Consider the following 138,546-nt stretch of genomic DNA (forward strand, 5'->3'; position numbering starts at 1 on the left):
GGGCCGAGAGGGCCTGGATAATGAAATTAGGCACTTTAATTCCACATGGTCTTAATGAGGTCTAGTTGTGGTGCTACATAGGACTGGATGGAGTGTGCACGAAATTCTCTTTTTTCCTTACCAACTCCAAAACAATACATTGCACAGAAATCACACCACACAGTAACACACCCACTACAAACAGCTAAGTGCTGTTTAAGGTTATGTTGAAAGTCACTTTTTTTTTTTGTGCTGCAGCACATTTGAGAAACCCCTTGAAAAACCCTTGTCAAACCTTGAAAACCCTTGTAAAACATTGAAACATTTACAACCCCTGAAATGTTTTCTAAACCTTTAAAGCATAAATGTTAAACCTGTTTCTGAAACCACAACATATCACCTGTATTGTGGTTTCAGCCATTTTATAGGGTGCACCCTCTGGCATTAAACTCATGATTCCCCTGAAGCTTTACTAATATTTTTGGTCCTATATAAACCTTTAAAAAGACCTTTATGAAACTGGGTTTGCGTTGTGCCTACAACAGAAAAACGACTGTGTGCAGCAGCTGAGATTGAAGCCTGTTCCGGTGAAGAGATGATAATGAGAGCAGAAAATAACCCGTAAACCAGCAAAGTCAGCATTTATTTATGGCGCATTTCCACCGGTTCAGGTTATGGAGGATGAAACCTGACTTATGTATAAATAAATACAGAAATAAATTAAAAAAATACAGAATTAAATAAATAAATGTATAAATACAGAAATGCATAAAAATGAATCTCTCTCTCTCTCTCTCTCTACTAATAATAATCAGTGGAGCTCCTTCAGGTTTTACTTGATACTCATTCCAAACTAAATGTTTAATTAAATATTAGTTTAATATCATATGATAAAAATTAAAGTGTTAAAGTTGGTTGCTGTTTGGTTGTTTCTGTTTCTGTACTCACGCCAGCAAACCGAATCCGTCCATGAAATCCAGTCCTGCATAGGTTTGTAGCAGGTTTGCGTTGTTGCTGCAAACAGAGAGTGAGACACAAACACGCGACTGTGAAGAGATGAGAAGAAGACTGGTGTCAGTGAGGAAACAAGGAAACAAAGTAACGTCAAACTTACATCTGTGATCTGTCAGCATCTCCTCTCCTTCTAAGGAGTTTGAATATTGGCACGAATGCTCAGCCAATCAGGTGCAAAAGTTTGAATTGTTTGGGGCGTGGCTTATTAATGAAAACAGGTGCGCTGTGACTGATTTTTTTAACCATAACTTTATTTAAAACAATACACAAACGTTGACAAAGAGACAACATCCCCTTCAAAAAGAGGGAAAAAGGTGTTGAAAATAAACAAGTGCTAATAGTACTTGATATAAAATAATTAGAGGCAGTTTGTGGATGCAGTTGACAGAAAAGATCCTTTTACATCAACGTCACACTTGCACTAATGTTAAAGGACTTTTGTGGAACTTGAATCTTTAGTTTTATTTGTTACAAGAAACTTTTTTCACTCTGTTGTTGACAGACTTACTCCAGTAGAACGTTAAAGATTAAAGATTATAAATAAAGATTTAATGTCTAAAAACATAGATTTCCAGGCATTTTCCATCCCATAATAGTCATAATTCTGCACTTGTATATTGTGTACTTTTAGCCGTACATTAAACCTCTGTGAGAATTATGAATGCAATGGTACTTTGTACTTTTTAATGTTATATCATCTGCCTTCAGCAGCATGAATAAAGACATTTTACATCCAATCCAACTTTATTTATAAAGCACTTTAAAACAAAGTGCTGTGTGCTTGTTTTTATTCAACAATAATAACAAGAATAATAATAATAATGATCATGCATGTAAATACTTGATGATTGACGTGATTGTAAATGTTCCTCTGTGTTTAATCTGTGAGTATAAATGAGTCTTTAAAAGTTTGATATTATTCTTTATACTAACTGTTCTCTTTAGTGACACACAGGATTCAGTTAAATACATAACACACTTGTACGTCACCTGTCCCTGGGGGGACAGGGTGGGGGGGGGGGCATTGTTTTGGGTCTCAAGGTCGAATGACAGTCCATGTACACACTAACAGACACACACACATCCCACTACATTATACAAATAATGTAGCGGGATGAAGCTCAGATCGCATTGTAAGCTCAGATCGCCTCTCTCGCTCTCTCCATGTGGTTGTTAACGGTTACCATAGAAACTGAACCTATTATTTCTATCATTTCCCCTGTTGACAAAATGTCCTCTCACTCATTGTGAAGATTTATAAAGTTCACAGCTGTTACAAACTCATTAAAAACACACATAGACCCGCAGAGCCACCAAAAACAATACATGTGCTGAAGTGATCAATTGTAATTAGGAAACAAACCATCAAGTTTCATTTTTCAGACAAAACTACAGGCCAGTAGGTGGCAGTGTTTACCTGTGATGGCGTTGCATGGTTGGGTTAGTAACATTTTACAAAAAGATAGAAGATTTAATGTTGATATATTTATTGAGCACTTGACAAAAACCATATATAGTTAGATATTTGCTGTTTATATACTCTTATGTCTCTCAGGTGCTACAATATTAATGTTGTCCACCAGATGGAGACAAAGTCAAATGATTGTAAGAGTGTTTTCATTTGTGTTTAATTGAGTGTCTTTTTTGGGTCTGATATCAATATTACAAAAGTACACAGCCATGAGAGGGGCGGAGTCTGTGATGCACAGTGGACAAGGTAGTGGGGACGTGGTCAGTCTGTAATAAAACTAAACAAATAAACACGACAGATTTAAGTAAAATAAATAAACACGACGGATTTTAATAAAATAAATAAACACGACGGATTGAAATTAAATAAATAAACATGACGGATTTAAATAAAATAAATAAACCAGATTCCTGACAACACAACACACAACATTTATAAACTGACAGAACCTGAAGAATCACGTCTGATCGATACACCCAATAATATTAATTATAATTCATTATTAAATAAATATATAAATAATAAAAAACAAGTGTAAAACAAAGTGCTTCCTGTAAATGTTTCACAATAAAAGACTCCTAACCCCAGCCACAGCTGAAAGATTTACTTTGATTTGACAGGAAACAGGAGGTGCCATCAGAAGGAGGAGACAGGAAGTGATCAAATATAAATGAATTTAGATAAACGAAAAAATTAGTTTAAGATGAAAATATTACAGAACATTTAGAACTTAAGTTAAATATTTTGATTATAAATGAATCAAAGATTGTGTGTGTGTGTGTGTGTGTGCGTGTGTGTGTGTGTGTGTGGTGGGCTGAGCCTGTGGTAGCAGAAGGTTCATTGTCTGAGGAGAGAGAGAGAGAGAGAAAGAGAGAGAGTGGGAGGAGGGATGGGCGAGTGAGGTAAACAAAGACAGCAGCAGTCAGAGAGAGAGAGAGATAGAGAGAGAGACAAAGAGGCCGACTCTCTCTTTCTTGATGTGGGGGAGGAGAGGGGGAGGATTAACCGGCACATCTGACACACACACACACACACACACACAGATTGAGTGAGGGAGAGAGAGAGCGACTGCATCAACATCATCTTCATCTACAGCAGCAAAGAAGAGGAGGAGGCAGGGACGAGAGACAAAGAGAGAGAGAGAGAGAGAGAGAGAGAGAGAGAGAGAGAGACACGATCTACACCACTGCACGAGACAGGAGAGCGAGACAGAGACAGGAGAGAGAGAGAGAGACAGGACAGAGAGAGAGAGAGAGAGAGACACGATCTACACCACTGCACGAGACAGGAGAGCGAGCGAGAGAGAGACAGGAGAGAGAGAGCGAGAGACAGGGAGAGAGAGCGAGAGAGAGACAGGAGAGCGAGAGAGAGACAGGAGAGCGAGAAAGAGACAGGCCTCCTCTACCTCTAACGCCCGTATGTCTGTGATGGCCGAACACATGTTCCTGCTGCTGTGTGTGTTGTTTTAGGTGGGTGTGTTCAGTGTGTGTGTGTGTGTGTGTGTGATGGGGAACACAGAGAGCATGGAGAGTCAGCTGGCCGTGATCCGGTCCAGAGCTGCTCCGGTTCGACTGCCAATGCCCGACCCGGCGGAGCTGGAGGAGAGGTTCTCCATCGCACTGGTGAGGCTGTACACACACACACACACACACACACACACACACACACACACACACACACACCTTAGGTTTCACTAACTGTCTATGTATGACCCACATTGTCCAGATCTTGTCTTGTTTGATCTGGTCTGGTTCTAGATCTATCTCTGGTCTGTCTCTGGTCCATCTCTGGTCTGTCTCTGGTCCATCTCTGGTCTGTCTCTGGTCTATCTCTGGTCTGTCTCTGGTCTGTCTCTGGTCTATCTCTGGTCTGTCTCTGGTCTATCTCTGGTCTCTCTCTGGTCTATCTCTGGTCTGTCTCTGGTCTCTCTCTGGTCTATCTCTGGTCTGTCTCTGGTCTATCTCTGGTCTGTCTCTGGTCTGAGACTCCTGAAAGAGGAGTCACAAGAACAACCAAATGTCAGGATCTGCTCATGGACTTGGGGACAGTTGTTTCAGGTTCCTTGGGGTTAACGTTAGAGAATCCAGCTGTCTGTCTGTCATGAAGTGAATTGATTGATTAATTGAAGATTGTTTCTTTTTTCAGAACTCGATGAATCTTCCTCCTGATAAGGTTCGCCTTCTTCGTTCCTATGACAACGAGAAGAAATGGGAGCTGATCTGTGATCAGGTTTGTTACTCAATAATGAAATTATTGATCGAGTCACATCTCATTGATCATTTAGATTATTAAGTGTTGCTGGTGGGCAGGGTTTAATGTGTGATGTCATGATGTAGGAGCGGTTTCAGGTGAAGAATCCTCCGCACACGTACATCCAGAAGCTGCGAGGTTTCCTCGACCCAGCCGTCACACGCAAGGTGACCGACCGATCGACCGATCGACCCTTTGTTTGTTTGTTTGTTTTTGTAACCTGACTGTCTCGCTGCCCATCTGTCTGCAGAAGTTCCGAAGACGAGTTCAGGAGTCCACTCAGACTCTCAGAGAGCTCGAGATCTCACTTCGAACAAACCACATTGGGTACCTGTCTGTCTCTTTAAAACCTGTCTGTCTCTATACAACCTGTCTGTCTCTTTAAAACCTGTCTCTATACATAACCTGTCTGTCTCTATATAATCTGTCCGTGTCTCTAACACCTGGCTGTCTCTATATAACCTGTCTGTCTCTCTAACACCTATATAACCTGTCTCTTTAAAACCTGTCTGTCTGCGTCTCACCTGGTTGCCTCTCTCTCTCTCTCTAACACCTGTCTGTCCTCTCTGAGCATAGGTGGGTCAGAGAGTTCCTGAACGAGGAGAACCAGGGCCTGGGCGTCCTGGTCGAGTATCTGTCCTTCGCTCAGTATGCGGTCACGTGAGTTTTTTTATGTCACAGTCTGAATGTTGATGACATCATAGTGTCAGGGTCAAAGGTTAACGTTGATTATTGTGTATGGATCATTCAGGTTTGATGGCGAGCAGTCAGAGGGCGGGGGCGAAACCTCGTCCATCGACTCCCCCTGGAGTCGGTCTATAGAGGATCTCCATGGCGACTGCAGTCTCCCCTCCCCGTCGTCATCCATCCCCCGAGCAGCTCGACACTCCATCAGGTAAGTTTTTTTTGGTTTTTTTTATGCACTCGCAATCGGTCGTCTTTCAGTCTGACCTCTGACCTGTGCGTCACAGCTCTGCTCTGGTGACTCGCTCCAACACGCTGCCGAGTCGACGCACGCTAAAGAACTCTCGACTTGTCTGTAAGAAAGACGACGTCCACGTTTGTATCATGTGTCTGAGAGCCATCATGAACTACCAGGTACCCGATCAATCAACTGATCAATTAAAACATAATGATTTGAAAGGATTGATAATCGATCATTATCTTTCTCAGTACGGCTTCAACATGGTGATGTCACATCCTCACGCTGTCAATGAAATCGCCCTGAGCCTAAACAACAGAAACCCAAGGTGGGTTAGACACACACACAAACACACAGCAGTGTCTGGAGTGATAAACAGGACTCCGCCCCTCCTCATCTTCTTGCTCCTCCTCCTCAGGACCAAAGCTCTGGTTCTGGAGCTGTTGGCGGCCGTGTGTTTGGTGCGAGGAGGTCATGAGATCATCCTGTCGGCCTTCGACAACTTCAAAACCGTAAACATATTTATTTATTTATTTGCTTCAGAGGAAACGCACAGTTCATGGATTCACTGACGACTGATGATTGATGTGTTTCAGGTTTGTTCCGAGTCACTGCGCTTTGAGAAGTTAATGGAACATTTTAAAAATGAGGACGACAACATCGACTTCCTGGTTTGTTGATTGAAATCATGCGTTTGTCTTTTTGATCAATAATAGAAGCAGTATTTGTGCGTGTGTTACGATGTTTCTACAATGTTTCTACGATGTTTCTACGATGTTTCGTGTGTGCAGGTGGCCTGTATGCAGTTCATCAACATTGTGGTTCATTCAGTCGAGGACATGAACTTCAGAGTTCACCTGCAGTACGACTTCACCAAACTGAACCTGGACGAACACCTGGAGGTAAGACCATCACATCACCCACAGTCACTGTCCACTGAATACATTTATTTTGTCTCACCCGTCTCACTCTCAGCGGCTGAAGCACACAGAGAGCGACAGGCTGCAGGTCCAGATTCAAGCGTACCTTGATAACGTATTTGACGTCGGAACGCTGCTCGAAGATGCCGAGACCAAAACAGCTGCTCTGGAACGAGTGGAGGAGCTGGAGGAGAGTCTGAATACGGTGAGACAGACAGATGGAGAGAGATAGACAGATATGCATGGAGACAGACAGACATTTGTCTCACTGGCTACGCCCGTTTGTCCCCTCAGATGTCCGAACGTCTCCTGGACGTGGAAAACGAAGCAATGTTGAAAATTGTTGAACTGGAGAAACAACTGATGCAAACCAACAAAGAACTGGATCACCTGCGGGTCAGTGCTGTTACCATAGAAACCACATAGTTCTTCAACACACATACACTGTGCCTAATGTCCCCTGTCACCGGTGCAGGACGTGTACACCAACGCCAACACTCAGGTGCACACACTGCGGCGAATAGTTCGCGAGAAAGACCAGACCATCCGGCGACAGAGTCGCCTGGAACGCCAGGCTCAGGAAGCACATCAGGTGGGAGGGGCCAATGCTCCGCATCCACAGAGAGGGGAGGGTGACGGAGGCGTGGCTGAGTCCGCCTCTGCATCACCTCCACCCTGCCCCAACCTGTCCCCCAGGTAACAACACCTGTGTGTGTGTGTGTGTGTGGGTGTGTGTGTGTGTGTGTGTGCGATACAACATGAACCAATCACAGCTGACATGGGGTGAAAGGTCAGGACAGGTCACAGATAACCAACCACCTACGGTCAGTTGACACCAGTCTGGTTTCGGTGCAGTTATGTCAAACCCTGGTGTGTTTACGTTGGATGTGGACCAAACCATTTGAATCTGCTCCACTCGGTGGTCTTGCAAGTTCAGAACTGGTGTGAACTCTTTCTGCACCATTCACTGGAGGTGAAGTATTAACAGCTACAGCCTCAGGAGTGGGAGAACCTGGAGGAGAACTGCTGGCTGGGAATGAGAACAGCACACTCATCTTGTGCCTGGAAAGTTCCTGCTCTGGCAACCACCGTCACCCCAAAGCACCGCAAAACAACTCAGTCTATGCTGTTTCTCAACTGCAGTAGGATGCGGGTTAGAGTTCTGCTGACAACACTGAGGACAGCCACTGCACCATGCCCACCTTCAGAGTGCTGCTTATCACCAGAGCAGCAGAGCACATGAATCTATATTTACCTATAGTCCACATATCTGACCAATAGCTGAGCAGTATTTCTAATCACATGACTCGAGCTCACAATTGATCATGCATTTGAGATTTGCTTTGTAAACGTGAACCGGATGAAAAATTAGATCAAACTGACATCGGACCAACAAAGTTGACCCCTTGTCCCTGAGAGTGAACAGTTAACCTGAGTGAGAGGAAACCAGAGAACCTGGAGAGAACCCGGAGAGAACCCAGAATGAACCCAGAGAGAACCTGGTGAGAACCCCCACACACTGGGGAACAAGCAAACTCCACAGAAAGACTTAAACTGGAATGCAAACTTGTAACCTTCTTGCTGTGAGGCAACATTACTATCCACATGTTCCAACATGTGGCCAGATACATCCAAGTAACAATCTATTATTGATTGATTTTTTTCAGCCCTGAGACCGTAGCCTATCAAATCATGGGACCAAGTTTGGGTGAAGCTTCAAATATACAGGCTCCCCCCCCTCCCCCTCCTCCCCCACCAATGCCAGACACAGGTGAGACTGCGATTGTTCAATCACTGAACTCATGAATGAAACAGCGAACAAAGACTCTTCTTCTGTTTTGTCTTTCAAGAGTCCAATGGTCCGTACCTCACCCCTCCCCCTCCTGTTCCTCCTCCACCACCTCCTCCACCTCCTCCCCCCTGTCGCAACAGCGAGCTCTCTTCCATTCCGATGCCACCTCCCCCTCCACCTGTGGCCCCACCTCTCCCAGGGTCAGGCGGGTCACCCATGGTCATCTTTAACTCTGGACTCGCAGGTGAGACCAACATTAGTGTCACATGATCAAACTTTCAGCCAATCACAGCCTGACAAAGTTCATGTTTCTCTTCTATTTCTCACAGAGGGGGCGCTCAAGTTACTTTGTAAGTGACATTATTATATACAGTATACGTACATCAAATCGGTCTCACCTGTCTTACCTGTCTCACCTGTCGCACCTGTATCACCTGTCTCACCCTTCTCCCTGATGACTCAGCGGTGAAGATTAAGAAGCCAATCCAGACAAAGTTCCGGATGCCGGTTCTGAACTGGGTCGCTCTAAAACCGAATCAAATCAACGGAACCGTGTTCAACGATGTGGATGACGAGGCGGTCCTGCAGGTACACAACAACAGAGACACAATAAACAAATAAACAACAGCAGAGACACTATAAACCAATAAACAACAACAGTAAAAACACAACAACAGAGACACGATAAACAAATAAACAACAACAGTAAACACACAACAGAGACACGATAAACAAATAAACAACAACAGAGACACAATAAACAACAACAGTAAACACACAACAACAGAGACACGATAAACAAATAAACAACAACAGTAAACACACAACAGAGAAACGATAAACAAATAAACAACAGTAAACACACAACAAAAACTCAATAAACAAATAAACAACAACAGTAAACACACAACAACAGAGACACGATAAACAAATAAACAACAGTAAACACACAACAGAGACACAATAAACAAATAAACAACAGTAAACACACAACAACAGAGACTCAATAAACAAATAAACAACAACAGTAAACACACAACAACAGAGACACAATAAACAAATAAACAACAACAGTAAACACAACAACAGAGACTCAATAAACAAATAAACAACGGTAAACACACAACAGACACGATAAACAACAACAGAGACATAACAAACAAATAAACAACAGAAAACACAGAACAACAGACACGATAAACAAATAAACAGCAACAGTAAACACACAACAACAGACACGATAAACAAATAAACAGAGACTCAATAAACAAATAAACAACAACAGAGACACAATAAACAAATAAACAACAGAGACACAATACACAAATAAACAACAACACTAAACACACAACAGAGGCATGATAAACAAATAAACAACAGTAAACACACAACAACAAAAACTCAGTAAACAAATAAACAACAACAGTAAACACACAACAACAGAGACTCAATAAACAAATAAACAACAGTAAACACACAACAACAGAGACTTAATAAACAAATAAACAACAAAGACACAATAAACAAATAAACAAAAATAGAGACACAATGAACAAATAAACAACAGTAAACACACAACAGAGACACAACAAACAAATAAACAACAGTAAACACACAACAGAGACTTAATAAACAAATAAACAACAGAGACACAATAAACAAATAAACAAAAATAGAGACACAATGAACAAATAAACAACAGTAAACACACAACAGAGACTCAATAAACAAATCATCTACGACGATTTATGTTCAAATCACAGATGAAATGAGCAACTGAAAAAACATGAGCTGTAGACCTGTAGATAGATGATCTGTCTCTCTTTCTGATGACATGTCTCTCTCTCTCTCTGATGACCTGTCTGTCTCCCTGATGATCTGTCCGTCTTTCTGATGACCTGTCTGTCTGTCTCTGATGACCTGTCTGTCTCTCTGATGACCTGTCTGTCTCTCAGGACCTGGACATGGAGGGGTTTGAAGAACTCTTTAAGACCAAGGCTCAGGGTCCTGCACTCGACTTAACTCTTTCTCGGCAGAAACTTCCTCAGAAAGTTGCTTCTAAAGTTTCTCTGCTGGAAGCGAACCGAGCAAAGAACCTCGCCATCACATTGAGGAAGGCAGGGCAGGGGTCAGAGGTCATCTGTCGCGCCATTCAAATGTAGGTTGACCTGCAGAGGTCACAGTTTTCATTTCATCTTCTTTAGACCAATCAACCAAATAGTCTTCTTTAGTTCATCTTCGTTGTTAGCAGTAGTTTTATGGTGAATGATTCTCAGTGTCCTCTCAGTGTCTTCTCAGTGTCTCCTCTCAGTGTCCTCTCAGTGTCCCACAGCTGTGTGTATGTGTGTCTCAGGTTTGACCTGAGGACAGTGAGGGTGGACTTTGTTGAATGTCTGATGCGTTTCCTGCCAACCGAGGCGGAGGTAAAGCTGCTGCGTCAGTACGAGCGTGACAGGAAACCGTGCGAGTCTCTGAGCGACGAGGATCGTTTCATGATGCAGTTCAGTCGCATCGAGAGACTTTCACAGAGGATGAACATCATGACCTTCATGGGAAACTTCACTGACAACGTCCATATGCTAACGCCAGTAAGACACACACACACATACACTTCACCTGTGACCTCTGACCTCAGTGACCTCTGACCTCTCACTGTGTTTCCTCACAGCAACTTCATGCCATGATCGCTGCTTCAGTTTCTATCAAATCATCTCAGAAACTCAAGAAGATTCTGGAGGTCAGTGTGACACACACACGTTGGAAATTCATGACTTGAGGGGACATTGCATTGACTTACATTCATTTCCTGGAAACTTACTCTAACCTTAACCACAATTGCCTAACCCTAACCTCAACTTAACCTTAAAACATGTCTTCACCTTAAAATGGAGTACATTGTGGGGACTTTATTTTTGTCCCCACAAGGAAGACAAGTCCCCATAATGTGACTGTAAACAGTTTTAGGTCCCCACAACACAACACAACACACACACATACACACACACACACACACACACACAGTGATTGATGACATTAATGATGTTGTTGTTGTTCAGATCATCTTGGCTCTGGGAAACTACATGAACAGCAGTAAAAGAGGCGCAGTTTATGGATTCAAACTACAGAGTCTGGACTTGGTAACACACACACATACACTTGGACATTGTGATGACGATTCTTCCAACATATGCCTCAGTGTGTGTGTGTGTGTGTTTGTGTGTGCAGCTCTTAGACACCAAGACGACGGACAGGAAACAAACGTTGCTTCATTACATCGCTAACGTGGTCAGAGAGAAATATTCTTCTGCGTCTCTGTTTTATAACGAGCTTCATTATGTGGACAAGGCGGCTGCAGGTGAGTGTGTCAGCCAATCATAGTTCAGCACGTTTCAGCAACCCCACCCTTCACCTGTGTGTGTGTGTGTGTGTGTGTGTGTGTGTGTGTGAGACAGTGAGTCTGGAGAATGTTCTGTGTGACGTCAAAGAGCTTCAGCGCGGCATGGAGCTCACGTGGAGAGAGTTCAGTGTTCAACACAACGCCACGCTCAAGGATTTCATCAGCAGGAACGAATCACGACTCAGTAAACTGCAGGAGGACGCTCGCATCGCACAGGTCTCACATACACACACACACACACACACACAGTCATTTCCATGGTTACAGTCAAACTATAAAAGAGTGAAATATTCTCAGGACGCGTTTGAAGACGTTGTCAAGTTTTTTGGGGAGAGTTCAAAGACGATGCCACCGTCCGTCTTCTTTCCAATCTTTGTTCGCTTCATCAAAGCATACAGAGTGAGTACACACTCACACACAGAGTGAGTAAATGCGCTTTGACTTAAGCCCCGCCCCACTGAAGCTCTGCCCTGTTTTTCAGCTCGCTGAGGAGGAGAACGAGCAGCGACGTCGTCAGGAGCAGATGTTGTTAGAGAAACTGGAGGAGCAGCAGCAGGAGGAGGAGGCGCAGACTAAGGTGAGGCGTGACCTCTGACCTCCTGCACACACTGTCCACATGTGACAGTGACATGAGTTACATGTGTCCATGTTTGCCCCGCCCCCCCAGTCGCCGTCCCACAGAGGGAAACGTCAGCCGCAGGAACTGATCACTGAGCTGAGACGACGTCAGGGAAAAGACAGCTGCCATGTTTACGAGGGGAAGGACGGCGCCATCGAGGACATCATCACAGGTCACAAACTAACCAACCAATCAATCAACCGACTAATCAGTCAACCAAGCACATAATCAATAAATCCACCAATCAATCAACCAATCACATAATCAATAAATCAACCAACCAACCAAATAATCAATCAACCAACCAACCAACTAATCAACAATCAACCAACCAACCAAACAACCAACCAACCAACCAATCAACCAACCAACCAACCAATCAACTAAATAATCAATAATCAGTTGACAGCTGTTTTCTGCATGTCCTCTGACTGGCTGTTTTCTTTACCTACAGTTCTGAAGACTGTCCCCTTCACCGCTCGATCGGCCAAACGTAGCTCTCGCTTCTTTTGTGACCCCGCCCACTCTGAGGAACACTACTGAGAGACAACATGGACGACCACACGTCTTCTTCAGCTGGTCACGTCCATTTCTAATCTACGGGACAAATCGGCACTTTGAACTTTTGTGATCGATCGATCATCGATTGATGTGAACTGATGACATCACTTGTTTACACCGTTAGAGGTCACCTGACCTTTGACACCTGGACCTGGGTCAAAGGTCAGGTGACTTAAGGTAAGGCGGACCCAGAGATTAAGCTTTGAAAATGAAAAGAGGAATCTGTTCATCATGTCCATCAGGTGGCGCTGTTAGTGTCCCTAACCCAGAGACACGCGTTACGTCATCAGTGGACACAACAGACACGTGTTACGTCATCAGTGGACACAACAGAGACACGCATTACGTCATCAGTGGACACAACAGACACGTGTTACGTCATCAGTGGACACAACAGAGACACACTTAAAGGACAAAGACGGACAGTGACAAACCTTAAAGGACAAAGACGGACAGTGACAAACCTTAAAGGACAAAGACAGACAAAGACGGACAGTGACAAACCTTAAAGGACAAAGACTGACAGTGACAAACCTTAAAGGACAAAGACAGACAGTGACAAACCTTAAAGGACAAACCATGAAAAATAAGGACAGTCACTGATGAAGACACATGATGAACCTAAGAGACAAAAAAAGCTCTGGACCAGGAGAGACAATCCTTGACCAAGCCCCTCCCCTTCCCTAACCTTTGACCTTGGTGTCAAACAAACAGCACAAACTTTTCTACGTGAATTAATTTTATTTTGTAGGAAACATTTTAGTGACGTTCAGTGTTTGTTGTGGTGAAAGTGATGTGGACATTAAACACAGCCCGTCCTCGTGATGGTGTCTCACTGGTGTCTCACTCTAATCCATTCTCATTGGCTGTTGTTGTTTTGTTCTTTAATTTAAAATGATTAACTTTATTAGTACAGTCACTTATTGATCAGACTGTATTCCATTTCCTGTTTATCACCCTGAGAAGGAAGTGGAAGGTCGACCTTTGACCCCAAGTCCTCGCACCTGAACATAAACAGAAAGGAACATGCACAGGTGAGTGACAGTTGAGCAACAGGTGAGTGAAAGGTCATTGACAGGTGACTGACAAGTGATTGGTGGGTTAGTGACAGGTGATTGGCAGGTGAGTGACACGTGACTCTCACCCTGAAAGTGTGTCCAGCCAGTGGCTGCTGTCTGCTCTCTGATTGGTTGAGGCCAAGACAAGCTGAGGTCACATAGAGGTCAGAGTAATCTGGACCACCAAAACAACAGGAAGTGGTTTTCATCACCGGGAGAAAGACGGTCTGCAGACGCACACCTGAGGGAACACGCTAGTATTACATATACATATACTGTAAATATACACTCAATCAATACCGACCAGTATAATCAATATAATCAGTATAATGAACATAATCAGTATAATCAATATAATCAACATAATCAACATAATCAGTATAATCAACATAATCAATATAATCAGTATAATGAACATAATCAGTATAATCAATATAATCAGTATAATCACCATAATCAACATAATCAGTATAATCAATATAATCAATATAATCAATATAATCAACATAATCAGTATAATCAATATAATCAGTATAATCAACATAATCAATATAATCAACATAATCAGTATAATCAGTTTAATCAATATAATCAGTATAATGAACATAATCAGTATAATCAATATAATCAATAGTGACCAGTCACAGGGTCGATGTTAACGACTCGTCCTCCGTTGTAACACGTGACCCACAAACGACCTTCAGCATCAACCGTCATCCCATCAGGAAGCCCCTCCCCCTCCTCCATATGATACACTGTGCGACGGTTTCCTAGGCAACAAAGATAACAACAAAATATGTAACAAACTAAATGATCAAATACTACAGAAAATACACACGTGTACTGCAGTACATATATATATATATATATATATATATATATATATATATATATATATATATATATATATGTTAGTACGTACATGAGGTACAAAAACACACGTGTACTGCAGTACATAGATGTTAGTACGTACATGAGGTACAAATACACACGTGTACTGCAGTACATATATGCTAGTACGTACATGAGGTACAAAAACACACGTGAACTGCAGTACATAGATGTTAGTACGTACATGAGGTACAAATACACACGTATACTGCAGTACATAGATGTTAGTATGTACATGAGTACATGCAGTACAAATACACACGTGTACTTACCGATGTTTCCAGTATCAACATCGTAATCGAAGGCGTCGACGCTTAAAGACAAAGAGTCGATGTAAAAAAATGTCCTATGATCCAGAGACCAGTCCATTCCATTAGATATGTCCACCTGAGAGACAGACAGTTACACACAGAGACAGACAGACAGGTACACACAGAGACAGACAGATACACAGAGACAGTCAGGTGCACACAGAGACAGACAGACAGGTACACACAGAGACAGACAGACAGGTACAAACAGAGACAGAAAGACAGGTTACCTGTCTCAGGCGTTTGGTCACAGTGAAATCAGAGTTGACAGAGAACAGCGCCCCCTGGTGTCTCGTCACCTCAGCGGGTCTCGTCTCCTTCCCCATAAAACCTGAGACAACACACGTCGTCATGGTAACAGAAGCACGGGTGATCAGTCAGGTGATCAGTCTCCAGACTCACCCACCAGCAGGCGTCCGTGTGGATCCACCTTCCCGTCGTTCAGTCGGTTGTTTGGTTTGTCCTCGTCGACCTGGACCAGTGATGTCATCGTCTGAGTCGACCAATCAACAGCCACGACGCTGCGTCCTACGCCTGCCACAAGACCGCCTGAGCGGCGAGGGACCGCCACGCCCACTGTGTCCTCTGAAACCGACATGGTTGAGAGACAAGTGAGAGACAGGTGAGCAACAGAAAGACGGTTGAGAGACAGAAAGACCGGTGAGAGACAGACAGACGGGTAAGAGACAGACAGATGGGTGAGAGTAGGGGTGCAACGGATCAAAAAACTCACGGATCGGAGGGTTAGGGTTAGGGTTATTTTCGGATAATTTTTCGAAACAGCAAAAAAAGTCTGGCACAATCTTTTCGCTGAAGTGGGTGCGCGACGGCGAACCCTTGTAACGTGGTTCAAGCACTTTCAGCATGTTTTAAAGCCCTCGTTTTGCACAACCGATAGCGTTCGTGATGGCTTTAGCCCGGTCTGATTGTGCAACAAGGGGCTGCTTAAATGCCGCGGTGATAAGCGGTTGTTGAGCAGCCTTCGTTTTCACTCCTGTCAGTGAAACACCGGGCTTCAAATCGTGGCCATGCTTGATGTGTTTCCACTGTCATGTGGCTTTCTTGTGCCACAGTGCCGACACACCATCACGGTTTTAGTCCACTAACCTCTTTCCTTCGTCATTATATTTGACAGGGAAGCCAAAATGCTCCCATACAGGGGATTTAAATGACGCGGGGCGTTCAAGCTCCTCCGTTCCTCCGCTCGCCATGACCACGCTGTGTGGGGACTGAACATGCGCACAATTTTTTTTTTTCATAAATCAATCCGCGGATCACGTGTGTGCTGAACCGAAGATATTGATCCGAACGGATCACGGATCAATGATGATCCGCTGCACCACTAGGTGAGAGACAGACAGACAGGTGAGAGACAGAGAGACAGGTGAAAGACAGAGAGTTGGGTGAGAGACAGACAGATGGGGGAGGGACAGACGGGTGAGAGACAGACAGTTTGACAGACCTGTCTCCACAGACTTCATCTCATTGGTCACTGAATTCCAGCGATGGATTTTCTGCCTGGCGATGTCAACAAACAGCAGAGTCTGCTCTGACTCCTCCCACACCGGTCCTTCACCAATCAGAGCGCCCGCTTTCACCACACACTCGACCTGAAGTGACGACATGTCGGCTTCGTTTGTGTGAACCAATCAGAGCGCAGCATTCACCTGTGAAAACACACACACACACACACAGTACTGAGTACATGAGTATACTGCAATACTATTACAACTACACTTGGGGTGGAATTGACTTGACTTGACTTGACTTGACTTGACTTGACTTGACTTGACTTGACTTGACTTGACTTGACTTGACTTGACTTGACTGGATTTGTCCTGATCTGAGATGTTTGATTGCAGAGACTGGAGCAGACTCTTGGATCACAGGTGCTGCCCTCTGCTGGTTTAAATCAGACTTACGTGATAGATTCCAGTGTGTTCATGTTAATGATAAAGCCTCATTACAAACTAGAGTTACTTGTGGAGTTCCACAGGGCTCAGTGCTCGGGCCTATGAAAGTTGTTTTTTTCCAAAAACCTTGTCCATACATACGTATATTGTACCATATTTCTATGGTACATATCTAGTAAAGGCGCAGTCAAATTTCATATATTAATGTCTGCCTGTTCTTGAAATGTTTTTCCACTCCTGAAATGTGTCACTACCGTAACACAGCAACACACTGCAATAAAAACCATTACATTAATCTGTTAATACTGTGTGTCCATGCACCCTCTAAAGAATCATTTTAGTAATTTATTATGAAAGGTTTTACAACTAAATCAATTCAAATTATTTTTTAAACAAATTTCAAAGTCTATTTTCCAAGACTCATCAAAATTTAAATGCAATCTTTTTTGTAAAATGAATTACACTGATCATAGAGATCTCACGGTTAATTAGTTATTACATTGAATGTACATTTAACCAATAGTTATCATAAAATGTTATTTAATGACTCAATTCTTATTTTATTTTACAAAACACTCAGTGTTACGGTAGTGACTGCACTGTTTTGTGCTTTTTTTTCTGTTGTGACCACAGTATTTTGTTTGCAAGGTTGTATTATATCCCCTCAACCTAGGTTGACAAAAAAGGTTTTGTCCTGCAGAAGAGAGAGTAGGACAGACCCAGATGTGGCATCTCCAGCATCAACTTCTGATGCAAATTCAGCATTGTGTCAAAGAGGAACCGCTTTTGTTTCTTAATTTTGTTTCTTTATTCCCTGCTGATGCCTGACTGTTGTCATCTCGAATTAAGAGAGTCTTAACTAGGTTTAAGGTCTTGTGTTGGGCAGTTCTCTGATAGGTGAACTTTAGATGTGGGTTGTCTGCAGTCGTGTTGATCACTCTGTGGGAGCTGCCTAGTGTTTCTCTGAGCATAGAAACAAGATTGTATTTTCTGAGCAACCTGCTTGTCAGTGTGCTTCTTAATCCATGTTTCTCTTTATGATTGGCAGACTTGTGTTTTTCCTGCAAATCAAGCATGAGTGTGTTATGAAAAAGAAAGGTCTTTCTGATATGCGCAGGAACTCTGTGCTTCCATACTTCCTTCTGAGTTTTTGTTCTTGGGGAACATTTTGACTTCTCTGGCCTCACGCACGATCTATGGCACCGTTATCTATATTTTTCTTTCATCCGTTCAAGTTCTTTAATCTTCAGCTCAAGGGTCTTTATTTTTCTGTGGTCACGCATTCCAGAACGTCTCTCATTAGTCTCACTAGAAGTGCGTGGAAGGTGAGGGGGCGTGGGAGAAGACATGGGAGAAGGCGTGGCAGAGGGTGTGGGAGGTGGCGTGGTAGTCGTGCACAATCTCTCCATCTCTCTTTGACTTTTCACCAATACCCTGTGATGTTGCTGTCTTTTTTGCCATGATCTTCTGACCTTCCTTTGCTCCCTGTCAGATAAATCACTGATAGATTTGACCTTTCCTTCTTCCTTTCGTTTCTTGTTTCGTTCTCTTTCCTTCTTTAAATATTCTTCATACTTCTCTGGGTCTTCCCTTAATCTTTTTCTGTATTCTCTCACTCTCTCTGCTCCACTCTTTTTATGTTCTTTTGGCAATAATGATTATTATTATTATTATTATTATTATTATTATTATTATGTTTTAAGAGTATAATGTAATAATAATGATCAAACATTGCCGTAAATATGTGGAACATTACATGTTGTCACTACCATAATGATTATGTCACAACCGTAACGTTACAATTCGTTACGGCTGTGACATTTTTAGCTAATTCCTAGCATAACTCAAACATGCTAACAAGTAAATGGCTAGCAACAGATGTACACACAACAAAACTTAATATTTTGCTTTGAGCCCCCAAAAGTGTATTTACTTGCAGATAATATGTGTACGGTTGTGACAATTATTAATGTAACATACTGATTTTCAGACTTTGGAACACATTTACTTAAAAAGGATGAGAGGTAATCACTCACCATGCAGCCATGAGGGTAAGGGATGCAGTGTCACTTCTTGGTCAGAAATTCTGGGGTGTGACTAAAACCAGGCTCCACCCATGTGGTAAAACAACTTGTGTTACGGTTGTGACATGAAAGTGTGGGACAGCATTTTTTAAAGCATGTTTTGTAATAAAAAAAAAAAAATTCTAAATGAATCTAAATATTTTACATTCTGTTTAAAATAAAACAAACATATATTTTAAAATACACCATTGGAAAAAATTACAAAATTCTTTTAAGTATTATTTTCATGGATTGAAATTTAGGGCTTAGAGATTGGGACAACTACTTCCAAATAGAAAGTACCTAGGAAGGTAGCATAAATGATGATTTTGTATATATTTAGCTTAAGTAGTATCTAGTTACAGTCTTGTGTTTAACGAGATCATAACACAATGTTAGTAAATATTGAAGATTGATTGTTTTGTTAAATAGTTTTTTATTGTGGGACAGCAATTTGCACGAATTCGGTAGAATGGCCCAGTTATCGATCACTCATTAACTGCACGTGCGTTTCCTTGCTTCAGTGCAGGTTTGTTTACACAGTCTCATAAAGCAAAGACAAAAGTCCCAGTGGTTTGTTCATTAAAGCCGAAATTCAGTGACGTCAGTGACGAACTTCTACTTTAACATGTAAATATTTGAAAAGTTACACTTTGAATAAACGTCGCGAGATTCCACTCAAATCACTTCTTCTTTTCAACGACATTTGGTTCGAGTTCGACTCCGGACTTTAAACAGTTCGACAGGTTTCACAATAAAAGTACTACACACGCTACAGTCTCTGTAAAACTGCGTGTATTAATACACGTACGTAGTTACTTACCTTATGAAGTTAGAGGAGCGCTTCACGGAGCTCTTCCCGGAGCTGATCAGCTGACCATTACGTAGCCCCGCCCCTTCAAGTCAGCTGACTCCCCCTCAACCATACGTGTGGACTTTACCCATAATCACACACACACACACCCTTTCTCAATACTCAAGTATGCAAGGATGTACTTGCGTACTTGAGAAGTACTCGTGAGTACACACTCACAGAGTACAGAGTACACAAGTCTGATTCTTCAGTTAGAACAGCAGCTACTTCTTGTTCTACTGTTTGATTGACAGGTGTCGCCGAGTGCTTAAGCCTCATGAGCGCCACCTAGTGTTGATAAATGAACATATGAAATACTTTAAATAAATGCAGATGTTATTTTCACATTTTCAATATTTAACTTCTTTTATTAATTAATTTTATTAAAATATACAGAAAAATGTGAAAAATAGATATATTACAGCATTGTAGAGTAGTGTGTGTGTGTATATATCTATGGACATATTATATTTAAATACAGATACAATGACCGTGCGACTTTAATATAATCTAAAATTTAAAGTTAAAATAAATAAAACAATAATATACAAACTTTCAAACATTTACATTAAAAGCAAAATAACACGTAAACAACAAATCTATGGATCACACCGAGCATGTAATGACAGAGACGTCATGATGTCATCAGGACAGGCCGAGGTAACGCTGCTCTGCACGGGGCACTGTGAGCGCAGATTACATGTCATGTCATTTAGCAGACGCTTTTATCCAAAGCGACTTACAATAAGTGCATTTAAACATTTGGGTACAAATAAGAGCTAGAAGTAAGTAAGAGCTTCAAGTAAACCACACTATGAAGTGCTAGTCGTAAGTGCGATGTATAGGTTTTTTGTTTGTTTTTTTTAAACGCAGAGCGTCCGCAGAGGCGGAGCTTATCACCTCTGACATCATCGCTGCCAAACGATCTTAAAACTTTGTTCAGAACACATTATTTCAGGTTTATATTTGTAGTCTCTGATGCTATGTTCCACAGAAATGCATTCTGGGATACATGGCTTTCCAAAGTACGCTCAAGTCACCACCCGATGCATGCTGGGTAAAACGGGCGGAGCGAGAACACTTCCAGGTTTGAGAACCGTCCTCTCTGCTCACGGACTTGAGAATTGGAACAGAACATGGACTGAGACTGATGACGTTTTCACAAGTACGCACAAGTACGCACAAGTACACACAGTATGGATATTGAGAAACGGACAGTTTAAAATCATTGAACTTTAAAACATCCATTCAATGTTTTCTCACTGACTTTCACTTTGCTGCCCCCTGGTTAGATCACACATTTCAAATTAAAACCAAAATAAAAGTTACTTTTGAGAACGAAGCTTTTAATGTGAAGGAGCAACAGAAAACACCAGCTGTGACCCCCCCCCCATAGTGACCCTGTCATGACCTCACAGTGACCTCATCAGCTGGGGTTCAAACTATCAATTCAAGTTGAAAATATCAATTCATCAATATCTAATCAATCGATCATGTTTATTGAGACATTAAAGCACATGCAGTGTAGTGTGTTGCCATGGAAACCACTGCAGTGTCAGTCACTTCTTGGAGGCAGAGACTCTGGCTCTGTTCAGCCTGTCAATCAGTAGACAATCAGAGGCGGAGCATCTGGAAAGCACCGCCCCCATCTCAGAGTCGTTCCTGCGCTCGATGGCGGCGTCGGCGGCTCCTTCCAGGTCGCTAAGGAAAGAGGAGGAGTCAGCTGTGTGGTGAACATGACGACCATGACAATGACGGCGATGATGTCACTGCTTACCCGATGACCATGTGAGCTCGGACTTTCTGCTCAGGTGTTACCTTGGAAACGTACTTCCTGGCTTCAGACTTGTTGTTACTCTTCATACACACGTCAACAAAAGCCTGCACAACACACAGCAAAGCATCATGGGAAATTATAACAAATTAAACTGGTGCTAGGTTTCCCAGGATGCACTGCGTTGTGACGTCGGTTACCAAGCTCTATAGAGACGAGGGAGATCAGGGGCGGGCTTCTTTCTTACCAGGTAGCCAATAGGAGACTTTTTACTCTTAGAGAATTTCTCTAACTCCTCCCACTCGTGTTTCTCTGCCAGAGACTTGAGCTTCAACCACCAATATCTGCAGACAGACAGGAGAGAGTCAGACAGGTGAGGGACAGACAGGTGGACACAATCATCATCATCACCTCTTGTCAGGAAGTCTAAAGTCTCGGTAAAGCTGCTCCGTGTGTTTATGAAGTCCTAACGACAGCAGAACCTCCATGGTTTCCTAAAGACAGGAAATGACATCACACTGATGGTTTCCATTGGCCAAATGCTGATGACTCATTTATACACTTGTACACACCTGAAGAGACAGTCCCAGTAGCCCCGCCCCCTTTTCATCATCCAGTTTCCGCTGAAAACGAAGGAGACGCATCTCTTCCTCTGTGGCCTGGGTTTAAAAGAACAGAGTGAGGACTCTGTTTATTTAACCATCTTTGAGTCGAGTCAGGATTCTGTTTATTTAACCATCTTTGAGTCAGTGCCACAGGAAACAAACTAGCAAACTTTTTTTTTTTACCTTTGCAGCAAATTCATTCTTCGCTTTGTTGAACTCGTCGACAGCTTTCTGTAAGACAGACAGACGTGTCTCCAGTCTCTGAAGACACACAGGCACACAGAGAGACAGATTGTTACCTTATCTTTGTAACTAGAAGTTATGTAGTAGTTTATTGATTGATAGTTGATTGGTTAGTTACCTTCTCTCTGTAACTAGCAGTGATGTAATAGTTAGCAAGCTCCTGATGATCATCGTCCTGGTTATAAAGATCCTTCAGAGTTTCCTGTTCCTGTAGTTTACAGAACTGTACACACACGTAACGCGTCAACCAACAACACGTAATGACCAACACTTCAACCACCAACAACACGTAACCAACAACACAGAACCACCAACGTGTCAACCACCAACAACACGTAACCACCAACGCGTCAACCACCAACAACAAGTAACCACCAAAACGTCAACCAACAATGCGTCAACCACCAACGCGTCAACCACCAATGCGTCAACCACCAACAACACGTAACCACCAAAACGTCAACCACCAACGTGTCAACCACCAACGTGTCAACCACCAACACGTCAACCACCAACAACGCGTAACCTACTACGTGTCAACCACCAACAACACGTAACCACCAAAGCGTCAACCATCAACAACACGTTACCACCAACACGTAACAACCAACACGTCAAACACCAACGTGTCAACCACCAAAAACACGTAACCACCAACATGTCAACCACCAGCAACACGTAACCACCAACGCGTCAACCACCAACGTGTCAACCAACACTTCAACCAACAATGCGTCAACCACCACCAACGCGTCAACCACCAACAACACGTAACCACCAACGCGTCAACCATCAACAACAACGCGTCAGCCAACAACGCATCAACCACCAACAACACGTAACCACCAACGCGTCAACCACCAACAACACGTAACCACCAACGCGTCAACCACCAACAACACGTAACCACCAACGCATCAACCACCAATGCGTCAACCACCAACGTGTAACCTACAACGTGTCAACCACCAACAACGCATCAACCACCAACAACGCGTAACCACCAACACGTCAACCACCAACAACACGTAACCACCAACGTGTCAACCACCAACAACACGTAACCACCAACGTGTCAACCACCAACAACACGTAACCACCAACGCGTCAACCACCAACAACACGTAACCACCAACGCGTCAACCACCAACAACACGTAACCACCAACGTGTCAACCACCAAAGCGTCAACCACCAATGCGTCAACCACCAACAACACGTAACCACCAACGCGTCAACCACCAACAACACGTAACCACCAACGCGTCAACCACCAACAACACGTAACCACCAACGCGTCAACCACCAACAACACGTAACCACCAACGCGTCAACCACCAACAACACGTAACCACCAACGCGTCATCCACCAACAACACGTAACCACCAACAACACGTAACCACCAACGCGTCAACCACCAATGCGTCAACCACCAACGTGTAACCTACAACGTGTCAACCACCAACGCGTCAACCACCAACAACGCATCAACCACCAACAACGCGTAACCACCAACACGTCAACCACCAACAACACGTAACCACCAACACGTCAACCACCAACAACACGTAACCAACAACGTGTCAACCACCAACAACACGTAACCACCAACGTGTCAACCACCAACGCGTCAACCAACAACGCATCAACCATCAACAACACGTTACAACCAACGCGTCAACCAACAACGCATCAACCAACAACACTTCAACCACCAACGCGTCAACCACCAACACGTCAACCACCAACGCGTTAACCACCAACAACACGTAACCACCAACGTGTCAACCACCAACAACACGTAACCAACAACGCGTCAACCACCAACGTGTCAACCACCAACAACACGTAACCACCAACGTGTCAACCACCAAAGCGTCGACCACCAATGCGTCAACCACCAACAACACGTAACCACCAACGCGTCAACCACCAACAACACGTAACCACCAACGCGTCAACCACCAACAACACGTAACCACCAACGCGTCAACCACCAACAACACGTAACCACCAACAACACGTAACCACCAACGCGTCAACCACCAACGTGTAACCTACAACGTGTCAACCACCAACGCGTCAACCACCAACAACGCATCAACCACCAACAACGCGTAACCACCAACACGTCAACCACCAACAACACGTAACCACCAACACGTCAACCACCAACAACACGTAACCACCAACGTGTCAACCACCAACAACACGTAACCACCAACGCGTCAACCACCAACAACACGTAACCACCAACGCGTCAACCACCAACAACACGTAACCACCAACGTGTCAACCACCAACGCGTCAACCACCAATGCGTCAACCAACAACGCATCAACCATCAACAACACGTTACAACCAACGCGTCAACCAACAACGCATCAACCAACAACACTTCAACCACCAACGCGTCAACCACCAACACGTAACAACCAACACGTAACAACCAACACGTCAACCACCAACGCGTTAACCACCAACAACACGTAACCACCAACGTGTCAACCACCAACAACACGTAACCAACAACGCGTCAACCACCAACGTGTCAACCACCAACAACACATAATCACCAACGCGTCAACCAACCATGTAAATCAGGTCTGTGATAAATAACATGGACATGGATGTGCTGAGGTGATGAAGATGATAAAGATGATGATGAAGGTGAAGAAGAAGGTGATGAAGATGATGAAGATGACCTCACCTGTCTGTAGAGACTCTGAGCGACCGGCTGGTTCCTCAGCATCATGAAAAAGTCTCCTCGATTCAGCTCGTTCTTCAGGTAGGTGACCACTGTGTAAACTGATGAAGAGGATCATCATCATCACTCATAAGTCACATAGATAAGGAAGGGGGCAGGGCCAACACTCACACACACACATACTCACCCAGGTCAGTGTCTCCACTCTCCACAGCTTTACTCAGAGCTAACTGACTTCTCTTCATCTTCAGCAGCAGAGGAACCTGTTCTCCAGAGCGAGCCTCAAAGTCCAGCAGCTGAGAGAGAGAGAGACAGGTGTCTCACACACAGAGAGAGAGAGAGACAGGTGAGAAAGACAGGTGTCTCACACACACACAGACACAGGTGAGGCACAGGTGAGGCACTACCTTGATGGCCAGCTCAGTGCGTCCACACTCGTAGGCTTTAGCTGCGATGTCAGAGTAAGACACTCCAGGAGCGTCTCCCACCTTCACACACACTGCTCGAGCTATGGCCTCGTCTGATAGGTCCTTCTGCTGCACCTGGACACGTCCACAAACACCTCAAAGTCACATGATGGGAAAGAGGGTGGGGTCAACGGAGGAGGGCGGGGTCATTTTACCTTACATGAGGCCCAGTGTTTGAGGACTCGACTGACGCCCTGGTAATCAGGAATCTTCAGGTAACGACAGATTTCTATGGCTAATGGATAAAACTGTCTGTAGACCAGCCTGAGAGACAGACAGGAGACAGACAGACACAGTTTCAACATGAAGACAGACAGGACACATACATGCATACAGGTAACCTGTGGTGTGAGACAGGTCAACACTCACCTGTCTATCAGAACCTGCAGAGTCAACTGTTTAAACCTGAGGTCAGAGGTCAAGGTCTCAATCGGTGTGACAGTGTGTAAACTACATTTCCCATCATGCCTGTCGTGTGAGGATACTGTGTGTGTGTGAGTGGCAGACCCACAGCGCCATCTCTGACCGTGTTGAGGACTCGCAGTTCTCTGCACATGGTCACAAACTGATCTGGACTGAAGTCCACCAGGAAACACTTTCCAAAGGACGCCGCCTGGAGGACGACAGGTCACATGACACCACGTCAGACACTGGCTCACAGTGACATCACAGTAACATCACACAGCCTGTCTCACCCGCAGCAGAGACTTCTGGGTGTTGGCGTCATACTCATGAGCTGCTGCCTCCACACACTGTCTCACTGCTTCTCCCAGCATGCTTTGCTCCTTGATCTCCCGCAGATACTCGTCTGCCTTCTGACTGGACTTCTACACACACACACACACACACACACACACGCACACACACTTATTGTTTTGAAAGCAGCTGACTGACTGAATGTGTCATGTGACCAGCAGAGGGCGTGACCTCATACTCGCGGTGAGCCTCCAGCAGCAGAGCTCCAGGAGCCATGGACGCGATCTTAAAGATGTCCTGACAGACCAGAGGAACCTCCTGAAGAAGGTCCTGGTTGGTGGAGTTGATGATCCGGACTCCATCCAGTTCTCCAACCAGAACACACGGGTCATCCACTGGGAACCTGAGGTCAGAGGTCAAGGACCAACCACAGGTCAGGAGGTCAATGCAATCAGACAGAACCTGAACTAGAACCAAACTAAATCTGAACTGGAGTCAAGGATACTGGATGGTGTCACCACAGATTCCTGCCACCAGGAGGAGTCTGTCCCACATAAGCACCACAGACAGCTGCTGGCTCTGGGGTCTGCAACACCTGGACAGACAGGTAAAGACAGTGGGACAGGCGGACATAGAGACAGGTAAAGACAGTGGGACAGGTGGACAGACAAACGTACCAAACCATTTGACTGGGTGTTGTCTTCTTCTTCGTGTCCACTATACTGAGTTTGTCCTACAGAGATAAGATGACATGTCAATCATTCCCAATGTCCCCGCCCCCTTTCAGACATGTGAGAGCTGAGTGGACAGCTCACCTGCAGGTTGGAAGAGCCTGTCCATAGGTGTCCAGTGTCAGTGAAGAGAGACAGGTATTTGTAACTGAAAGACACACACATGTGGACGACGCTGCCATACTGAGGACTGAGACCTGGAGGACACTGAGACAAAGGGAGAGGGAGACAGTGGTCACGGGTACGTGTGCGTCTGTCTGTCTGTCTGTCTGTCTGTCTGTCTGTCTGTCTGTCTCACCACAGGGGTGCAGGACGTGTTGTCCAGGACAAACAGTTCTGGTCCGTTGGACAGAATAACTTTGGTTTGTCTGTCCTGAGTGAGGACGAGCCAGGAGGACGGTTTACCATGCAGACCTGAGGACAAACAAAACCGTTACCATGACAACACTGTAACTTTGGTAGACAGACAATTACTCCAACGACAGGTGATGAGCAGCAGTTACCTGGGACTTCAGGTAACCTGCGCAGCTTCAGATCGTCAATGTTGGTCGCCAAGGTGAAGCGGGAGGAGCCTGTTACTATGGCAACACCTGTTCCATATGGAGAGTGGAAGACTTTGGCCTCTAATACCTGACTCTGGACCACTTCCTTTTTAAAAACACACACCAACACAGTAGTTAGTCAACTAGTAGTTTGTTAACTAGTTATTGAACAGGTAACAGACTAGTTAATAACTAACCTGTCCCATGCTAAAGTGTCTCTTAAAGGATCCAAACAAGTCGTAGATCAGAACTGAGCCGTCTTCTTGGACACACAACAACTCATCAGTGACTGTCCAACCAATATGGACAACAGGTCCACTCTTCCACTAAGAGAGAGACAGGTCAGAGAGAGAGACACACCAGTGTGTGTGTGTGTGTGTGTGTGTCTGCTCACAGGAAAACTGGTGATAGAAACTCCAGACGCCAAGTAAACTTCCAACTGAGGTCGAGAACTGGGAGAACGTCTGTGAGGTTCTCTGAGGAGAGCTGACAGACAGACAGGTCAGAGTGGGTTAGCTAACCCAGAGTACTAAAAGTTGATGGTTGTGGTGATGAATGTCATGTGATAAATAATGGACCAATCAGAGCAGGTTTAACTACAACTTAAACAAGCAGCACCTCCTGAGCCTCATTAGAAAGAAATTTGTACAGCTTTAGATTCTATATTTTATATTTATTAAAGAGGCCATAGCATGGTCCTGTCTCACTTCTATGTGAGGTATGAGGTGTACTTACAAACATGAAGTCGCAACAAACGAGCCAGTGTAAATGTCTCATCACTGACGCTGTTTCAGACCAAAACCACACCCACAGAACACGGACTGTCTTGTGATTGGCCAGTTACCTGGAAGTGACGTCATTGGCACGTCACCTCTCAGACCCGCAGCTGCCCCTCTGGAAAGGCAGATGCACCGCTAGCAATGATCAAAACATTGAGTAATGGCGTCGTCACGACCACTCGCCGTAATCCCTTACACATTTGATCCTGAGCCAGAGTCAGAAGACACTGTGACCAGTGAAAGACTGCTGCAGGACGCCTGGAGCTTGGATAACGTTGTGGTTACTGAGATGATAAACAAACATGCAAATGAAACATGAGCGTAGTGTGTAGCTTAGCCTGTAGCCGGCTATCGCTAGTGCTAAACGACAAAACAAGCACACAAAGACAGTTTTACGGTTTGTAAAAATTGTAATATATGTATTGTTGGCACTGCTCCTTTCTTTAGGTGAAGTTTGGTGCTGTGTCCTGCTTTATATTGCTACTTTCAACCGTAGAAGAAGAAGAACTACTCTGGTTGTAGCTGCTGAGCTCCGTACAATTGATACGCTCAGCAGCTACAACCAGAGTAGTTCTTCTTCTACGGTTAAAAGTGTGTCACCGGAAGTGCCGTTCCGCTTCGTAGAGCTCAGGAAAACAATGAAACCCTGCGGGGGGGTTAGGGTTGTTCTGGACTTTTAGGGCTTCATAAACATGGTAATGACGCAGATACACACACAAACGCAGCGTTAATTGGCACTTCCGGGCTATGGCCTCTTTAAACCTTCATGTGGTGGAACGCTGCTACGGTCAGAGAAAACATTATCTTTAACACTCTTTAACATTTAAATAACTTATAATGTGTGTAGTAACCAGCTGCTACATTATCTTTAACACTCCTTAACATTTATATAACTTATTATGTGTGTAGTAACCAGCTGCTGCATTATCTTTATTAACACTCTTTAACATTTATATAACTTATTATGTGTGCAGTAACCAGCTGCTGCATTATCTTTATTAACACTCTTTAACATTTAAATAACATACATTTAAAATGTCTTTACCTCTGTCTGTGTGTGTGTGTGTGTGTGTGTGTCTTTGTGTGTGTGTGTGTGTGTGTGTGTGTGTGTGTGTGTGTGTGTGTGTGTGTGTACCTATTGGTCCTCCATACGGAGCGGCAGCAACAAGACTGTCTTTGAGTCCTGAGTCTCTGAGGTTCCAGCACATGTCGTACAGCTCTGTCTTACTGTAAACAACAACAAGAGGTAAACAAACACTAGCACACGTCGTACAGGGGAGTATTCCATCAACGTAGCTAAGAATTGCCAGACTTAGGTGTTAGCTTGAAGCTTGACTAAGCTCCACTTCCCAATCTAGCTCCAAGCCGTTCCATCAAGTGAAATCAGCTGGCTCCACCTGACGCTTAGTCAAGCCTCACCTGTTAAGCCTCAACTTGTGCACGCCCACAGGGAAAATAAAAAGCCCATTCTAGTCGAGCACGGAAACTGTGAAAAATGCCGAAAAGCACGAGGAAAAGAACGTGCAGAGATGTTCTCTGCAGCGGAGCAAACCCTCCTCATGGAGGTATATGAGGATTACAGCCACATAATCTGAAAGAAGGGCAATACCGCGGCAATCAATAAAGCGAGGGATGTGGCGTGGCAGAATATGGCAGACAGGCTGAATGTGTAAGTGACAAAGAAAATGAAGTATTTCAGCATCATCATGTTATATAAATCCTCCATCAAAGGGACAAAATATATGTAGACAATAATCTACCAATTGATTTCTTGATGGTTTTTGTTATAAACTAATCAGTTATGTGGACCTATTAATGCAACCAAAGCCCTAAAATGAAAAGGAAAATCCCCAAAGAACAAAAAGACAGACCTAATAAGTAACATTCATATGAACATAATTAAAATAGCATTATTGTGAAATTCTCCATATTTGATCATTTGGCAGCCCTAGTAGTAATGTTAGAAAGTGATATTCATCACATTTATCAACTGATTGTTATGTAAATCGATGGGATAGCTTTCATTTATTTCCTGCATGGCCAATTGTATAGAATTGATCTCCTTTTCATTTAAGCCTGTCATTTTTACATGCTGTATTTGTGCTACTTCTGAATTTGTCCCAGATGCTATATGTTGAATTGTTGTATTTTCATTTTATTTGATGTAAAGCACTTTGAATCACCTTGTGCTAAAATGTGCTATATAAAGTAGCCTTGCCTACATTTTTGATAATAATAGGCTACATTTAATCAAAGTATTTTACATGACTCATCACATTTATCATACAATTGATGGTAGATTATTACATTAAGAAATGCAATGTTGGTTATCATTCTACAGGAAATAATCATAAGACAGATCTTTTGATTGTAAAGAAGTTATTATTTATCTAGAATCATTTTAGCAAATCAAGCAATTCAATGGAGACGAGGACCCCTATTACAGTAAGTGAATGCAGGTGACAGCAAATCAATCATCTAATTGTGGGTTGGTGTTCATATTCAATCTTTTATTTTCAATGCCTCAATTTCCTTTTATTATTTGTCTTATTTTTTATTATATTTTATTTTGGTGATAATGTTTTTTATGTACTTATAGATAATATATAATTATTAGTATAAATAATTTCTTTAATACATTTTATTATATAATTTATGTTTACATATTACATATTATTTTATCATTCCATGACAGTTGTGTGTCTCTGTTTCTGTCTATTGGACATTCTTTGATCATAGATGGTGCTAAGCTTCACTTTTAGCCTGCTACAGACCAGGTTTGCCCGGCAGCATAAGTTACCATGGTTACTTGGCTGGCATTCACATTAGCCACCTTGGTGGAACAGGGTTGAGGCTCAGATTGATGGAACGGAAACCTGAGCCAAAGTTATGGCTTAGCCATGGTTGAGGCTTAGCCAGAGTCATAGTTTCCATGGTTACTGAGTTGGGGCTCATCTCAGCCTCTTTGATGGAACCGAACTCTCTCTAAACATAAACACTAGTAGCACATTTCCACCGGCCCGCCTCGCCACACCACGGTTTAAGTAGCGTTTCCACTAGCATAGTAACCTGGTACCAGGTAGGAGGTTCCAAAAGCTGCTGAGTAGGTAGGTCATGTATAAAACGAAGTCACCGCTGTTTCACCCAGCTGTGCAGTGATGACTCCGCCCACGTTAAGTAGGTACTTTTATGTAGTCGAGATGCTACCTAATCATGCCGTGCCGAGGCGAGTAGAGCCGGTGGAAGTACATCATAACACACGTCATACAGATCTGTCTCTACAGTAGACTGTTTACTGTACAGTACAGTACAGTACAGTACAATGCAGGTACTGTACAGTTACCTGCATTAAAAGCAGCTGAATGAAAGATTCATGTATTGATTTGCAGAGAAATCACAAATACATGATCACGGACTACCACATACTAGTAAATAAAGATAGTAAATTGTGTCTTTATTTAAATGTTCCACTTGTCCATGTGAATATAAGAAAAGTAATAATAACAATCATAAGGTAGGCACTGTCAGATCATCTGTGCTGTGATCATTTATCAATAATCTCATGCAGGGGCGTGTCCTGAAACTATCAGAGCTTCACCAAAAACATCATTGCGACACAAACACAGAAGAATTCATGAGGATTTGATAGAATCACTCTCATCACTGGCTCAGTGGTTTCTAATCATCTCAACATCTGCAAATATATCACGATTAAAACGTTTACAATTCAAATAACATTTTACTACATGTAATCACTTAGACACGGAGCTAACACAGAGCTAACACAGAGCTAACACGGAGCTAACAGATGACAACAGATGAACTAACCGGTAAAAAGCGTCTCCCAGCGGGTTCCAGTTGGCGGTGATGAAGGACATGTCTCCTGTCTTGTGTCGGTGTCTCGGTCTGACTGAGGTTTATTGATAACTGTGTTAGCTGTGTCTGTTAGCTTCCTCCTGTCCTGTCTTCTGTCGGTGTCTCGGTCTGACGGAGGTTTATTGATAACTGATAACTATATTGATAACTATAACTTCCTCCTGTCTCCTGTCTTGTGTCTCCTGTCTTGTGTCTCCTGTCTTGTGTCGGTGTCTCAGTCTAACGGAGGCTACTGTCTTAGCTTCCTCTGTCAGCTGACCTGCGTCGTCTCCTTCTTCTTCTTCTACGCTTCACTAACAGGAAGCTGTTCTCGTGTTCGCCCCCTGAAGGTCACACGAAGAAACACACGACAGACAATTCATTAATAAAAACGTAACATCAACATAAAATACACAATAAACTGTTTTACATTAAACAATAAAGATATAAACAATCGATTAAGTCAATGATCGATAATCAGTCATGAGGTCAGAGGGTGACAGTAAGTATTGTTGTGGCCACACACACAGGCACACACACTCGTGTAAACAGATTGATCGATTGATCGGCTGTGATCAATAACAGGAAGCACATGAAGAAAAAACAGGAAATGGAAATGAATGTGTTATTGTTGTGTGAGAGAGGACAAGAGACATTAACACACAAAGAGAGGAAGAGAGAGAGAGAGAGAGAGAGAGAGAAGTTTCCTTCCAGATGACTTCACCTTAAAAACATGAGAAAACCCTTCAGTGCTGTTGTCACAGTAACAAACCCCGCCCCCTGGGTGCGGTTGCAAGTCCCAGAATCTGCAGAGAGAGAGAGAGAGAGAGTTAACCCTTTCATCGTCCATCACTTTATTAACTTTGTTTATTTCACAAACTTCAAACTTGATTTTTGGGGCTAAAACCTGGTTTTAGTGTCAGAACTGGGTTAAGGGTTAGAGCGAGGGAATGTGTGTGTGTGTGTGTCTGTGTGTGTGTGTGTGTGTGTGTGTGCGTGTGTGTGCAGGTCAGCAGTGACAGGGTTAAAGGTGTGGATGTTTCCACAGTTGGGAAGTTAGAAGGAAAGTTTCCTTCTGTGCCAACCAATCACAGAGCAGCACACAGAGGGAGACAGACAGAAACAGAGACAGAGAGACAGAAACAGACAGAAAGAGAGACAGAGAGAGAGAGACAGAGTCCACCGTGTTTTTCTAAAACATCAAAATCCTGCTCGTGTGAATCGCCATGGTGACTACTGAGACCCACCAGAGCCAGGACCTGATGGTCCCCTCTCTGAACCTGGACCAGCAGGATCAGGACCAGCAGGATCAGGACCAGGCCTCGCCCTCCTCCCTCCTGGCAGGATTAGACCTGGAGAAAATGAGTCAAGGTCCAGTGAACGCCATCACGGTCCTGACACTGCTGGACAAACTGGTCAACATGCTGGACACTGTGCAGGACAACCAGCACAAGATGGAGGTGAGAGTGGGCGGAGCCTCACCTGCATGTCTAGTCCTGATAGTACCTAGTATGTACCAGGACCAGGACTGTCTCTCTCTCTGTCTGTCTCTGTTTGATACTTTATTACTGATACCGTGTCTCTGTCTGTCTCTCTCTCTCTTTGTCTGTCTGTCTGTCTCCTTCCTTAGTTTATTTTCTCTTATAAAACATGTCATTTATTCCCTCACTGAAAAGTCACATGACAAACAAATTGTTTGTCACATGATAAACAATTTGTTTGTCGCATGATAAACAAATTGTTTGTCACATGATAAACAAACAAACATGTTTACTTTGCAGTGACACAATATTCCTCACAGACAGAAATGAGATTAAACCTTAAATCCAGATTAAAGGCCAGTTTATAAAAAATCTCATCAATCTCTGATTCAAGCTCAACCTTTAAAATCCACCCCCAGACTTCCTGATTCCACAGAGATTAATCTTGTTTGAACAGGCAGATCCAGTTATCACCAATAATCAATAATCAATGTGTGTTTCAGGGTCACCAGGTGGAGATGGAGGGCGTGGTCAGAGGAATCCAGGCAGACATGACCAAACTATCCAAGAGTCACAGTCACACATCAAACACCGTCAGTAAACTGTTGGACAAGAGCCGGAAACTGTCCGTCACCATGAAAGAGGTAAACAATCACTTATCAATCATCTAATCAATCATCTAATCAATCATCTAATCAATCACTCATCAATCATCTAATCAATCACGCATCAAGCATCTAATCAATCACCCATCAATCGTCTAATCAATCACTCATCAATCACTCATCAATCACTCATCAATCACTCGTCAATCATCTAATCAATCACTCATCAATCATCTCATCAAACATCTAATCAATCATTCATCAATCATCTAAATAATCACTCATCAATCACTCATCAATCACTCATCAATCACTCATCAATCATCTAATCAATCACTCATCAATCATCTCATCAAACATCTAATCAATCATTCATCAATCATCTAAATAATCACTCATCAATCATCTCATCAATCACTCATCAATCAGCTAATAAATCACTCATCAATCATCTAATCAATCATCTAATCACTCACTTATCAATCATCTAATCAATCATCTAATCAATCATCTCACATGAACTATTATTGCTCTGTATTAATTACTGATTGGCTGCAGGTACGGGACAGGATGGAGCGTCAGGGAGCTCAGGTGAAGAAACTGGAGGCAAACCACGCCCACCTGATCAACAGGAACAACTTCAGGGTCCTCATCTTCCAGGTAAGAGTTCACAGGTCACAAGTCAATGGGAAGTGAAAAAGAACAGATCAGAGTGTCAACAGTACTAGTGTGTACTGGTACTGCAGTTTAACGACAGTACTAGTGTGTACTGGTACTGCTGTTAAAATGCAGTAATTCAATTCAATTCAATTTTATTTGTATAGCGCCAAATCATAACATAGATTATCTCAAGGCTCTGTACATAGACAACATCAATGAGAGCAGAGAACCCCAACAGTTCACACAGTGAGCAAACACTAGGCATCAGTGGAGAGAAGAAGAAATCTCTGACAGAACCAGGCTCAGAGGTGTGCAGTCATATGCCTCGACCGATTGGGGGGAAAGGAAAATGGGGGACAGCGGAGAGGTGGGGGACAGAAAGGGGGGAGAGAAAGGTCAAGAGGGAGATGAGGTCGAGTACAGAAGATAGAGAGAGACCAGGAGCAGATACACAACAACTGTATCAAGTTACAAGTTTATACAGTCAATGGTATCGACTTTTAATTATAGCACAATAATAATGGTGATGATATGTATGATATGGATAGCCTCGAAAACTGGATCTGGATCCTGCAACCTGCAAGATGAGAACACAGAGAGAGAGAGAGAGAGAGAAGGAAGGAAAGACACAAACTAGGGAGAGAAAGAGACAAGGTTAATGACATATAAAAAGTCATATGCATACCCTGAGTGTCAGAGAGTGAATGTGCGTGCACCACAGGAAAATCCCCCAGCAGTCTAGGTCTATAGCAGCAGAACTAAGAGATGGTCCAGGTTTCCCTGAACCAGCTCTAACTATAAGCTTTATCAAAAAGGAAAGTTTGAAGTCTAACTTTAAATACAGAGAGAGGCTCCGCCTCCCGAACTGTCATTGGAAGCTGGTTCCACAGGAGAGGAGGAGCCTGGTAACTGAAGGCTCTGCCTCCCATTCTGCTCTTACAGACTCTGGGAACCACAAGTAAACCTGTATTTTGTGACCTAGGTGGTCTGTTAGGGTGATAAGGTAAGACTAGGTCTTTCAGGTATGAAGGGGCGTGACCATTAAGGCTTTGTAAGTGAGGAGGAGGATTTTAAATTGAATTCTAAACTGTGGGTGGAGCCAGTGTAAAGAAGCTAACACTGGAGTTATATGGTCTCTCTTTCTAGTTCCTGTCAGAACTCGTGCTGCAGCATTTTGAATAAACTGAAGGGTTCTAACAGACTTGTTGGAACATCCTGATAATAAGGAGTTACAGTAATCTAATCTAGATGTAACAAAAGCATGAACTAGTTTTTCAGCATCCTGTAAAGACAGAATGTTTCTAATGTTCATAATGTTCCGCAGGTGGATGAAGGCTGTTCTGGAAATGAGTTTTATGTGTGAATCAAATGACATTGACTGGTCAAAAGTAACTCCAAGGTTCCTCACAGTGGAACTGGAAGCCATGGTGATGTCATCTAAAGTGACAATGTGATCAGAAAGTTTTTCTCTGAGGTGTTTAGGGCCGAGTATAAAAGTTTAAAAGTAGAAAGTTACAGGTCATCCAGGACTTAATGTCTCTGAGACATTCCTGGAGTTGAACAACCTGATTTATTTCATCCGGCCTCATTGATAAATATAGCTGTGTGTCATCTGCATAACAATGAAAGTGTATGTTGTGCTTTCTAATAATGTTCCCTAGAGGAAGCATATATAAGGTAAAAAGTATAGGCCCAAGCACTGAGCCTTGTGGAACTCCACAATTAACTGTTGTTTGTAGTGAGGCTTTATCATTAACATGAACATACTGGAATCTATCAGATAAGTATGATTTAACCCAGCAGAGGGCAGCACCTGTGATACCAAGAGTCTGCTCCAGTCTCTGCAGTAAAATATTATGATCAATGGTGTCAAATGCAGCACTAAGATCTAACAGGACAAGTAAAGAAACTAGACCATTATCTGAAGCCAAGAGAAGATCATTACTAACTTTAACTAGTGCTGTTTCTGTGCTATGGTTTAATCTAAAACCTGACTGAAAATCTTCAAACAGGCCATTAATGCGCAAATATTCACATCATTGATTAGCAACTGCCTTTTCTAAGATTTTAGAAACAAAGGGAACATTAGATATAGGTCGGTAATTAGCTAAAATATCCGAGTCAAGGGTCGCTTTTTTGAAAGGGGTTTAATAACTGCTATTTTAAATGTATGGGGCACATATCCAGTTAATAAGGATAGATTAATTTGAGTCAATATAGAGCTGTTAATTAAAGGAAACACATCTTTAAACAGTTTGGTGGGGATAGGATCTAACTGACAGGATGATGAAACTAATGATGTTAACTCGGGGAGATCTATAGGGGAGAAACTGTCTCACTGTGCACCTGGTGCTTCTGAAGCTCTTGTGCGAAAACATGAGTCCGTCCCAATATGAGGGAGGAGATTATCAATTAGTACTAGTACTGGTACCGCAGTTTAACGACAGTACTAGTGTGTACTGGTACTGCAGTTTAACAGCAGTACTAGTGTGTACTGGTACTGCAGTTTAACAGCAGTACTAGTGTGTACTGGTACTGGGTTCTTATCCTTTTTTTTCTCACTGACACTAAACATTCTTCTACCAGCTGTGTGTGTGTGTGTGTGTTGGTTCAGACCAATTTCTACAAATACGGTCATGTTTCAGATTCCTCTCTCTCTCTCTCCTCCCTCCCTCTCTCTCTCCTCCCTCCCTCTCTCTCTCTCTTCTCCCCCCCACCAGGAGGAGAACGAGATCCCATCCACGGTGTTTGTGAAGGATCCTCCTCCGTTTCCTCGAGATCAGATCTTAGATGAAGGAGAAGAGGGTTGCGATGGCGTCCCTGCACCTGCAGAGGGCGCACTCACCACCATCGACCTGTCGTCTGACGAGGATGTGGGTCTGGAGGCAGAGCTAGAGGACGATGAGACGTGGGCTCAGGATCTGGAAAACATGGAGAAGTCCAGAGCTGAGAAACTGAAGCGATCCAGTCTGAAGAAGGTGAGACAGTCTGAGAGGGACAGAGGACAGACCGTCAGCCTCTCACCCCCTCACCCCCTCACCCTCTCACCCCTCTGTCTGTGCAGGTTGACAGTTTGAAGAAGGCCTTCTCCAAACAGAACATTGAGAAGAAAATGAGTAAAATCGGAACAAAGATTGTTTCTGCTGAACAACGAGAGAAGATCAAACAGAAAACGTCCAGTCTCAAAGTTTCACCTTTGACCTTCAGCATCAGAAAGGTGAGTCACATGACTGTTCTCCTAACGTTTCCAGAACATCCCTCTGACTCCTGACTTCTCTCAGCCTCCAGACCTGAAGAGCGAGGAGGTCCACGTCCAGGTCTCCTCTCTGGGCAGCACTGACCTGGACCCTCCCTTCACTGAGGTCCATGCTGAGCTGGCTCCTGCTGAAGAGGAGGAGGAGAAGGAGAAGGAGGAGGAGAAGGAGAGAGAGGAGGATGTGAATGAGGAGAGAGAGGAGGAGAAATATGTGTCAGTGCTTTCAGAGGAAGTCAGTCAAGAGTATGCTCTGTCCTCTACCCTGCCTCAGGAGAATAAAGAGGAGGAGCAGGGGGAGGAGCAGGCGTAATCCTCAATCATTTACAACAAACCTGAACTTCAGAGTTCTGTTAAATCCTCATCTTTGTCTTTGAGCTGTGAAACAACCAGTTAGCCTAGCATTATACCTGGTAACCAGTGGAAACAACCAGTTAGCCTAGTATAAGCAGTATAAATGAGTGAGAAAAGATTGTGAGATGAAAGATTTACATATTCAGACAAACATTTGTTTGATTTTGTTTGTTGTTGATGAACATAGACACACACACACACACACACACAGTATATATACATGTGTTTATACATGTACATTTATACAGTGTATATATACATATATACATATTCATATACATATGTTCATATATATGTATATAGGTATATATGTATATATATATGAATATGTATAATGGCGTCATCACATGTCAAAGTGGAAACTTCATGATGTCGAATTTGCTCGACTGAAAAAAATGTTTTCACTTTGATGTTGATTCACAAACAGCTGACTGAGATCAATCAGTAATCAATAACATGAATATATCTTTGAAACATTGTCAACATTCCTAACATTCCAGCAAAGTTTCAACAAACTGACTGATCAGCTGATCGAGCACAAAAAGAACTGTTGTTGTTATGTTTGAGGTCACTGATGCTTTTATTTTACCACAAATTAAAGATTTTACCAAAGAACATTTCCTCATTGTGTTTCCTCTGTTTCCTGATTGTGTTTCCTCTGTGTCATGTTTGTGTTTGACTGTTGACTGAACCTGGATTAGTTGTGGTTTGACTCTGGATTAAACCTGGATTAGCTGTGGTTTGACTGTGGACTAAACCTGGATTAGCTGTGGTTTGACTGTGGACTAAACCTGGGGGGTTGAAAAGGCGCGGCTATGTTAAGCCAGGTGAAGATAGTTGGTACAAGTGCGTGTTCACGGCATACTTAAATAGACCTCGCGATCGCTCACAGAATCACCGATGAGAACATGGACAAAAGTCGCACGTCATGCTTTACGGCCGCCGAACAACAGCTCCTGATGGACTTCTATGAAGAGGTGAAAGACTCCATACGAACAAAAGGCAATACCAATGCCATAATCAAAGAACGTGAGAAAGCCTGGCAGACAACAGCGGAGCGGCTTAATGCGTAAGTAGTCCAAAACTGTCTAATTAATAAACAGTGCTCCACTGGAACTGTCATAATTAGGCTAAAATTAAAGGACTAAAGGAGTTACTTTTCAAGTTCCTCAGGAAATGCAGAGTATGATTAAGTGCAAACAATTACCTACAATGTGTGTCATTGAATCTATTTTTCTCATGTTACATTTTTATCTATTTTATCTTTCTGTCCTTCATAAAGAACAAACTTGTCTGGCCATAAAAGGACCTGGCAGCAAGTTCAAATTAAATATAAGAACATTTTGCAGGCTGGTAAGTGACTTTAAAGTAGATAACAGTGAACAAATGAGGTGAATAGTTTAGGTGTCTGCTGATATGTTGAATGTCTGTATGATTGTAGCAGTCAAAAAAAAAGCCCATAGAACTGGCACAGGGGGCGGCCCACCAAGCCAGGATATGACCCCAGCGGAGGAGCTGGCACTCCATTTAAATAAAGGGAGGCCAGTGATGGAGGAGATCCAGGGAGGGACAGTAACAGACTCTGTCCCAGCCACAGAAACTGTCCACTTCATACAAGGTACATATTGCAGTACTACTGCACATGGAACACAATCAAATAAATATATTATACTGTCTGACTTTGGATTTCCTTGCAGTGTCTGGGAACACACTTACACTTCTGGAGCCACCAGAAGATGATCCAGTTAGTACATTGTATTGAAATCATAGGCTTGGTATGTCTCAATACATGTATGTATATTGCAGGGGGAAGGCACATCTGCAGCTGCAGAATTCACTTCTGCAGATGAGGAGACTGTGTCACTGGACTCCAGAAGGCTTGAGATATGTCCATTTTATGGAAATATCCTGCTTATTTAGTCCATAAAGTATATGAAGTCAGTGATGTGGTGCGAATAGAAAACATGTGTCACAGGACCCAGATGCTGCACAGTCTCCTAAGCAGCCTGGTAACATTGTGAGTGTTGGCCAGAGTAAATCTACATTATGCACAAATCCTGCTGCGCTAATTGACATTTCTTTTACAGACGTCACAAACTGTCAGAACACTATATGCAAAGCACCTGGAGAGACAGATAGAGCTGGCAGATGTGAAAATCACACTCAAGAAGAGAAAGCTCTAAGAAATGGAGCTGGAACTTGAGATTAAATGCCGGACACTCAGGAAACCGGACCTGGAAATCCAGAAACTAGAAAGAGAAGTGAGTATTTTAGTGCACACAGTAACCATAACTGCAATACAGTGTTTTAATCTTTGTTGCTTTTGCTCTCTATTCCAGGATCCAAGCAACCAAGACAAATGAGAACAGCCAAATAAAAAAAATTCAACTCGAAAACATTGTGGTGTCCTCCCTTTTTCATGAATGTAAAAGAGAAGACGCTTTCATGCCTAAATGCTCGTCTGAGGATTAGGGCTTCCTCATCCAGTACATCCTCCAAAAAAGGGCAAGCCATTATGAAGAGGGAACAGGTGAATGGGAGTTGGACCTATAATATATTGCCCTCGTCACAGATTTCATTGAAAACACAACTTCATCAGCTGTGTTTTGTAATCTCAATTACTGCAATAAAACACATATTTATGAAACCTCTGACGGCTATTTGACAAGCCGCCTTCATTAGCATAGCAATATAACACTTGGCCGGAGTAATAATACTACCACTTGAATTAATATAAAAAGACTGTTGCAAACCGCCAACAGATTTAAATGAAATGATAATGACTATATATGTAATATTTTAATACAGGATAATTAAAATGATGCAAAATACCTAGAAAGAGCATGGACATGCTGTAAAACACATTAATTCCACACAGGATTGACGGTGGAAATACAGGTGAATCACTGGGATTAATTTTAGCCTGGCTGTTAGCCTGGCTGTTAGCCTGGTCTGGAGCAGGCGAGCTGCAGAGAATAAATCACCATAGTAACTTGGCCGGGTTAAGTTTGAGCTGCTTTCCTGCAACCGACTTGAGGCTAAATTCAGCCAGGATAATCAACATATCCCGGCTTAATCCCTTATCTTGGTTTTGTGCAATACCCTAACCCTAACCCTATACCCAGTGGTTAAAATGTAGTTCTACCACAAAAAGAACTCATCATACACTCTGTATTAAATCTGGATTAAGTTTAGTTTAACTCAAGTTAAACTAAACAATCCAGAATCCAAAATTCAACGCTGGATGAATTCTGTTTTGACTCTGGATTAAATCTGGATTAACTCAAGTGTAAATCTAGATTAACTCTGGTTCAGGTGATGAACTGCTTCTTCATGTCTTTCTAATTTTCTGTTCTTATTTTTCTACTGACACACTACTGTGGGAGGGGCCAGAGGGAGGCAGTGGTGTGCTCTTTTCACCAGCCAATGGAAGTGTCCCGGAGGTGGAGCTTCTACACAGACCAATAGAGAGTCAGAGGCTTGGCCTGAGAAATTAGTTCACATCCACACAAAGATCAGAGTCTGACATTTTACACAGTACTGACTGTAGTACTGACTGTAGTACTGACTGAAGTACTGACTGTAGTACTGACTGAAGTAGTGACTGTAGTACTGAGTGTAGTACTGACTGAAGTACTGAGTGTAGTACTGACTGTAGTACTGACTGAAGTAGTGACTGTAGTACTGAGTGTAGTACTGATTGAAGTCCTCAGATGGATACAGCAGCGCCCTCCTCTGGTCTCTCTTTGGTGTCAGTGTTGTCCCTGTTAGCATGTAGCTTTCAAGTGATAGCCGCCGCCCTGCTAACACACAGGTACGGTGGGCGGAGCTCTGTGACGAACAGATGGATAATGCTGTGGCTCTTCTATGATGTCATTGTCCACCTGACACTGGTAGTTTATATATATATATCTCTGTTTGATTACATGTCTCTGTTTGTTTACATATCTGTGTTTGTTTACATGTCTCTGTTTGTTTGTTTGTTTGTTTGTTTACATGTCTCTGTTTGTTTTACAGGAAGGACTGTTTGTTTACATGTCTCTGTTTGTTTTACAGGAAGGACTGTTTGTTCACATGTCTGTTTGTTTGTTTGTTTGTTTGTTTACATGTCTCTGTTTGTTTGTTTGTTTACATGTCTTTGTTAACAAGAGGGACCATTTGTTTACATGTCTCTGTTTGTTTACATGTCTCTGTTTTACAGGAAGGACTGTTTGTTTACATGTCTCTATTTGTTTGTTTGTTTACATGTCTCTGTTTGTTTTATAGGAAGGACCGTTTGTTTACATGTCTCTTGTTGGGACGGTGCAGACATCTGAAGGTTTTCTTGCTGAACTTTGTAAGTTTGAGACCGACCAAAAAACCTGTACCTGTGTGTCTCTGACCTGTCTGTCTCTGTAACTGTGTGTCTCTGACCTGTCTGTCTCTTTGTAGGGAAAGAGTATGGTAAAGCCGACAGTCGCTGGTTATTTTCAGACTCAAACATCGTTTCCATAGAGATTCTGACTGTTGTCCTCGACTCTGTCCTCGCTGTTCTGCTCATCTACGCAGTACTCAGACAAAAGTACTACAGGTACTAACACACACATGTACGCAATACTCAAACAAAGGTACTACAGGTACTAATACGCACACACACACGCGTACGCAGTACTCAGACAAAAGTACTACAGGTACTAATATGCACACACACGTTTTTGTGTATAAAAACATGTATATATACGTATATATATCCAAATATATATATACATATATACATATATACACACACATATACATGTATATATGTATATGTATATATATACATATACATATACACATATACATATATACATGTATATATACATGTATACCTAAATACATATACATATATACATACATACATATACATATATACAGTATACATATATACAGACACACACACCTGTTTAGATGTATAAAAACATATCTACACACACACACCTGTTTATATGTATAAAAACATGTATAAATATATATATACACACACTGTATATCTATGTTGTGTGCAGACATTTCCTGCAGGTGAGCCTGTGCGTGTGTGAGCTGTATGGAGGTTGGATGACCTTCTTTCCTCAGTGGCTGACAGGAAGTCCTCATCTGGACACGACTCATTGGCTCCACCTATGGGTTTACCTGGTCTTCTTTAACGGGGTCTGGGTGCTGGTTCCGGTTCTGCTGCTGGTGCAGTCCTGGTTTAGTCTCAAGACTCTGCACAATGATGTCATCACCAAAAACAAATGATCAGCACTTATCGATTATTGATTACTGAACAGTTTCCTGTTCTTTCAAAATAAAAATAAAAAGCTTTTGTTTTAGTGGTTGTCAAAGTTTATTTGAACATGAAGACGTGACGAGGACGAGAAGACTCTAAGACGACGAGACGTTTCGGACAACCTACTTCCTGTGTGCAGACGTGTTCAGGGTGGGTCTTTGGTCTCACATATTAACTTTTGAGCTGATCGGTCAATGTACGGGTGAGTTATAGCGCAATTCCTGTTTTTCGAATTCTGATGGCTGCCGTGGCTACGCCCCTTTGAGTGTGTGAAAGTTTCGGATGGTTCTGGTTCAGTTTGAGTCGGTCCAGTTATGATACTTTCAAAACGCCAAAATGGACGATGAGGAGTTTTGTTCGTCTTGGGACGATTGGTGTTGTCACCACATGACGTCAAATTCGATGTTCTCATCACATGACGTCAAATTCACAGCAACTACATTTCAGCCACTCCATAGAGTAAGAGTGTGTGTGTGTGTGTGTGTGTGAGAGAGAGAAAGTGTGTTAGAGCCATATTCTATGTTAGTTTAAATCTATATTATTTAAGTTATATTATAAACTGATTGCTATTTCATCTAAGTGATGTTTAAGTTTTATTGTAATTTATTTCAATATTAAATGTATGTAGTATAATTTTGAGACAACAAGAAGCCTAATTAGAGGGATGCAGGGCAGCTGGTAGAGAGGAGAGGGGGTGGGACACTAAGCCAGGTGATAAGGAGGAACTGAGTCAGTGACGGAAGGTGGAACAGGGGGATCAACACTGTTTTCGACCTCACGTAATCACTGTTATGCTTCATTAAATATGCTGTGAAAAGTCAAAATAAACAAACGTAAACAGAGAAAGAGACTTGGTGCTTCATTATAAGTGGACGGAGATGTGCGAGTCGAGGAAGCGGTCCCCTGTAAAAGTGAAATGGTTTCAGACAAAAGTTTAGAACTGGCCACAACAGAGTGTGTGTGTGTGTGTGTGTGTGTGTTATTGTGTGCGTGTGTGAGTGCTCGGGCCTTAAATATTATATAATAACAATAATGATAATAATAATAATAATAATAATAATGAAGACAGTATTAGTCAATGACATTGAATGACTTTATATAGGGTTACATCTTTATACATATAGATGTATAATAATTATAATAATAATAATAATAATAATAATAATAATAATAATAATGTGTGTTCAGCTCTTCTTGATGAGTCTGTGAACAGAAACAAACGCCTGCTGAAGACCAAGACCTCGTTTAGCGCTGCACGCCTGGATCTCCCACAACCTGTCTGTCAGCGAGGGGAGAGACAGCTGACACGAGATCTGACAGAGAGACAGAGACAGAGAGTATAATAGATCCATAGTTTGTTCTCAGTGCTGACAGAGAGGTCAGAGGTAAGGGCTCACCTCTCGTATGGTCATGGAGTTAGGCAGGTCCTTCTTATTGGCCAGAACCATTAGAGGAACTCCTCTCAGTCTATCATCACTGAGAACTTTCTTCAGAACCTTCTGAGCCTCAGGAAGACGAGACGAGTCAGAACTGTCCACCACAAAGACCACAGCCTTACAACTGTCCAGGTACAACCTGAGGAGGAGACAAGTCATGTCAGAACTGTCCACCACGAAGACCACAGCCTTACAACTGTCCAGGTACAACCTGAGGAGGAAGAGGGAGTTTTTGTTTGTTACCTCCAGTTTGGTCTCATGCTTTTCTGTCCTCCAATGTCCCACAATGTGAGAGACGTCTTCTTATCCAGATCCAACGTCCCCACATTAAAGCCAATGGTCGGAGTCGTTTCCATCACCTCCAGGTAAACAAGTCAACAGGTAAACAAGTAAACAAGTCAACAGGTAAACAAGTCAAGAGGTCAACAGGGGCCCGTTTCAGAAAGAAGAAGCTTTAGTGAAAACTCTGAGTTAGTTAACCCTGAGATGAGGGAAACTCTGTTTTTTTCGGTTTCACAAAACCAGTTCAGCTTAACGCTGAGTCAGATACCCCGGCAACATACTCCGTGCACTTAACCTGCTCGCTGGCAGGTTTTCTTCAACAAACCCTGAGTTTCTCTCTGTCTCCTCCTCCTGCTGAGCCTGAAGCAGCTGTCTCACACTCCGTTTCATGTCCTCATTCATACAGTCGATATCAAAACACGTAACCCTAACCCTAACCCTTCACCTGCGAAATTTATGAAATTTACGTCTTTCAAAATATCGAAATCCCAATCAGATTTTACTTCCAGTGTGCTAACTATACCGAGGGTTTTGGGGAGGCTCACGTAATGGGGAGGGGTTTGCGGGTCCGACGCTTGCGTGTGCCTCAAGCAAGGACTTGAGGCGTATTTCCACCGATTCTACTCGCCTCGGCACGGCACAACACGGTTTAGGTACATAAACTCAACTCAACACATCCATTATTACAAGCCTGTACGTCTACTTGTCTTAAGTCGGCACATATCAAATCAAACCTCCACACACACACGTCACATCTTAATCACATCAATCAAAAAACAATATTTTGCCAATATTTTAGGGACATCCCCAAAATCTCACAAATCATGTTTCCAGGGGAGCTCATGTGTCATTAAGGGGGGGTGAGAGGGCTGACTCCCCCGTAGTTCACACCAACACTTTGACTGTGTGACATTAACACTGTGTCAGATTGTGTTAGTGTGTGTTACTGTAGACTCATCATCACTGGAGACGCTCTCTGATACTGTAGACATTGTTGTGAAATTTTCCTATCATAGATCACATCATGATGGAGATTATAGTTGATGTGAATATTTCTGATGCAGCTGGAAACACTTTAACTTCACTGTAGTTTAGAAGTGACTTTTTGAATCTCGCTGCAGACGAAAGCGGGCGGGAGAAGCCGCAGCAACTAAAACGTTTTTGAGTTTTCGTCGACTAAAACTATCACATATAGAAATGACTAAAACGTGACTAAAACTATCACATATAGAAATGACTAAAATGTGACTAAAACTATCACATATAGAAATGACTAAAACGTGACTAAAACTATCACATATAGAAATGACTAAAATGTGACTAAAACTATCACATATAGAAATGACTAAAACGTGACTAAAACTATCACATATAGAAATGACTAAAACGTGACTAAAACTATCACATATAGAAATGACTAAAACGTGACTAAAACTATCACATATAGAAATGACTAAAATGTGACTAAAACTATCACATATAGAAATGACTAAAACGTGACTAAAACTATCACATATAGAAATGACTAAAATGTGACTAAAACTATCACATATAGAAATGACTAAAACGTGACTAAAACTATCACATATAGAAATGACTAAAATGTGACTAAAACTATCACATATAGAAATGACTAAAACTATCACATATAGAAATGACTAAAATGTGACTAAAACAATCACATATAGAAATGACTAAAATGTGACTAAAACTATCACATATAGAAATGACTAAAATGTGACTTAAACTATCACATATAGAAATGACTAAAATGTGACTAAAACTATCACATATAGAAATGACTAAAACGTGACTAAAACTATCACATATAGAAATGACTAAAACGTGACTAAAACTATCACATATAGAAATGACTAAAACGTGACTAAAACTATCACATATAGAGGCTTCCGCCCTTTGGGCCCGTCGATACCTTGCAACTGCCTCAGGAGCCCTCTGGGATAACATATCCCGGAAACACTCCTTCTTCAGTCGGACAGCTACCCTGACCACCGGTGTCCACCACGATGTTTGAGGGTTACCGCCCCTTGAGGCACCTAAAGCCCTGAAGCCACAGCTCTCCACTACAGCTTTCACAATAGAGTCTTTGAACACTGCCCATTCAGGTTCAATGTCCCCAGCCTCCACAGGGATACAGGAAAAGCTCCGCCGGAGGTGAGAGTTGAAGGCCTCTCGGACAAGGGCATCCTCCAGACGTTCCCAGTTCATCCGCACTACACGTTTGGGTTTACCAGGTCTATCCAGAGTCCTCCCCCATCCTCTGACCCAACTCACCACCAGATGGTGATCAGTTGACAGCTCTGCCCCTCTCTTCACCCGAGTGTCCAGAACATGCGGCCTCAGATCCGATGAAATGATCACAAAATCGATCATCGACCTTCGGCCAAGGACACTCTGGTACCAAGTACACTTATGAGCGTCCTTATGCTCTTGAACATGGTGTTTGTTATGGATAGTCCATGACTTGCACAGATATCCAACAACAAACGACCACTCTGATTTAGATCAGGTTGGCCGTTCTTCCCAATCACGCCTCTCCAGGTTTCCCCATCACTGCCCACGTGGGCGTTGAAATCTCCCAGCAGAACTATGGAGTCCCCCGACGGAGCCCCTTGCAGGACTCCATCTAGGGCCTCCAAGAAGGCCGGATACTCCGAGCTGCTGTTCGGTGCATAAGCACAAACAGCAGTCAGGGCTCCACCCCCCCCCCCCCCCCCCCCCCCGCAACCCCCGCGCAGGGAGGCGACCCTCTCATCCACCGGGGTAAACTCCAACACAGCGGCGCTCAGCCGGGGGCTTGTGAGTATCCCCATATGGTATAAAATGCCATATGGCCATTTTATACACTATTACGCTGTATAAAATGTTATAGTGTTCATTTATTGACTCCTCTCTTGGTCGTTGGCATGTGTTAATATTTCTGCTCAACTGGATTAAAATGGAAGCTGTACTCTTTGTTTACCTGTTGCCATGGTGAATCATAGTATCAGAGCTCTATTGATGATGGCTTTTTTCATTCCCAACACACACGCTTAACTCAGAGTGAACTGAACTAATGCTGATCAGCTGTTTTGACCCCAAAACTCAGAGTTTGACAGCTCAGAGTTGGCCAACCTAGAGTTAAGGTTTTAACTCAGAGTTTGTTGAACCTGCTTTCTGAAACATGCCCCAGGTGAACAAGTCAACAGGTAAACAAGTTAACAAGTTAACAGGTAAACAAGTTAACAGGTGACCACATTTAATATTTACAACATAAAGTCCTCACCTGTCCTGTCAGAAGATAAGCCAAAAGAGTTGACTTCCCTGCAGAGTCCAGACCAATGAGGAGCACCTGAACACATCACACATGTTCTCACATCAGTCACCTGAACACATCACACATGTTCTCACATCACATGTTCTATCAGTCACCTGAACACATCACACATGTTCTAACATCACATGTTCTCACATCACATGTTCTATCAGTCACCTGAACACATCACACATGTTCTAACATCACAAATGTTATAACATCACATGTTTTAACATCACACATGTTTTAACATCACACATGTTCTCACATCACACATGTTCTAACATCACAAATGTTATAACATCACATGTTTTAACATCACACATGTTCTCACATCACATGTTCTAACATCACACATGTTCTCACATCACATATTCTAACATCACACATGTTCTCAAGTCACATGTTCTAACATCACACATGTTCTAACATCACACATGTTCTCACATCACATATTCTAACATCACACATGTTCTCAAGTCACATATTCTAACATCACACATGTTCTCAAGTCACATGTTCTAACATCACACATGTTCTAACATCACACATGTTCTCACATCACATATTCTAACATCACACATGTTCTCAAGTCACATGTTCTAACATCACACATGTTCTAACATCACACATCTAACATCACATGTTCTAACATCACACATGTTCTCACATCACATGTTCTACCATCACATGTTCTATCACATGTTCTAACATCACACATGTTCTCACATCACATGTTCTAACATCACACATCTAACATCACATATTCTAACATCACACATGTTCTCACGTCACATGTTCTAACATCACATGTTCTCACATCACACATCTAACATCACATGTGTGATCCAGTGTTAGCTTCTCTACACTGGCTCCCTGTACAGTTTAGTATTCAGTTTAAAATCCTCCTCCTCACATACAAAGCACTTAATGGTCAGGCCCCTTCATACCTGAAAGACCTAGTCTTGCCTTATCACCCTAACAGGCCACTTAGGTCACAAAATACAGGTTTACTTGTTGTTCCCAGAGTCTGTTAGAGCAGATTGACTGTATAAACTTTTAACTTGATACAGTTGTTGTGTATCTGCTCCTGGTCTCTCTCTCTCTTCTGTCTCTACCTCATCTCCCACTTGTCCTTTCTCTCCCCACTTTCTGTCCCCCGCCTCTCCTCTGTCCCCCATTTGTCTTTCACCCCAACCGGTCGAGGCAGATCACTGCACATCTCTGAGCCTGGTTCTGTCAGAGATTTCTTCTTCTCTCCACTGATGCCTAGTGTTTGCTCATTGTGTGAACTGTTGTGTTTCTCTGCTCTCCTTGATGTTGTCTATGTACAGAGCCTTGAGATAATCTATGTTATGATTTGGCACTATACAAATAAAGTTGAATTGAATTGAATGTTCTAACATCACACATGTTCTAACATCACATATGTTCTAACATCAGTCTCTTCAGTGAAAACCAGCTCTGCTTTAGGGCATAGTTAAACGGTTAGATCAGGTTAGATCAGGTGAGATCAGGTTAAATCAGGTTAGATCAGGTTAGGGTTAAACCTAACCTAACCATTTAACCTAACCATCTAGCTAATGGGAATCCTAATAAATAAACAAATAATCTTGAAATCATCACATATGTTGTCACATCAGGTCCCTAAACACACAGACACACACACACAAGAGTGTTTTTGTGTTTGTCTGTTTGTGTGTGTGTGTGTGTCTTTGTTTGTTTGTTTGTTTGTTTGTGCGTGTGTGCGTGTGTGTGTGTGTGTCTGTCTGTTTACCTGAGGACTGGAGGACGAGCGTCCCTGACCCATCACCACTCTTGACGTCTTCTCTCCTCAGAATAAAAACACTAAGTGTTCTCAGGTGTGTTGAGTTGCTCTCTCAGTCATTCAATGAGCAACAACCAATCAGAACAGGTCACGTGACCATGTGACAGGTCTGACTGCATTTTTGTTGCAAAGCCAAGTTTCACACACACACACACACATTTACTTGTGTGTCAAAAGTCTTTATTGTTTTTATTTAATTTTATGTGTTTAAATGTGAAGAATAAACGAGTGTAATAGTCCTTTATTGTTCCAGCGTAACAGTGTTACTTTCGGTAAACATCAGACATCTCTCTCTCCCTCTGTTTCTCTCGCTCTCTCTCTCTCTCTCTCTCTCTCTTTCTCTCCGGGTATAAAGGCGTCTCTCCCCTCCTCCTCCTCCCTTCTTCCGGTCCTCCTCAGAGGTGTCTCGGTCCACGTCCTCCGTCTCTTCTTCATCATGGGCTTCGGTGACTTGAAATCATCTTCAGGTCTCGCGCTGCTGAACGACTTCCTGTCTGCTCGCAGTTACGTTGAAGGGTGAGTTAATTTAACTTAATTTAACTTAATTTGAGTTCATTTAAAGACAAACTGTGGAAACTGCTGCTGCGGAGCCGCCATCTTGGCTTCGCGCTGACGCTGCTGCGTGGCTAACAAGCTAACTGTTAGCTACCACTGAAGCTCACAAGTGATTATAATCCAGATTGATGCGGATTAAAGAAGGTTAATGTGTCAAACGTAAGACCCTGCTCGTGGGTCACTTATCGTTCACGCTTACATTCATCCTGTGGAACGAATGAATGAATGAATGAATGTAGACACGTGCTAACGTTAGCATGGAGCCACATGGTGCTAACAGACTACCTAAGGGTTAGGACTGTAATCTGAGCACAGCCCGGATTAGTGCAAGTAATCTGACTACTGTCGACAACAATTCCGTAGTTTTCCTTAGTATTTGAGTGTACTTGTACACATTGTACTTGTGTACTCCATCTTTAGTGACTAATGATACTGTAAATACTTGTATTAAATATTGATTATGTAGTTTTCTTAGTATTTGAGTGTACTTGTACACATTGTACTTGGTGTGCTCCATGTTTAGTAACTAATAATACTGTAAATACTTTAGTAAAGTATTAAATATTGATCATGTATCAATTATTCTATTAATGATCATAAAGGACAGTGACCTCTGACCTTTGTCATGTGACCTTTCCTCAGGTATGTCCCCTCTCAGGCCGATGTGGCCGTCTTCGACGCCATCTCGACTCCGCCCTCAGCCGACCTTTGCCACGCCCTCCGCTGGTATAACCACATCAAGTCGTACCAGGACCAGAGAGACAGGTGAGGGAGTGGCTGTGCTGGGGGGGGCGGGGCTGAGGGTGGGGCAGCAGTGATGTCAGCGCCGTGTCCTCTCAGTCTTCCAGGTGTGAAGAAACCACTGGGACACTATGGTCCTGCAGGCGTGGCCGACACCACCACAGTCTCCACCCCCGCGTCAAAGGACGACGACGATGACGACATTGACCTTTTCGGTTCTGATGACGAGGTGAGTAGAGAGGTCACAGTAAAGGTCACGATGTCATTAGGGTGATCATAATGTGTGTGTGTGTGTGTGTGTGTGTGTGTGTGTGTGTGTGTCGCAGGAAGACGCAGAGGCGGAGAAGCTGAAGGAGCAGCGTCTCGCCGAGTACGCCGCCAAGAAGTCCAAGAGTATGTAACCACGCCCACTGATCTATAATCAATACATTTTCAGACGGGAATAATCGCTCGTCAAACTCTTTGTGATGATCAATCACCATCTTTCGGCTGAACTGTGATGGACGCCATTTTCACCTGACAAGAGTCTCGTCCTGCATCAGTAAGTCACCGCAGAGTGGTTTCCATAGTAACAGGCCCCGCCTCCCTGTCCCTCAGAGCCCACCCTCATCGCCAAATCCTCCATCCTGTTGGACGTGAAGCCGTGGGACGACGAGACGGACATGTCCAAACTGGAGGAGTGTGTCCGCAGCGTCCAGATGGACGGACTTGTCTGGGGACAGGGTAAGAAATTATAATGATCAGTCACTGTAAGTCGTCAATATTATTGGTCAGTGACTATGTAAGTCGTCAATATTATTGATCAGTGACTATGTAAGTCGTCAATATTGATCAGTCACTGTAAATCATCAATATTGATCAGTTACTGTAAGTCGTCAATATTGATCAGTCACTGTAAACCGTCAATATTGATCAGTTACTGTAAGTCGTCAATATTATTGATCAGTTACTGACAGTGTAAATTATCAATATTCTGGTGTGTATATATATATATATATATATATATATATATATATATATATATATATATATATATATATATATATATATATATATATATATATATATATATATATATATATATATATAGAGTTGTGAAATATGGATGATTATTGATCAGGACGCTGCAGAGCTGATGATGATATAACTCACCATCTTTCGGCTGAAGACGTGATGACATTTTCATAATCTGAAAACTCTGCAGATTATAATCTGATGTATAAAAGTGAGTTCAGTTATCAGTGTATTGATTATTGATTATTTGTTCTCAGCCAAACTGGTGCCAGTGGGTTACGGCATCAAGAAGCTTCAGATTGGCTGCGTGGTGGAAGACGACAAGGTGATGAAATGACTGAAGTCAGAGTGACGCTGTGAAACAGGAAGTTGTTTTTCTAACGTGTGACATTACTTCCAGGTGGGCACTGACATCCTGGAGGAAAAGATCACGGCCTTCGAGGACTTTGTTCAGTCCATGGACGTCGCCGCCTTCAACAAGATCTGAAATTAACAAATAAAAGCACTTCAACAAAATGTGTGTCTGTGTGTGTGTGTGTGTGATCAGTCACTGGGGTCAGAGGCCACATGGTTTAGGGTTAGTCTATTAATTTTGTTTTACTGAAGTTTAAAAAAAAAAAAAAAAAAAAAGAAGCTGGAGTTCCCAGTGCGACCTCGTGGTGGCAGCACTTCTGCTGTAGCTGCTTGCTGCCCCCGAAGTTTGTCAGCAGAATAAGAGACCGGAAACGACACGACAGAGGAAGAAGGCGCGGAGGAGGAATCTTAATCTGTCAAAATACAAACGTCTGCAGGTAAACTAATCGATAGACTATCGATGACCAAGTTTCTCTATCGCTCACTTAATCTCTTTATCCCGTTGAATTTGAGCGGAGCGCCGCAGTTAGTAGCATGCTGACGCTAACAGCTGCCGCAGCAGCGGCGTCACCGTAGTAACGAGAGTTAATCCGGGTTTAGCAAAGCAAGATTAAAGTGGCGCTGAACAACCAGTCACATCGTAGCTGCGCTGTGATTGGTCTAAATTGAGGAATAAAAAGGAATGCGTATACAATCGGATTTAATCCTGGTTCTCCATCAATTGTCAACTCCATCTCGCTCAGGCTCATGGACTCTCTAACTGAACCACTCACCTGGTTACCGTGGTTACAGCATGGAGCCCTCTGATTGGACGGAAACTTACTTCAACACAGGTGACGTTTGTCTTTGATCATCAAAGATCAACAGTTTGTGGTTTAACTGTCTGTCTGTGTCTGTACAGATGAGCAGCAGGGGGCAGCAGAGTGCAGCAGCAGGTTAGTATTAATGTTTTTTTTTTAATGAAATAAACTTTATACTTACGTATTATTGATGACATTCTGGTGTGTGTGACTGACAGGAAATGGGAGGGGTCTCCGCCCAGAGGGCGTGGCTACTGTGGTTACTGCAGAATTGTGTACGGGAACCTGGAGCAGGTATAAACAGGTGACCTCAGCTGTCCAATCACAGTCATCGTCTCGTGTGACATCACGTTTGTCTCTCAGCACCTGTCCAGTCTACGACACCTGCATGCTGTCAGCTCTTCCAGAAGCCCCGCCCCTTCCTCCTCTGTGGGCGGCGGCAGACTGATGCTACTGGAGCGTTTCTTACAGGACGTGGTGAAGCACCACCCACACAGCTACAGTGACTGCAGGTGAGCCAAACATCCCATAAATCTTTGTTTTTGTTGTAAAACTATTAAAACAACACAAGTTTAGAAGCTTCAGCAGCTTTATTTGACCTTTGACCTGGTCAAACTCTTATCATATTTTTGCTGTGAATAATCAATAATTATTATATTGTTGTACAATAGTTTGTCTCAGTGTGAGAAACTCAACATTTACTGAAATAATATTATAATATATAACTTCATCACACCTGTGTAAATAAAGCAGATTTATGGGATGTTTTCTCTGAGTCTGTGATTCAGGACTGAACTGTAGAGGGCAGCGTTACAGACGGAGAAGAGAAACCTGTGTGTGTGTGTGTCACATGACCCGTGTGTGTTTTTTGTCAGCCCCGCTCACGCTGACCTTCCATCAGTCTCCGCCCCTCTACCACTGAAGGCGGAGCTTGATGAAGTGTGTTTCTCAGATGACGACACAAAAGTGTGTCGACCCAGCTCCGGCCACGCCTCCTGTCAGCCAGCCAATCAACAACAAGGAAGAGTCACAGAGAGACTGACTGGGCCAATCAGAGAGCAAGACGACACAGGCACCGCCCACATAGCACTCACACATTCACAAGTCCTCACAACACAGGCCACGGCCACACACACACTATTCCCACCCACTATTCACAGAAAAGCTCACAGGAAGACAAATCGGAGGAAAACCAGTGACTCCTCCCCCTCCCCTCCCTCCAGAGAGTCTAGGCACCGCCTGTCAGATTTGAACCAGAGAGCCGAGACCAAAGTGAAGCCCCGCCCACAGTCCCGCCCATCAGACCTGAAGCCGTGGCTCAGCTGGCAGAGAGAGAGAAGAGGGGCGTTTTTCTCAGAGCAGGAGGAGGTGTGTCCTCGCCGCAGTGCTACAAAAAAGGCGTGTCCTCACCACAGTGCTATAGATCAAACCATCCAGGAGGTGTGTCCTCACCAGTTTTCAGAAACTGATTAAACGTTTGATTAGTGTTTGTGAAGTTGTGTGACCTCTGTGTGACCTCAGGTCATCCAGCTGTTCTGTCATGGCGTCACTTCCTCTTCCTGCCCCCAAGAAGAGACAGAGAGCTTCCACGTCAGTCTCCCTGTCTCCATGGAAACAGAGAGTGACACAGAGTGGGACTCACCTGTGCAGGTTAGTCATTAACTGGTTAAGGTCAGTCATTAACTGGATAATTTAAAGTAAGGTCAGTCATTAACTGGTGAATTAAGGTCAGTCATTAACTGTTTAATTAAAAGTAAGGTCAGTCATTAACTGGTTAGTTAAGGTCAGTCATTAACTGTTTAATTAAAAGTAAGGTCAGGCATTAACTGGTTAGTTAAGGACAGTCATTAACTTTGTAGTTAAGGTCAGTCATTAACTGGTTAGTTAAGGTCAGTCATTAACTGTTTAATTAAAAGTAAGGTCAGTCATTAACTGGTTAGTTAAGGTCAGTCATTAACTGTTTAATTAAAAGTAAGGTCAGTCATTAACTTTGTAGTTAAGGTCAGTCATTAACTGGTTAGTTAAGGTCTGTCATTAACAAGTTGATTAAAAGTAAGGACAGTCATTAACGGGTTAGTTAAGGTCAGTCATTAAGTGGTTAATTAAGGCCAGTAAATAACTGGTTAGTTAAGGTTAGTCATTAACTGGTTAATTAAAAGTAAGGGCAGTCATTAACTGGTTAGTTAAGGTTAGTCATTAACTGGTTAATTAAAAGTAAGGACAGTCATTAAATGGTTAGTTAAGGTTAGTCATTAACTGGTTAATTAAAAGTAAGGTCAGTCATTAACTGGTTAATTAGGGTCAGATGAACTGGTTAATTAAAGTCAGTCATTAACTGGTTAGTTAAAGGTAAGGACCGTCATTAACGGTTAGTTAAGGTCAGTCATTAAGTGGTTAATTAAGGCCAGTAATTAACTGGTTAGTTAAGGTTAGTCATTAACCGGTTAATTAAAAGTAAGGTCAGTCATTAACTGGTTAGTTAAGGTCAGTCATTAACTGGTTAATTAAGGTTAGTCATTAACTGGTTAGTTAAGGTCAGTCATTAACTGGTTAGTTAAGGTTAGTCTGTCAAAATGAAAGGGTTAGGGTTGGTAGGTGTGTGTGTGTGTGTGTGTGTGTGAGAGAGAGAGAGTGAGTGAGTGAGTGAGTGATGACACCCTTTGACCTGTTGTGTCCACAGGTGGCGCTCACACTTCCCTCACACACACCTGACCAAGGGAGGCAGGCAGAGGGCGGAGCCTGGGGAAGGGGCCTGAACAGTCTCCTGGATGTCCAGGTGCATCTGGAGGACCAGGTGTACTTACAGCAGCTTGACTCCGCCCTCCTCGGTCAGCAGAGAGGACGGGGCGGGGCCGATAAAGGTTTCTGGACCCGGCCCATAGAGGAGGTGCTGCCTGTCCCCGCCCATATCCCACAATCCTTTAGGGGAAAGAGCTGGACACAGATCGAGCAAGAGGACGAGGACAAAGTGAAGAAGCTGGTGGACGAATTCAGACGAGGACTTTTTGTTTGTTATTTTGACTCTGACGACAACACCAGGTACTCTCACACGTACACACACACTGACAACAACACCAGGTGTACACACACACACACACTGACAACACCAGGTACACACACACACACACACACACACACACACTGACAACCAGGTGTGTACCTGGTGTTGACAACACCATTTGAACACACTGTGTGTGTGTGTACACACCCTAAGTTCAAATGTGTGAATTCAGATTAAAGTGACACAGAGTGACCACAGGAGGCAGCAGAGGACCAGAAGCTAAAATCACTCACTTTATCTGAGGTTTGGTGTGGGTGAGTGAGTGGGTGGAGCATATAGATTGAGTGGGCGGAGCTTGTGAATCAAGTTTATTTTAATAAAAACATGAAAACGTTCTGTCTTCACGCTCAGATATGGTAGGAGGAGCCAAAAGAAGAAGGGGCGTGGTGAAAACAGCAGTGCCTTGCTGCCATTACTGGACTGTAATGAGTCTGTCTACAGTAGGAAGAGAAGGAGTAGGGGGCGGGGCTTCAGGGTGGCATCCAGGTGTCAGGTGAGTGTGACATCATCGACAGCATCTTTGGATGAAACCCAAACGTCTCACGTCTTCCTCTTCACAGGTGGTCAAAGTCAGTCACAGTACACAGACTGTCCAATTGGTCATCCCAGCTGTCCGTCAGCCTGAGGCCCCGCCCACCAGTGTCCCTGCAGCTAATCATGAAACGACAGAAAGGACTCCCGAGGCTCGGACATGGCTCCGCCTCCCTCCGTCATATTCTAGCGTGGTCACGCCAGTGCAGCCTCACACCTCGTTGGTTTACCTGCTGTGCTCGCCCTCTTGCTCCGCCCCCAAACCCTCATTGGGCCCCGCCTCCAAAGGCTGCAGAAAAAAGAGGCATCCAGTTGACCTGCAGAAGATAAAGGTCAAATACAAACGACTTCCTGTCAGGTTCTACGAGCCCAGCACCCACCGCATCCTCAGCACAGCCCCCAAATGCTTCCGACTGCACCAAGGCGCCGCCTCCTCAGCCCCGCCCCCGCCCTGTGTCCGTCAGCTGTTCCGCAGTCTGAGTGCAGACCTGAACATGGACTCGACACCGGGTGAGGTCAAAGGTCACATGTCAGCCGACACCAGCACACTCAGAGATGCGATGAGGAGGCGGGGCCGGGAGTCAAAAACCACGCCCCCTTTACCTCACAACAGACCAGAGCAATGCAGGGGAGTGAGGAAAGAGAGGACACACCCCCCGCCCTCCAACAGAAGAACCAGGACTCAAGCCACGCCATCTCTGCCAAGACGGGGGAGGCTACGGAGACCTGGCCCCGCCCCTGTCCAGCCACCACCACGCCGGGGGAGGAGCCGCAGGAGGCGAAGGTAGCAGAAAAACATGGTCACACGATTCAAATGAAAACATAATGTTTTTATCAATAAACATTTTTTTAACGTTGTGTAGTGATCGTAACTCTGCCCCCTCAAACACTAACCATACAGACGAATGAATGAATGAACGTTTCACAGTGTTAGAATGTAAGATAAATATCTAATGTCACATGTTTATCATTCATGAATGAGTGAATGACATTGTCATAAATGGAGGCTGCTTTGTTTACCTGTTGCCATGGTGAATCTTGATACACACACAGTAAAGCTGATCAGCTCAGTTTGTTGACCTGTGTTTTGAAGTGGGCGTGGTCTGTGGTGACATTGTGAAAACTTCACTTCTTCACAAGTGTTTACATTAATGTGTGTGATGGTGAACATCTTAAAGGTTTAAAGATTTTTTTTAAAAATTGGTCAGCTGTGATGTCATCAAACCATTTTAAACTTTATTGACATAATCTTTCATTAACGCTCCAACACACACGGTTGTGGGTGTGGCCTCTAACACTCACTTGCTCAGTATGTGTTCATCACTGTGTCCACAAGAAAGTGGACAGCTCCTCCCACCTGCTCTGCTGCCTCCACAAGCTCTGCCCACTTCATGTAACCTACACACACAAACAAGGGTCACTGTTACAGCTGACCTCTGACCCCCGAGGTCAGAGGTCAGATAGGAACATCAGTCTGTCTGTCTCTCACCTGTGTGTGTGTGTGTGTGTGTCTCGTCTGTCTGTGAGTGTGTCTCACCTGTCTGTCTGTGTTTCACCTGTCTGTCTGTGAGTGTGTCTTACCTGTCTGTGTGTGTGTCTCTTACCTGTATGTGTGTCTCACCTGTCTGTCTGTGTGTGTCTCACCTGTCTGTGTGTGTGTCTCACCTGTCTGTCTGTCTGTCTGTCTGTGTTTCACCTGTCTGTCTGTGAGTGTGTCTCACCTGTCTGTCTGTGTGTGTGTCTCACCTGTCTGTGTGTGTGTCTCACCTGTCTGTCTGTGTTTCACCTGTCTGTCTGTGAGTGTGTCTCACCTGTCTGTCTGTGAGTGTGTCTCACCTGTCTGTCTGTGAGTGTGTCTCACCTGTCTGTCTGTCTGTCTCCAGCTCAGTCTTCAGTCTGTAGACAGTTCTCTGTATCAGCTCCTCTGGACTCCATTTCCCGTCATCCTCTTCTTCCTCAACTTCTTCCTGTCGTCCTCTCTCCTCTGGTTCTTCGTCTTCTCTTATTGGTTGAGACAGACGTCCATGATCTTCGGGCTCCTCCTCCTCACAGTCTTCCTGTGATGAAGTCGAGCCCCAGTGGATTGTGGGAGACGGAGTTTCTTCTTCTATCAGTAGTAGTTCCTCTTCCTCCTCCTCTTCCTCCACCTCAGGGTCGGAGGTCAGCATGACGTCATCCGTCTCCGTGGTGACGTCTCTGTGTGTCATGTGTTGTTCAGCCTCCATTTTGTTCAAAGCCTGCGGGAAACGTGTCGTCAGTGCCTGTGACTCCGCCCCCTCCCCATGATGTCCCCTGTGTGTTTACCTGAGTGAGCGCCCCCTGCAGGCTGACGTTCTGCTGTCTCAGGGTTTTCACAGCAACTTCCATCTCTGAGCACCGGTCCTCCAGGATGCTCTGCTCTGATTGGACGGTGATTCGCCACGCCCACATTTCCTGCTCCAGCAGCCTGACCACAAACAAACACATCAGTTTCAGTGGCCACGCCCACATTTCCTGCTCCAGCAGCCTCAGACAGACAGACAAAGATTGTCACCATTTGTCTCGCTGCAGGTTTGTGATGTCTATCATCTTGGTCGCCTCCTTAACAAACAAACAAACAAACAAACAAACAAATAAACAACAACATCAATAAACAGCAAAATAAATGAATGAATGAGTAAAAATAACAACAACCTGACGTGTTGGCGTCTCGTCCGTCTGTTGACCTTTAGATGAGCGACAGCGATGAGGCTCTGCTAAGGGGGCGGGGCTATGACTGTGATGGACAACTGTGTCTCCCAATCGTGGTGAGGCATCAGAAGGGGGCGGAGCTCTGAGGAACCATATCGATCAGCTGTTGCCGTTTAAATATAACCAGTGAACTCACACCTGTCTGTCACCTGTTTTGAGTCTCCACTGGCTCCTCCCACTTCCTGCTTTCAGCCTCTCTCTGAGTGAGTCGCCGTGGTAACAGAGTGAAACGAGCGCTTCGCACCAATGAGGACACTGTCTCTCTCCAGGTGGGCTGAGACAGACAGACAGACAGACAGGTGAGAGACACAGACAGGTGAGACACAGAAGGAAAGGTGAGAGACAGAAGGCAAGTGAGACACAGACAGGTGAGAGACAGGAGGACAGGTGAGAGACAGAAGGACAGGTGAGACACAGACAGACAGGTGAGAGACAGAAGGACAAGTGAGAGAGAGATGCTTCACATCCTTGACTCTGTTGCTGGTGTTTTTCTCTGCACTGACCTCTAGTGGTCGTTCCTCATATGAACTTTGTGTTTGTGTCTCATGAGGCTTAAAATATTTGACCAGATTTGATTTGTTGTTGTTTGAAAAGTGCTGTCTCTCACCTGTCTGTCTCAGCTGTCTGTTTCACTCTCTCACCTGTGTGCAGTATTCCATCAGTGGGTGGAGCCTCTTGTGTTTCTTAGACTGTCGTTCGTTCAGGAAACAGCTTTGACAAACGTGAACGTTCACACACTTCAGACACCGATACCTGAACACACACACACACACACCATAAGATGTGACATCATAACGTGACATCATAACATGTGACATCATAACATGTGACATCATCACCTCAGTCCACTGATGGGGAAAGTCTTGCAGGTGTGACAGCGAACGTTGTGACTGACGTTCTGACTGACAGACAGACGGTACAGAGTTGGTAACCATAGTAACAGGCAGGGTTCAGTCTGCAGCCATGACAACACGTGTTCCACGTTCACTGTTGGAGTCAGCACCTGTAAATGTCAGTAAGAATCAGTGTGTTGCCATGACAACCACTGACCAGCTGTTTTGTTCTTACCCTGTTAAAACACAAGCTCACTGCTGTGTCTATGTCACCAAAGACCACGCCCTCCTGAACCGTGGCAGGAACCTGGAACAGGTGACAGACATGTTTGAGGGGTGACAAGAAGAGAGGCATGCTGGGAAATGTGGTGAAGTTTACCTGACTGAGGTTGTTCAGTAAACACCATAGTTCAGATCTACTGACGCTTCCTGACGTCGACTGACACATGGAGGTCAGCGCTAAAACAACAACACAACAACAACGTTAACAACAACACAACGTGTTAACAACAACGTTAACAGAAGGGGCGTGTCACAAATCTGCCTTTTCCAGCTGCGACACAGGTTCCATCTACACATGTTTACAGGCTCAGTGATCAGTGTTGATCAGGATCCTCACCTCTGTATTTGGTCATCAGGTCGTCAGACGACAGAGTGATGAGACATGTTTGAAGAAACACCACTGATAAACTACCAGCACTGGCCCTGAAACATCAAAGCACACTGATAAACTACCAGCACTGGCCCTGAGACATCAAAGCACACTGATAAACTACCAGCACTGGCCCTGAGACATCAAAGCACACTGATAAACTACCAGCACTGGCCCTGAAACATCAAAACACACTGATAAACTACCAGTACTGGCCCTGAGACATCAAAGCACACTGATAAACTACCAGCACTGGCCCTGAAACATCAAAGCACACTGATAAACTACCAGCACTGGCCCTGAAACATCAAAACACACTGATAAACTACCAGCATTGGCCCTGAAACATCAAAGCACACTGATAAACTACCAGCACTGGCCCTGAAACATCAAAGCACACTGATAAACTACCAGCACTGGCCCTGAAACATCAAAGCACACTGATAAACTACCAGCACTGGCCCTGAAACATGACCACACCGTGGACCAGCCCATGGACCAGGACCAGCATGTGGACCAGGACTGACCGCTCAAATGTGGTTAGTATCAGGTCACTTGTTTCCTCTAAAGCCTCCATGATCATGTGATCAGGCACTTCCTGTGACACGCTGTCAAACATCCTTTTCACAATCCAGATCATGTCCTCCCTCTTCAGCTCCACCTCCGGCTGCCGCTGAGCCCCGCCCACAGCCTGGACGGCCACCATGATGTGTCGCGAGGACACGATGTCCACTGTCAACACACAAGTTAAAACTCTGGTTCATTGATTGAATGAATGTATGAATGAATGAATGAATGAATGGTTGAATGAATGAATGATGACACTGACAGTGACAGAGTTTCTGCAGAGAGAGCAGCTTCATGGAGACTCTGTAAACACACGGACCAATCTCATTCAGACTCTCTGCACAGGAAGTAGAAGAGAAAACAGGACATAAGAGTCAATCCTTTCAGAATAAAAGTTAAAAACAAACGTGAACATTTACCTGTGACGTTGAAATCCATGAGTGACCTGAAAACAACAACAACAGTCAGACCTGAACAGGAGACGTTTCCATGACGATAACAGAGACTTACCTGAGAACTGTCCTTCCTATGTCTGTCTCTCTCTGTGTCTCTCTCTCTCTGTCTCTCTGTGTCAAACTGCTGAATCTTGAATGAAGGTGTCACGTGTTATCATCCTCGCTCACCTGCTGTCACCTGTGGACCAATCAGCTGCCAGAACAGCTGTGACATCATCATCACAGCAGGAGAGACAGACACACACAGACACACGGACACACACACACAGTGAGGATGATGAAGATGAGAAGAGTGTGTGTGTGTGTGTATGTGTGTGTGTGTGTGTGACAGTGAGGACGATGAAGATGAGGAGTGTGTGTGGGACAGTGAGGACAAAGAGTCTCTGTCTTGTCCGTCTCTGACTGAGCGTCTTTGTTTGTCTTGAGGTCGTTTGAGGACGAAACACTGAAGCTTTTCTTCTTCTATTGTGACAAAGATGACAGAACACCAAACCTTCTTCATCACCATCATCATCATCATCATCACCACCACCATCTTCATCGCCATCGTCACCTTCATCATCACCATCATCATCATCTTCATCACCATCATCATCATCACCTTCATCATCATCATCACCATCATCTTCATCACCATCATCTTCATCGCCATCGTCACCTTCATCATCACCATCATCATCATCTTCATCACCATCGTCACCTTCATCATCACCATCATCATCATCTTCATCACCATCATCATCTTCATCATCACCATCATCATCATCTAACCCAGCTCTGTGAGCTACATGCTAACATTAGCATTCCTAAAGCTCTGTGGTCTACATGCTAAACTTAGCATTCCTAAAGCTCTGTGAGCTACATGCTATCATCAGTGTTCCTAAAGCTCTGTGAGCTACATGCTAACATCAGCATTCCTAAAGCTCTGTGAGCTACATGCTAACATTAGCATTAGTCTGACAAGGACTCAACATGACACTAACCACAGAGCTTTAGCGAGATGCTAGTTAACTTGGTTAAAGATTCATCCTTTCATCTTTAAAGACTTCACAAATACATCAAATTCTAACTGAAAACAATCAAAGGATTCTTTCCTCAAGCTCCTCCCAGTGGGCATGGTCTTTCAGATTCTCTAAGCCTGCACTCTCAGTGATTTTGTTATTTACCGCTGCTGCTGTGGGTGAGTTCACACTGCTCTGTCTCTGACCCTCTGTCTGACCTTTGACCCTCTGTCTCTCAGACCCTCTGTGTCTAATCCTCTGTCTGACCTTTGACCCTCTGTGTCTGAACTCTGCAGGTTGTGTGTGAGTCGTGTTGAGGAGAAAATGAAGCGCTCCCTGGTGATCTGTTTGCTCGTGTGCTCTGCTCTGATTGGCCTGGGTAAGTTTGATCACTGATCAATAACTTATCAATAACATCATTGATCATCAAAAGCAGCAGAAAAACAAGTGATTGATCATTGATGGATTATTGATCTGAACATTTTTCTGTGAGTCTTGGTGTCGACTGACGACGTCTCCATTGTTGTGTGTGTGGGTCGTGGTGGTGGGAGGGGTTTGGGCTTGTTGCCAGGCAACAGCACTGACTGATGCTACTGTTCTCAAAACTGATTTTTTGCTAATTGAACTAAGCTAACACTCCCTGTTTCACTCTCTACGCTAAGCTAAACTGAACTAAGCTAACTCTCCCTGTTTCACTCTCTACGCTAAGCTAAACTTAACTAAGCTAACTCTCCCTGTTTCACTCTCTACGCTAAGCTAAACTGAACAAAGCTAACTCTCTCTGTTTAACTCTCTACGCTAAGCTAAACTCAACTTAGCTAACTCTACCTGTTTCACGCTCTACGCTAAGCTAAACTTAACTAAGCTTACTCTCCATGTTTCACTCTCTACGCTAAGCTAAACTTAACTAAGCTAACTCTCCCTGTTTCACTCTCTACGCTAAGCTAAACTTAACTAAGCTAACTCTCCCTGTTTCACTCTCTATGCTAAGCTAAACTGAACTAAGCTAACTCTCCCTGTTTCACTCTCTACGCTAAGCTAAACTGAACTAAGCTAACTCTCCCTGTTTCACTCTCTACCCAAAGCTAAACTGAACCAATCTAACTCTCCCTGTTTCACTCTCTATGCTAAGCATTTGCCCTTTGGTCAGCGGCAGCATCTGCTACCGGTTGAATTTGGGCCACAGGACTGTTGCAACTTGGAGTGGTGCGGCGGCCAGCTGTGCAGTACTGTTGGCATTTTGCTGGCAGTGATGTCTGAGTGGTTCTGCTCATAGCAGCACAAGAGCCAGAGTGGGAAATTTGTGCCCCTCCAGTTCACACTGAGCCTCACAGAAAGCTCCAGACACTAACATGCCCAAAGTGTCGGGGGTTTACACGCAGCAGCGTCAGCTCCGCCCCTCAGAGTTACTCTTCATCACACGTGAACAGTGATGATTCACAACAAACATCATATCATTTACAAACTGCAAGAAACATGTTTTATGAGCTGAAAAAGGGAAGTCTGAGGTCCGACCCGCCTCATTTGCAGATTTTTTTCGACCGAACCCAGACAAACCAGCGGCTCCGGTCGGGTTTGTCCAACCTGTTGATAACTCTACTCTATGCTAAGATAATCCAAACTTTTCCTGTTTCCTCCTGAGCTTAAATTGACAGACAACAGGTTTCCTGTTAACAGTCTACATCAGGGGTGGCCAAACACTCAGAGACGAAGAGCCACATTTTTTTATGGTGTTACTGCAAAGAGCCACACGGGCACACATGAACATCTCCCCATCCCTTCCTCTCACTCTCTCTCTGTCTCTCTGTCTCTCCCTCACACACACACAGACACAGACCTCTACTGTGTCAGATCTACTGTAAATGTCACACACCAACGACATGACAGAATGGCCTGTCATTTCGTTCATCAAAAAATATAAAGTCTCCCACTCTGTTAAAAACGTCTTGGTCATCTTCGTATTTTCGTTTTGCTGAGTGAACTTGACACAAATTGTTTACTCAACAATGAGGTTTTCCCTCGCGCATGTGCGTGTTTGATATTGAACTAAGGCGAACATGCGTACACATATACATGCAAGAGCCGCATGAAGCTAGGCAAAGAGCCGCATAAGGCTCGGGAGCCACGGGTTGGCCAGGCCTGGTCTACATGCTAAGTTACATTAGCCGGCTGACTCTGACTTCCTATGTTTCAGGATCAGCCATTCGTTGTTACAGCTGTAAAGATTACACCGGCAGCTGTACCAAACAACGAGACTGTAGCTCTGACGATGCTTGTCTGACACTCAATGAGAGGGGTAAGGCTTCACCTGTATACCTGTTATTCACCTGTACTACACCTGTACTACACCTGTGTACTGTTATTCACCTGTACTACACCTGTACTACACCTGTTTACTACACCTGTGTACTGTTATTCACCTGTACTACACCTGTATACCTGTTATTCACCTGTGTACTGTTATTCACCTGTACTACACCTGTACTACACCTGTGTACTGTTATTCACCTGTACTACACCTGTGTACTGTTATTCACCTGTACTACACCTGTATACCTGTACTACACCTGTGTACTGTTATTCACCTGTACTACACCTGTGTACTGTTATTCACCTGCACTACACCGGTGTACTTCTATTCACCTGTACTACACCTGTGTACTTGTATTCACCTATACTACACCTGTGTACTTCTACTCACCTGTACTACACCTGTGTACTGTAGTGTACCTGTAGTACACCTGTAGTGTACCTGTAGTACACCTGTAGTACACCTGTAGTAGTAGCTGAGCGTTGTTGTGTTGCATCTCTGCAGGTGGGATGACGTACCGTCAGTGTCTGAAGTACTCGGACTGTGACTACAGGCGCCTCAGTCTGATGTTCCAGAATGTAAGAACACAGGAAGTGAATTTTCAAAATAAAAGTCACTAGTTGTGTTAAAAGTGCAAAATGTCATGTAAACATAGCTGTATTCACTCATTCACAGGTGAACAGTTTCACCTTCAAATGCTGCAACTCAGACCTGTGTAACTCCGCCCGCTCCTGGGCAGCCAGCTCTGTGATTGGTCTGGTCTCTGTGATCGTCATGTGGTGGTGCATCCACTGAGGAGTTAACCCCGCCCCTATGACATGAGCAGGTTTTTTAACTGTCAGTCATCACCGATCGACTTAGTCACGTAACGAATATTAACTCCGATCATTAATGATCCGACTCTGAGACAGAAGAAGACGAAGTAAACTGACCTGACCTTAATCTTTAACCTTTCAACCTGTCCATGACCTTTAAATAAACTTTTATCTACTACACTGTTTGTCTTTGACATGTAAATAAAGTTTAATCAACTACACGTCTGTCCGTGATGTTTAAATAAAGTTTAATCAACTACAACGTATGTCTGTGATGTTTAAATAAAGTTTAATCAACTACACCGTCTGTCCCTGATGTTTAAATAAAGTTTAATCAACTACACCGTCTGTCCGTGACGTTTAAATAAAGTTCAATCAACTACACCGTCTGTCCAGGACGTTTAAATAAAGTTTAATCAACTACACCGTCTGTCTGTGAAATTTAAATCAAGTTTAATCAACTACACCATCTGTCTGTGACGTTTAAATAAAATGTATTCAACTACACCATCTTTCCGTGAGGTTTAAATAAAGTTTAATCAATTACACCGTCTGTCTGTGACATTTAAATAAAATGTATTCAACTACACCGTCTGTCCGTGACGTTTAAATAAAGTTTAATCTACTACACCGTCTGTCAGTAACGTTTAAATACATTTTAATCAACTACACCGTCTGTCCGTGACGTTTAAATAAAGTTTAATCAACTACACCGTCTGTCCGTGACATTTAAATAAAATGTATTAAACTACACCGTCTGTCTGTGACGTTTAAATAAAGTTTAATCAACTACACCGTCTGTCCGTAACGTTTAAATACATTTTAATCAACTACACCGTGTGTCCGTGACGTTTAAATAAAGTTTATTCAACTACACCGTCTGTCTGTGACGTTTAAATAAAGTTTTATCTGACTCTTTGTTTATAATTTTTTACAGTGTAGTACAGTTATATACAGTGTAATGTAAATGTTTATACATTGAACTGTTATTTTTTTTTACAGTGCATTCCTGTGCTCTGGGGAGTTTGCAGGCCACGCCCACTTCACTCGTAAAAACAAAGACACCGCTCAGCTGTGTCAGACATCACTGGGTCACGCTTTCCATTTAAAAAGACAGCAAACCGGAAGCTAGATTTTTTTAAATATCTCAATACTTTTTTAAATTAAAAAATAAAACACATATTCTGTTAAAGTTATTAACATTAAAACACGTTTCCGCTTCTTTACTTTGTGCCTGTCGGACCTCATTCTTTTATTGTGAAACGGAACCACCGGAAGTCGTACGGTTGTATCTCGCAGCTCGACAGATCGGGACTCGCGGCAGGTTTTTCACGGTCGCAGCTCGTTGATGGAGGATGACACACAAATTAAAATGATCCGATTAAAAATCTACTGCTGCTGCTGCTGACGTCATCGTGGCTCTAAAGGTAAGCGCGTGCACTCGCACCTGACACTTGATCTCCACCTGCAGCTGCTTCACATCGTTAGATAAGATCCGCTACGTCATCCCATCCAACAATAGTTACTTTTCTGACAATAAAAAAAATATATATTATTATTGTTGTTGTTTTTTACTCATTTTACAGAAAGGAAACTTCTTATATATAAAAAAAAAACATGTAATATCGATGTTTATATAAAAATGTAACAGTAATAAATGATGTAATGAGAGTTTCCTGTTCCACTGTTGTCTGTCTCAACAAAGCTTGGAGCTGTGGACACACACACACACACACACACACTTTTAAAGTGAAAAATAAAGTACATATATATATATATATAGTATATACTGACACAACCACACAGAGTTAAACTGTGTGTGTCAGTGTGTAGGTGGCGGCTGGATGGATGTTCAGAACTCCTTTGGTCAAACTGCATTTGTACCTGAAGGATATTTACAGGTGAGCACTTAGCTCCTCCCACATTGTGTTAGACCCTGCTGAAGTGATGAAGAGGAGGAGTTATTATATATTATTATTATAGCAGGGTTATTTTGTTTCAGGTAGAAAATGGCGGCAGTGGTGAAAGAAGGTGGAGTTACTAACAATACGGAAGGGTGGAACAGCTGCACACAAGGTAACCATGCTAACTCACAGGTTAACTCACAGGTTAACTTGTGTTAGCTTGCTCCGCCCCCTGCACTCAGAGCAGTGGCATGAGCTTCATCCTGATTGGCTGATGCAGTGTTGTGATGTTTCAGGAGTGGAAGGTAGGAAAGAGGAGGGCGGAGAAAGATGAGACAGTTGGACCAATGATCTTCAGTCTGGTTGAACATGAAGGGGCGGAGCTTAACGTTAAAGAGGTGTAAGTTTCCTTCTGCTTCATTTGCCAGGAAGAATCAGTGTCAATAAAGTTTTACAGCTGTGTGTGTGTGTGTGTGTGTGTGTGTAGAGAGCAGAGATGTGAGCAGTACAGTACATTCACCGAAATGATGGAAGGCGAACTCAGAGAGCTGCTGAATGTTGGACACGCCCACTGGAAACGCGGCACTGGGCGTACACATCACACACACACACGTACACACAGATCGCTGACATGGTCGTTTTTGTCATAAATGTTTCTCAGTATATTTCGGTATCTTCCTGCGACCTCTGACCTCAGCCTCAGAAGGATCTTCTGTTTCTGTTGGAAACAAACAGCAACGACAAAGGTTTATTGGGATCTTTCCCTGAGATCATCACTGTATTTATACTACTACTTATACTACTACTACTACTACTTGTACTACTAGTACTGCTTATACTATGTGTGTGTGTGTGCGCGTGTGTGTAGGCAGCAGTAGAAAAAGTCAAAGAGGTCGATCATCTTGTTTCTTCTGGAAAAATCAACACACACACACTGCAGGGTAAAATACACACACACACACACTGCAGGGTAAAATACACACACACACACACACACTGCAGGGTATAATACACACACACACACTGCAGGGTAAAATACACACACACACACACTGCAGGGTAAAATACACACACACACACACACTGCAGGGTAAAATACACACACACACACACACTGCAGGGTATAATACACACACACACACACACTGCAGGGTAAAATACACACACACACACACTGCAGGGTAAAATACACACACACACACACACACTGCAGGGTATAATACACACACACACACACACACTGCAGGGTAAAATACACACACACACACACACACTGCAGGGTATAATACACACACACACACACTGCAGGGTAAAATACACACACACACACACACACTGCAGGGTAAAATACACACACACACACACACACTGCAGGGTATAATACACACACACACACACACTGCAGGGTATAATACACACACACACTGCAGGGTAAAATACACACACACACACTGCAGGGTAAAATACACACACACACACACTGCAGGGTATAATACACACACACACACACTGCAGGGTATAATACACACACACACACACACACACTGCAGGGTAAAATACACACACACACTACAGGGTAAAATACATACACACACACACACACACACACTGCAGGGTAAAATACACACACACACACACACTGCAGGGTAAAATACACACACACACACACACACACACACACTGCTGGGTAAAATACACACACACACACACACACTGCAGGGTATAATACACACACACACACTGCAGGGTAAAATACACACACACACACACTGCAGGGTAAAATACACACACACACACACACTGCAGGGTAAAATACACACACACACACACACTGCAGGGTATAATACACACACACACACACACTGCAGGGTAAAATACACACACACACACACTGCAGGGTAAAATACACACACACACACACACACTGCAGGGTATAATACACACACACACACACTGCAGGGTAAAATACACACGAACACTACAGGGTAAAATACATACACACACACACACACACACACACACACACACTGCAGGGTAAAATACACACACACACACACTGCAGGGTAAAATACACACACACACACACTGCAGGGTATAATACACACACACACACACACTGCAGGGTATAATACACACACACACTGCAGGGTAAAATACACACACACACACTGCAGGGTAAAATACACACACACACACACTGCAGGGTATAATACACACACACACACACTGCAGGGTATAATACACACACACACACACACACACTGCAGGGTAAAATACACACACACACTACAGGGTAAAATACATACACACACACACACACACACACTGCAGGGTAAAATACACACACACACACACACTGCAGGGTAAAATACACACACACACACACACACACACACACTGCTGGGTAAAATACACACTCACACACTTAAACTTATGAAATATGTAAAGTGTGTAACCCGACACCTCCCCCTGAATCCAGCTGAGATGAATAATTTCCATAGCAACCGTATCCATGACTACAACAGGGTGATGCAGATGTACCTGGAGCAGCAGGTGTGATGATGATGATGATGATGTCATCTCCTCTCTGCTCTTTGATTGGTCAGATAACTGATAAACTGAGAGTTGCTCTGAGTCACTTCACCACGCTGTGAGGATGATGTCATTGTTGCCATGGTTACATGTGATACTTTCAGAATAAAGTTACTAATTCATGTGATGTGATGAGTGTTTATTTGAATAATTAATCACACATTCACATTCATTGATTCACTCACTCTGATCCAATGCCATCAATTGCATCCATCATCATCTTCATCACCTTCATTATCACCATCATCACCATCATCATCATAAAATGTAGTACTATTATTATAACATTTCGTCACGTTTTGCTGTTTATTTACATTTCGTCAAAACGTGACGAAATGTTTATTTACATTTGGTCCCGTTTTGTTGTTTATTTACATTTCATCACGTTTTGTTCTTTGTTTACATTTCGTCACGATTTGTTCTTTGTTTACATTTCGTCACTGTTGTTGTTTATTTACATTTCGTCACGTTTTGTTCTTTGTTTACATTTCGTCACGATTTGTTCTTTGTTTACATTTCGTCACTGTTGTTGTTTGTTTATATTTCGTCACGTTTTGTTCTTTATTTACTTTTCGTCACGTTTTGTTGTTTGTTTACCTTTTGTCATGTTTTTCCTTTACCCCCAGAATGCATTGCGTGTTGGTCACATGGGTCACAACTTTATTGACATGTGCACTGAATGAGCAACTCCATAGTAATGAGTGGAGCCAAAGGGGCGGAGCTACATCCAGTTACATTTTTTTACATTACATGTCATTTAGCAGACGCTTTTATCCAAAGCGACTTACAAGGGAATTGAGTACCACCTGCCAGGGGTGGAGTTGAACTTGCGACCATGAAGTCTTTGCACACAGGGTCTTAACCACAGGCAGTCTTAACCACTGAGTCTTAACCACTTAACCACTGAGCCACTCCACCCCAGTTCTAATAATACATACATGACAAAACCTCACTTTGTCAAAAGTATTCATTCTTACACACACACACACGAGTCACATCTGAGCTCACACTGTCATTTCACTCACTCACAGCAACTGACACTTTAGTAAATCTGTTTCAGGGTTTGTAAAAGTGGTTTACACTTCCAGGCCACCGTATGTGAGTGTGTGTGTGTGAGAGAGAGAGATATAATGTGTGTGTGTGTGTGTCATGAGGATGAACATCATGTGATCAGCTGATTCTGTGTTAAATCACTTCATCACTTCAGCCTGAACACACACACACACACACACGGTCAGTATGTTGTCTCTTTAACTTTATTATTTTTAATGTAATAATTCTGTGTTTACTGTTAATCTAATCTAATGATAATCTAATCTAATCTAATGACAAGGATAATCTCATCAAATGTAAACTAATTTTTGCAAAAATAATTCTGTTTATTGAAGATTGTCAGAATCACAAGATCAAAACCAAGTCCTGGTCTTGTTAGGCTTGGTCTTGTTAGTTTTGGTCTTGTAAGTCTTGGTCTTATTAGTCTTGGTCTTGTTAGACTTGGTCTTGTTAGCCCTGGTCTTGTTAGCCCTGGCCTTGTTAGCCCTGGCCTTGTTAGTCTTGGTCTTGTTAGACTTGGTCTTGTTATTCCTGGTCTTGTTAGCCCTGGTCTTGTTATTATTGGTGTTGTTAGATTCGGTCTTGTTAGTCCTGGTCTTGTTAGCCCTGGTCTGGTTGGTCTTGGTCTTGTTAGTCTTGGTCTTGTTAGCCCTGGTTTTGTTAGACTCAGTCTTGTTAATCCTGGTCTTGTTAGCCCTGGTCTTGTTAGCCCTGGTCTGGTTAGTCTTGGTCTTGTTAGCCCTGGTCTTGTTAGACTTGGTCGTGTTTGCCCTGATCTTGTTAGACTTGGTCTTGTTAGTCTTGGTCTTGTTAGACTTGGTCTTGTTAGTCTTGGTCTTGTTAGACTTGGTCTTGTTAGCCCTGGTCTTGTTAGCCCTGGCCTTGTTAGTCTTGGTCTTGTTAGTCTTGGTCTTGTTAGCCCTGGTCTTGTTAGTCCTGGTCTTGTTAGCCCTGGTCTTGTTAGACTTGGTCGTGTTTGCCCTTATCTTGTTAGACTTGGTCTTGTTAGGCTTGGTCTTGTTAGACTTGATCTTGTTAGTCTTGGTCTTGTTAGACTTGGTCATGTTAGCCCTAGTCTTGTTAGTCCTGGTCTTGTTAGCCCTGGTCTTGTTAGTCTTGGTCTTGTTAGTCTTGGTCTTGTTAGCCCTGGTCTTGTTAGCCCTGGTCTTGTTAGTCTTGGTCTTGTTAGCCCTGGTCTTGTTAGTCTTGGTCTTGTTAGACTCGGTCTTGTTAATCCTGGTCTTGTGAGCCCTGGTCTGGTTAGTCTTGGTCTTGTTAGCCCTGGTCTAGTTAGACTTGGTCTTGTTAGACTTGGTCTTGTTAGTCTTGGTCTTGTTAGTCTTGGTCTGGTTAGACTTGGTCTTGTTCGCCCTGGTCTTGTTAGTCTTGGTCTTGTTCACCCTGGCCTTGTTAGTCTTGGTCTTGTTCGCCCTGGCCTTGTTAGTCTTGGTCTTGTTCACCCTGGCCTCGTTAGTCTTGGTCATGTTCGCCCTGGTCTTGTTAGTCTTGGTCTTGTTCACCCTGGCCTTGTTAGTCTTGGTCTTGTTCGCCCTGGCCTTGTTAGTCTTGGTCTTGTTAGTCTTGGTCTTGTTAGCCATGGTCTTGTTAGTCCTGGTCTTGTTAGCCCTGGTCTTGTTAGTCTTGGTCTTGTTAGATTCGGTCTTGTTAGTCCTGCTCTTGTTAGCCCTAGTCTGGTTAGTCTTGGTCTTGTTAGTCCTGGTCTTGTCAGTCTTGGTCTTGTTAGTCTTGGTCTTGTTAGCCCTGGTCTTGTTAGCCCTGGTCTTGTTAGTCTTGGTCTTGTTAGACTCGTCTTGTTAGCCCTGGTCTGGTTAGTCCTGGAAAGTTATCATCATAGTTTCAGAGGACAGAGACAGGACACAGGACAGAGGGATGCAGTGCTGTCTCTGCTGTGAAGGACAAATGTGTCTGTTGTGATTTCAGCATCATGGACAGAAAGCTGGACCTGTCTCGTCTGACGGACGATGAAGCCAAACACGTGTGGGACGTGATTCAGCGAGATTTTAACCTGCGCAAGAAAGAGGAGGAGAGACTTGGGTAAACGCCTTTATTCACCTGCTGAAGCTCCGCCTCTTCCACTGTACTGTGGTGTGGTGTGTGTGTGTGTGTGTGTGAAAGACGTCATTGTTGTACATTGCAGGAAACTGGAAGTTCACAAAAGCTCCAGTGTTTTCACTGAGGACTCAAACTCCCATCAGCCCCGGGGGCAGAGTCATGAGTCACATATCAGCTGCAGACACAGATTAAACCTCATAATCTGAGAGTGACAACAGTCATGTGACAAGTCCTGCCCCTTCACCCTCCCCCTTTGATCACATGTTTTGTTGTTTACGCTTTTTGTGACCATGAAGTGACTCTGAATAACGTGTGTGTGTGTCACTGACTCATGTGTTCATGTGTTCATCCAGAGATTTAAAGACAAAGATAGAGAAGGAGGACACGAAGCGCGAGCTGCTGACGGTTCAGAGTAAACTGTCGGCGTGTGCGTGCGTGTGTTGTCTTCAGCCCTTTAAGTTCCTGCTCAACAGTAAGCGCTTGTGTCTGGACTGTCACATGTTCACCTGTAAAACCTGCAGCCGCTACAACAAGAAGGAGCACGGCTGGGTGTGTGACAACTGCCGCATGACCAGGTGAGACTCACCACAGGTGACACAGCTCAGACTCCGTCCACACTCTGTATCATGTCTTCACGTGTGTGTGTGTGTGCGTGTGCGTGTGCGCGTGTGCATTCAGAGTGTTGAAGATCGGCACTGCAGGCTGGTACCATGACAACGTCAGGAACAGGTTCAAACGCTTTGGCAGTGCAAAGGTCATGAGGTCACTGTACAAGAGGCTCAACGGAGAGGGTGAGTCATCGTGAGACTACGACTGTGCGACTACGACTGTGCGACTACGACTGTGCAACTACAACTGTGCGCCCACAACTGTGCGACCACGGCTGTGCGACCACGACTGTGTGACTACGACTATACTACTGTACAACTGTACGACTGTACGACTGTGCAACTCTGCGACTATACTCTGTGACTGCGACTGTGCGACTACGACTGTGCAACTACAACTGTGTGACTACGACTGTGCAACTACGACTGGACTGTGCAACTACGACTGGACTGTGTGACAACGACTGTACGACTGTGCAACTACGACTGGACTGTGTGACTACGACTGTACGACTACGACCGTGCAACTGCAACTGTGTGACTACGACTGTACAACTATGATTGTACGACTACGACTGTGCGACTACGACTGTGCGACTACAACTGTGCGACTACGACTGTGCAACTACGACTATACGACTACGACTACGACTGTACGACTACAACTATACAGCTACGACTGTGCGACTACGACTATAAGACTGTGCGACTGAAACTGTACAACTGTAGACTCAAACTGGAAACTAACATAACCCTTACCCTCACTAAATGTTGTGTGTCAGGTGGTCGTGACGACGACACTCAGAGTATGCCTGACGTGCGGAACTGTGAGTCATCAATAAACACTGTGTTTGTTTGTCTGTGATTATTGATGAATGATGATTAATGAATGACTCCTTTGTCTCTGCAGACATGTACAACGCTAACGAGGACGAGCACGGAGACGTCGAGGCTCAGCGATACAAAGGGGTAAAGACGTAGAAAGTCATGTGACTGAGTCACGTGACATCTCGGTCACTTCCTGTTTGTGTTTGTTTCAGATGAGGAAGAGTAAACGACTGTTGTCAGTTCATCCTCTTGACTTTGACCCAGAAGAATATTCCTCTCACTCGCGACGAGCCTCTATACAGGTGGCCGACGCCCCCTCATTATCATATTTACTCATATGTATGTGTCTTTGTCACCTGACACATCACATGACACATGATATTATCACATGACAGATGCAGGAGGATCGTTTTTACAGGAATGATGTGGATTATGACGTTTACACCCAACGCATGAACCGCAGGAAGAGTCTGGACCGCTACGCCATGAGGCCCGGTCAGTACTACAGCAGTACTACTACAATACTACTGCAGTACTACTGCAATACTACTACTACAGTACTGATACTACTGCAGTACTACTACAATACTACTACTACTGCAGTACTACTACAATATTACTACTACAGTACTACTGCAGTACTATTACAATACTACCACTACAGTACTGATACTACTGCAAACACAGGTATTATTGGGTAGTACACCCAATAATACCTGTGTTTGTTTACTTGAAGACCTGTGTGTTTGTTTACTTGTTGACCTGTGTTTCTTTACTTGTCGACCTGTGTTTGTTTACTTGTCGACCTGTGGTCAGAGGAGTACGTCGACAGCCGGATGGTTCGGACTCGCTCTCTCTCTAAGATCAGTTCTTCGGTTGCTCGGCAACAGTACGTGGACACGTCTGACGAGGACGAGTTCCCACGGTATCCACTCGTCTACCAACCACCGCCACACCGTCGCCGGAACAGCAGGACGTCTTCTCAGGAGAATCTGGGACAAGCTCCACCTGTAAGAGTAAGCAGCCAATCACTGTTTGAAGCTAACGATGCTAACAATGCTAACAGTCACATGGTGTTCTAGATCAATGAGCTGAACAAACGTATGTTGGCCATCGAGAGTCTGCTGAGTCGTCTGGAGGAGAAGATGACACCAGGTGATGAGGTGAGATAAGCCCCACCTCCACACGTGTCCACACATGTCCACACGTGTCCACGCATGTCCACACTCTCTGTGTACGTCCTTCAGGCGTTGACGCCGTCGGCTCAGAACGAGGAGGAAAAGCTGAGGAGGAAACTGAGCGAGTTAGCGGGAAACCTGAGTGATAAAGGCGTGTCTTCAGAGGACGAGGGCGGGAAGAAGACGTCTGTGGAGAAAGGTCCAGGACCAGTGGTCACTCTGGACTCTCTAAAGGACAAAGAGCTGAGCTCGTCCAGTGACGAGGTGCCCACCGAGGCTCAGAAGGTGGGTCACAGGTCAGAGGTCAAGGTTGCTGAAGTCACTCAACTGTCTCACACTGATTTCTCTAACATAAACAATCAGAGGGCAGTTAGCCTTTAGCTGCAGTTAGCCTTTAGCTGCTAACGTGTGTCCTCTACATGACTTTCAGAGATCCAGTGCCTCCGCCCTCTGTGACCTCACCACTGAGGTCCTCAGAACCATTAACGCCACAGAAAACGCCATGGTCGCGTTCGGCCTCTCTGAACCGAGCCCACGCTCAAACATAGGGGGCGCTGATGTAAAGCAAGTGGACGATGCGTTCAGGGAACTTGAGAAAAACGTAAGATGTAATGTAATGCTCCGTAAACCCCGCCCCCATCCTTTACCTCTGTGTCTAAGGGTCACACTGAGCCCCGCCCCCTGCCCTGTCCATAGCATGACATCATGTCTGGACTGGCTTTAACTGTCCAAGCTGCCACCACACGCAACACCAGCAGAGGGCGCTCTTCTAATAATCTGATGACATCATCATGTCAAAGTCTGTGCTCATTAGCAGTGTTGTTAGCTGTGTTGTGGAGCTGCATTAGCGCCCCCCCCCCCCATGTGACTGAGGTGTGTTTCTCTGCTCACCTGCACAGGTGTACATCACCACAGGTCAATCGTACGAACTAGAGAGCAAACTTCATAAACTGGAGCAAAATGCCATGAACCGCAGTTGATGTTAGCAGCGTCGTTAGCAGTGATGTTAGCTATGCTGTTAGCAGCATCAGTAGCAGTGTGGTTAGCAGCATTATTAGCAGCCTCATTAGCAGGGTTGTTTGAAGTGATGTTAGCTGTGTTGTGAAGCTGCATTGCTAGCAGTGTTGTTTGAAGTGATGTTAGCTGTGTTGTTAGCAGTGTTGTGATGCTGCATTGTTAGCAGCATTATAAGCAGGGTTGTTAGCAGTGTTGTTTGAAGTGATGTTAGCTGTGTTGTTAGCAGTGATGTTAGCAGTGTTGTGGAGCTGCATTGTTAGCAGTGTTGTTAGCAGCCTCATTAGCAGGGTTGTTTGAAGTGATGTTAGCTGTGTTGTTAGCAGTGTTGTTCGAAGTGATGTTAGCTGTGTTGTTAGCAGTGTTGTGGCGCTGCATTTTTAGCAGTGATGTTAGCAGTGATGTTAGCAGTGTTGTGGAGCTGCATTAGCACCCCCCTCATGTGACTGAGGTGTGTTTCTCTGCTCACCTGCACAGGTGTACGTCACCACAGGTCAATCGTACGAACTAGAGAGCAAACTTCGTAAACTGGAGCAAAATGCCAGGAACCGCTTTGGAGGGACGACGGACTCTGAGCTGTCGGAGCTGGAGGACGTGGTGGCGCTGACGGCCGCCAGAGTCCAGAGTGCTGAGAGCGAGGTCAAAGGTCATCTTATATATGAGTAGATTTGTGTATGTGTTATAAATGTAAACATTAAAGTTGTGTGTTTCTTTCCTGCAGGTTTCTGACATAGAGAGTAAACTCGCTGCTCTCAGTGCTGCAGGCTCCAAGAAGAAGGCGTGTTTGTTTGTTTACGTTCAAAAATAACATTTAATAACTCAGATGTTACAAAATAACATGGTTTGATTTAAACTTTATATTCCTGCAGGTTTCTGTGTCTCAGAGGAAAAAGTCCACACAGGATTTACTGAGTAAGATTATTGACATCATGAAAAAGGAACAAACCAAAAACTTTATTGACATTTGCTTTTCTGACAGAAACTAATGGAGCTCAGTGGAAGAACAACATGTACTGAACCAAAGACCCAGGAACCTGAGACCAGAGAGCCGGACAACCTGAGACCAAAGACCCAGAAACCTGAGACCAGAGAGCCGGACAACCTGAGACCAAAGACCCAGAAACCTGAGACCAGATAGCCAGACAACCTGAGACCAAAGACCCAGAAACCTGAGACCAGAGACCTAGAAGCCTGAGACCAGAGAGCCGGACAACCTGAGACCAGAGACCCAGAAACCTGAGACCAGAGAGCCGGACAACCTGAGACCAAATACCCAGAAACCTGAGACCAAAGACCTGGAAACCTGAGACCAGAGACCCAGAAACCTTAGACCAGAGAGCCGGACAACCTGAGACCAAAGACCCAGAAACCTGAGACCAGAGACCCAGAAACCTGAGACCAGAGACCCAGAAACCTTAGACCAGGGAGCTGGACAACCTGAGACCAGAGACTCAAAAACCCAAGACATTAACAGACCATAACCCTTAAGTCAAACATCAAGAGAACCTGAAACTTGAGGCTCAAAAATCCTGAGACCCTACCATTCAAACCAAGAATCAAAGTTAATTTAGTTAATCCAGAGTTGTAGTTAATCCAGAGGTTTAGTTAGACCAGGTTTAGTTAATACAGAGGTGTTTAAATGTTTAAAATGAATATTATATCGTTTATTTAAAAAACTAATTTCATCAAAGTAAAAAATCTGTTTATTAAACTTGAATAAAAACATACATGTATTGATTATTGATTATAGGCTGGATGTTATTGATCATTATTTAGTTTATTTGACTTATTGATTGGAAATGGAATTTAAATTGATGATCACTGATCATTTGTCTGACACTGTTTGGAATCAGATCAATAAACTATTAAAATAATTGATTATGTCTAATTTATTGATCCTGTAACATCTCTCTCTCTCTCTCACACACACACACACACACACACACACACGTGTTTCAAATTATTTTTAAACTTTTAAACTTTTTATTTTTTAACTAATTTAATAATGGTTATATTTTGAAAATCTTCACTTCTTGTTAATGTAAACATCTATCTTGACGCGGTACACTTCCGCCCCGCCACAATAAAAGCATCAGGTCCGTCACTGGTGTGTGTGTGTGTGTGTGTGTGCGCGTGTGTGCGTGTGTGTGTGTGTGTCCCTGCCTGCCTGCCTTCCCGCCTTCCCAGACCGGTACCGGCTCTGCTGCGGCTGCACAGTTCCGTTTCATCAGCTTCTGGAACATTCCCGGGTTTTTACCGCAGCCGTGAACGGAAGCGTCACCATTTTAATGCGAGAGATACACTTGACAGCGAGCTAACATTAACTAGCTAAATCCAGCCGCCGAACCGCGTCAAGAAAACACGGACTTTAGTACCGAACAGGATCCGGTGTTCACGGAACCAGTTTTTAACAGCGGCTCCGGTGTTCGCAGACCGCAGCACACCTGTGCGCATCATTCGGCTTCAGGACCTGACCTCTAACTGGTGTTAAACCGATCTTAAATCTGCTCCAGAGTCCAGAACCATGAGCGCCCAGGGACCGGGACCGGGCCGGAAGAGGATCCCGAACCGGGACAAGCTGAGCGCAGAGGACGAGGCTCTGAACCAGATCATCCGGGAGGTGAGTCCGCTCATTGATACTGTCATCGATCACGTTATTGGTTTGTAAGTGAGTCACTGCAATGATGATGATCAATAATCAACATTTACATTTAATTAAATCTTATTTAAATTATATTAACATCAAGTCAAATTACAATTTTGTCAATACTTGATTAATAATAATGAACTTATTATAACTTATTATAATAAACGTATTTTTAATTTATTGTAATAATTGATTAATAATAATTAATTATTACAATAAACTAAAAATAAGTTTATTGTTCAATCATTTTAATAAATATTTATTATTGTAACTTTTCTTACTGTGTGTGTGTTGTGTGTAAGACACAAACACTCATTGTTATGTTAGACCTACACACTGTGAGGGGGTGGGGCTACTTCAGTGATGATCAACAGTCAAACTGGTTCATTCACATTCACTGTGATTCATCCTTTAATCCAGTCATTAATCTGGAATGGTGTAAACTCAGAGGTGTGAAACCTGTGGCCCTCGGGTCACACGTGGCCCTCTAAAACAGTGGTCTCCAACCTTTTTAAGCCCAAGATCCCTAACCTCCACCTTGGTGAGAGGCAAGATCTACCTATTGAAGCGTTGAAAGAAAAAGACAGCTCAGATTGTACTTCCAACTCGACGCCTTTTATTCAAGCTAATTGTATTTAAATTACATAAAATGCTTCGGTCCAACATTCAAATGAATGCAACAAAGAAAACACTGTAACTAGCCTATCAAACTGGCCATAGCTTCACATCAACTTCAATTCTATGTTAATTCAATTTCAATTTAATTTCAACACAATAAGAAAAGGAATGTGGAATGTGTGTAATTTTCCACTGATATGAGTACAGTATTTTGTTTATGGTACACAAGCAGATCATATCAAGTGTTATGCTTATCCACTGAAGCTTCAATCATTGCATTTTAGAAAATAGAACTGTAATGCTAACAAAATTGGCAATGCAGTTAGGCCAAGTACAGCACAAAAACAACACACAAAATTAAGGTGTGGCCTGTTTCCTTTTGTATGAGGTAATTATTTTGTTCATAGAAGGCACACACACACACACACACACACACACAAAACACACTAGCAGTGAGCAGATCACATGCAGTGCTATGCTTATCCACTCAAGCTTCATGCAAGTTACATAACATCAGCATTTTAGAAAATACATACAAATAAAATGTATTATTAAAATAGAACTGTAATTGTGTTTTAACAAAATTCTCAGTCAGTGTAAATAAGCTCAGTGCAGTTACGTAGCATCTTATGCATCATCTTTATACTTTATACGTGTCAAAAGTGGCATGTTACTCACCCAGGTTAGTGAGATGGCTGTGACTGCATTCCTCATGGAAATGATACGTTTTCCACTTCTTTCTCGGAGCCTCCACCATGCCAGCTGACAACACTGTCGTCACCTGCTAGTGCCGTATATTGTCATTTTGTGAGAATTGATGTCCCAGGAGAAGATCTTACTGGTCAATTTAATGCCGCCTGTTACGCTGGATTGTTCTTTTTTATGCACTGTTATATTGCGATAACGACTTATTATCTCTTTATTTCAATATAACAAAGATTGTTTTCTCGTGGTAACGAATTAATTAATAATGTGTTCGTCTTGATTTCAACCTACAAGAGCTGTCACGTACGGCTTCCGTAGCCTACCGGTAAGTCACACTTTACGTTAGTTTGTTTACCTGTGGGCAGCCTGTGGCCAAGTGGAAAGGGAACTTGGCTTGTAACCGGAAGGTCGCTGGTTCAAGTCCCCACCAGGTCGAAAGGGCTGGGGTACCCCTGAGCAAGGTACCCAACCCCCATTGCTCCCCGGGCGCTACTCAGTTCTACCTGGAAGCCATTCGTTGCAGCTATTGTAGGTTGAAATCAAGACGCATAAAAAAAAGAAAAATCCATGTCCGTTCTCGCCCTTGTAAGACAGAGAGGCGCTTGCTGAAATGAACATTAATCAGTCATAAAGTATTTGTGTAATTATTTTTCTATTATATCCGGGATCTACAGGGAATGTTTCAAAGATCTACCGCGATCGACGGGTTGGCGACCACTGCTCTAAAAGATTTGGTGAAGCCCTGGACTTAATGAAAACATGGCCCAGACTTGACCCAGATAAACACAGTGTGTATACATCTGAAGAACATGTATAAAAACAGGTTCAGGTTCAGGTTCAGGATTAGACTCAGGTGTGTTGTCTGCAGGTATTCAGGGTGTGGCGTTGTCATGGCGATGGAGATGGCCGTGTCTCAAGTGACATTCCTCCTGTGTGTGTGTGTGTGCCTCAGCTGATAACAATATTGATGAAGGAGACAAAAATTGATTTATTATTGAAAAGTGATGGTTTTGAATCATGTGGTCAGCTGTCAGGATGCTGATTGATTGATTGATTGATTGATTGATTGATCTGTGTGTCTGTGTGTGTGTCAGGCAGAGGCACGGCTAGCAGCGAAACGAGCGGCGAGAGCCGAGGCCCGAGAGATTAGGATGAAGGAGCTGGAGAGACGGGAGAAGGAGGTGAGTGACATCATCACCATGGTTGTCATGGTGTCAGAGGCTGCATCCTTCTTCTTCTTCTTCTGTGAAATCTGTCCGTCTGTAACGTTGCCCTCTACAGTTCACAGTCCTGAATCACACATCACACAAAACATCCCATAAATCTGCTGTATCTACACGGATGTGATGTCTAATAAAGACAGATCAAAGGTCAAAGTTCAAATAAAGCTGCTGAAGCTTCTTCACTTCAAAAAAACTAATAATTCAGACTTATTTTTATAATCTTATTATTTTAGACCAGGGGTGTCAAACATAGAGATGGGCAATATAAGATAATCATGATGATATTAGTGCCTATTTATATATATCATATATATTTATGATGCACAAAACAGAGAATTAAATAGAAAACTGTGATTAAAACATAAAACATTAATACATTTAATAAAGCAACCCAATGTCTTATTACTGCTTGCAAATACATTGAGTCTTATATTCTGTCTCTATTCCATCACCTCGCACAGTGGTGGGCGGGGCGCATGTAATCGATTGGAGGGCCACATGTGGCCCCCGGGCCGCCAGTTTGACACCCCTGTTTTAGACTTTATAACTCATCATGTTTTACAACAAAAACAAGGATTTATGGGATGTCCTCCGCTGTGAAGGACACACAAATGTCTCCTTCGAAGTCACATGAGGACACACCCACAGTTCATGTGTCAGTTAGGACATGCCCACAATTAATGTGTCAGTTAGGACACGCCCACAGCGCGGTGACACATTCTGACAACATCTGGAAGACAAAATCCACGATTCAGTGGATCCACACTAAAAAAAATCCAGACTTCACAGGTTTCAGACTTCAAAGGATCCACACTTCAGAGGATTCAGACTTCAGAGGATCCACACACAAAAAATCCAGACTTCAAAGGATCCAGACTTCAGAGGATCCACACACAAAAAATCCAGACTTCAGAGGATCCAGACTTCAGAGGATTCAGACTTCAGAGGATCCACACTACACAGGATCACACACTACAGAGGATTCAGACTTCAGAGGATCCACACTACACAGGATCCATACTTCAGAGGATCCACACTACACAGGATCACACACTTCAGAGGATTCAGACTTCAGAGGATCCACACTAAACTGGATCCAGACTTCACAGGATCCAGTCTCTCCATTCACTCGCTCCACACTATCTCTCCGACCTCCTCCGTGTACACCGTCCCTCCCGGAACCTGCGGTCTGCTGACCTAGGTCTCCTCTCCATTCCCTGGACCTGCAGGCAACGGGTCTTTCAGTGTCGCTGCTCCAACCCTCTGGAACTCACTCCCTCTGGCTGTTCACCAGGCACCAACTCTGGAGTCTTTTAAATCTCTGTTGAAGCGACACTTGTTCCAGCAAACTTTTGCCACCTGACTGCTTGTTTTCTTCTTTGTTCTCAATTGTACAGCGACCTTGGGTTTCGTGAATGGCGCTCTATAGATCTAAGTTATTATTATTATTATTTATTCAGAGGATCCACACTTCACAAGATCCACACTTCACAGGATCCACACTACACAGGATCACACACTTCAGAGGATCCACACTTCACAGGATCCAGACTTCAGAGGATCCACACTTCAGAGGATCCAGACTTCACAGGGTCCCCACTTTACAGGATCCACACTTCACATGATTTAGACCCTGGAATGACACACGGCTAAATTGACAGTGATGTTTTCAGGGAAAACAGGAAGTGATGATGTCACACTATGATGAGATCTTTAAGTAAAGTCATCAATGACAAATGATTCCTGTTTGAAGAGAAATAATCTATTCTGCTTTACATTCATGGAACTATTAATCTAGTAATCTATATAATCTATGTGATCATTATAATCTAGTAATCTATATAATCTATGTGATCGTTATAATCTAGTAATCTATATAATTTATGTGATCTATATAATCTAGTTATCTATATAATTTATGTAATCTATCTAATTTATGTGATTTATGTAATCTATATAATCTAGTAATCTATATAATTTCTGTGATCTATGTAATCTATATAATCTATGTGATCTATATAATCTAGTAATCTATATAATTTATGTGATCTACTCTATGTAATCTATATTATCTGTATAATCTCTGTGATCCTTTTGGAATGAGATCAGTCAGGTCTTTTAAATGTTTCCTTCACAGTGAAGGTTATGAGTGTAACCCTGTTCTCTGAAAACAGGAAGTGATATCCGTGTGTGTGACAGCAGCAGCAGTGCATGATGGGAGGTGTAGTTGATCATTAAAGAGAGGGTTGATCACTTCCTGTGTATTGATGAGCTGCAGGTCAAAGGTCAGACTGTGTGTTTGGAGGATTACATGTTGGTGAGTAAGTGTAAGACTTTTTCATTTTTATTATTTAGTCTGAATGGATTAGGATTAGGATTATCTTTATGTTATTGACTGAAACTGTGACATTTCAAATGTTTACTTGAGCAAACTTTGAAAAAAAAGATTTTACATGAAATAATCTGATGATCACATTATTACTTTGTGTGTGTGTCTGTGTGTGTGTGCGTGTGTGTTTGTGTCTGTCTGTCTGTCTGTGTGTGCGTGTGTGTGTCTGTCAGTCTGTCTGTGTGTGCGTGTGTGTGTCTGTCAGTCTGTCTGTGTGTGTGCGTGCGTGCGTGTGTGTTTGTGCGTGTCTGTCTCTGTATGTGTGTGATGGGTTTATGCAAATACAGACCCTATCTCTGAACTTTGACCTACACATTCACACTCACACACACACCTCCATGTTGCTCATCACTAATGACGTCAACATAATGTGACAATGTTCCACACATTAGTTACTTATTAATTTATGAACTAACTATAGTCAGAGAATATAATTTAATCTGTATTTAAATAAACACCAATCTGACCTGTGACCTCTGTGACCTCTCTCTCTCTCCTCCTTCAGTTTGTTTTCCTGCTCTGCACAGTCCAGGTGGGCGGAGTCTAACTTCCTCTTTTCCCCCTCTCTCTCCTCCTCCCCTCCCCTCTGCTGTGGTGCAGAGATATTATGGTCTGGATAATAAGTGGGGTCACATTGAAAAGTGGATGGTAGGGAACACACACACACACATATGAATGTGTCAGATTAGAACAGATTATTAACATCATGTAGAAATGAAGAGAAAATAATAAAAATGTACTGACTCATGTTTTCATGAGTTGTTAATATGACAACCAGCTGTCAATCAAACCTGCTGCACTTTTACATCTGATTATTTACAAACTGAACATTGATCCTCCTCTCCTCTCCTCTCCTCTCCTCTCCTCTCCTCTCCTCTCCTCTCCTCTCCTCTCCTCCTCAGGAGGACAGTGAGCGTTACTCTCGTCCCTCTCGGAGACTCACCTCGGTCTGTACCTTTACCACTTCCTGTTTCCTGTCTCTGCTGATGACACAGTCTTTGTGTTTGTGTGTGATGATGATGATGATGAAGATTGTTGTTGACAGGTTTCTGATGACGAGGAGAAAATGTCTGTGGGAAGTCGTGGAAGCTTCAGGGTTAGTGACACACACACACACACACCGTCTGTGACATCACTTCCTGTGATCTCACTAAATCTTCATCTTCACTAAACTTTCTGACCTTTAACCTTTTCTAACGGATCTCCCACTTTCCTACTTTACGTCACCTCTGTCCCCGCCCCTCTGTCACCTGACCCCTCCCCCTTGTATGTGACCCCACCCCTTCAGCCCTCAGATTACAGCAGCTTCCTGAGCTCCAGCTCTCGAGCTTCTTCCAGGGCGAGTTCAGCTCGAGCGAGTCCAGTGGTGAGGCTCTTTCTCTGGGCTCAGTGTCTGACTGTGTCCCCCTGTCCTCTCCGGTTCTACCGTCTGTCTTTATTCAGTCTCCATGGTAACGCTCAGTGTGTGTGTGTGTGTGTGTCCCCAGGTGGAGGACAGATCTGACAGAGACTTCCTGGACAAAGTTTGGTTTATTTTTTAATCATCTTTTAAAATTCACTTCATTTACTTTGAAAGTAAATTGCTCACCTGAAGTTGGCTCCTCCTCTTCCTGTCAGGGCTCCAGGACCGCCTCCACTCTGTCCACTGCCACGCTGGCGTCTCTGGGCGGGGCCTCGTCTCGAAGAGGAAGCTGTGACACATCCTTCTCTGTGGAGACGGAGGCGTCCATCAGAGAAATCAAGGTAATGATTGATCAGTGATTGATAAGTGATTGATCGGTTATTGATCAGTGATTGATCAGTGATTGATCGTGATTGATCAGTGATTGATCGTGATTGATCAGTTATTGATTGTGATTGATCAGTGATTGATTGTATTGATCAGGACTCTCTGGTGGAGGCGGAGGAGAAGTATCGTAGAGCCATGGTCTCTAACGTGCAGCTTCACAGCGAGAAGATGGCGCTCATGTATCAGGTGGACACTTTGAGGGAGGAGCTTAATGATATGGAGGAGATGTTGTGGGAGGCACGGCGACAGTGTGACGTCACCGCCAAGGTCAGAGGTCACACACACACACACACACACACTTTCCTCATCAAAGGTTCAAATGTAAAGAAACATGTTTTTGTTCCTTCAGGAGTTTGAACGAGAACGACAAAATCACACTGTTACACAATTGACTCTGAAACACATGAGAGACGCTGAGAGAGAGAAGGAGGAGCTGCTGACTGTGAGACTCACACACACGCACACTCACACACTCACACACACTCACACACAGACAGACTCGGACCGATATCAGATATCAAGATCGGTTTGGGACATCTCTACTGACGACCATGTGTGTGTGTGTGTGTTGTTGTTGATGGTGTGTGAACACAGGAAGTGTGTGAGCTGCGTGGGAGGAGCAGAACACACAGACAGGAAGTGAGTGACCTGCAGGAGGCGCTGCAGTGGAAGGAGAAGAGGATCATGGTACAACACAATACATAGTACATAGTAACACAATACAACGTTACAACATTAGTGTTACTGTGTTCACTAACTCTTTGCTTCCTTCTCACCTTCCTTGTTTCCTTCCTTCCTTCCTTCCTTCCTTCCTTCCTTCCTCATGTCCTTGTGTCCTCGTATCCTGGTGTCCTTCCTTGTGTCCTCAGGCCTTAGAGCGACACAAAGACCTCTGTGATGTCACCGGGCTGAAGGTCAGCTGACCTGACACGTGTGATGTCGTCACTCTGCTCATTATTGATTATTGATGAACTGGTTTCTCTGGAACAGAAAGAGGGTGTGGTCTCACCTGACGCCGCCCCCAATGGTGAATTGGAGAAGTGCACGGCTCAGGAGGCATGTCCTGGTGTCAGGGAGAGCATGCTGGGTAAGAAGCAGTCAAACCAGTGGTTACCATGGTAACGCCCATCTGTGTATGTGTGCGCGCGCATGTGTGTTTGTTTGTTTGTGTGTGTGTGTGTGTACGTGCGCGCGTTTGTGTGTGTCTGCGTGCATGTGCGTGTGTGTGTGTCTGTGTGTGTCTAATACTACAATGGTTTCCGTATCTTCGGTAAGTGTCGACTTCTCTTGCTAACGTCGTGTAAAATGATGTTCCAGGTGAAGCTGGAGCGCAGCGTCCAGCAGAGGACGCCACGGGTCCACAGGATGAGAGGAAGGACACCACGTGTCCACAGGACGAGAGGAAGGACGCCACGTGTCCACAGGATGAGAGGAAGGACGCCACCTGCAGGACATTTAAATGTTCAGTGAATCTCAGGACGCTTCAGCCCGAGAACTTCACATCCACAACCCAACCAGGATCTGCAGTTGCCATGGTAACCGCAGAGGACTGGGTCTTGCCAGGAAGAAGCAAACACAACACCAGATCAGAGTCCAGACCTGTTCCACCACAACCTCAGAGAGAACTCCTCCTGGACTACGAAGAACCTGACCATCCACTGCCATGGAAACTAAAACCAGACACGGCGTCCGGTTCCGTTGAAGACTTGACTCAAACGTGTCTGTCTGTCGATCAACAGAATCCAGAAGAACATGGAAGAACCAGTAGAGATGATACGGATGATGAAGACGGTTTGGGACAGTCTGAAGACGAAGACCGTGAAGGACAAAATCCTCAAGTTCTTAGTAGAGATTTGAAATCAGCAGGTCCTCAAAGTCCAGGAGAAGACAAACACGTGACCTTCAGTGGTTTCAGCTGCTCCGATGGTGGTGATGAACCCAAAAACCAGGAGCCTGATCCACGTGGACCAGAGGAAGGAGAGGAGGTGAAGAACCAGAGGATTTATGAAGAAGAGTCTCCTCTGGTGCAGAAAACAAATCTAGAACTTATATTTGAAAATCAGAACCAAACACCACAGTCTTCAGCTGGATCTCTGTTTGTCCACAGGGGGGCACTGAAGGACTGGACTGGTCTGGACAAGATGGTTCAGAGCATCCTCAGGCAGTTTCTTCAGAATCAAAGTTTTGTGGCTGAGATGAGGAACCGTGTTCCTAAACTCACAGGATCTGTGAACTGGTGGATTCCTGAAGGACAAGACATGGAAATGAGAACCCAAGCCAAAGTTCTGGATAAGCAGGGTCTACAAGACCACACCAAACCATTAGCAGATGGAGATCAAACCCAGGATCCATCAGGTACTGGTTCCATCATTGACCGAGAAGCTGCAGGAAGAAGGTCAGAGGTCACCTTCAGAACACCTGCTTCAGAAGATCAGAGGAACCAGGACCCTGACCTGACCCCGGGCTTCTGCTGCCACCGGTTAGTTTTTGTCGAGTCATACTTTGCTGAACCCTTTGAGAGCCGAGCAGAAGATTGTGGGTCAGATCAGGATTCAGTGGATCTGGATCATGAACCAGAGGAACCAGCAGGAAGTCCTGCTGAAGGTCTACAGGAAGAACAACATCAAACAAACTGTTGCCTTCATCACAAGTCAAAGGTTGTTTTTCCTGTGAAGAACAGGAAGCAGAAAAATGACTGTGACATTTTATAAACTGATCATGTGACTGATGATGTCACTTAAATTCGTGTGTGTGTGTGTGTGTGTGTGTGGGCTGTCTCACTGTACTGCAAGTGAGAGGACACACACACACAGATACTAAAGAGAAGGGGGCGGAGCATTGCAGCCCGTGGCCAAGTGGAAAGGGAACTTGACTTGTAACCGGAGGGTCGCCGGTTCAAATCCCCACCCGGCCAAAAAAAAAGGGCTGGGGTACTCCTGAGCAAGGTACCCAACCCCCAATGCTCCCCGGGCGCTACTCAGTGTGGCAGCCCACTGCTCCTAATTCTAGGATGGGTCAAATGCAGAGGAATACTTTCCTTAGGGGATTAATAATGAATTTAAACTTTAAACTTTAACTTTAATGTCAGTTACTCTCGTCACCTTAGTGGACAAATAATGTGCAATAAAATCTTCAAACATCAAGAATTCATGTTTGAATCTTTAATTCACTTCAAAATCATCGTTATTATTGATTTAATTATGTGTGTGTGCGTGCGTGCATGTGTGTGTGCGTGCATGTGTGTGTGTGTGTGTGTTGCAGAGCTGCAGCTGAAGAAGCTTCTCGATGAACGGCTGAATTTACAGGATGAGGTGAATCTTCACTCACTGATCAAACTAAAAACCCTGTATTGTGTGGTTTGACCACCGGGGGCGTGTCCATGTTAATGAACATGTGATGTGTGTTGGACAGATGAGACACCTGAGGACTCAGCTGGACACTGATGCAGTGCAGCAGCCACAGGTGGGCGCTGCTGTAGACCTGGACCTGCAGAGTGAGTGCCTAAGGTCTTCCTCTTCTGTGGTTCTGGTCCCGACACGGTCCTTGTCTCATGGTTCTGGTCCTGACCTGGTCCTTGTCTCATGGTTCTGGTCCTGACCTGGTCCTTGTGTCATGGTCCTGGTCCTTGTGTTATGGTCCTGGTCCTTGTCTCATGGTCCTGGTCCTTGTCTCCTCAGGAGACACTAACAGACTCATCAGTGAACTCAAGTTTAAACTGGTCAGGTGTGAACAGGAAGTGACTGTTCTGCAACACAACGTAAGAACATGTTTGTTATTGATCAACTCTTCACTTTGATTCACACTTAAGCTCCTCCTCCTCCTCCTCCTCTTCCTCTACCTCCTCAGGTCATCCGTCTTGAAGGTCAGGTGACTCGATACAAGTCGGCATCAGAGAAGAGCGAGATGATGGAGGACGAGCTGAAGGTGGAGAACAGGAAACTGCAGAGAGAGGAAAGTATCAGGACTGTCTGTCTGTTTGTCTCTGTGTGTCTGTCTGTCTGTCTCTCTCGTGTCTCTCGTTCTTTGACTTCACATCTGTCTCTCGTGTCTCTCGTTCTTTGACTTCACGTCTGTCTCTCGTGTCTCTCGTTCTTTGACCTCACGTCAGTCTCTCGTGTCTCTCGTTCTTTGACTTCACATCTGTCTCTCGTTCTTTGACCTCACGTCTGTCTCTCGTGTCTCTCGTTATTTGACCTCACGTCTGTCTCTCGTGTCTATCATTCTTTGATTTCACATCTGTCTCTCGTGTCTCTCGTTCTTTGACTTCACGTCTGTCTCTCGTGTCTATCATTCTTTGATTTCACATCTGTCTCTCGTGTCTCTCGTTCTTTGACTTCACATCTGTCTCTCGTTCTTTGACCTCACATCTGTCTCTCGTGTCTCTCGTTATTTGACCTCACGTCTGTCTCTCGTGTCTATCATTCTTTGATTTCACATCTGTCTCTCGTGTCTCTCGTTCTTTGACTTCACGTCTGTCTCTCGTGTCTCTCGTTCTTTGACCTCACGTCTGTCTCTCGTGTCTCTCGTTCTTTGACTTCACATCTGTCTCTCGTTCTTTGACCTCACGTCTGTCTCTCGTGTCTCTCGTTCTTTGACCTCACGTCTGTCTCTCGTGTCTCTTGTTCTTTGACTTCACGTCTGTCTCTCGTTCTTTGACCTCACGTCTGTCTCTCGTGTCTCTCGTTCTTTGACTTCACGTCTGTCTCTCGTGTCTCTCGTTCTTTGACTTCACATCTGTCTCGTTCTTTGACCTCACGTCTGTCTCTCGCTCTTTGACTTCACGTCTGTCTCTCGTTCTTTGACCTCACTTCTGTCTCTCGTGTCTCTCGTTCTTCAGCTTCACGTCTGTCTCTCGTGTCTCGCATTCTTTGACTTCACGTCTGTCTTTGGTGTCTCTTGTTCTTTGACCTCACGTCTGTCTCTCGTGTCTCTCGTTCTTCAGCTTCACGTCTGTCTGTCGTGTCTCTCGTTCTTTGACCTCACGTCTGTCTCTCGTGTCTCTCGTTCTTCAGCTTCACGTCTGTCTCTCGTGTCTCGCATTCTTTGACTTCACGTCTGTCTTTGGTGTCTCTCGTTCTTTGACCTCACGTCTGTCTCTCGTGTCTCTCGTTCTTCAGCTTCACGTCTGTCTTTCGTGTCTCTCGTTCTTTGACCTCATGTCTCTCGTTCTTTGGCTTCACGTCTGTCTCTCGTGTCTCGCGTTCTTTGACTTCACGTCTGTCTTTCGTGTCTCTCGTTCTTTGACCTCACGTCTGTCTCTCGTGTCTCTCGTTCTTTGACCTCACGTCTGTCTCTCGTGTCTCTCGTTCTTTGACTTCACGTCTGTCTCTCATGTCTCTCGTTCTTTGACTTCACGTCTGTCTCTCGTTCTTTGACTTCACGTCTGTCTCTGGTGTCCCTGCAGCTCAGAGCGGCGTTGGACCGTGTGGACGAGTTGGACACATCCAACAGTCACCTGACCAAGCGTCTGGAGAAGATGAAGTCCAACCGCAGCGCTCTGCTGGCCCAGCAGTGAGAGGGGGCGGAGTTACCTGACATCGTAATGTGGGCGGAGTTTACAAGATGGGACTTGAACCAGACCAGAAACATTTCCATGGCAACAAGGAGGGTCATGTGACATTTAGCAGTCGTTGACATTAGGGGGCGTCGTCCTCCTCTTGTAACTGTTCATTGATCAATGATTAGAACTCTGTATAAGCCCCTCCCCCTGAATAAACAGGGCGTGGTCATGGATGAAGAGTATTAATCAGAGTTATTGATCGTGTACTGATCACTGGTGATTGGTTGAAATGTCTCGTCTCTGATTGGACGACGGTGAAGGTTTATGAACGTGTGTCCTCGTCCATCCTCATGTGTCCTCGTCCGTCCTCATGTGTCCTTGTGTATCCTCGTCCGTCCTGTGGACATTTTTGTTATTTTGATGCTTCTTATTAAACCTGCGACATCAGTGAGGTTGCGAATCCATATTATAAACCTGGGGCTTTTATTGTGACGGGGAACAATAGGAAGTGTGTGGGAGGTAAATACTTCAAATCCTCCACCTTCTTTATCTCCACTCCCTGTAGCCTCATGGTTCCACTTGGGTTCCTCTCATTCACACACACATATATTCTGTCTTGCTGTGACTAACCTTCATTCCTCTCCTTTCTAGAGCATATCTCCACCTCTCAAGCTTTTCCTCCACCTGGTCTCTGCTCTCACCACAGATCACAATGTCATCTGCAAACATCATAGTCTATGGAGATTCCTGTCTAACCTCATCTGTCAGTCTGTCCATCACCACCGCAAACAAGAAGGGACTCAGAGCAGAACCCTGATGTAGTCCCACCTCCACCTTGAACTTCTCTGTCACACCTACAGCACACCTCACCGCTGTCTCACAGTTGGCATACATGTCCTGCACCAGTCTAACATACTTCTGTGCCACTCCAGACTTCCTCATACAGTACCATAGTTCCTCTCTCGGCACCCTGTCATAGGCTTTTTCCAGATCTCCAAAGGCACAATGCAGCTCCCTCTGACCTTCTCTGTATTTGTCTACCAGCATTCTTAAAGCAAATACTGCACCTGTAGTACTCTTTCTAGGCATGAAACCATACTGTTGCTCACAAATGTTGAGTCTAGTTTCCACTACTCTTTCCCATAACTTCATTGTATGGCTCATCAACTTTATTCCTCTATAGTTACTGCAATCCTGAACATCTCCCTTTATTCTTAAAAATGGGCACCATCACACTTCTTCTCCATTCCTCAGGCATCCCCTCACTCTCTAAGATCCTGTTGAATAGTCTAAGCAGAAACTCTACTGCCTCCTCTCCTAGACACTTCCATACCTCCACAGGTATATCATCAGGACCAACTGCCTTTCCATTCTTCATCCTCTTCAGTGCCCCCCTCACTTCATCTTTACTAATCTCTGCTACTTCATGGTTCACAGTAGTTACCTCTTCTACCCTTTGCTCTCTTTCATTTTCCTCATTCATTAGCTCTTCAAAGTACTCTTTCCATCTTCCCATTACTTCTGTGGCACCTGTCAACACATGTCCCTCTTTATCCTTAATCGTCTGTCCCTCCATGGACTATGATGTTTGCAGATGACATTGTGATCTGTGGTGAGAGCAGAGACCAGGTGGAGGAAAAGCTTGAGAGGTGGAGATATGCTCTAGAAAGGAGAGGAATGAAGGTTAGTCACAGCAAGACAGAATATATGTGTGTGAATGAGAGGAACCCAAGTGGAACCATGAGGCTACAGGGAGTGGAGATAAAGAAGGTGGAGGATTTGAAGTATTTAGGGTCAACAGTCCAGAGCAGTGGAGATTGTGGAAAAGAGGTGAAGAAACGTGTTCAAGCTGGTTGGAATGGGTGGAGAAAAGTGTCAGGGGTAATGTGTGATTAAAGAGTATCAGCCAGAATGAAAGGAAAGATATACAAGACAGTGGTGAGACCAGCGATGCTGTATGGTCTAGAGACAGTGGCACTCAGGAAAAGACAGGAAGCAGAGATGAAGATGTTGAGGTTCTCTTTGGGAGTGACGAAGATGGATAGGATCAGGAATGAGTCAATCAGAGGAACAGCACATGTTAGATGTTTTGGAGATAAGGTCAGAGAGGCCAGAATGACATGGTTTGGTCATGTACAGAAGAGGGATAGTGAGTATATTGGTAGAAGGATGCTGGGGTTGGAACTGCCAGGCAGGAGGTCTAGAGGAAGACCAAAGAGAAGGTTTATGGATGTAGTGAAAGAGGACATGAAGTTAGTTGGTGTGAGAGAGGGGGATACAGAGAACAGGGTGAGATGGAGGAGGCTGATTCACTGTGGCGACCCCTGAAGGGAGCAACCGAAAGGAAAAGAAGAAGATGTATGTACATATATACATATATAATATACATACTATATATGTATACCTGTATGTACATATATGTATATATAATATACATACTATATGTGTATACATATATGTGTATACATATATATATGTGTATATATATATATGTGTATACATATATATATATATATATATATATATATATATACACACACACATACATGTGAGTATTTGTTGTTGCAGTAGCACGAGTGGCCACTGGGAAAACGTCTTCAACGTAGAGTGGGCGGAGCTTCATGGGCTTGCGTCGCTGTCCTGTGACGTCTACGCCGCGCGCCTAACACACGCTGCAATGACTGAATTTCTTGTTCATTTCTTCGATTGTTTGTGATAAAAATGTCGGTTTTTCACGACGAGATCGAGATCGAGGACTTTGAATATGACGAGGACACGGAGACATATTACTTCCCCTGTCCCTGCGGAGACAGGTTCGCCATCACTAAAGTACGTGTACCCGGAGCTAACGGCTAACAGCTAACAACCACCAGTCTCCACTTGACAATCCTACACATTTTACGTCCTTAAAGATGATTTAACGTCAGATTAAACACGTTTTAAATTAACTTTCACTTAATCTCGTGGTTTAAGTGTTTGGGAGAATTCGGCGGTGATTTCACGTTCGTCAGGTTTAAAACGCACAACATTAAACAGTAAGTCAGCAGAATCCGTGACGAAAATCACGTCAAATGTTGACATGGAAAAGTAAAACGACGTCATCTTTTTTTTTATTATTTTTAAATGTGCTCGTGTTAATCTGCTGCTTGTCTAGGACACCGTTTTTAATCCAGGACTGGATGAGTTAATCCTGTCATTCATGTTCTATTTTAATGATCGTTTCATGCTTTTTATTCGTTTCCAAGTGAGTCACGTGGTGTGACGTCACAGGTCGTAGTAAGTGATGAATGAATGAGTGAAGTGTGTCCCTGTGTTCATGTCCTCTTTTCCTCAGGAGGACCTGCAGAGTGGAGAGGACGTGGCTTCGTGTCCCAGCTGCTCTCTGATCGTCAGAGTCATTTATGATGAGGTGAGTCACCGTTCATGTGCTGATATGATTCAATTTCATTTGTACAGGACCAAATCATAACATAGATTATCTCAAGGCACTGTACATAGACAACATCAAGGAGTATTATGTACTCCTACATATCTAATATTTACATATTATATTTAAATACAGATACAATGACCGTGCGACTTTAATCTAAAATTCAAAGTTAAGATAAATAAAACATTAATAATATACAAACTTTCAAACTGTCAGGTCAAAACGTTTCCATTTAAAACAAAATAACACGTCAACAACAAATCTATGGATCACACAGAGCATCTAATGACAGCGACGTCTGAGCCAGCGGATCATTTCATCAGGACAGGCCGAGGGAACGCTGCTCTGTGCCGGGCGCAGTGAGCGCCGAGCGTCCGCAGAGGCGGAGCTTATCACCTCTGACAAACTATAAATACGTCATATCTTCATACACAAACCACATGTTTGAATTCTAAATGACTCATTTCTCGCCTCAAATGATGTTAAAACTTTGTTTATTTATTTATTTATTTCAGATTTATATTTCTATTATCTGCTGCTATGCTCCGCCGAAATGTATTCTGGGATACATGGCCATCGCAAGTACGCTTAAGTCACCTCCGATGCATACTTGGTAAAAATGGGTAAAAACGTCCTCGCTGTTCGCTTACTTGAGAATTAGAACAGAACTGGGACTGAGGCTGATGACGAGTACGCACAAGTATGGATATTGAAAAACGGCCTAGGTCTTTCAGGTGTGAAGGGACCATGTGCTTTGTATATGAGGAGGAGGATATTAAATTGAATTCTAAACTGTGGGTGGAGCCAGTGTAGAGAAGCTAACACTGGAGTTATATGGTCTCTCTTTCTAGTTCCTGTCAGAACTCGTGCTGCAGCATTTTGAATAAACTGAAGGGTTCTAACAGACTTGTTGGAACATCCTGATAATAAGGAGCTACAGTAATCTAATCTAGATGTAACAAAAGCATGAACTAGTTTTTCAGCATCCTGTAAAGACAGAATGTTTCTAATGTTCATAATGTTCCGCAGGTGGATGAAGGCTGTTCTGGAAATGAGTTTTATGTGTGAATCAAATGACATTTCCTGGTCAAAAGTAACTCCAAGGTTCCTCACAGTGGAACTGGAAGCCATGGTGATGTCATCTAAAGTGACAATGTGATCAGAAAGTTTTTCTCTGAGGTGTTTAGGGCCGAGTATAAAAGTTTAAAAGTAGAAAGTTACAGGTCATCCAGGACTTAATGTCTCTGAGACATTCCTGGAGTTGAACAACCTGATTTATTTCATCCACCCTAACCCGTATGTTGTGCTTCCTAATAATGTTCCCTAGAGGAAGCATATATAAGGTAAAAAGTATAGGCCCAAGCACTGAGCCTTGTGGAACTCCACAATAACTGTTGTTTGTAGTGAGGCTTTATCATTAACATGAACAAACGGGAATCTATCAGATAAGTATGATTTAAACCAGCAGAGGGCAGCACCTGTGATACCAAGAGTCTGCTCCAGTCTCTGCAGTAGATGTGATGATGCTGATATTATGATGATATGATGCTGATTTTGTGCTTATATGATGCTGAAATTGTGCTAATATGATGCTGATATTATGGTGATATGATGCTGATGTTATGATGATATGATGCTGATTTTGTGCTGATATGATGATGATATTATGGTGATATGATGCTGATTTTATGATATATGATGCTGATTTTATGATATATGATGCTGATTTTATGATATATGATGCTGATGTTATGATGATATGATGCTGATTTTGTGCTGATATGATGATGATATTATGGTGATATGATGCTGATTTTATGATATATGATGCTGATTTTATGATATATGATGCTGATTTTGTGCTGATATGATGCTGATTTTATGATGATATGATGCTGATTTTATGATGATATGATGCTGATATTATGATGATATTATGGTATGTTGGGATTGAAACATGGTGTTTGTGTTTCAGGACGTGTTTGTGTCTGGAGAAATCATCGACGCTCCTCGGCACTCAGAGAACAAAGTGGAGCTGCTTCAGTCCTGATTTATTCACTTTTTATCTAAACTGCTGCTGTTTATTATTATTATTGTTGTTATTATTATTATTATTATTATTATTATTATCATGCAAATAAAATAACCTAGTCACCAGTCTTCACTTAAAAAAGCTCAACTTTTCATTGTGATGTCTTTTAAATTGCTTTTATATGAGATTAAAACAGATTTTCTCTACTTAATCTCTTGTTTTCCGTGTTTTTGGAGAATTCGGCTGGGATTTCAGTTTAACCTGATGGTGGCGCTGTGTTGTCATCTCGTCAGGACTTATGTATCATGTATATTTCACAGAGTTTAAAAAACGGATGCAAATTGAAAACAAGAAAGAAATCATCAAGGGGATAATCTGATTAAATTTAGGATTACGTGTCGAGTTCACAGATTACAGACAAAAACAGTCAATTTTACATGAAGTTTTAATAAAGTAAAAACAAATAAAAGTTTCCCTTTAAAGACTGACTGGATTATATTTGAACTCTGATCATATAATCCAGTGTAAATGTGTTAGAGCTGTTTTTTTTAATCATTTAAACCAAGTTTCTGTGATTTTTCAGCATCTTAAATGTCTGAAAACAAAAATAATTTTTAATCTGTGACATTGATCAGTTTTTTATCACCAAACTGGATGATGAAAATGATCAGAGCTTTAGCCCCTCCCTCTTCACTTCCTGCCCTCAGCAGCGAGGAGGACGGCAGCGGTTGCGTCCTGAGCCTCGCGCAGCAGCGTCGTTGCCCTCTGCTGTGTCTGAAAACAAAAGGTGAAAGGGTAAAGGTCACAGACCACAGAAACAGATGCAGGAGGAAGAGGACGCTCACCGTGGCGATGAAGATGTCGTCTGTGACGTCTTTGAGGTTGATCATGACGTTGAAATATGCACCGTAAACCGCCGTCTCCAAGGCTTTGGCTGCCACCTGCAGGCCACGGGGGGAATAGCAGCTCAGATTAAATTATATCTGTGTCTTAATCCAGACTCTGGATTATTTCACCCGAGTGTCTCACCCTCTCACCTGAACATCAGACTTGCAGGATACGTTGCCGTGGACGACCATCTCTTTGAGCGGTGACCACAAATCATTGACCTTCTCTGCCAGAGCTAATGGGACGCTAACGGCTGACTGAAGGGCGACCTGCAGCGCTGCATCTCTGCTACACACGCACACACACACACACACACACACACACCTGTCAGTGTGTGTCTGTCAGTGTGTGTGTGCGTGTGTGTGCGCATGCGTGCGTCTGACCGACCTTTGAACTTCCTCTGCCGTCGTCTTTGGCATCTTCAGCGCCACCTACGACAGAGAAAATGTTTAGTGACACAGAGACTGTCCCCCAGTGTTGGACGTGTCCTCACCATGTAGCCGTTAAAGACGCGAGCGTCCTCGTCCACCGTCCTCAGCAGTTCATTCATCGCCTGATGAAACGGAGGAATGAGGCGTCTCATGGTCACGTCCAGGTTCTCAAACTGTCTCTTCCCGTACGTCATCTGTCCCACCATCGCACCGAGTGCCGCTCCCTGCAGGACAGAGACAGGAGTGTCACAGACGTCCCCACAGACAGACAGACGGACAGACGGACAGACGTACCAAAGCGCCGACAGCAGCAGAAACGGATCCTCCGCCTGGAGCCGCCGTCCGAGCGCCGACGCTGAGCACGAAGCGTCTCAGAGACAAAGACGCGAGACGACCGCTGTCCTGAGACGACACCATGTACCTGCACAGCATTCACATGTTCTCCATGTACAGTAGTCACACGTTCACATACACAGTATTCACACGTTCACATGTACAGTATTCACACGTTCACGGGCACAGTATTCACACATTCACATGCACAGTATTCACACGTTCACGGGCACAGTATTCACACATTCACATGCACAGTATTCACACGTTCACGGGCACAGTATTCACACGTTCCCGGGCACAGTATTCACACGTTCCCGGGCACAGTATTCACACGTTCACATGCACAGTATTCACACGTTCCCGGGCACAGTATTCACACGTTCACGGGCACAGTATTCACACGTTCACATGAACAGTATTCACACGTTCACAGGCACAGTATTCACACGTTCACATGTACTCACTCGATGATTCTCTCCCTGGGGTTAAATGGACTCAGTGAGTCCAGACCTAGTTTACTGATCACCTGACAACAGACAAACACACACAGGTCATGTGACTTTGCAGCAGCTGTGACCAACAGTGTCGTCATGACGACGTGTCAGCTGACCAGTCGGACTTTGTGCTCCTCCTCCAGGACGAACAGCTGATCTTTGTGGATGTAGAAGTCTGCGCAGTCGAGCAGAGCTCTGAGCGGAACCAGCCCGACGATCTGAGAACCCACCACGGGCAGGTTCAGCTCCTGGACGGACAGACAGACAGACAGACAGACAGACAGACAGCTGATGTGACCCTGATTTTTGTCTTTCATGACATGATGTCATGTGACCTCTGCTGTTGACCTCTGACCTCAGCCTCCCTGCAGATCTCCTGGTAGACGGCGTGGACAGGTGTCCTCTCATAGTCCAGGATGTTGGTGGACACCTGAGCGAGGTTGGACTCATCCAGGAACCAGCCCAGACCCTGGACCTTCTCCAGCCGCCCGGGCTGAGACACACAAACAAACTCATCAACACACACACACACACACACACACACACACACACATACAGGTGAGTCCCTCTGGATTAAAGTCACACTCCCAGCATGCACCTGTCCTCTGCCCCGCCCCTGCTCCCTGATGTCCAGAGCGATGCGGTGCGCCTGCTCTTTGGTGGCGATCAGGTTCACGTTGTAAGCGATCAGGAACTTGCGAGCGCCAGTTACCGTGGCGCCCCAGGACGGAATGAAGGAGGCGGGGCCAAAGTCTGGCTTCCACTCGTCACGCTTGAGCTTTAGCAAACACAAAATATGTTGTTTATGTTGTTTATTTATGTTTATTTAAGCTTTGAAACATGTGTGTCTGCACTGACAGGAAGTTTGCCCGCCACAATAAAAGCATGTTACCTTCTCAGGTAAAGCTTCGTACTCTCCGGCTCTCACTGCTGGAAGACTCCGCCTCCTCTCCTGACGAGCGGCTTCTCCATAAAGATAAACTAACAACACACACTCTCTGTTCAGAGTCACGTTTAAATAAAGTTGACATTCAAAATCTCTGTGTCTTACCGGGGACGTTCAACATGTCCGCCAACTTCTGTCCAAACACCGACGCACAGTGGACACAATCGTCCATGGTGACGTTCTGGACGGGGATGAAGGGACAGACGTCCAACGCTCCAGTACGAGGGTGTTCACCTACACACACACACATCTGCCTGAGTATGCGGCCCCGCCCCCTCTCACCTGAGTGCGAGGCCCCGCCCCCTCTCACCTGAGTGCTTGGTCATGTCGATGAGGCTGAAGGCGCAGCGTGCTGCGTTCAGCGCCGCCTCCACCACGACCTCAGGAGAACCGACAAACGTGAAGACGGTTCTGTTCGTGGAGATGCCCGAGTCCACGTCCAGCAGAGAACACGCGTGTGTGCCGGAGATGGACGCCGCAATGGCATCAATCACCTGACCGCACACACGCACACGCACACGCACACGCACACGCACACACGCTGAGTTAAAATTCAATCTGCTCCTCTGAGCAGAACACAGAGGTCAAAGGTCAGTGGTTCAAACAAACTTCAGTTTAAAGATTAATCTCAGGAGCTCAGATTTCATCTGAAGACCAAAGAAAACCACACTGAACCAGATTACTGAACATAATCTGATTACAGTCACAATAAAACAGATTATATGAGAATGAACTCAATATGAAGATATAATCATATTAAGTGTGAATATATAATCAGATAAATTGTGAATATATAATCAGATTGAATGTGAAGATATAATCAGATTAAGTGTGAATATATAATCAGATTAATTGTGAATATATAATCAGATTGAATGTGAAGATATAATCAGATTAAGTGTGAAGATATAATCATATAAAATATGAAGATATATAATCAGATTAAATGTGAAGATATATATAATCAGATTAAGTGTGCATATATAATCAAATGAAATAGGAAAATATATAATCAGATTAAGTGTGAATATATATAATCTGATTAAATGTGAATATATATATATAATCAGATTACGTGTGAATATACAATCAGATTAAGTGAGAATATATATAATCAGACTAAATATGAATATATAATACAATTAAATGGGAATATATACAATCAGATTAAATGTGAATATATGTAATAAAATTAAGTATGAATATATAATCAGATTAAGTGTGAATATATATTCACATTAAACGTGAATATATAATCAGATCATAATCAGATTAAGCGTAATCTCTTGTCACTGACCTCTTGGTTCTGTCCCTCAGAGAAGTTGGGGACACACTCCACCAGCTGAGTCATGTCTGGGTCTGTCTGTTTGTCTGTCTGCTCACTGAACCTCAGTCTGAGTCAAGAAAACACACAAGACTCCGCCCCCTGAGGATCAATCATTCATGCTCTGACTCCGCCCCCACAAGACAAACAGTGACCGTTTCATCATGATCGCGCACAAACACACACACACACACACACACACCGATAAAAAGGTCAAAGGTTAAGGAGACTTCTGTATGATCAGAAATAATCAGCTGTTTGTTGTTTACACATCAAAGTTGTTTCTGCTGGCAGGTCAAAGCTCAGGGGTCAAAGGTCAGGGGTCTTCGCCAGCTACAGCCAACTATTTGTACAAAGTTTTATTGTACTACTACAAACAATACTACTACTTACACTTAATACTATACACTTTTTTGTCTCATTTTGGACGATTTTGGACGACATACTATACTATGACTTTTTTGACCGATTTTGGACGACATACTATACTATGACATTTTTGTCTCATTTTGGACAACATACTAAACTATGACTTTTTTGTCTCATTTTGGACGACAAACTATACTATGACTTTTTTTGACTGATTTTGGACGACATACTATACTATGACATTTTTGTCTCATTTTGGACAACATACTAAACTATAACTTTTTTGAGTCATTTTGGACAACATACTAAACTATAACCTTTTTGTCTCATTTTGGACGACATACTATACTATGACTTTTTTTGAGTGATTTTAGACGACATACTATACTATGACTTTTTTGAGTGATTTCGGACGACATACTATCCTCTGACTTTTTTGTCTCATTTTGGACGACATACTATACTATGACTTTTTTTGAGTGATTTTGGACGACATACTATACTTTGACTTTTTTGAGTGATTTTGGACGACATACTATACTATGACTTTTTTGAGAGATTTTGGACGACATACTATACTATGACTTTTTTGAGCGATTTTGGACGACATACTATACTATGACTTTTTTGTCTCATTTTGGACGACATACTATACTATAACCTTTTTGTCTCATTTTGGACGACATACTATACTATGACATTTTTGTCTCATTTTGGACAACATACTAAACTATAACCTTTTTGTCTCATTTTGGACGACATACTATACTATGACTTTTTTTGAGTGATTTTAGACGACATACTATACTATGACTTTTTTGAGTGATTTCGGACGACATACTATCCTCTGACTTTTTTGTCTCATTTTGGACGACATACTATACTATGACTTTTTTTGAGTGATTTTGGACGACATACTATACTTTGACTTTTTTGAGTGATTTTGGACGACATACTATACTATGACTTTTTTGAGAGATTTTGGACGACATACTATACTATGACTTTTTTGAGAGATTTTGGACGACATACTATACTATGACTTTTTTGTCCCATTTTGGACGACATACTATAGTATGACTTTTTTGTCTCATTTTGGACGACATACTATACTATGACTTTTTTGAGTGATTTTGGACGACATACTATACTATGACTTTTTTGTCCCATTTTGGACGACATACTATACTATGACTTTTTTTGAGTGATTTTGGACTACATACTATACTTTGACTTTTTTGAGTGATTTTGGACGACATACTATACTATGACTTTTTTGAGAGATTTTGGACGACATACTATACTATGACTTTTTTGAGAGATTTTGGACGACATACTATACTATGACTTTTTTGTCCCATTTTGGACGACATACTATAGTATGACTTTTTTGTCTCATTTTGGACGACATACTATACTATGACTTTTTTGAGTGATTTTGGACGACATACTATACTATGACTTTTTTGTCCCATTTTGGACGACATACTATACTATGACTTTTTGGTCTCAATTTGGACGACATACTATACTATGACTTTTTTGACTAATTTTGGACGACGTACTATACTATGACTCTTTTGAGAGATTTTGAACGACATACTATACTATGACTTTTTTGTCCCATTTTGGACGACATACTATACTATGACTTTTTTGACTGATTTTGGACGACATACTATACTATGACTTTTTTGAGTGATTTTGGACGACATACTTTACTATGAGTTTTTGGTCTAAATTTGGACGAGATACTATAATATGACTTTTTTGACTGATTTTGGACGACATACTATACTATGATTTTTTTGAGGGATTTTGGACGACGTAGTATACTATGACTTTTTTGAGTGATTTTGGACGACATACTATACTATGACATTTTTGTCTCATTTTGGACAACATACTAAACTATAACCTTTTTGTCTCATTTTGGACGACATACTATACTATGACATTTTTGTCTCATTTTGGACAACATACTAAACTATAACCTTTTTGTCTCATTTTGGACGACATACTATACTATGACTTTTTTTGAGTGATTTTGGACGACATACTATACTATGACATTTTTGTCTCATTTTGGACAACATACTAAACTATAACCTTTGTGTCTCATTTTGGACGACATACTATACTATGACATTTTGTCTCATTTTGGACAACATACTAAACTATAACCTTTTTGTCTCATTTTGGACGACATACTATACTATGACTTTTTTTGAGTGATTTTAGACGACATACTATACTATGACTTTTTTGAGTGATTTCGGACGACATACTATCCTCTGACTTTTTTGTCTCATTTTGGATGACATACTATACTATGACTTTTTTGAGAGATTTTGGACGACATACTATACTATGACTTTTTTGTCCCATTTTGGACGACATACTATAGTATGACTTTTTTGTCCCATTTTGGACGACATACTATACTATGACTTTTTTGTCTCATTTTGGACGACATACTATACTATGACTTTTTTGAGTGATTTTGGACGACATACTATACTATGACTTTTTTGTCCCATTTTGGACGACATACTATACTATGACTTTTTGGTCTCAATTTGGACGACATACTATACTATGACTTTTTTGACTAATTTTGGACGACGTACTATACTATGACTCTTTTGAGAGATTTTGGACGACATACTATACTATGACTTTTTTGTCCCATTTTGGACGACATACTATACTATGACTTTTTTGACTGATTTTGGACGACATACTATACTATGACTTTTTTGAGAGATTTTGGACGACATACTATACTATGACTTTTTTGTCCCATTTTGGACGACATACTATAGTATGACTTTTTTGTCTCATTTTGGACGACATACTATACTATGACTTTTTTGACTGATTTTGGACGACATACTATACTATGACTTTTTTGAGAGATTTTGGACGACATACTATACTATGACTTTTTTGAGAGATTTTGGACGACATACTATACTATGACTTTTTTAAGAGATTTTGGACGACATACTATACTATGACTTTTTTGTCCCATTTTGGACGACATACTATAGTATGACTTTTTTGTCCCATTTTGGACGACATACTATACTATGACTTTTTTGTCTCATTTTGGACGACATACTATACTATGACTTTTTTGAGTGATTTTGGACGACATACTATACTATGACTTTTTTGTCCCATTTTGGACAACATACTATAGTATGACTTTTTGGTCTCAATTTGGACGACATACTATACTATGAATTTTTTGACTAATTTTGGACGACGTACTATACTATGACTCTTTTGAGAGATTTTGGACGACATAATATACTATGACTTTTTTGTCCCATTTTGGACGACATACTATACTATGACTTTTTTGACTGATTTTGGACGACATACTATACTATGACTTTTTTGAGTGATTTTGGACGACATACTATACTATGAGTTTTTGGTCTAAATTTGGACGAGATACTATAATATGACTTTTTTGACTGATTTTGGACGACATACTATACTATGATTTTTTTGAGGGATTTTGGACGACGTAGTATACTATGACTTTTTTGAGTGATTTTGGACGACATACTATACTATGACATTTTTGTCTCATTTTGGACAACATACTAAACTATAACCTTTTTGTCTCATTTTGGATGACATACTATACTACGACTTTTTTTGAGTGATTTTAGACGACATACTATACTATGACTTTTTTGAGTGATTTCGGACGACATACTATCCTCTGACTTTTTTGTCCCATTTTGGACGACATACTATACTATGACTTTTCTTAGTGATTTTGGACGACATACTATACTATGACTTTTTTGACTAATTTTGGACGACGTACTATACTATGACTCTTTTGAGAGATTTTGGACGACATACTATACTATGACTTTTTTGTCCCATTTTGGACGACATACTATAGTATGACTTTTTTGTCCCATTTTGGACGACATACTATACTATGACTTTTTTGTCTCATTTTGGACGACATACTATACTATGACTTTTTTGAGTGATTTTGGACGACATACTATACTATGACTTTTTTGTCCCATTTTGGACGACATACTATACTATGACTTTTTGGTCTCAATTTGGACGACATACTATACTATGACTTTTTTGACTAATTTTGGACGACGTACTATACTATGACTCTTTTGAGAGATTTTGGACGACATACTATACTATGACTTTTTTGTCCCATTTTGGACGACATACTATACTATGACTTTTTTGACTGATTTTGGACGACATACTATACTATGACTTTTTTGAGAGATTTTGGACGACATACTATACTATGACTTTTTTGAGAGATTTTGGACGACATACTATACTATGACTTTTTTGTCCCATTTTGGACGACATACTATAGTATGACTTTTTGGTCTCAATTTGGACGACATACTATACTATGACTTTTTTGACTAATTTTGGACGACGTACTATACTATGACTCTTTTGAGAGATTTTGGACGACATACTATACTATGACTTTTTTGTCCCATTTTGGACGACATACTATACTATGACTTTTTTGACTGATTTTGGACGACATACTATACTATGACTTTTTTGAGAGATTTTGGACGACATACTATACTAAGACTTTTTTGAGAGATTTTGGACGACATACTATACTATGACTTTTTTGAGAGATTTTGGACGACATACTATACTATGACTTTTTTGTCCCATTTTGGACGACATACTATACTATGACTTTTTTGTCTCATTTTGGACGACATACTATACTATGACTTTTTTGAGTGATTTTGGACGACATACTATACTATGACTTTTTTGTCCCATTTTGGACAACATACTATACTATGACTTTTTTGACTGATTTTGGACGACATACTATACTATGACTTTTTTGAGTGATTTTGGACGACATACTATACTATGAGTTTTTGGTCTAAATTTGGACGAGATACTATACTATGACTTTTTTGACTGATTTTGGACGACATACTATACTATGACTTTTTTGAGTGATTTTGGACGACATACTATACTATGAGTTTTTGGTCTAAATTTGGACGAGATACTAAAATATGACTTTTTTGACTGATTTTGGACGACATACTATACTATGATTTTTTTGAGGGATTTTGGACGACGTAGTATACTATGACTTTTTTGAGTGATTTTGGACGACATACTATACTATGACATTTTTGTCTCATTTTGGACAACATACTAAACTATAACCTTTTTGTCTCATTTTGGATGACATACTATACTACGACTTTTTTTGAGTGATTTTAGACGACATACTATACTATGACTTTTTTGAGTGATTTCGGACGACATACTATCCTCTGACTTTTTTGTCCCATTTTGGACGACATACTATACTATGACTTTTCTTAGTGATTTTGGACGACATACTATACTATGACTTTTTTGACTAATTTTGGACGACGTACTATACTATGACTCTTTTGAGAGATTTTGGAGGACATACTATACTATGACTTTTTTGTCCCATTTTGGACGACATACTATAGTATGACTTTTTTGTCCCATTTTGGACGACATACTATACTATGACTTTTTTGTCTCATTTTGGACGACATACTATACTATGACTTTTTTGAGTGATTTTGGACGACATACTATACTATGACTTTTTTGTCCCATTTTGGACGACATACTATACTATGACTTTTTGGTCTCAATTTGGACGACATACTATACTATGACTTTTTTGACTAATTTTGGACGACGTACTATACTATGACTCTTTTGAGAGATTTTGGACGACATACTATACTATGACTTTTTTGTCCCATTTTGGACGACATACTATACTATGACTTTTTTGACTGATTTTGGACGACATACTATACTATGACTTTTTTGAGAGATTTTGGACGACATACTATACTATGACTTTTTTGAGAGATTTTGGACGACATACTATACTATGACTTTTTTGAGAGATTTTGGACGACATACTATACTATGACTTTTTTGTCCCATTTTGGACGACAAACTATAGTATGACTTTTTGGTCTCAATTTGGACGACATACTATACTATGACTTTTTTGACTAATTTTGGACGACGTACTATACTATGACTCTTTTGAGAGATTTTGGACGACATACTATACTATGACTTTTTTGTCCCATTTTGGACGACATACTATAGTATGACTTTTTTGTCCCATTTTGGACGACATACTATACTATGACTTTTTTGTCTCATTTTGGACGACATACTATACTATGACTTTTTTGAGTGATTTTGGACGACATACTATACTATGACTTTTTTGTCCCATTTTGGACAACATACTATAGTATGACTTTTTGGTCTCAATTTGGACGACATACTATACTATGAATTTTTTGACTAATTTTGGACGACGTACTATACTATGACTCTTTTGAGAGATTTTGGACGACATAATATACTATGACTTTTTTGTCCCATTTTGGACGACATACTATACTATGACTTTTTTGACTGATTTTGGACGACATACTATACTATGACTTTTTTGAGTGATTTTGGACGACATACTATACTATGAGTTTTTGGTCTAAATTTGGACGAGATACTATAATATGACTTTTTTGACTGATTTTGGACGACATACTATACTATGATTTTTTTGAGGGATTTTGGACGACGTAGTATACTATGACTTTTTTGAGTGATTTTGGACGACATACTATACTATGACATTTTTGTCTCATTTTGGACAACATACTAAACTATAACCTTTTTGTCTCATTTTGGATGACATACTATACTACGACTTTTTTTGAGTGATTTTAGACGACATACTATACTATGACTTTTTTGAGTGATTTCGGACGACATACTATCCTCTGACTTTTTTGTCCCATTTTGGACGACATACTATACTATGACTTTTCTTAGTGATTTTGGACGACATACTATACTATGACTTTTTTGACTAATTTTGGACGACGTACTATACTATGACTCTTTTGAGAGATTTTGGACGACATACTATACTATGACTTTTTTGTCCCATTTTGGACGACATACTATATGGGTTAGTATGACTTTTTTGTCCCATTTTGGACGACATACTATACTATGACTTTTTTGTCTCATTTTGGACGACATACTATACTATGACTTTTTTGAGTGATTTTGGACGACATACTATACTATGACTTTTTTGTCCCATTTTGGACGACATACTATACTATGACTTTTTGGTCTCAATTTGGACGACATACTATACTATGACTTTTTTGACTAATTTTGGACGACGTACTATACTATGACTCTTTTGAGAGATTTTGGACGACATACTATACTATGACTTTTTTGTCCCATTTTGGACGACATACTATACTATGACTTTTTTGACTGATTTTGGACGACATACTATACTATGACTTTTTTGAGAGATTTTGGACGACATACTATACTATGACTTTTTTGAGAGATTTTGGACGACATACTATACTATGACTTTTTTGTCCCATTTTGGACGACATACTATAGTATGACTTTTTGGTCTCAATTTGGACGACATACTATACTATGACTTTTTTGACTAATTTTGGACGACGTACTATACTATGACTCTTTTGAGAGATTTTGGACGACATACTATACTATGACTTTTTTGTCCCATTTTGGACGACATACTATACTATGACTTTTTTGACTGATTTTGGACGACATACTATACTATGACTTTTTTGAGAGATTTTGGACGACATACTATACTAAGACTTTTTTGAGAGATTTTGGACGACATACTATACTATGACTTTTTTGAGAGATTTTGGACGACATACTATACTATGACTTTTTTGTCCCATTTTGGACGACATACTATACTATGACTTTTTTGTCTCATTTTGGACGACATACTATACTATGACTTTTTTGAGAGATTTTGGACGACATACTATACTATGACTTTTTTGTCCCATTTTGGACGACATACTATAGTATGACTTTTTGGTCTCAATTTGGACGACATACTATACTATGACTTTTTTGACTAATTTTGGACGACGTACTATACTATGACTCTTTTGAGAGATTTTGGACGACATACTATACTATGACTTTTTTGTCCCATTTTGGACGACATACTATACTATGACTTTTTTGACTGATTTTGGACGACATACTATACTATGACTTTTTTGAGAGATTTTGGACGACATACTATACTAAGACTTTTTTGAGAGATTTTGGACGACATACTATACTATGACTTTTTTGAGAGATTTTGGACGACATACTATACTATGACTTTTTTGTCCCATTTTGGACGACATACTATACTATGACTTTTTTGTCTCATTTTGGACGACATACTATACTATGACTTTTTTGAGTGATTTTGGACGACATACTATACTATGACTTTTTTGTCCCATTTTGGACAACATACTATACTATGACTTTTTTGACTGATTTTGGACGACATACTATACTATGACTTTTTTGAGTGATTTTGGACGACATACTATACTATGAGTTTTTGGTCTAAATTTGGACGAGATACTATACTATGACTTTTTTGACTGATTTTGGACGACATACTATACTATGACTTTTTTGAGTGATTTTGGACGACATACTATACTATGAGTTTTTGGTCTAAATTTGGACGAGATACTAAAATATGACTTTTTTGACTGATTTTGGACGACATACTATACTATGATTTTTTTGAGGGATTTTGGACGACGTAGTATACTATGACTTTTTTGAGTGATTTTGGACGACATACTATACTATGACATTTTTGTCTCATTTTGGACAACATACTAAACTATAACCTTTTTGTCTCATTTTGGATGACATACTATACTACGACTTTTTTTGAGTGATTTTAGACGACATACTATACTATGACTTTTTTGAGTGATTTCGGACGACATACTATCCTCTGACTTTTTTGTCCCATTTTGGACGACATACTATACTATGACTTTTCTTAGTGATTTTGGACGACATACTATACTATGACTTTTTTGACTAATTTTGGACGACGTACTATACTATGACTCTTTTGAGAGATTTTGGAGGACATACTATACTATGACTTTTTTGTCCCATTTTGGACGACATACTATAGTATGACTTTTTTGTCCCATTTTGGACGACATACTATACTATGACTTTTTTGTCTCATTTTGGACGACATACTATACTATGACTTTTTTGAGTGATTTTGGACGACATACTATACTATGACTTTTTTGTCCCATTTTGGACGACATACTATACTATGACTTTTTGGTCTCAATTTGGACGACATACTATACTATGACTTTTTTGACTAATTTTGGACGACGTACTATACTATGACTCTTTTGAGAGATTTTGGACGACATACTATACTATGACTTTTTTGTCCCATTTTGGACGACATACTATACTATGACTTTTTTGACTGATTTTGGACGACATACTATACTATGACTTTTTTGAGAGATTTTGGACGACATACTATACTATGACTTTTTTGAGAGATTTTGGACGACATACTATACTATGACTTTTTTGAGAGATTTTGGACGACATACTATACTATGACTTTTTTGTCCCATTTTGGACGACAAACTATAGTATGACTTTTTGGTCTCAATTTGGACGACATACTATACTATGACTTTTTTGACTAATTTTGGACGACGTACTATACTATGACTCTTTTGAGAGATTTTGGACGACATACTATACTATGACTTTTTTGTCCCATTTTGGACGACATACTATAGTATGACTTTTTTGTCCCATTTTGGACGACATACTATACTATGACTTTTTTGTCTCATTTTGGACGACATACTATACTATGACTTTTTTGAGTGATTTTGGACGACATACTATACTATGACTTTTTTGTCCCATTTTGGACAACATACTATAGTATGACTTTTTGGTCTCAATTTGGACGACATACTATACTATGACTTTTTTGAGTGATTTTGGACGACATACTATACTATGAGTTTTTGGTCTAAATTTGGACGAGATACTATAATATGACTTTTTTGACTGATTTTGGACGACATACTATACTATGATTTTTTTGAGGGATTTTGGACGACGTAGTATACTATGACTTTTTTGAGTGATTTTGGACGACATACTATACTATGACATTTTTGTCTCATTTTGGACAACATACTAAACTATAACCTTTTTGTCTCATTTTGGATGACATACTATACTACGACTTTTTTTGAGTGATTTTAGACGACATACTATACTATGACTTTTTTGAGTGATTTCGGACGACATACTATCCTCTGACTTTTTTGTCCCATTTTGGACGACATACTATACTATGACTTTTCTTAGTGATTTTGGACGACATACTATACTATGACTTTTTTGACTAATTTTGGACGACGTACTATACTATGACTCTTTTGAGAGATTTTGGACGACATACTATACTATGACTTTTTTGTCCCATATTGGACGACATACTATAGTATGACTTTTTTGTCCCATTTTGGACGACATACTATACTATGACTTTTTTGTCTCATTTTGGACGACATACTATACTATGACTTTTTTGAGTGATTTTGGACGACATACTATACTATGACTTTTTTGTCCCATTTTGGACGACATACTATACTATGACTTTTTGGTCTCAATTTGGACGACATACTATACTATGACTTTTTTGACTAATTTTGGACGACGTACTATACTATGACTCTTTTGAGAGATTTTGGACGACATACTATACTATGACTTTTTTGTCCCATTTTGGACGACATACTATACTATGACTTTTTTGACTGATTTTGGACGACATACTATACTATGACTTTTTTGAGAGATTTTGGACGACATACTATACTATGACTTTTTTGAGAGATTTTGGACGACATACTATACTATGACTTTTTTGTCCCATTTTGGACGACATACTATAGTATGACTTTTTGGTCTCAATTTGGACGACATACTATACTATGACTTTTTTGACTAATTTTGGACGACGTACTATACTATGACTCTTTTGAGAGATTTTGGACGACATACTATACTATGACTTTTTTGTCCCATTTTGGACGACATACTATACTATGACTTTTTTGACTGATTTTGGACGACATACTATACTATGACTTTTTTGAGAGATTTTGGACGACATACTATACTAAGACTTTTTTGAGAGATTTTGGACGACATACTATACTATGACTTTTTTGAGAGATTTTGGACGACATACTATACTATGACTTTTTTGTCCCATTTTGGACGACATACTATACTATGACTTTTTTGTCTCATTTTGGACGACATACTATACTATGACTTTTTTGAGTGATTTTGGACGACATACTATACTATGACTTTTTTGTCCCATTTTGGACAACATACTATACTATGACTTTTTTGACTGATTTTGGACGACATACTATACTATGACTTTTTTGAGTGATTTTGGACGACATACTATACTATGAGTTTTTGGTCTAAATTTGGACGAGATACTATACTATGACTTTTTTGACTGATTTTGGACGACATACTATACTATGACTTTTTTGAGTGATTTTGGACGACATACTATACTATGAGTTTTTGGTCTAAATTTGGACGAGATACTAAAATATGACTTTTTTGACTGATTTTGGACGACATACTATACTATGATTTTTTTGAGGGATTTTGGACGACGTAGTATACTATGACTTTTTTGAGTGATTTTGGACGACATACTATACTATGACATTTTTGTCTCATTTTGGACAACATACTAAACTATAACCTTTTTGTCTCATTTTGGATGACATACTATACTACGACTTTTTTTGAGTGATTTTAGACGACATACTATACTATGACTTTTTTGAGTGATTTCGGACGACATACTATCCTCTGACTTTTTTGTCCCATTTTGGACGACATACTATACTATGACTTTTCTTAGTGATTTTGGACGACATACTATACTATGACTTTTTTGACTAATTTTGGACGACGTACTATACTATGACTCTTTTGAGAGATTTTGGAGGACATACTATACTATGACTTTTTTGTCCCATTTTGGACGACATACTATAGTATGACTTTTTTGTCCCATTTTGGACGACATACTATACTATGACTTTTTTGTCTCATTTTGGACGACATACTATACTATGACTTTTTTGAGTGATTTTGGACGACATACTATACTATGACTTTTTTGTCCCATTTTGGACGACATACTATACTATGACTTTTTGGTCTCAATTTGGACGACATACTATACTATGACTTTTTTGACTAATTTTGGACGACGTACTATACTATGACTCTTTTGAGAGATTTTGGACGACATACTATACTATGACTTTTTTGTCCCATTTTGGACGACATACTATACTATGACTTTTTTGACTGATTTTGGACGACATACTATACTATGACTTTTTTGAGAGATTTTGGACGACATACTATACTATGACTTTTTTGAGAGATTTTGGACGACATACTATACTATGACTTTTTTGAGAGATTTTGGACGACATACTATACTATGACTTTTTTGTCCCATTTTGGACGACAAACTATAGTATGACTTTTTGGTCTCAATTTGGACGACATACTATACTATGACTTTTTTGACTAATTTTGGACGACGTACTATACTATGACTCTTTTGAGAGATTTTGGACGACATACTATACTATGACTTTTTTGTCCCATTTTGGACGACATACTATACTATGACTTTTTTGACTGATTTTGGACGACATACTATACTATGACTTTTTTGAGAGATTTTGGACGACATACTATACTATGACTTTTTTGAGAGATTTTGGACGACATACTATACTATGACTTTTTTGTCCCATTTTGGACGACATACTATAGTATGACTTTTTTGTCCCATTTTGGACCACATACTATACTATGACTTTTTTGTCTCATTTTGGACGACATACTATACTATGACTTTTTTGAGTGATTTTGGACGACATACTATACTATGACTTTTTTGTCCCATTTTGGACAACATACTATAGTATGACTTTTTGGTCTCAATTTGGACGACATACTATACTATGAATTTTTTGACTAATTTTGGACGACATACTATACTATGACTTTTTTGAGTGATTTTGGACGACATACTATACTATGAGTTTTTGGTCTAAATTTGGACGAGATACTATAATATGACTTTTTTGACTGATTTTGGACGACATACTATACTATGATTTTTTTGAGGGATTTTGGATGGCGTAGTATACTATGACTTTTTTGAGTGATTTTGGACGACATACTATACTATGACATTTTTGTCTCATTTTGGACAACATACTAAACTATAACCTTTTTGTCTCATTTTGGATGACATACTATACTATGACTTTTTTTGAGTGATTTTAGACGACATACTATACTATGACTTTTTTGAGTGATTTCGGACGACATACTATCCTCTGACTTTTTTGTCACATTTTGGACGACATACTATACTATGACTTTTTTTGAGTGATTTTGGACGACATACTATACTTTGACTTTTTTGAGTGATTTTGGACGACATACTATACTATGACTTTTTTGACTAATTTTGGACGACGTACTATACTATGACTTTTTTGTCCCATTTTGGACGACATACTATACTATGACTTTTCTTAGTGATTTTGGACGACATACTATACTATGACTTTTTTGACTAATTTTGGACGATGTACTATACTATGACTCTTTTGAGAGATTTTGGACGACATACTATACTATGACTTTTTTGTCCCATTTTGGACAACATACTATACTATGACTTTTCTTAGTGATTTTGGACGACATACTATACTATGACTTTTTTGACCGATTTTGGATTACATGCTATACTATGACTTTTTGTCTCATTTTGGACGACATACTATACTATGACTTTTTTGTCCCATTTTGGACGACATACTATACTATGACTTTTCTTAGTGATTTTGGACGACATACTATACTATGACTTTTTTGACTGATTTTGGATTACATGCTATACTATGACTTTTTGTCTCATTTTGGACGACATACTAAATTATGACTTTTTGGTCTCAATTTGGACGACATACTATACTATGACTTTTTTGACTGATTTTGGACGACATACCATACTATGACTTTTTTGAGTGATTTTGGACGACATACTATACTATGACATTTTTGTCTAATTTTGGACAACATACTAAACTATGACTTTTTTGACTGATTTTGGACGACATACTATACTATGACTTTTTTGACTGATTTTGGACGACATACTATACTATGACACTTTTTTTTTTCAGTGTGTCGTCCAAAAAAGTCATACTTTAGCAAGTGTCCACAACTTCATTGTAAGATTAGAACTTATAACCACAGAGATACAAGTCTTAGTCTGGTGGAGATACTTGTCTTTATGGTCTTACTCTGAATTTTCTTAGTTTCTGATCTTGGTCAGAGTTTTTCAAAAATTTAATGGTTCAATTCCGAGGACAAACTGTTTGATCCTTCATCAGTTCACTTATTTCATGTGATCCACTGTCCCTATCGGGAGCATCACCAGCGCTTACAATGGTCTAGTGGACAAACTCAATACTTAAAATAAAACAAAACAACTTCCAAAAACCAAACCAAAACTCTCATTTCAATTTCAGGATTTCAGGAGGATTTCAACTTCATCATCAACGACTCTGGGAGGAAAGAACTAGCCTTGAAAAAGTCTTGAAAAGCCTTTAAAAAGCCCCAAAAGTGCTCACTGGCATTTTTTGTTGAATAATGTCAACAAATAAAATATGTGAATAAAAGTAAGTTGTCTGTACATCAGTCCACTTACACTTACAGTCCAGGGTGTGTGTGTGTGTGTGTGTCTCACTTTTCCCTCCAAACTGAAATTATGAGCTAGTTGCTATTGAGACAGCGCACAGAGACGCTGTGGTTTTCAGAGACGTGATCTAAGGACACAAATGTCCATCAAGCTTTTACTCGTTTAGATTGGACATGCTAATGTTAGCCTGGTATTTGGACAGTTTCACAGTCCCCCATGCTAACTGTTGCTAACTAGCATGGGGGGGGGGGGAAACACTTTACAGCCTCTTTCTTAAAGTGTGAAATTCCTTATTTAAAAAATCAATATAGAAACAAACAAATGTTTAGAAACATTTTGTCTTTTTATTGACATGTAAACAGCTGAAAGTTAAAGGCACAGTTCACTGTCTTGTGAACAGGAGGCGGGGCTACCACACCCGTCCTCCATGTTTTAGGATTAGCCAGGATTAGCACGTTAGCTCATGTAAATGTTGTTACAGCAATTAAAGTTTAACATTTACACAATGGATCATAACAATGAGCTCATGCTATATCTTCACTGATTGCTACCTGTGCGGACATGGACATGATGGACGTGATGGACGTGATGGACGTGATGGACATAATGGACGTGAACACTTTTCAAATCTCAACAAACTCTACAGCAACAAAACAAGTAGACACATTTAGCTGAAGCTCAAATATTGACCAAGGCAACAAATGTCATTTCAGAGAGTCCAACTGTAGTAGATCAAAGGATCAAAGTAGATACGATCAAAGTAGATTAAAGTAGATTAAAGTAGATCAAAGTAGATCAAAGAAGTTCAAAGTAGATCAAAGTAGATTAGATCAAAGTAAATTAAAAGGTATATCAAAGGATCAAAGTAGATCAAAGAGGCCACAATGAGTGAAATGCATCTATAAAATATTCTCATATACATATAAAAGACAGCGTCGTATATATTCTTTACCTTAATTTAAACATTGAAACACAAGAGGGCGACAACGAGAGCGTCTGACGACAGTAACGAGTGAAGAGTGATAAATAACACGTGTTTTCGGGAGCCAGCTTCCCTTCAAAATAAAACGCGACAAACAAATATTCCTTCTCTTCTATAAACTTGTTGTGATAAATCTGAGGCATGTTTATGTTCTTCAAATACAACTATACTCTACATGTTTTTACAGCACTGGGTAAAGAAGGCGGAGTCTGTTATGACCTTTAACCCTCTGTCAAGCTCCTGTGACGATTCCATTCACCATTTTCCAGGAATGGGCGTTCCACACTCGTACCAGGACACGTAGCTGACGTGGGAGTGTCCTCCCATCTGTCCAAAGTGGACGGGCTCTTGACGGACAGCTCTGTAGAAACCTGCAGCACAAAGACAAACAAGACTCTAGTGGGCAGTGCTGAGCACCATCAAGTGGGCTGAGGTATGTACAGGGTCTGGACTGTGAGTGGGATGAGGTACTTACCGGGTCAGGACTGTAAGTGGCCTAAGGTACGTACAGGGTCTGGACTGTAAGTGGGCTGAGGTACGTAGTGGGTCTGGACTATAAGTGGGCTGAGGTGCGTACCAGATCTACCGGGTCTGGACTGTAAGTGGGCTGAGGTACGTACCAGGTCTACCGGGTCTGGACTGTAAGTGGGCTGAGGTACGTACCAGGTCTGGACGGTAAGTGGACTGGGGTACATACTGGGTCTGGACTGTAAGTGGACTAAGGTACGTACCGGGTCTGGACGGTAAGTGAATTGAGGTACGTACCGGGTCTGGACTGTAAGTGGACTGAGGTACGTACCGGGTCAGGACTGTAAGTTGACTGAGGTACGTACCGGGTCAGGACTGTAAGTGGGCTGAGGTACGTACCGGGTCTGGACGGCAGCTGGTCGGCTCTGAGCTGTCGTCCTGTTTTTCCCTCCAGGAAAGAATCCACAAACTGACAGTGATCTTCTCCAAAACCGGTCTGATCCCCGATGTTATAGAACTTACCTGAACCAGACAGAGAGACAGACAGAGAGGTGAGCATTGCCTTCAGAAGGTCAGAGGTCAGAGGTCGTACCCTGACACTCACCAGTGAGTGAGTCACTCAGGTAGATCTTGTAGCGCAGTGAGTTGCACAGTTGAACGCCCACAAACTTGCGATACCACGTCCTCTTCACGAACTGTTGACCGTGACAGTCCGAGTACGAGTCCGTCTTAAAGGGGAACTGCGTCCAGATGGCGTCTTTGCCTGCAGAGACGGGAGTGTTTAAATGGCGACACCTGGCTGATGCGGAACCACGACGACGTGTTTGTGTGAACTTACCTGAGATGTTCTCGCTCACTCGAGGATCAGCTGAAACATAGAGACACTGATGATGTCACCACCTTGCTGCGTTATTATTGGACAGATGTGGATCAGATTTGGATCAGAAGTGGATCAGAAGTGGATCAGATGACTGGTTACCTGACTCGGTGTTGAAGGAGACGGGCTCACTGTGTGGACCTGCTCCCAGCTCGTTCTTTGGCTTCACCTTGAACTCATAACTGTCACAAAACACACAACATTTCACACAGCACTTAATTTTTACAGTGTAAACTTTTCTGCTGGTTTCCATGGTAATCTCAGCTCCGCCCTCTAATCGTGGCGTAAAAGTAAAAGCATGTTCTGAAGCTTTTCAAAGTAAAAGCATGTTCTTCATGTTCTGAAGCCTTTCAAAGTAAAGCATGTTCTTCGTGTTCTGTAGACTTTCAAAATAAAAGCATGTCCTTCGTGTTCTGAAGCCTTTCAAAATAAAAGCATGTTCTTCGTGTTCTGAATCCTTTCAAAGTAAAAGCATGTTCTTCATGTTCTGAAGACTTTCAAAGTAAAAGCATGTTCTGAAGCCTTTCACAATAAAAACCTCTGACCTCAAACTAACGCACCTGCTCTCAGGCTTCAGGTTCTCCACGGCAGTGTGCGTCTGATCGGTGGTCAGGACAGAAACCTGTTCCCCGTCAGGTCCTTTAGCCGTGGAGATGACTTCGTACTCTGAGGAGAGAAGAGGATTCTGGGTATTTGGACTCTCAGCAGGCCCTGAACGCATCACAAACGGTCTTACCAGTGGTGTCGTTGTCTGTCTTCTCCCAGTCCAGGATGATGAAGGACGGACATCCCTCCACTGTCACCACAGTCAGGTTAGAAGGCGGAGTCTTGGGCGGAGTAGTGAAGTTTGCGTCACTGCGTTCGTTCTGTGGAAAGAAGTTGAGCGAGGACGTGATGGAGCACGGCTCGTCCGCTCTCTTCCCGGTTTGATAAATGACGTGCGGAGCTGTGGAAGGGAGGGAGGGGGCGGAGTTAATCCAGCAACAACACGATTGGTTGATTCTCTTAACGGTCTCTTACCAACATAACGCTTCTTCCCCTGGGCGTCGAGGTCAGAGGTCGGCTGTGACTTGAAGAGGTCGGAGTCTTCCCACGTTTCGTGTAGAGATGCTGGAGAAACGTCAAAAAACAATCATCACTGTCATTATAAGAGTCAGGCTCAAGGGCCGGGAGGTCAAAGTTCACACACCTGCCGTCGTCATTGGCGTTGTCGTCGTGCTCCCCCTCCGCTCCGGTTTGGTGGGTTTGCCGGTGGACGGCAGGACTTTAGGTTTCAGGATCGCTAAGTTGTCCGTCTGTTTGAAGTTGTTGACTTTGTCTGAGAAAACAAAGAGTTTATAAACCACGTGTTTATGGGTTTCCATGACAACCGGAGACTCTGGTCCTCACCTGAGTCTCCAGGCTTCCCAACCAGGTTTGGTCTCTTGTTAGGAATCAAAGGACGAACTGGAGACCCTGAAACACATGACATCACACCTGAGTGTGTGTGTGTGTGTGTGTGTGTGTGTGTGTGTGTGTGTGTGTGTGTGTGTATGTGTGTGTGTGTGTGTGTGTGTCTGTGTCTATGTGTGTGTGTGTGTGTGTCTGTGTGTGTGCGTGTGTCTGTGTGTGTGTTCTCGTGTAATTTCATGAGGTTGGAGAACATTTGTTTCTCAGACTCCAGAACCTGCAGCCAATTAGACCCCGCCCCTCCCCCTCCCCCCTCCTTCCTTTACAGACGCCAAGATTCTTCACAATCAGGGATTTGAGCGTCGTCCAGACGTAAATGAAACAAACGCACAAACATGAACACATTCCTCTCAATCAGTCCATGTCAGGAGACGCTGGAGGACACAAGGACGAGGACATGAAGACACAAGGACACAAGGACATGAGGATGAGGACACAAGGACACAAGGACATGCTCAACCTCCATTGTTCTCCAATGTAAATAAAGAAAAAACAAAAACAAATGAAATAAACACACGTTTGATTTTCACTCAAACATTCATGAGGTAACTCGTCCATCTGTCTCACACTCGTCCATCTGTCTCACACTCATCCATCTGTCTCACACTCGTCCATCTGTCTCACACTCGTCCAACTGTCTCACCCTTGTCCACCTTTTTTTTAGGAAGTCAGGCGACCATCTTTAAATTTAGAACCAGAGGAGCCTCCGCCATCTGGACTGAACTCTGAGTAAAGAATGGACGAGCTCACAGTCCCCGTGTTTGTCCTTCTGAAGAGGACAGGTGTAAACGAGCATCGTGACATGTTGACTTGTCACATGAAAGACAAGAGACAGCTTATTTGAAGAAGCTGGAGGACAAACATGGATGGAAGGACAAGTGGACGCAGAGCGCCACAGGTGGACGGACAGAGGGAGGACATGGAGACATGTTTGTTTACCCAGCCGGTGTCTCTGCCATAACAGTGGTTTAGGAGGGGAGACGCCCCGGTGGAGCTGTCCATGTACTGCAGGGACAAAAGTGAGTGTCACAAACTCTGTCTCTGGTTCATGAACACAGCACAAGAACAACCACAAGAGTCATCACAAGGTCAGATTGTCTCTCAATGACAAGACAAGGGTTGAGAGTTAATCTGGATTATTCTGCGTGTGTGCTGCGTTCATCAGCATCAACACAAACAAACACCTCTGAGAGACCTTTACCCCTGAGTATCCCGGAGTTCGGGGACAAGCTACCGTGTCTAGAGGACCCGGACTGTCTGAAGCCGTTAGAGACGGGAAAGACGGGGTTTCCTGACGCAGGCCTGGAGGATTTGGGAGCTGGGTTCAGGTTTCTGCTTTGACCTAAAGGATCAAACAGAAGTGAAGGAGGGAATTACAAGATGACGTCATGTGTTTATGATGCAGCAGCAACAGTGGGGCGGAGCAATGATGGGGCGGAGACATGATGTTAGTCTAAAGGCCCAGTTATACTCCATTCTTGTCCACTTTACGTCCCAAACACTATGTCCATCAGTGGTTCCAAACCAAGTCCCCCAACCTGAACCCTGTCCACACATGGACATGAACCAGCAACCCTCCAGTTGCAAGCCAAGTTCCCTCCCTTCTTTACCTGCAAGCATTTACTGGTCTTTACCTGCGAGCCTTTACTGGTCTTTACCTGCGAGCCTTTACTGGTCTTTACCAGTGAGCCTTTACTGGTCTTTACCTGCAAGTCTTTACTGGTCTTTACCTGCAAGTCTTTACTGATCTTTACCTGCGAGCCTTTACTGGTCTTTACCTGCGAGTCTTTACTGGTCTTTACCTGCGAGTCTTTACTGGTCTTTACCTGCAAGCCTTTACTGGTCTTTACCTGCAAGTCTTTACTGGTCTTTACCTGCGAGCCTTTACTGATCTTTACCTGTAAGCCTTTACTGGTCTTTACCTGCGAGTCTTTACTGATCTTTACCTGCGAGCCTTTACTGGTCTTTACCTGCAAGTCTTTACTGATCTTTACCTACGAGTCTTTACTGATCTTTACCTGCGAGCCTTTACTGGTCTTTACCTGCAAGTCTTTACTGATCTTTACCTGCAAGTCTTTACTGATCTTTACCTGTGAGCCTTTACTGGTCTTTACCGGTGACCTGCAAGTCTTTACTGATCTTTACCTGTGAGCCTTTACTGGTCTTTACCGGTGAGCCTTTACTGGTCTTTACCTGCAAGTCTTTACTGGTCTTTACCTGCAAGTCTTTACTGATCTTTACCTGCAAGCCTTTACTGGTCTTTACCTGCGAGTCTTTACTGGTCTTTACCTGCAAGTCTTTACTGGTCTTTACCTGCAAGTCTTTACTGGTCTTTACCTGCGAGCCTTTACTGATCTTTACCTGCAAGTCTTTACTGGTCTTTACCTGCGAGCCTTTACTGATCTTTACCTGCAAGTCTTTACTGGTCTTTACCTGCGAGTCTTTACTGATCTTTACCTGCGAGCCTTTACTGGTCTTTACCTGCGAGTCTTTACTGATCTTTACCTGTAAGCCTTTACTGATCTTTACCTGCGAGTCTTTACTGATCTTTACCTGCGAGTCTTTACTGATCTTTACCTGCGAGTCTTTACTGATCTTTACCTGCTGCTGATGATGATGACAACATGACTGCAAACTGATGATGATGACAACATGACTGCAAACTGATGATGATGACAACATGACTGATGATGACAACATGACTGATGATGACGACAACATGACTGATGATGATGACAACATGACTGATGATGATGACAACATGACTGTGACAAAAACAGCTCAACCAAAACAAGATGGAGGCAGATGAACAGCTGAGATGGGAAATGCAAAAGTGCAGGAAGAATGAGGTCAGAGGTCAGAGGTCACCTTCAGTCCTCTGACTGCTCAGAGCTTTTCTCAGCTGCAGGAGTTTGTCCTGAGGTTTAAACGCTGTAAAGAAAAAAGAAGGTTTAGTGAGACACAGACAGACAGGCAGACAGACAGACACAGTGATTTACCTTCAGGGCTGTGACGCTTCTCTGCTGCATCACTGTCAGTGAGGGGGGGCGAGGAGGATGTGGAGGACGGAGGGGACGGGGAGGATGTGGAGGACATGGAGGACGGGGAGGACGGGGAGGATGTGGAGGACGGGGAGGACGACTGGAGTCGGGGCAGGACAGAGGCACCAGGATCCAGCGGGCGCTTGGTGTTGTTTCCATTGTCTGAAGCAGAAGAGGACAGAGGGACGGTCGTCATGGGAACCAGGTTTCCATCAGAGTGGACATGTCCATCTTTAAGGGACAGAAAAACTTTGGATTCAGTTTGGACTTCAGACCAATATTTATCTGACAGTTCTAACGTCTTGTACAGGACATAGAGACAAAGACAGGACAGAGAGGACAGAGAGACAAACATGGGACAGAGAGGACAGAGAGACAAAGACAGGACAGAGAGGACAGAGAGACAAACATGGGACAGAGAGGACAGAGAGACAAATACAGGACAGAGAGACAAAGACTGGACAGAGAGGGCCCTGTGTGTATAATCACAGTGTGTGTGTGTGTGTGCGTGCATGTAATCACCACGTATGTGTGTGTGTGTGTGTGCGTGTGTGTGGGTGTAATCACCATGTGTGTGTGTTGCTCCACTGAGTCCAGGTTGTCTTCTTGGTTGAGTGCGATTGTGTAGAACTGTGAACACAATCAGCTGATCACTGTGTGTGTGTGTGTGTGTGTGTGTGTGACAACACAGAGGTGACTGAGGAGAGAAGATCTCACCTGGACGAGGAGGGAAGAGAGCTCCAGCAGGCTTCTGCAACACAAAGAGACGTTCAGAGACATTCAGACGTTCAGACGTTCAGAGACGTTCAGTGACGTTCAGAGACGTTCAGGGACGTTCAGGGACGTTCAGAGACGTTCAGACGTTCAGACGTTCAGAGACGTTCAGACGTTCAGGCGTTCAGACGTTCAGAGACGTTCAGACGTTCAGAGACGTTCAGACGTCCAGAGACATTCAGACGTTCAGATGTTCAGAGACGTTCAGTGACGTTCAGAGACGTTCAGAGACGTTCAGACGTTCAGAGACGTTCAGACGTTCAGGCGTTCAGACGTTCAGAGACGTTCAGACGTTCAGACGTTCAGAGACGTTCAGACGTCCAGAGACATTCAGACGTTCAGACGTTCAGAGACGTTCAGACGTTCAGAGACGTTCAGACGTTCAGAGACGTTCAGACGTTCAGACGTTCAGAGACGTTCAGACGTTCAGACGTTCAGACGTTCAGAGACATTCAGACGTTCAGAGACATTCAGACGTTCAGACGTTCAGAGACGTTCAGACGTTCAGACATTCAGAGACGTTCAGTGACGTTCAGGGACGTTCAGGGACGTTCAGACGTTCAGACATTCAGAGACGTTCAGACGTTCAGACGTTCAGACGTTCAGAGACATTCAGACGTTCAGACGTTCAGAGACATTCAGACGTTCAGAGACGTTCAGAGATGTTCAGACGTTCAGACATTCAGAGACGTTCAATGACGTTCAGACGTTCAGACGTTCAGAGACGTTCAGAGACGTTCAGACACGTTCAGACACGTTCAGAGACGTTCAGAGACATTCAGACGTTCAGAGACATTCAGACGTTCAGAGACGCTCAGACTTTCAGACTTTCAGACGTTCAGAGACGCTCAGACGTTCAGAGACGTTCAGAGACGTTCAGACGTTCAGAGACGTTCAGAGACGTTCAGGGACGTGCAGAGACATTCAGGGATGTTCAGGGACGTGCAGGGACAGCAGTGATTGGCTTACCAGGGACTTGGACAGAGTCTTTCGCAGCTTAAATGTCTTGTGAGTGTTTTTCTCTGTGGAAAAGCAGATGGTGCGTTTAAGTGCCTTCAGGAAAAAGCAGCTTCATGGTTTTAATAAAGCAGAAACAGAAACCATTTGACTCAGAGTGGACTCATCTGGTCTCTGATTGAATCCACATCTGGAAGAAGAAAAACAGTGGTCACCATGACAACAGTGAGGACGGTACACTGTAAAAAAGAGTCTCACTGCTCATGTTGGTGTTGTGGAGGACGGGTCTGCTCCACGTCCCGCTGCGCTCGTCGCTGTTGGACCGCACGCCAAACTCGTACGCGGTGTCGGGTTTCAGGTTGTCCACAACCGTGTCGCTGGTTGGACACGTCTGGTAATTCCACTTCTTGTTCCTTTCCCGGTACCGGATGGTGTAAAACCTGAAGATAGAGGTCATAGGTCAGAGGTCAGATGTTGGACAGCACAGTCAGTGAAGGCATCATCATCATCATCATCATCGTCATCGTGCCTCTCACCCATCTGCCAGACACTCGTTCATGATGTTTCCTTCATACGGCGTCTTCAGGTGGTTTCCCCAGGACAGAAGAACCGCCGTGGGACTGACAGAGCCCAGGACCACGTGAAGAGGCTTCTCCAGGTCCACCTTACCTGTCACACAGGTGAGGACAGAGGGAGACTTCCTGTCACACAGGTGAGGACAGGAAGTTGTCTGAAGCTAACAGGAAGTGGTTTAAAGCGGACAGGAAGTGGTCTAAAGCTGACAGGAAGTGGTCTAAAGCGGACAGGAAGTGGTTTAAAGTGGACAGGAAGGGGTTTCTAGCAAACAGGAAGTGGTTAGCACACCTGTGCAGTGCTTCTTCACATCATTGGCTGGGATTGGCTGCACTGCCACCAGGTACTTAGGTTCAGCATCTGAAATCAAAACACAGTCAGGTCAAAGGTCATGAATATCACAGAGTCACAACCTTTCACAATAAAAGCCTCACAACTAAACTTCTGAAACAAACCTGAACAACGCCTTTAAAATGTGTGACAATATAACCTTTGACCTCTGTGAGTCATTCATGTGTTCCTGTGATGATGATGATGATGATGATGACAGCAGCACCTGAACTCATCGTGTTCAAACCAAACCTCATTGACAAAAGCAGGAATTTAAGAGAAGCGAAAACAAACCTCTCTCAAAGCTGCACACACATGCCCCGCCCCCCACAACCCCGCCCCCACTGTGTGATTGTGTGTGTGTGCATGGGTGTGAGTAGTGTGTAGTACTGTGTAGTACTGTGTAGTACGGTGTAGTAGTATTGTGTAGTAGTAGTGTGTAGTAGTATTGTATAGTAGTACTGTGTAGTAGGACTGTGTAGTAGTATTCTGTGTATTCTGTGTAGAAGTACTGTGTTGTACAGTGTAGTTGTAAGAAGTAGTGTGTAGTAGTGTGTTGTACTGTATAGTAGTGTGTAGTAGTGTGTAGTACTGTGTAGTAGTAAATAGTACTGGTTAGAAGTGTGAAGTAATGTGTAGTACTGTGTAGTAGTAAGTAATAGTGTGTAGTACTGTGTAGAAGCCCCGCCCCCTAGTAAATAGTACTGAAAATACTATTTAAAGTAGTAAATAGTACTGTATAGTAGTGTGTAGTAGTAAGTTGTACTGTATAGTAGTGTGTAGTAGTGTGTAGTACTGTGTAGTAGTAAATAGTACTGGTTAGAAGTGTGAAGTAATGTGTAGTACTGTGTAGTAGTAAGTAGTAGTGTGTAGTAGTGTGTAGTACTGTGTAGAAGCCCCGCCCCCTCACCTGGACTCACCTAGCTCAGTCTCGTAGACTCGTCCGTTCTCCGGCAGATGAAAGAACTGTTTGGAGAAGACGCTGCTGCCGTATCCGAGGATGTAACCTTCTAACTTTACGTCAGCACTGGGACGCACGAACTTCATCACGATGGTGTCGCCCGTCGCATTAATGCGAACTTTCATGTTTTGACCACGAACTGACGAAGAGGAGACAGGAAGTTAGAGACACTGACGAAGAGGAGACAGGAAGTTAGAGACACCGACGAAGAGGAGACAGGAAGTTAGAGACACTGACGAAGAGGAGACAGGAAGTTAGAGACACTGACGAAGAGGAGACAGGAAGTTAGAGACACCGACGAAGAGGAGACAGGAAGTTAGAGACACCGACGAAGAGGAGACAGGAAGTTAGAGACACTGACGAAGAGGAGACAGGAAGTTAGAGACACCAAGGAAGAGGAGACAGGAAGTTAGAGACACTGACGAAGAGGAGACAGGAAGTTAGAGACACCGCCGAAGAGGAGACAGGAAGTTAGAGACACTGAGGAAGAGGAGACAGGAAGTTAGAATCACTGAGGAAGAGGAGACAGGAAGTTAGAGACACCGACCAAGAGGAGACAGGAAGTTAGAGACACCGACCAAGAGGAGACAGGAAGTTAGCGACACCGACCAAGAGGAGACAGGAAGTTAGAGACAAGAAGTAAGAGACACTGATGAAGAGGAGTAATACTGTGTAGTAGTACTGTGTAGTAGTATTGTGTAGTAGTTCTGTGTAGTAGTACTGTTTAGTAGTATTGTATAGTAGTACTGTGTATTTGAATTTTGTAGTAGTTTTGTGTAGTAGTACTTTGTAGTAGTTCTGTGTAGTAGTACTTTGTAGTAGTATTGTGCAGTAGTTCTGTGTAGTAGTACTGTTTAGTAGTATTGTATAGTAGTACTGTGTATTTGAATTTTGTAGTAGTATTGTGTAGTAGTTCTGTGTAGTAGTACTGTTTAGTAGTACTGTGTATTTGAATTTTGTAGTAGTATTGTGTAGTAGTTCCGTGTAGTAGTGTTGTGTAGTAGTACTGTGTAGTAGTATTGTGTAGTAGTTCTGTGTAGTAGTATTGTGTAGTAGTACTTTGTAGTAGTTCTGTGTAGTAGTTCTGTGTAGTTGTATTGTGTAGTAGTATTGTGTAGTAGTTCTGTGTAGTAGTAGTGTGTAGTAGTTCTGTGTAGTAGTATTGTGTAGTAGTTCTGTGTAGTTATACTGTGTAGTAGTACTGTGTAGTAGTTCTGTGTAGTAGTATTGTGTAGTAGTACTGTGTAGTAGTACTGTAAGGTAGTTCTGTGTAGTAGTATTGTGTAGTAGTTCTGTGTAGTAGTACTGTGCAGTAGTACTGTGTAGTAGTAATGTGCAATAGTTCTGTGTAGTAGTATTGTGTAGTAGTGCTTTGTAGTATTGTGTAGTAGTATTGTGTAATAGTACTGTGTAGTAGTACTGTTAAATCCTCTGCAGTGAGGACAGTGAGGACGTTTGTCTTCTGTGGGTTTGTCCTGACATGTTGGACGTGTGGAATCATGCACGAGAGGACATGCCCACTTTCTGACTGACATGACTGTGAGGTCAGAGGTCAACAGCTGTCACACTGTGCAGGCACAAATACTACAGTACTGAGTACAAATACACACACACGTCGTTAAACACAGCACAGTGTGTGTGTGTGTGTATGTGTGTGTGTAAACTTCCATAAAGAAACATTGTCTCTACACATGCTCTCTCTCTCTCTCTGTTGTTCTTGGCTGTCTCTCGCCCTCTGAGCGTGCACACGCGCACACACACACACACACACACACACACACGCACGCACGCACACACACACACACCTGAGTGACCTCGGTGCTGAGTCGGCAGAAACAAACAGTTTAACTTTCACATTCACACCATCATTAACAGTGTGTGTGTGTGTGTGTGTGTGTGTGTGCGTGTGCGTGTGGTCATGTGACTCACTCACCTCTGCTTCTCTGAGCTGATGTCCCTATGAGCAAAGTCGTTGCCCCGAGCAACAGCAGGAGGACATCAGTGCCCGCCATGACCTATGAACTCAACCGTCCAGGACACAATGACGAGGACAAGTACGAGGACCAGGAACAGGACCAGGACCGGAACAAGGACCAGGACCAGGAGCTGGACAACTTCACTAAGTGTCTCCTCTTAGGACTTGTTCAGCAGTTGGACGTCCTCTCTGTGGAGAGCTGGACACACCAGCATCTATAGCCTTGGCAGGTGGGCGGGGCGTAGATGACATCACCAACTCCTATACTGTATTCACATACTGTACAGCCCCTCCCTCTCTCTCTCTCTCTCTCTCTCTCTCTCTCGACCCTCCCTCTGTTCTCTCTCAAACATGACTTTTTTTCTTTTTTACTCTTTCACTGTTTTTCACATCAACCACACACACACACACACACACACACACACACATACATACAGACATTGGGTCTGTCTGTGGTTGTTGTGTTGTGTCTCTGAGTTTGACTGAAGACATTTTTACAGTGCGTCCTGCGTGTCTCTGTGGTTGTTGTGTTGTGTCTCTGAGTTTGACTGAAGACATTTTTACAGTGCGTCCTGCGTGTCTCTGTGGTTGTTGTGTTGTGTCTCTGAGTTTGACTGAAGACATTTTTACAGTGCGTCTTGCGTGTCTCTGTGGTAGTTGTGTTGTGTCTCTGAGTTTGACTGAAGACATTTTTACAATCGTCCTGCGTGTCTCTGTGGTTGTTGTGTTGTGTCTCTGAGTTTGACTGAAGACATTTTTACAGTGCGTCCTGCGTGTCTCTGTGGTTGTTGTGTTGTGTCTCTGAGTTTGGCTGAAGACATTTTTACAGTGCGTCCTGCGTGTCTCTGTGGTTGTTGTGTTGTGTCTCTGAGTTTGGCTGAAGACATTTTTACAGTGCGTCCTGCGTGTCTCTGTGGTTGTTGTGTTGTGTCTCTGAGTTTGGCTGAAGACATTTTTACAGTGCGTCCTGCGTGTCTCTGTGGTTGTTGTGTTGTGTCTCTGAGTTTGGCTGAAGACATTTTTACAGTGCGTCCTGCGTGTCTCTGTGGTTGTTGTGTTGTGTCTCTGAGTTTGGCTGAAGACATTTTTACAGTGCGTCCTGCGTGTCTCTGTGGTTGTTGTGTTGTGTCTCTGAGTTTGGCTGAAGACATTTTTACAGTGCGTCCTGCGTGTCTCTGTGGTTGTTGTGTTGTGTCTCTGAGTTTGGCTGAAGACATTTTTACAGTGCGTCCTGCGCCCACGCTCAGCACCTGCTTCACATCACAGTGATGACTTGTGAAACCAGCCGTTTATGTAACCTCTGCCACACGGTGGTTCAGCGGCGGCCATGACGGCGGTGCGGCCTCTTCCTGCTGCACAATGAAGTCTTTGTCTCCAGCTGAGGCCTGGACAACAGCTTTGAGACTGAGACTGAGACACTTTACCACTGAACTGGGACTGACCAGCGCCCCCTGGATTCAACTTTAACACCTGAAATAAATGTTAAATGGATTTTAAAACCAACTTCAATCTTACGTCAATCTCACGTCAGACATTCAGAGGACACTCATGAAGACATGAAGATGTTCAGAGGAAGACATGAAGACGTTCTGAGGACAGACATGAAGACATTCAGAGGAGGACAGCCATGAAGACATTCAGAGGACAGACGTGAAGACGTTCAGAGGAGGACAGACATGAAGACATTCTGAGGACAGACATGAAGACATTCAGAGGAGGACAGCCATGAAGATGTTCAGAGGAAGACATGAAGACGTTCAGAGGAAGACATGAAGACGTTCAGAGGAAGACATGAAGACGTTCAGAGGAGGACAGACATGAAGACGTTCAGAGCAGGACAGAGCACCTGAAAGTCTCAGCGTCTTGTTGTCCCTGTGATGCATTCAGGGACACAGAGAAATTTTTGTGGACATGTGAGACGGAGGCTCAGTGAACGTCTCACAGAGGAAAGTGTTAGCAGATGTCCTCCAGCTCCCCCACTTGGAAACGTCCTGGGGTTGGAACGGGGAGTGGAGAATAGGACGTCTTATTTTCCACGCCAGCTTAAATGAGTGTGTGTGAGGCCCGGGGAGCAGTGAACGCCTCGTCACAGAGGAAATCCCCCAAAACACCACACTCTCTCCAACTTATACTGCAGGTCCCTGAACACACCACAGACAGAGAGCTCAAACTGAACCTCATAGAGAAAGTTGCTGATTTTAGGTTCCAGTCAGTGTTACAGTGATTCTGTGACAGTAATCAGTGTGACACCGACTTCACTGCAAACAGTGAGGAAGTGATGTCAGTGAATTCAGCTGCTGTGATGACTCACTGTGACATCATCAAAGCTCACAGAGAAAGCTGTTGTTTTTAATTTTGCGCCGTTTATCTGCGATGTTACACTACCATGACCACACACAGCAGCTGAGCATTGTGGGTAATAAAACCGTAAAGACCAAGCCAAACAGATTCCTGTCCCCTAGAAACACAAAGTCACATTCCTTCCTGTCAACGCTCGACACACAGGTGAGGACAACGTGACTCCTTCCACACATTCAAAACTTTATTTACTAACCACTCTGCTGTCAACAGGTCGTCATGACGATTACTCACTCTCTCACACACACGTTGGATATTCATGACTTGAGGGGACATTGCATTGACTTACATTCATTTCCTGAAGACTAACTCTAACCTTAACCACAATTACTACTGGCCTAATCCTAATCCTAATCCTAACCTCAACCTAACCTTAAAACATGTCTTCACCTAAAAATGTAGTCATTTACGTTGTCTTGCTTTTTGTCCCCAAAAGGAAGACAAGTCCCCATAATGTGACTGTGTAAACAGTTTTAGGTCCCCACAACATTAGTAATACCCGTACACACAGACACACATTATAACATTTTTGTAACATAATTCACATTTATTGTGACAACATGAACGACATTGTAACGTAATGATTTTTTACACGTTTCAAGTGATGTTTTTGTGAAGTTGTAACGACATGAACGTGTGAAGTTACAGCGTAAATAAACTTCTCCTATTCAAAGAAAAACGTTGTAAACACGTGAAAACAAGAAAACAAATCTATGCTAACAGTGGGAACCAGGATTTATCGGACAGAAATGTAAACAATTGTGTGACGGACAACAAACAGAAGAGGCGGGGCTTGTTGATGTGCGCTGTCGCAATGCAGATTTAACGTCAAAGGATCGGAAAATACAGCAAAACAATCACGTCCCAAAGAAGCGGCGAAGGCACTGATGGGGCGGAGTCACAGACAGGAAACAGCTGAGGCGAACAATCAAAGATTAAGACAAAAACAGGAAACAGTGAAAACACACCAGGATTTACAGGTCAGAAGTCACACTGCAGGGTCAAAGTTCAGTTCAGGAGGAAAGTTGTCCAACAGAGAGGACACAGAAGACTCCTCCCTTTCAAAGGTCAAAGGGGAAGGCAGACAGCCAATCAGTGACAAAGTCATGACATCACTGCTGTCCTCTGTCTCTATGTGTCGAAGCTGCTGCGTCTCTCCAGGAACCTGAGGACAGACAAAGACAAACGTCTTCATGGTGTAATGAGTTGGACGCGGGTGTGAGACGTCCACGCGTTCCATTTACTCACACTTGTGTTTGTCGCACAAAGTCTGCGAAGTGTTGGTCTCTGGTACACAACTGGATGATCCTCAGACGCTCCTGGACCTCCTGCACACAAACATTCACTCATTCATACATTAATTTATTCATTTGTGCTTCTGGGTTCTCGTGTTTCTTGGTTCTCGTGTTTCCGGGTTCCCGTGTTTCCGGGTTCCCGTGTTTCCTGGTTCCCGTGTTTCCGGGTTCCCGTGTTTCCTGGTTCTCGTGTTTCCGGGTTCTCGTGTTACCGGGTTCTCGTGTTTTTGTTTTGTGGAAACTTTGTTCACACGAAATGTCGTCAAGCTCAAGAAAAACGATAAACAGCAACAACTCGTTTTGCCGACAGTGAGGAGCTCGCCGGGCTAGTTAGGCTAGCAGTTGCAGAAGCTATCAAGGAGGCGATTCTCACACTTGTTGAGGACGTGGTGGAGGACGTGGTGGAGGACGTGGTGGAGGACGTGTTGGAGGACGTGGTGTCTCAACTGACAAACATTGTAATCCTTTACAATATGTTGTTGTTGTTGGTTATTTCCTGTTCTCACAGAGAGGCTGTAAATCTTACCAGCCATGTTTTATTTGTATTCAGTGCTAAAATGCACCTACAGCCGACACCATGTTTGAACTCATGTAGCCCATTTACAGTTTTCATGATCATAACTATGGGATGGTACATTTGTATGTGTTATGGGGGGGGGGGGGGGGTCCTGCCCGTGCACTGGGAAGGAACACGCCGGCCGAGGATCACAGGTCTCACATGTTTTTACTTTTGTGTGGGTTTTTGTTTCCATGCCCTCTCTCGTTCTTTGGAGAGTGGCGGGTTCATTGGCGACAGGGGTTTTACGGTGGGATGATCTCTCTCAACTCTTTAGTTTCCCATTTTGTTGTTATGAACAGTATGCATGTAATGAATGTGGATGTTGCCTTTATACACGAATCTCACTTAAGAAATATAGACGTCCGTCGATTTTCAAACAAAGATTATTATGTGGCTGCCTCAGCATCACTGGACACCAAAACCAGGGGTTCATTAGTTGTACTGAGATGTAACCTCTCAGTAACTAGGACAGTTTGGTAGTGTGGATGGTAGGATTAGATCCTTAGATTAAGACTGAAGTTTATGCTTCATCCCAATATGAACCAGAGTTCTTTCCATCACCAGGATTTCTCGCTTCTCCTTGGTGCAGACATGAACTGTACTGTAAACATGATACTGGATAAATCTGTCTCACAGTTCCAAGTTTCAAAGCATTTTTTCCTGGACCCAACAGACCCGTACCAGTAGAGGGTATCTGGAATAGAGATTTGAATGGAGTAAATGATGGAGAGATTTGCTGGGACACAGTGTGGAAAAACCCTCAGTGGTACATTTTAAGTATGTTCACAGGATGTACCTCAGCCCAGGAGGGTCATCACATCTTTGTCCACTCAATGCTCAAGGGTCATTCTTGCATGTTCACTAGGAGCGGTTAGATTCTGGAAAGAAGTTTCTCTCACTTTAAGTGATATTCTTAAAATCAGGATCCCAGTCTCCCTGGGCTTATTTTTGCTTAATGGCGATGTCCCTGCAGCATAGACGTCTTCTCACCGCAGCCAAGAAGATGCTGGTCCTTAGGTCCAGCCTCCACATCCCTTGGCTTGGCAGCAGTGGGCAAGTTCGTTTCTTGAAATTGTTTTGATGGAGTGGTCTGTTGCCCGCCTACACGGGGCAACCCTAAGACTTTGCAGGCCTGGGAGGCAGCTCACGAGTTAGCGAAAGACAGGGTGCAGCACGGCCGACCTCGATTTTCATTTTATTTTTAATTAATTACTTCTTTTCTTTTCTTTTGGGGGAGAGATCCTGGGTGGGAGGTACATGGGAAGTGGCCTTGTGGGATACAGGGGTCGTAATGTTGTTACTTCCGTGCAAATATACAATTACTTTTGTTTGTGTTTAGTCTGTAATAAGATGTGAGTATATGTTTCTTATGTTTCCAATAAAAAAAAAACATACACACACACACATATAAATAGAAACCTCTGCACAGACCACTCACCTCTGTGGACAGCGTCGTGTTCTGGTAGACATGTTTCAAGTCCTCGCTGCTGTACTCTGGTAGGTCACGGTCACGGCGGCTGTAGTACTGCGGCAGGTCGTCGTCATAGCGACGGTAGTACTGCACGCCGACCGGATCACTCTCTAACGCGGGGCTGAACTTGCTGTCGCCGCGTCTGGAAGAGGACAAACACGTCTCTTAAATCCCAGTCAGTCCACGAAGACTAATCCAAAGACGGCGTGTCTCACCTCACCGGGTCCTCAGAGTCCTCGCCATCGTACTGCTCTCGCAGCGTCCTCGACAGGAAGAAGACGATGGCGCCCGCCACCACGAGGAAACCAGCCACGGAGGCGACGGCGATGCCGACCACCAGCGGCTCAGAGACGAACTCTTCGCAGTGCTCGCCACGATACCACCAGTTCTCTCCGACTCGACACCTGCAGACAGACCGCCAAAATAAAAGCTCTGCCTCAAATCCTCTCAGTCGTCTGAAGACAGTGATTCCAGCTCTGACCTGCAGATGGCGCCCTTGCCGGGGATGACGTCACATTTGCCGTCGTTGAGGCAGAAGTCGTACTGGACGTCGCAGACGCTCTGACACGGGAGGCCATCCACGCTCACGTGACCCGCGTCGCACACGCACTCGGCCTCGCCCGACCACGGGTTCACCTGACACCTGGAGAAGTCGTTACACGCCTGGAACTTACAGGGATCCGCCCCCTCACCTGAGACCACCACCAACAGGAAGTGAAAAAGAATCATTAATGAGTCTTTAAACTAAAGCACTTCCTGTTAATACAACATAATATATTCTTTAGAAATAATCTGTGATGTCATGTGACAGTGCATGTAGGGGGCGTGGCCTCACCAGTCCTGCAGTGAATCTGTGATTGATGAACAAAGATTATTATACAATTTATTATTTATCAACTACATTTAACACACACACACACACACACGCGCATGCACACACACACACGCGCACACATTGGTGGTAACACATTGTGTCCTCGTTATTAAACACAGAAAACGGTTCACTGTCCACCTGCACCTTCTGCGTTTATTAACCGTTTATTAACCGTTTATTAACCGTTAACAACGCAGCTCGGCCGCCATCTTGTTTCAACGTTCTTATAACTGATCATTATTGACTCACAAGAACATAAAGAATGATAATATTAAATTCACACAGGACATGTCCCTCAGAGGACACCGTGGTCCTCACAGTGACTTCATGTCCCTCAGAATGAGAGGATGAGAACCATGGTGACTCATTGATAGATTACAGTTATCAGACAGTCAGCGGCTCCTCTGATTGGCTCAGACAGATTAAAGAGCTGATGGAGGAAGAGACACGACAGTGGAGGACATGAGGACAAATCCTTTGATCTGCAGACTCCAAGTAAAAGCTACTCAAAACTTAATGTCCACTGTATTCACCTGGACAGGGAAAGAGACGGTTCATAATCTGTCCAGTTCAGCAGAGTCCACAGTGAGACAGGTGTCCTGCTGCTCACGTTCCTCTCAGACAGATTATCTCTGGTCTTAGTCCTGACCACAGAGACGTAGTGGACACAGATTATCTCCGGTCTAAGTCCTGACCACACCAAAGCTGCTCAGGACTCAACTATGCAGCACGGACAACTTACAACAATCACAAACACGTCTCAAACGTCCTCAAACACGTCTCAAACGTCCTCAAACACGTCTCAAACGTCCTCAAACACGTCTCAAATGCGTCAGAAACGTCCTCAAACATGTATTAAATGTCCTCAAACACGTCAGAAATGTCCTCAAACATGTCTCAAATGTCCTCAAACACGTCTCAAACATCCTCAAATAAAGAACCTGAAATCTAAAAAACCATGACCTGAGCTTTTACGATCCTTCATAGACCGACGGCTTTACCTGATTCTACGTCCAGTGAGTATTTGTCGATGGCCAGGTTCATGGTCTGGTAAGCAGTATCGGCGAAGTCCTCCAGG

The 138,546-nt window shown here is 42.9% G+C and overlaps 16 protein-coding genes across 47 annotated transcripts in view; 9 read left to right on the forward strand and 7 right to left on the reverse strand.

Annotated features, from left to right (window-relative positions):
* The first annotated feature begins 3,800 nt into the window (after positions 1-3,800).
* On the forward strand, positions 3,801-13,750 carry fmnl2b (formin-like 2b). Its single transcript, XM_058616808.1, has 28 exons — positions 3,801-4,086; positions 4,610-4,693; positions 4,801-4,881; positions 4,965-5,041; positions 5,291-5,374; positions 5,466-5,609; positions 5,686-5,812; positions 5,888-5,964; positions 6,055-6,148; positions 6,233-6,307; positions 6,428-6,538; positions 6,612-6,761; positions 6,851-6,952; positions 7,032-7,252; positions 8,224-8,327; positions 8,407-8,592; positions 8,678-8,698; positions 8,812-8,936; positions 10,304-10,506; positions 10,702-10,936; positions 11,017-11,085; positions 11,405-11,485; positions 11,574-11,703; positions 11,801-11,961; positions 12,043-12,144; positions 12,227-12,322; positions 12,413-12,536; positions 12,819-13,750. Exons 1-28 carry the CDS (start codon positions 3,970-3,972, stop codon positions 12,905-12,907), a joined length of 3,270 nt encoding a protein of 1,089 aa, XP_058472791.1. The 5' UTR covers positions 3,801-3,969; the 3' UTR covers positions 12,908-13,750.
* On the reverse strand, positions 13,699-20,090 carry rgn (regucalcin). 4 transcript variants are annotated; one of them, XM_058616832.1, is made up of 9 exons: positions 19,985-20,087; positions 19,135-19,206; positions 16,648-16,852; positions 15,588-15,770; positions 15,416-15,516; positions 15,147-15,261; positions 14,622-14,753; positions 14,070-14,224; positions 13,699-13,929 (listed from the first exon to the last, which is right to left on the reverse strand). In XM_058616832.1, exons 3-9 carry the CDS (start codon positions 16,808-16,810, stop codon positions 13,879-13,881), a joined length of 900 nt encoding a protein of 299 aa, XP_058472815.1. In that variant the 5' UTR covers positions 16,811-16,852; positions 19,135-19,206; positions 19,985-20,087; the 3' UTR covers positions 13,699-13,878. The 4 variants fall into 4 exon arrangements, with proteins under 4 accessions (XP_058472815.1, XP_058472824.1, XP_058472806.1 ...); XM_058616841.1 differs by having other exon boundaries at positions 19,135-19,195; positions 19,985-20,058; XM_058616823.1 differs by lacking the exon at positions 19,135-19,206 and having other exon boundaries at positions 19,985-20,090.
* Positions 20,091-21,338: 1,248 nt separating this feature from the next.
* On the reverse strand, positions 21,339-32,805 carry vps16 (VPS16 core subunit of CORVET and HOPS complexes). Of its 4 annotated transcripts, none has more exons than XM_058620686.1 (25): positions 32,625-32,802; positions 32,387-32,442; positions 29,694-29,785; positions 28,174-28,265; positions 27,977-28,105; positions 27,741-27,885; positions 27,536-27,651; positions 27,322-27,444; positions 27,184-27,239; positions 27,012-27,101; positions 26,738-26,909; positions 26,506-26,637; positions 26,296-26,423; positions 26,180-26,215; positions 25,966-26,074; positions 25,751-25,885; positions 25,531-25,639; positions 25,347-25,444; positions 22,755-22,859; positions 22,577-22,654; positions 22,361-22,447; positions 22,200-22,282; positions 22,036-22,132; positions 21,792-21,895; positions 21,339-21,715 (listed from the first exon to the last, which is right to left on the reverse strand). In XM_058620686.1, the coding sequence occupies exons 2-25, from the start codon at positions 32,434-32,436 to the stop codon at positions 21,574-21,576; spliced, it is 2,508 nt and encodes an 835-aa protein (XP_058476669.1). In that variant the 5' UTR covers positions 32,437-32,442; positions 32,625-32,802; the 3' UTR covers positions 21,339-21,573. The 4 variants fall into 4 exon arrangements, with proteins under 4 accessions (XP_058476669.1, XP_058476678.1, XP_058476659.1 ...); XM_058620695.1 differs by having other exon boundaries at positions 32,387-32,438; positions 32,593-32,802; XM_058620676.1 differs by having other exon boundaries at positions 32,387-32,802.
* Positions 32,806-33,496: 691 nt separating this feature from the next.
* Positions 33,497-39,383, forward strand: cavin2b (caveolae associated protein 2b). Its single transcript, XM_058620715.1, has 6 exons — positions 33,497-33,873; positions 34,398-34,538; positions 35,058-35,159; positions 37,880-38,137; positions 38,224-38,376; positions 38,441-39,383. Exons 1-6 carry the CDS (start codon positions 33,640-33,642, stop codon positions 38,723-38,725), a joined length of 1,173 nt encoding a protein of 390 aa, XP_058476698.1. The 5' UTR covers positions 33,497-33,639; the 3' UTR covers positions 38,726-39,383.
* Positions 39,384-42,301: 2,918 nt separating this feature from the next.
* Positions 42,302-44,074, forward strand: ebpl (EBP like). The gene is made up of 4 exons (XM_058622716.1): positions 42,302-42,659; positions 43,033-43,102; positions 43,198-43,336; positions 43,794-44,074. The coding sequence occupies exons 1-4, from the start codon at positions 42,480-42,482 to the stop codon at positions 44,023-44,025; spliced, it is 621 nt and encodes a 206-aa protein (XP_058478699.1). The 5' UTR covers positions 42,302-42,479; the 3' UTR covers positions 44,026-44,074.
* A 1,137-nt stretch (positions 44,075-45,211) lies between these two features.
* On the reverse strand, positions 45,212-51,013 carry arl11 (ADP-ribosylation factor-like 11). 2 transcript variants are annotated; one of them, XM_058615755.1, is made up of 5 exons: positions 50,868-51,013; positions 49,061-49,126; positions 45,736-45,851; positions 45,454-45,631; positions 45,212-45,369 (listed from the first exon to the last, which is right to left on the reverse strand). In XM_058615755.1, exons 1-5 carry the CDS (start codon positions 50,898-50,900, stop codon positions 45,241-45,243), a joined length of 522 nt encoding a protein of 173 aa, XP_058471738.1. In that variant the 5' UTR covers positions 50,901-51,013; the 3' UTR covers positions 45,212-45,240. The 2 variants fall into 2 exon arrangements, with proteins under 2 accessions (XP_058471738.1, XP_058471731.1); XM_058615748.1 differs by having other exon boundaries at positions 45,454-45,703.
* A 265-nt stretch (positions 51,014-51,278) lies between these two features.
* Positions 51,279-53,744, forward strand: eef1b2 (eukaryotic translation elongation factor 1 beta 2). Its single transcript, XM_058615734.1, has 7 exons — positions 51,279-51,434; positions 52,116-52,238; positions 52,314-52,443; positions 52,541-52,607; positions 52,812-52,937; positions 53,486-53,553; positions 53,629-53,744. The coding sequence occupies exons 1-7, from the start codon at positions 51,355-51,357 to the stop codon at positions 53,713-53,715; spliced, it is 681 nt and encodes a 226-aa protein (XP_058471717.1). The 5' UTR covers positions 51,279-51,354; the 3' UTR covers positions 53,716-53,744.
* Positions 53,745-53,864: 120 nt separating this feature from the next.
* Positions 53,865-58,832, forward strand: zdbf2 (zinc finger, DBF-type containing 2). Its single transcript, XM_058615700.1, has 10 exons — positions 53,865-54,019; positions 54,326-54,415; positions 54,484-54,517; positions 54,601-54,676; positions 54,746-54,894; positions 55,258-55,822; positions 55,904-56,032; positions 57,063-57,421; positions 57,795-57,936; positions 58,004-58,832. Exons 2-10 carry the CDS (start codon positions 54,376-54,378, stop codon positions 58,760-58,762), a joined length of 2,253 nt encoding a protein of 750 aa, XP_058471683.1. The 5' UTR covers positions 53,865-54,019; positions 54,326-54,375; the 3' UTR covers positions 58,763-58,832.
* On the reverse strand, positions 57,739-63,279 carry dytn (dystrotelin). Of its 2 annotated transcripts, none has more exons than XM_058615722.1 (15): positions 63,176-63,279; positions 63,019-63,093; positions 62,717-62,921; positions 62,157-62,242; positions 61,917-61,996; positions 61,773-61,844; positions 61,544-61,707; positions 61,346-61,457; positions 60,854-60,978; positions 60,648-60,786; positions 60,508-60,554; positions 60,279-60,420; positions 59,836-60,211; positions 59,277-59,372; positions 57,739-58,263 (listed from the first exon to the last, which is right to left on the reverse strand). In XM_058615722.1, the coding sequence occupies exons 1-14, from the start codon at positions 63,192-63,194 to the stop codon at positions 59,281-59,283; spliced, it is 1,734 nt and encodes a 577-aa protein (XP_058471705.1). In that variant the 5' UTR covers positions 63,195-63,279; the 3' UTR covers positions 57,739-58,263; positions 59,277-59,280. The 2 variants fall into 2 exon arrangements, with proteins under 2 accessions (XP_058471705.1, XP_058471696.1); XM_058615713.1 differs by having other exon boundaries at positions 57,739-58,291.
* A 1,108-nt stretch (positions 63,280-64,387) lies between these two features.
* LOC131445004 (CD59 molecule (CD59 blood group)) lies at positions 64,388-67,640 on the forward strand. The gene is made up of 4 exons (XM_058615765.1): positions 64,388-64,591; positions 66,407-66,508; positions 67,028-67,101; positions 67,199-67,640. The coding sequence occupies exons 1-4, from the start codon at positions 64,537-64,539 to the stop codon at positions 67,316-67,318; spliced, it is 351 nt and encodes a 116-aa protein (XP_058471748.1). The 5' UTR covers positions 64,388-64,536; the 3' UTR covers positions 67,319-67,640.
* A 619-nt stretch (positions 67,641-68,259) lies between these two features.
* On the forward strand, positions 68,260-80,466 carry mlpha (melanophilin a). Of its 7 annotated transcripts, XM_058623215.1 has the most exons (19): positions 68,260-68,765; positions 69,165-69,239; positions 69,341-69,414; positions 69,539-69,642; positions 74,829-74,942; positions 75,314-75,535; positions 75,639-75,751; positions 76,351-76,395; positions 76,479-76,537; positions 76,609-76,698; positions 76,792-76,891; positions 77,213-77,406; positions 77,479-77,559; positions 77,644-77,859; positions 78,005-78,175; positions 79,066-79,227; positions 79,310-79,366; positions 79,458-79,500; positions 79,568-80,466. In XM_058623215.1, exons 4-19 carry the CDS (start codon positions 69,590-69,592, stop codon positions 79,603-79,605), a joined length of 1,758 nt encoding a protein of 585 aa, XP_058479198.1. In that variant the 5' UTR covers positions 68,260-68,765; positions 69,165-69,239; positions 69,341-69,414; positions 69,539-69,589; the 3' UTR covers positions 79,606-80,466. The 7 variants fall into 7 exon arrangements, with proteins under 7 accessions (XP_058479198.1, XP_058479199.1, XP_058479202.1 ...); XM_058623216.1 differs by lacking the exons at positions 69,165-69,239; positions 69,341-69,414; positions 69,539-69,642; XM_058623214.1 differs by lacking the exons at positions 68,260-68,765; positions 69,165-69,239; positions 69,341-69,414 and having other exon boundaries at positions 69,481-69,642.
* Positions 80,467-80,706: 240 nt separating this feature from the next.
* LOC131476544 (leucine-rich repeat flightless-interacting protein 1-like) lies at positions 80,707-93,692 on the forward strand. 9 transcript variants are annotated; one of them, XM_058654765.1, is made up of 17 exons: positions 80,707-81,208; positions 83,653-83,739; positions 86,771-86,818; positions 87,073-87,117; positions 87,216-87,266; positions 87,459-87,536; positions 87,658-87,693; positions 87,788-87,913; positions 88,056-88,226; positions 88,309-88,401; positions 88,554-88,646; positions 88,829-88,873; positions 88,950-89,046; positions 89,277-91,270; positions 91,371-91,452; positions 91,637-91,716; positions 91,806-93,692. In XM_058654765.1, exons 1-14 carry the CDS (start codon positions 81,113-81,115, stop codon positions 90,668-90,670), a joined length of 2,460 nt encoding a protein of 819 aa, XP_058510748.1. In that variant the 5' UTR covers positions 80,707-81,112; the 3' UTR covers positions 90,671-91,270; positions 91,371-91,452; positions 91,637-91,716; positions 91,806-93,692. The 9 variants fall into 9 exon arrangements, with proteins under 9 accessions (XP_058510748.1, XP_058510750.1, XP_058510749.1 ...); XM_058654767.1 differs by lacking the exon at positions 87,459-87,536; XM_058654766.1 differs by lacking the exon at positions 87,073-87,117.
* A 2,377-nt stretch (positions 93,693-96,069) lies between these two features.
* dph3 (diphthamide biosynthesis 3) lies at positions 96,070-99,132 on the forward strand. The gene is made up of 3 exons (XM_058654777.1): positions 96,070-96,288; positions 96,794-96,868; positions 98,865-99,132. Exons 1-3 carry the CDS (start codon positions 96,181-96,183, stop codon positions 98,937-98,939), a joined length of 258 nt encoding a protein of 85 aa, XP_058510760.1. The 5' UTR covers positions 96,070-96,180; the 3' UTR covers positions 98,940-99,132.
* A 216-nt stretch (positions 99,133-99,348) lies between these two features.
* ftcd (formimidoyltransferase cyclodeaminase) lies at positions 99,349-103,416 on the reverse strand. Of its 2 annotated transcripts, none has more exons than XM_058654776.1 (14): positions 103,314-103,416; positions 102,327-102,510; positions 102,122-102,250; positions 101,963-102,051; positions 101,669-101,848; positions 101,426-101,563; positions 101,187-101,318; positions 101,041-101,102; positions 100,535-100,661; positions 100,303-100,464; positions 100,197-100,240; positions 99,959-100,094; positions 99,767-99,862; positions 99,349-99,695 (listed from the first exon to the last, which is right to left on the reverse strand). In XM_058654776.1, the coding sequence occupies exons 1-14, from the start codon at positions 103,365-103,367 to the stop codon at positions 99,612-99,614; spliced, it is 1,617 nt and encodes a 538-aa protein (XP_058510759.1). In that variant the 5' UTR covers positions 103,368-103,416; the 3' UTR covers positions 99,349-99,611. The 2 variants fall into 2 exon arrangements, with proteins under 2 accessions (XP_058510759.1, XP_058510758.1); XM_058654775.1 differs by having other exon boundaries at positions 99,959-100,097.
* Positions 103,417-118,846: 15,430 nt separating this feature from the next.
* Positions 118,847-131,108, reverse strand: LOC131455182 (target of Nesh-SH3-like). Of its 9 annotated transcripts, none has more exons than XM_058622657.1 (22): positions 130,870-131,107; positions 128,896-129,075; positions 127,937-128,005; positions 127,609-127,741; positions 127,331-127,512; positions 127,085-127,137; positions 126,059-126,092; positions 125,909-125,971; positions 125,300-125,503; positions 125,169-125,231; positions 123,502-123,642; positions 123,240-123,305; positions 122,241-122,306; positions 122,041-122,169; positions 121,872-121,961; positions 121,588-121,797; positions 121,412-121,517; positions 120,954-121,033; positions 120,813-120,842; positions 120,579-120,737; positions 120,374-120,496; positions 118,847-119,877 (listed from the first exon to the last, which is right to left on the reverse strand). In XM_058622657.1, exons 1-22 carry the CDS (start codon positions 130,946-130,948, stop codon positions 119,762-119,764), a joined length of 2,376 nt encoding a protein of 791 aa, XP_058478640.1. In that variant the 5' UTR covers positions 130,949-131,107; the 3' UTR covers positions 118,847-119,761. The 9 variants fall into 9 exon arrangements, with proteins under 9 accessions (XP_058478640.1, XP_058478637.1, XP_058478636.1 ...); XM_058622654.1 differs by having other exon boundaries at positions 123,535-123,642; positions 125,300-125,572; XM_058622653.1 differs by having other exon boundaries at positions 125,300-125,572.
* A 2,737-nt stretch (positions 131,109-133,845) lies between these two features.
* Positions 133,846-138,546, reverse strand: part of impg2b (interphotoreceptor matrix proteoglycan 2b) — a 15,629-nt gene continuing 10,928 nt past the window's right edge. Inside the window, exons 15-20 of the mRNA XM_058622114.1 lie at positions 138,470-138,546; positions 137,076-137,286; positions 136,810-136,998; positions 136,562-136,736; positions 134,518-134,597; positions 133,846-134,434 (exon numbers count right to left, since the gene is read on the reverse strand). The exon at positions 138,470-138,546 is cut by the window's right edge and continues 143 nt beyond it. Coding sequence (XP_058478097.1) covers positions 134,401-134,434; positions 134,518-134,597; positions 136,562-136,736; positions 136,810-136,998; positions 137,076-137,286; positions 138,470-138,546 — 766 coding nt within the window. The 3' untranslated portion in view covers positions 133,846-134,400. The remainder of the gene's footprint in view (positions 134,435-134,517; positions 134,598-136,561; positions 136,737-136,809; positions 136,999-137,075; positions 137,287-138,469) is intronic.

The sequence above is a fragment of the Solea solea genome, chromosome 2 (genome assembly GCF_958295425.1).
Source record: "Solea solea chromosome 2, fSolSol10.1, whole genome shotgun sequence".
Lineage (NCBI taxonomy): Eukaryota > Metazoa > Chordata > Actinopteri > Pleuronectiformes > Soleidae > Solea > Solea solea.

Coding starts and splice junctions, on each gene's coding strand:
- LOC131455182 (XM_058622653.1), bottom strand. CDS start 130,948: ATGGCGGGCACTGATGTCCTCCTGCTGTTGCTCGGGGCAACGACTTTG. Junction 127,138..127,330: donor CCACAACACCAACATGAGCA/GTGAGACTCTTT, acceptor GCTTTTCCACAG/AGAAAAACACTCACAAGACA. Junction 121,962..122,040: donor AACGCCAATGACGACGGCAG/GTGTGTGAACTT, acceptor ACGTTTCTCCAG/CATCTCTACACGAAACGTGG.
- ftcd (XM_058654775.1), bottom strand. CDS start 103,367: ATGACTCAGCTGGTGGAGTGTGTCCCCAACTTCTCTGAGGGACAGAAC. Junction 102,251..102,326: donor CGACATGACCAAGCACTCAG/GTGAGAGGGGGC, acceptor GTGTGTGTGTAG/GTGAACACCCTCGTACTGGA. Junction 100,098..100,196: donor ACGGCAGAGGAAGTTCAAAG/GTCGGTCAGACG, acceptor GTGCGTGTGTAG/CAGAGATGCAGCGCTGCAGG.
- dph3 (XM_058654777.1), top strand. CDS start 96,181: ATGTCGGTTTTTCACGACGAGATCGAGATCGAGGACTTTGAATATGAC. Junction 96,289..96,793: donor ACAGGTTCGCCATCACTAAA/GTACGTGTACCC, acceptor TCTTTTCCTCAG/GAGGACCTGCAGAGTGGAGA. Junction 96,869..98,864: donor TCAGAGTCATTTATGATGAG/GTGAGTCACCGT, acceptor TTTGTGTTTCAG/GACGTGTTTGTGTCTGGAGA.
- zdbf2 (XM_058615700.1), top strand. CDS start 54,376: ATGGAGCCCTCTGATTGGACGGAAACTTACTTCAACACAG. Junction 56,033..57,062: donor AGTGGGACTCACCTGTGCAG/GTTAGTCATTAA, acceptor TTGTGTCCACAG/GTGGCGCTCACACTTCCCTC. Junction 57,937..58,003: donor GGGTGGCATCCAGGTGTCAG/GTGAGTGTGACA, acceptor TCCTCTTCACAG/GTGGTCAAAGTCAGTCACAG.
- ebpl (XM_058622716.1), top strand. CDS start 42,480: ATGGATACAGCAGCGCCCTCCTCTGGTCTCTCTTTGGTGTCAGTGTTG. Junction 42,660..43,032: donor TCATTGTCCACCTGACACTG/GTAGTTTATATA, acceptor TTTGTTTTATAG/GAAGGACCGTTTGTTTACAT. Junction 43,337..43,793: donor CTCAGACAAAAGTACTACAG/GTACTAACACAC, acceptor TGTTGTGTGCAG/ACATTTCCTGCAGGTGAGCC.
- LOC131476544 (XM_058654765.1), top strand. CDS start 81,113: ATGAGCGCCCAGGGACCGGGACCGGGCCGGAAGAGGATCCCGAACCGG. Junction 83,740..86,770: donor TGGAGAGACGGGAGAAGGAG/GTGAGTGACATC, acceptor GCTGTGGTGCAG/AGATATTATGGTCTGGATAA. Junction 88,874..88,949: donor GTGATGTCACCGGGCTGAAG/GTCAGCTGACCT, acceptor TCTCTGGAACAG/AAAGAGGGTGTGGTCTCACC.
- fmnl2b (XM_058616808.1), top strand. CDS start 3,970: ATGGGGAACACAGAGAGCATGGAGAGTCAGCTGGCCGTGATCCGGTCC. Junction 5,375..5,465: donor TTCGCTCAGTATGCGGTCAC/GTGAGTTTTTTT, acceptor TGGATCATTCAG/GTTTGATGGCGAGCAGTCAG. Junction 6,149..6,232: donor CCTTCGACAACTTCAAAACC/GTAAACATATTT, acceptor GATGTGTTTCAG/GTTTGTTCCGAGTCACTGCG.
- mlpha (XM_058623214.1), top strand. CDS start 69,530: ATGTTTCAGGAGTGGAAGGTAGGAAAGAGGAGGGCGGAGAAAGATGAG. Junction 75,536..75,638: donor GACAACTGCCGCATGACCAG/GTGAGACTCACC, acceptor GTGTGCATTCAG/AGTGTTGAAGATCGGCACTG. Junction 77,407..77,478: donor ATCTGGGACAAGCTCCACCT/GTAAGAGTAAGC, acceptor ATGGTGTTCTAG/ATCAATGAGCTGAACAAACG.
- eef1b2 (XM_058615734.1), top strand. CDS start 51,355: ATGGGCTTCGGTGACTTGAAATCATCTTCAGGTCTCGCGCTGCTGAAC. Junction 51,435..52,115: donor GCTCGCAGTTACGTTGAAGG/GTGAGTTAATTT, acceptor ACCTTTCCTCAG/GTATGTCCCCTCTCAGGCCG. Junction 52,239..52,313: donor TACCAGGACCAGAGAGACAG/GTGAGGGAGTGG, acceptor GTGTCCTCTCAG/TCTTCCAGGTGTGAAGAAAC.
- dytn (XM_058615722.1), bottom strand. Junction 62,922..63,018: donor TCTGCAGAAACTCTGTCACT/GTCAGTGTCATC, acceptor GTGTGTTGACAG/TGGACATCGTGTCCTCGCGA. Junction 60,555..60,647: donor ACGAGACGCCAACACGTCAG/GTTGTTGTTATT, acceptor TTGTTTGTTAAG/GAGGCGACCAAGATGATAGA.
- cavin2b (XM_058620715.1), top strand. CDS start 33,640: ATGGTGACTACTGAGACCCACCAGAGCCAGGACCTGATGGTCCCCTCT. Junction 35,160..37,879: donor TCAGGGTCCTCATCTTCCAG/GTAAGAGTTCAC, acceptor CCCCCCCACCAG/GAGGAGAACGAGATCCCATC. Junction 38,377..38,440: donor TGACCTTCAGCATCAGAAAG/GTGAGTCACATG, acceptor GACTTCTCTCAG/CCTCCAGACCTGAAGAGCGA.
- LOC131445004 (XM_058615765.1), top strand. CDS start 64,537: ATGAAGCGCTCCCTGGTGATCTGTTTGCTCGTGTGCTCTGCTCTGATT. Junction 64,592..66,406: donor CTCTGCTCTGATTGGCCTGG/GTAAGTTTGATC, acceptor CCTATGTTTCAG/GATCAGCCATTCGTTGTTAC. Junction 66,509..67,027: donor TCTGACACTCAATGAGAGGG/GTAAGGCTTCAC, acceptor GCATCTCTGCAG/GTGGGATGACGTACCGTCAG.
- rgn (XM_058616823.1), bottom strand. CDS start 16,810: ATGTCGTCACTTCAGGTCGAGTGTGTGGTGAAAGCGGGCGCTCTGATT. Junction 14,225..14,621: donor TAACATCGACCCTGTGACTG/GTCACTATTGAT, acceptor GTGTTCCCTCAG/GTGTGCGTCTGCAGACCGTC. Junction 13,930..14,069: donor TGGCTGGACACACTTTCAGG/GTGAGAGTCACG, acceptor GTTTATGTTCAG/GTGCGAGGACTTGGGGTCAA.
- arl11 (XM_058615748.1), bottom strand. CDS start 50,900: ATGGGTCAGGGACGCTCGTCCTCCAGTCCTCAG. Junction 49,127..50,867: donor GCTCGTCCTCCAGTCCTCAG/GTAAACAGACAG, acceptor TGATGTGTTCAG/GTGCTCCTCATTGGTCTGGA. Junction 45,704..45,735: donor AGCATGAGACCAAACTGGAG/GTAACAAACAAA, acceptor CTTCCTCCTCAG/GTTGTACCTGGACAGTTGTA.
- vps16 (XM_058620686.1), bottom strand. CDS start 32,436: ATGTCCTTCATCACCGCCAACTGGAACCCGCTGGGAGACGCTTTTTAC. Junction 27,886..27,976: donor GACACTTTAGCATGGGACAG/GTTAGTTATTAA, acceptor GTTTTTAAAAAG/GAAGTGGTCCAGAGTCAGGT. Junction 22,655..22,754: donor CTGCTAGTTACAGAGAGAAG/GTAACTAACCAA, acceptor GTGTGTCTTCAG/AGACTGGAGACACGTCTGTC.